General features: G+C 42.8%; 1 protein-coding gene across 1 annotated transcript; it reads left to right on the forward strand.

Annotated features, from left to right (window-relative positions):
- The first annotated feature begins 32,608 nt into the window (after nucleotides 1-32,608).
- Nucleotides 32,609-92,447, forward strand: APOB (apolipoprotein B). The gene is made up of 29 exons (XM_078647722.1): nucleotides 32,609-32,846; nucleotides 38,353-38,391; nucleotides 42,650-42,765; nucleotides 43,633-43,778; nucleotides 47,939-48,092; nucleotides 49,878-50,033; nucleotides 50,699-50,823; nucleotides 51,140-51,225; nucleotides 51,947-52,163; nucleotides 58,241-58,468; nucleotides 59,015-59,132; nucleotides 59,262-59,408; nucleotides 60,025-60,236; nucleotides 62,358-62,595; nucleotides 63,140-63,316; nucleotides 64,139-64,330; nucleotides 64,888-65,055; nucleotides 65,601-65,812; nucleotides 67,111-67,293; nucleotides 67,998-68,119; nucleotides 68,692-68,902; nucleotides 70,246-70,421; nucleotides 71,245-71,420; nucleotides 72,363-72,505; nucleotides 74,328-74,701; nucleotides 77,881-85,449; nucleotides 86,497-86,611; nucleotides 87,247-87,430; nucleotides 90,498-92,447. Exons 1-29 carry the CDS (start codon nucleotides 32,789-32,791, stop codon nucleotides 92,292-92,294), a joined length of 13,839 nt encoding a protein of 4,612 aa, XP_078503848.1. The 5' UTR covers nucleotides 32,609-32,788; the 3' UTR covers nucleotides 92,295-92,447.
- The last annotated feature ends 51,732 nt before the right edge of the window (nucleotides 92,448-144,179 follow it).

Below are 144,179 nucleotides of genomic sequence, written 5' to 3' on the forward strand. Positions count from 1 at the left end.
TTTTTAATAGCAAATTTCTTTTGCTATCAAATATAATAATTTTTTTTAATGAATCCTATATTGTATATTTATGTAATACTATTTTTTATTTTTATTTTTTTTGCCCTGGTGCGCTCCCGGGGCGCGTACGGTCCCGTTAGCGCTATTGCCGCGAACGAAAACATCATTGTGACGTATCGCGTAGGCGCGTCCGTGTGATACGCACGGCGTAAGCGCACCAGGAAGAACCCACGCACATACAAACGCGCTACGTAAGCGCGTCGGGTCATGTAACCTGAAAATAACACTTTTCATTGTTTCAGAACAGTTTTGGTTTCCAAATGATGAAGGCCCGAGTCATGTGACCTGAAAATAACACTTTTCATTGGTTCAGGACAGTTTTGTTTTCCAAATAAGGAAAGCCCCCACCTATTTTCCTCATTCTCACTTTGTACTTTGAGTGAAGAAGACCTGTTGAAAGACCTCTCTGTTCCTTTTTGGACTAAAAATGGCTTCAGTAGCAGCAGCAGCAGGAGCATCCCAACCACCACCACCACCACCACCACAAGGACCACCACAACACCACAGTGGTGGAGATGAAGAAGAGGAGAAGGAGGAGGAGGAGGAGGAGGAGGAGGAGGAGGAGGAGGAGGAGGAAGAGGAGAGGAGCAGGTTCCTGCCTGAACATACTACTCCATATAAGCCAAAGGAGCACATTATCTGGGAGTTTTTTTCCATCTCAAAGGACCAGAAGAAAGTAAATGTGCCAAAGGTGACTTGTTTAATCTGTGGCACTCAACTTTCAAGGGGGAACCCTAACAAAAAATACTCTTTTGGCAACAACACCATGATTCGCCACATGCAATGCCAGCACCCTAACAACTATGCTAGGGCAGAGGTCAGGGAACTGGCCAGAAACCCACCCCGAATCTTCTCCCAGCACCTCCCAAAGTAAACAACCCACTCCATCGGGTCTAGAGGCAAGGGAGATGATTCCAAGCATTCAACCCAAGTTTGCCAAATTTAAAATCGTTTGCATATTTTGTGGAGGGACAATTAGCTATGGTGAGCAAAGCATTAAACTTATCAACCGAGCTGGTGACAACCACAAGTGCCCCAAAAAACCTTAATTTTTTCCTGGTTTTTTTTGCTCCAGTTGAGCCATTTACAATTCCCTGTTTTTTGTTTGTCCCCATAAAGAATACAAAAAAATATAAAACTGTTCATAAAAGCCAAAAAAAGTAAAAAATGTTCAAAAAAACAAAAAAATATAAAACAACAAAAAGAATTAAAAAAACAGTTCTTTTTAGAACTGCCTCCAATTTATAAAAAAATGCTACATTTTTAAAAAACTCTGTCATACTTTTTTCCCCATGGTACGCTCCCCGGTACGCTCCCCGGTGCGCATACCGGGCGCTCCCCCCGCGAAAATCTGGGGGACAACTTGCCCACCAGAAACCTCCAGTATGCGCCAGGGGGCTGCGTTGCAGAGAGGTGTTCTGAGACCACGCCCCTTTTTACAACACTCAGGAACACAGCACCGTGGCGCTTACTGGAGGTACCTGGTGGGCTAGTTGGCCCCCAGAGACCCCGAGTATTCAAGGGGAATAGCCTACCCCTCTGCAAACGCGCCGGTGCAGGGAGGTGGTGGGGCTTGAAGTGACGGATTGCACCACTCTGCAAACGCACCCCCTGGCGCGTTTGCAGAGGGAAAACTAATTCCCCTTGAATACTGGGGTTCCCTGGGGGCCAACTAGCCAACCAGGAACCTCCAGTATGCGCCAGGGGGCTGTGTTGCAGAGAGGAGTGAAAAGGGGCGTGGCCTCATTACACCTCTCTGCAACGCAGCCCCCTGGCTCATACTGGAGGTTCCTGGTGGGCTAGTTGGCACCCAGGGACCCCCAGTATGCAAGGGGAATTAGTTCCCCTTCTGCAAACGTGCCAGGGAGCTGCGTTGCAGAGAGGTGTAAAAAGGGACGTGGCCTCATTACACCTCTCTGCAACGCAGCCCCCTGGTGCATACTGGAGGTTCCTGGGGTGGTAGTGGGATCCCAGGCACCCCCAGTATGCAAGGGGAATTAGTTCCCCCTCTGCAAACGCACCAGGGGCTGCATTGCAGAGAGGTGTAATGAGGCCACAACGCTTTTTACACCTCTCTGCAACACAGCCCCCTGGCGCATACTGGAGGTTCCTGGTGGGCTAGTTGGACCCCAGGGACCTCATTTATGCAAAGGGACTTAATCCCCCAACTTAGAACATGCTACGGGCGCGTTTTGACAGTGGTGAAGGTAGGGGGCGGGGCTTGAGGGGATATGTGTGCAAACATGCCCTGTGGCGCATTTTAAGTTTGGGAATTAATTCCTTTTCAATCCAGAGGTCCCCTAGGGGCCAACTAGTCCAACAGGTACCTCCAGTAAGCGCCACGGAGCTTCGTTGCAGAGTGTTGTAAAAAGGGGGCATGCCCTCGGAACACCTCTCTGTAACGCAGCTCCCTGGCGCATACTAGAGGTACCTGGTGGGCTAGTTGGCTCACAGGGGACCTCAGGATTTAAGAGGAATTAATTCCCCAACCTAAAACGCGCCACAGGGCGTGTTTGCACACATGTCGCCTCAGGCCCTGCCCCCTTCCTTCATTATTGAGCACAATATTACTCTAAAATCAGCGGAACTACGAATTCCGATTTACTCACCTGTTATCAGAAGAGACCTCAATGCTGCATCTTTCAGCCCACTACTGATCCTGAAAAGTAATTCTAATCGTAGTTACAAAAACTTGAATTTCCTTCAATAGGCTAACAACGACTGGTTTCACTTGGAAATTCTTCTAAGTGTGGAGTTTTGGAGCTTTAAAAAATTCCTCTAAAATCAGCTGAACTACGAATTCCGATTTACTCACCTGTTATCAGGAGAGACCTCAGTGCTGCATCTTTCAGCCCACTACTGATCCTGAAAACTAATTCTAACTATGCTTACAGTAGCTTGAATTTCCTTCCATAGGCTAACATTGACTGGTTTCACTTGGAAATTCTTCTAAGTGTGGAGTTTTGGAACTTTAAAAAATTCCTCTAAAATCAGCTGAACTATGAATTCCGATTTACTCACCTGTTATCAGGAGAGACCTCAGTGCTGCATCTTTCAGCCCATTACTGACCCTGAAAACTAATTCTAACCATACTTACAGTAGCTTGAATTTCCTTCCATAGGCTAACATTGACTGGTTTCACTTGGGGGGACATACCTGCTGACACAGACGCCGAGAGTTGCTCCTGGGTGGGGAACGCTGTGTGTCTCGCCGCCGCTGTGCCATCCTCGCGGCTAGAGACTACAGCTCCCAGTGAGCTCAGCGGACACTTGCGGCCACTTCCGGCCTCCCGCCCTGATCACGCTCGGAGGCGCTACAAATCACGGACGCTCCCTCGGTGGAGCGGGGGGACATACCTGCTGACACAGACGCCGAGAGTTGCTCCTGGATGGGGAACGCTGTGTGTCTCGCCGCCGCTGTGCCATCCTCGCGGCTAGAGACTACAGCTCCCAGTGAGCTCAGCGGACACTTGCGGCCACTTCCGGCCTCCCGCCCTGATCGCGCCCGGAGGCGCTACAAATCACGGACGCTTCCTCCGCGTCGCGGACGCACGCGGGCGGCGCCGGGCTGAGCCCGGGCAGAGGGCGGGCCGTCTGTGGCCGTCCGGGGCAGGAAGAGGCAGGGCAGGGCCACCCCACTATCATCTGCTGCTACAAATGGGTAAGAGAAAGAAAAATCTGACCATGGAGGAGGGTGGAAAAAACGCAAAAGTACCAAGACACTCCAATTCTATTTTGACCTACCTCTCCTCTGCCGTGGGGGCCCTAACCAAGGAGATAGCAAATGCTGAGCATGAACTGGGCATCTCACCTTCCTCCCCCTTAATACTGTACCAACTCAACCTTTGGTGGACGATGTTTCTGGCTCTACCAATATACCTGCATTTCCCCTGGATCCTGTTGTCACCATAGTTAATCTCCCCCCCTTGGGTCAAGTGAGCAAAGATATCACCCCTGTCCTGCCTACAAATCCCCTCACACCGAACCCCATGATGGGATCTGAACCAGCTAGACGGAAGAAGGGGAAAAGCACTAACACGACGATCACCACTAGTGAAAAAGCGGACTTATTAGGAGAAAAACTTGAGGAACTTTTTGTGGCTAGGATTGAACCCCTTCTGGTGGGAATTGCTAAAGACATTGTGGATACTTTAAACACCTGCCTGGAAGGCCTTTTAAAGAAATGCTCCCTCATAGATAGACTTGTAAACTCTTTACCCCCCAATATTGCTTTACCTAGTAAAGGCCTGACTGGGGATGGTGTAGGGAGCTTGATATCAGCAGGCAACACGATAATTACACTCCCTCCATGTAGGGTCACAAATGAGGATGTTAGTCCGCAAGTGTCTAAACCTGCTCCCCCCGCCCGATGGCTTGTGCTTCCAACATGGGGGACCAGACATCCTCCCTACCCCAGAAGAGTCCACCACCCGAAAGGAAGGCTACCCCAGGCACCTACAAACTTAATCTACCCCCAGAGTCATCCCCTCTGGTAGCAGTGTTTATTGGGGTTCCACCACTTATGGAGGGAGAGAGGGAATCAACCAGGGATCTTATGGCTAAGGTGTACAAGTGGTGCTCTGAGAAATGTTGTGGGGAGAACATTGCAGATATTATTATCCACGCAAGGAGGGTGGGCTGGATTGGCAAACATCCGAAAACTACGCATGGGGATTGCGTGGTAATACATTTCTGTAGGGTCAACTTAGCCGATAGGCTGTTTTGGGACAGCTCGGAGATCTCTAGTAGGGACCACATGAGACCCGTTCCCTTGGGCTTTTTCTACTAACCTCCATCCCGCACTAAACATACAACCAACTTCCAATCTAGATGGCAGGGTCTGAGGGGAGTATCAGGGCGGAGCAATGTCCAAGACAGTATAAGGAAACATTACGCTATGGACTCCAGTGCCCCACTGATAATCTGCCCCCAGGCTCCAAAGGGTTTGGTAGAGGATGGTGGGTTGGTTATGAGTAACCATTATGCCCCCCTGTCTGGTTTAGACGACACAGATTGACTACCAAACACAGTTACAACACCGACCGAGGGGAGTAGCAAGCCAACTGAGGTTGCAGCATGTAAAATCCTCAGTTGGAATGTCGCAGGAATTAGATCTAAAATCGGCGACACTGATTGGGTTAGATTTGCCTCCGAACACAAAGTTATTGCCCTTCAGGAAACCTGGGATACCTCATCCTGCTTTTGGTTGGATGGGTTTGCAGGTTTCACTGTAGCCGCAACCCCTAGTAATGCAGGTAGAGCTAGTGGAGGTCTTCTGACCCTATTCCACTTGACCTTAAAGGGGCCTTTAAGGCAGATTGAATATGATTCCCCAAATTTCTTAATTGTTGAAAGGGAAATTAGTCCCACTAAAAGTACCTTGTTTATAAATTTTTATAATTCAGGTAATAGGGATGGTTGTGGCGATAACATTGTCGCCCTCGATTCCTTCTTAAATCTAGTCAGTCACAATACTCATAAAAACTATGAATATGTACTCATGGGCGATTTTAATATTCACCCTTGTGAATCTGGGTGTGGTTTAACTGATCCTATGGTGGCCACGGGACAGGAGGGGTCCCACTTTGAGCATACCAAATCGGGCGAAGAGCTGGAAGAACTTTTGGCCAACTTTTTTTTTTTAATAACTTTATTTTTGTTGTAGGGAGTACACGAATATCATCAGCCCTAAAAACGGTATTATCATTCAATCTCCAAGGCTATATACAGGTTAAACCTTGTCACACGGCCCTTCAGCCCACATCCCGGAGGCCGGGCGGCGTAGCTTTAATCATTCCCAGTAGCGGTGTGCATATTCATCCATTCGGGATTTTCATGTCTTGGCAGATCCCTGCATTTTATACTTTTATCCCCTCCCTCCCCCCAACCGTATTCTGTAGAACCAAGAAAACAGTCCCCAACTTGGAGCTTGCCACATCGTATCCTTCCAAGCACCTTAATGTGTAGTCATTGATCACCATATCCAGAGTCTCGCCCTCCCACCCCCCCCCCTCCCAACAGTACTCCTTAGCACAGCACATTGCACATCCCTTCGGCTGCCCCTTGGCACTTCTTAACTCCCCTATCTATGTCCTTACGGGGTCATGTTTGGTCTCAGTCCAACCTTTTACCCACATTATCCCGCTTATTGCCTCTCACTGTCCCGCTTCAAGCCCATGATATTGTCTCCATTTGGCCCACACCCTTCTGAACTTCTTGGGGCAGCCTCTCGCCTTATATGTCACCCTCTCTGCTACCATGTAAAGATCCAAATCCCTTCTCCATTCCTCTATCTCTGGTGTTTCTGTGGCTCCCCAGTACTTCGCTATGTCCCGCTTAGCCACCACTAGTGCCAATACTAGGAATATGAGTTGCGGTGCGTGGCAGGTCCACCTCGTTTGTCATGCCCAGCAATGCTAACTTTGGGTCCCGTACCAGCTCTATGCCTAAAACCTCTCCCAATTCCGTGAAGATGTGTGCCCAGTATACTCGTATTTTGTCACAGGACCATATGGTGTGATAGAAGTCCCCTCGTTGTTGCCGACATCTGAGGCACGTGGGGTCGGTTATTTTCCCGGTCTTGAGGAGGCGTACTCTATCGAAGTAGGTCCTATGGAGCACATTCAGTTGAATGAGCCGTAGCCGTGACTTGATCGCAACCTCCCGGGCGTGCATCAGGACCATCTCCCAATCCAAGTCTTCCATCTCCCCCACCTCCGCCTCCCATATCCCTCTCAGTTTCAGTAGGTCACCCAACATGTGGTTCGTTAGTGTCTTATATGTGAGGGAGACCGCCTGATGAACCATCTGTTCCTGGAGAAGTCTACCTTCTAGTGGAGCGTATTCCGGTATGTCTGCTAGTGTAACATTTTGGGCCCTCCTCGCATGAGCGAACTGAGTGTGTTTAAACAGTTGTGAACAATGTAATCCAAATTCCATCTGTAGCACGTGAAATGATTTCAAGTCACCCCTGCATATCACATCCCCAATATGTGAAATACCTATGTCATCCCACCGCTGGAACCCCTTTAGTTTCTTTATTTCCGTCAGCCATTGGCAATGCCAAAGCGGCATCTGACGTGTCAGTCTTCCCTCCCAGCCCATGCGTTTCGTGGCTCGTGTCCACGCCCTCAGAGTGATTGTTGTAGCCGGTAGGAGCGACCTCCGCACCTTTCCCCCGTATAGGTAGTAAAGTATATTATGAGGTGACAGCTTATGCCTCTCCAGCGCATAAGTCGGGTGGTCTGCTGGGGTGTATCCAGTCATTGATGGGTGTCAGGTGTTCCGCCCAGTAATACGCCTCTAGGTTGGGCAGTGAGATCCCCCACTATACTGGTGTTGTTGGAGTGTTTGGAGGGCAATTCGTGGTTGCTTCCCCAGCCACAGGAATGAACGGAGGTCTGCATGTATTTTGGAGATTGTGGTGGCCGGGAGTGGGTAGTACTCATTCTGGAGTGCATAAAGGAACTTGGGGAGAGTAATCATCTTATACATGGCCGCCCTGCCTAGTAGGGTGAGCAACTTTTGGCCAACTTTAACCTTTTTGAACCAACAAATACGGAGGGGGAGCCCAGAATACCTAACTTTAAGGGGTCAGTTCCTGGTACTATAATTGACTATATATTCGTTACCCCAGTCATTCTTAACCGTGCTACTTCTTACTACACAGTCCCTTCTCCTCTTAGTGACCACAATCCTGTACTCTTGGAGGTGCCGTGGGGGGATTTTATGGGCCCGATGCCTGGGCAGGCCATTACAGGGCCTGCCCTACGCACAATAGATCAGGGAAGAAGGCTTAAGTGGGCAAATGTGGTCCCTAACAATTTCTATGCTGACATTTGCCCGCAAATTGAGGACCAGGTAATGATCTGCCAGAACCCTGTTTCCCAAAGCAGCGAAATAATGGACGCTTTCCAAACCATATGCAATAAAATTTCTTCGAACCTCACGGTAAAAATGAAGTAGGGGGGAAATAAACATTGCCGATGGTTTGATGCCCCATGCTCAAAAGCCCATAAATCTTTAAAAATGGCGCTAAAAGCTAACCCAAGGGTCAGGACAGATATTGCAATCCTAAGAAAAGAGTATAAACGAACCATCAAGACCAGACAGGACAAAATCAAAAATGAGGCTTGGGAGAACCTACTGTCTATTGATATCTTGCGGGATAGCAGGCAATTCTGGGCCATAATTAATCAGCCTTACCTTTCTGATTCGCCTAATCTAGGTACGGACTGCGTCATCCCGGATGATAAGTGGTTGGCACACTTCAGCTCCGTCTACGGAGATAATGGAATGGTTACCCAGCCACTCAATATGATTGTCCCCGAGGCTATCCCCATGTGTTTTAATAGGGCTGAGGTTGAAAAAGCTATTCGGGCTACGACTAGGAACAAGCCCCTGGGCTAGACGGGGTGCCGGCTGATTTTTACATACACTCCCCGGAGTTATGGGCAGGCATCCTAGTCAATGTATTTACAGCTGCAAACAGCAAACCCCCCCCCAACCACATGGGCAACCTCCACAATAGTTCCCATATTTAAGAAGGGGCAACGGGATGATCCAGGGTGTTACAGGCCTATATCCCTCTTGGACTCTGCAATTAAGATCTTAGGCAGAGTCCTCTTGGCTAGGTTAAGGGACAGTCTGGAGAGCAATGGTGGGTTGGCCGATATTCAATACGGTTTTAGAGAGAAGAGAGGCACGATAGAGCAGTGCTCCAATCTACACCTGTTGATATCTAAGTACACGGTCGCCAAGGAGGGGTCTCTGTACCTAGCGTTCATGGACCTCTCCTCGGCCTTCGACCTGGTAAATAGGTCCAAGCTCTGGGATATCCTTCTGAAGATTGGGATCGATGAGGCATTGGTTAGGTTCATGGCCTCACTTCATCAAGAGCTCTTTGCAGTGGTGCGGGTCACAAAAGAAGGTAGATGCACGTCCCGTTTTAAATCTATGCGAGGGGTTAGGCAGGGTTGCATACTGGCACCCCTGATCTTTACAATTTATATTAATGGCCTAGGTACCCATTTAGACGGAGCTGCCAGAGACTTTCCGCGTGTAGGAGAAGTTAAGATCCCCGCTCTCCTATACGCGGACGACGCGGTGCTGATAGCTCGCACCGGCATCTGTCTCCAACAGCTCTTGGACGCATTTGGTACCTTCATGGATCAACTAGACTTGAAGGTCAACGCAAACAAGTCACACACCATGGTTGTTGGCACTCAGAAGAAAATGGCACTGGTAAAAACCTTCAGATGTAAGGGAGAAGTTGTGTCTAGTGTTTCCGTCTTTCCCTACTTAGGGTTGCTTTTCGACAATAGGGGTAACTGGGGCCCACAGGTAAGGGCCAAAAGCCTGGCGGTGACCAGGACATCAATGGCCCTTTTAGGCTTTGCTAAAAGGTTGGGTCATAAACCGATGGAAGCCCTTATAAAGGTTTACAATAGCAAATGTTTTTCTGTGGCACTGTATGGCGCACCTTTATGGGGTTACGTATGTTTGGAAAAAATTAAAAAAGCGGAAAATAGATTCTTACGCTCTCTCTTGTCCGTACCCCAGTCGACACCAACCTTTTCCATACATGCAGAGGTGGGCATGGACTATGTTTACGACAGGTTAAATTTGGCGCCTTTAATCTATTGGCTTAAGACATGGCTGAACACAGAATTAACTCTTAATCATTTGATAATAAAGGATGTCATGTCTTTGGATTATAGCAGTAGAATTCCGTGGCTGGCCTACCTGAAGAAGTCCTTCACGGATTTGGGCGGGCCGGAACTTTTTATAGACCCCTCTGGCATAACAAATCAAGACGTAGTTATTATTAAAAAACAATTTATGCTAAGGGCAAGAATGTGCCGAGAGGAAAAGGAACTGCTTAAGCCTACAGTAAGACAACACTATTTGTTAGTAAACTCAATCGCACTAGAACCCTATTTATGTTTTGTCACCAAGCCATTTCACAGGTTCCTTTTAACTAAATTTAGATTTAATCTTATCCATTTTTATTTGGGAAGTTTCAACACTTGGGTGAAACCAGAGTCAGCACCGCCCTGTACTTGCGATAATTTTTCTGTAAAAGATACCATGCATTTTATTATGTTTTGTGATTTCTTTTTTGAACAGAGGAAAAAATATTTGTTACCGATCCTAAGGGAAGCTGGTTTCTCCCAGGTGAGACCAGCCATGTTTTATCTTCAATCACTGAGTAACATTCACATCACATTCTGTATGGCTAACTTTTTAGTGGCGGCGCCTAGATCAAGATCACACAAGATACTATAAAACTTTCCCTATGAACTGTCTTTTATATTCTTTTTAATCTTGTTTTAACTGATATACCTCGCCACATGAATTCGATTGAAACGAAATTGTTTCATTGTATTTTACTTGTACATAAATGTTTTTTTATGCTCTTTGTATGATTTGTAACTAAATCGAATAAAGATTACTTGACTGACTGACTGACTGACTGACACTTGGAAATTCTTCTAAGTGTGGAATTTTGGAACTTTAAAAAATTCCTCTAAAATCAGCCGAACTACGAATTCTGATTTACTCACCTGTTATCAGGAGAGACCTCAGTGCTGCATCTTTCAGCTCACTACTGTCCCTGAAAAGTAATTTTAACCGTACTTACCAGTAACTTGAATTTCCCTTCATACGATATGACTGCCTGCTATATAAAATATCTATAAATTAAAAAAATATAAAATAAAATAAAATATTATAATTTCAATATTAAAAAAAAATCCATTTATATTAAAAATATGTGATGTAATTAAAAAAAAATAATATCTGAAACTAAATACTTTAAAACAATGTAGTAAATAAGTATAAAAAAATATAACAATTAATACATTTAAAAATTATCATTCACAAAACCTTTGAAATCCACTGAAAAAACCATAGGTTTCAGCCACGTTATAGTTAGGAATTAGCATTTAAAAAACCTTAGAAATTCACTGAAAAAACCATAGGTTTCAGCCACGTTATAGTTAGGAATTAGCATTTAAAAATCCTTTGAAATTCACAGAAAAAACCATAGGTTTCACACATGTTATAGTTAGCTGGACATTTCACTCATACAAAACCATTGAAATTCCCCCTTTATAGTTAGTTCAGCTAACTATAACTCGCGCGCCCGCAATGCACTGCTGATGAAGTCAAATATTACATTACTCATGACATGGTCAGTGACATTACTCATGACATCACTGATGACATCTCAAATGACATCACTGATGACATCACTGATGACATCATCCTTGTGAAAGAGTGGCCTCCTCTCAGCGTAATATAACCTTTGATACACATATTCAAAAATAGAAACTAGAATTTTCAAAAAATATAGATACCAATACCAGTTACAGCAACCTATTCAGTAATTCAACCATCTACATACACATCCACTCATTCACCAACAGTTCTATATAGTCACTCATACATGTACTCACTCATCATATGTACTCATACACCTATACATCCTGTTACACACCGACACTCATCCATAGAGTTACTCACACATGCAAATAAACTATCAAACATCCATTTATTTGCATATACAGCTATACACACACCACTACACTTACTTTTACAGAAACGTACACATACTTACTCTCTTAAACAATCACTTACAGAAACACATACTTATTTACAAGAACTCTTCCAATCTTTCACTCTCACATATAATCACTTATATACATCAATACTCACATACACTAGATTAAAACATATGTAGTCACTCATAAAGATACTATTGAGACAGTCATTACCCCCAGGTCCCTTATGTCCTCGTCCCATTCATTAACTAATTGGAGATAACCATCTCCCGACAGAAAAAAGAGCAGAGGCATGCTGGGACCCTAATACTGACCCTGCCACCGGGAGTACATAAGCAGTACTTACCCAGCATCCCATCTGTTCTTTTTTTCTGTGTGTCGACAAAAGTTTGCTGTGGTTGCTGGTGCTGCTCCTGCTGGGCTTGAGTGGCTTCCCTTGCTTGGAATACCCCATCCGGCTGCCTGGCTGTGCGGTCGGGGTGTCTGCTGTCCTGCCTCCTCGCCTGCCGGGCTTGCTGGGTGGCTGGTTTCTTCATTTCCCTGGCCTTGTGGATGCGGGCCGGCCCTTTGCGGCTGGTGCGCCGGCCTCCGGTTCTCTTCCGGGTCATGGGGGCGCGTCTTCCTGGGTCCTGGCTGCATGGAAGACTGTAATGACGTGTTTCTCCTTATGTTTTGGTGCTTCTGTCAGTCACCAGGTCATTACTTACCACATCCTTTCTCAGGTTACAGAAAGACACCACATTTCACAATACTTACCCAAGAAAGGAATAAACACTGACAACATATAATACCATTGCTGAGGAGCTCGCAAATAAGAACAAGTCACAACACCTCCCAATCTGAGAGGGTAAACAACGCATGCTCCTCCTGGCAATGTAATTTAGACATCCCTGATGGGAGGCATTTTCCCTTCCATATCAACAATTACCCATTAGAGGGGAATCGCCCATCCCTCTGTAAGTACTTGGTAAAAAAGGGATCTCAACCTTCCCTCACAAGGAATACCAACAAATGATATGCTCTAGGGTTTCTTTATTGCATGATAATAGGATGACAAAAGAAAGAAATAACCAAACATCACAGTAAACATTAGCAGCAATCATAGATATACATAGAGCCTGAAAATAAAAGCATAGTTAAATAAAGTTAGATATACATCGAACACCTCACCATAATCTTAGGCGTCTTGTCATCTGAGAGGGTCCGTCTCTCTTTCCCTCTCTCTCTGGTAGTGTCCGGACTCTCTGTGGCACACACACGTCTGCACGTCTGCAATGTGATGTATCATCAGACCGCCAAAACACCAGACCAGCATCTCAGCTCAGCATATCAGCATCTCTCAGCATCTCAGAAGCTCTCTGCCTCTCAGAAACTCTCTCTGCCTGCATCTCTGAATCTCTCTCTCTGTCGGACCCCCTTTCTCTAATATAGAATGCATCTCTCCATCGAAGTTTCTAGCTAACTCCACCCACAGTTCTCACTGGATTCCTGTACCACCTCGTACCAAGAGCACAACAAGCAGCTGGCCAAGCGTTTTGCTCTGACTCGGCACGAAGAGAGCACATTCCACCCGATAAGAACCGGTTCTGTCTGGTTCACTACTGGTGGACAACACATGTAATCTCAAATATCACCTCTCACCTACAGAGGCTCAGAAGATGGCTGCAGTTTAGAATATGGAGTTGCTCAAGCATAGGCCTCTACTACTTGGAAAGCAGAATGCTATTATACCACGTCAAAGCCAATAGGCTAAAGTCATAATTCACCTAACTCAAATAACACTATGCCCTTAATCCCTCAGTATCCCCTATGGAGCACATGTGTGCACCATCACCAACAACACTGCACCTTGACATCCCATACCTTCTATTCTTTGGCAAGATTATTCTATTGCAAGACCACCCTACATTAAGGCTAAAGGAGCATAGCACACTAAAGTCAGTACACAATGGTGGTGATCGAGGGTCATCACAGATCATCAGACCACTAAAGTGGCTCATTCACTACAAAGACGCGCTGGGATTGCCTCCGACTGCCTGCCCGGCCCTGGCGTGGTTCCTGCTGTGCACCTGTGGCTGGTGAGGGGGGGGCCCTTGTTCGTGGGGCGGGACTTCCTCCCGGGTGAGTTCCGCATAGCGGTCTCTTTTTCTTCCCTTCTTTGCTCTAATAAGTTCTGCTGTGGTCTGTCAGCTTGCACGCCCGGCGCTGGTGCTGGGAGCCTGGGTTTGTGCCTCTGTGCCGCGTTCTCGTCCTGTGCTTCGGCACTTCTGGGGCTTCAGGCTGACGCTGTTGGGGCTTGGGAGCTGGGTTATGTGCCGGTGGCTCCTCTGCCTCCTGGTGAGCCGTTCTTCGGGCCGGTCTCCTGGTATCCTGGACGTTGGGGCGGGGGCTTTGTTCCTGGGGTTAGCCCTTCTCCTCCGGGTACGTCCTGCTTGCCGATACATGGGAGCCTACACAGTGTATGTGTGTAGTGCGCTCTTCTGCATGTCAGAATGCTCCATGGATGGGCAGGGCATGGACATGGACATCTGAAGCTGTATGTACATACTGCGTGTGCTGCTGTGGGGTACTGGGCGCTGGTGTGGCGCGTTCATTTCTTCCTCGTGGGGGCTGTGGCTCTCTTTCTTCTGCCCCTCCTCGCACTCCTGGTCTTGGCGGTGTGTTGGCTGGACCTTCTGGGTTTGCCGTGCTGTGCTTCAGCGGCTCCTGGTGCTGCTGGGGTTTGCTCCCGGGGCCTCATTCTTGCGTGGAAAACCTGCCTTTTGCCCTGGCTGGTGGGCGGGTTGCTGTTGCTCTCCATGCTGTGGCAGTGCCCTGTTGCCTGGGGGCTGGTCTTCCTCATGGCTGTGGTTTGTTCCATGTGGTGCTCCTCGCTGATGGCCTGCTGCGCCTGTGGGTCCTCCTGGTCTCCTTCCCCGCTGTGCTGCTTGCGTCTGGCTTCTGCTGCCCTGGTTCGCCTTGGTTTGGGGTGCTGTGTTTCCTCTGGGTGTTCCTGTCGGGGGTGCTTTTCTCCTCCTCCGGGATGCCCAGCTGTGTCGCTCTGCCGGGGTTGGGGTGCGTTGGTGGCTGTGCCTGCTGCTGGGTCCCTTGGGAGGGCCTGGTTCTGCTCTCGGGGTTCTTCGGGGCTCTTTTTCTCCCAGTTCCTCTGTCTTGTGGGGCTGCTGGTTGTTGGTGGCACTGTGTCTGGTGGCTTGCGTGGTTTTTTTTCCCGCCACTGCCTCTTCCCTGGCTCCTCTTCTCTGTGGGTCGGGGGCTGGGGGGACTTCCGCTCAGCTGCTTCGCGCGGCAGGCCTCTGGTTCGGGGTGCTGGCCTGTTTCCGGGTTCAGTGCCCCTCTGTTGCCTTTTGGTTTTGGCTCTTTCCATTGGTGGCCTGCCTCGGTTTGGCGTGGGTTATTGCCGCCTCTGTGCTGGCTGTTTCCCTTTTTTCCCTGGCTCTGTCTGTGCTTGCTCCTGGGGTTCCCTGTGTTGTGGGGTCTCTCCTGCCTGCTTGCCTCCGCCTTGCCCTCTGCTGCTCTTGTGTCAGGCTCGCCTTTCACTTCCTCAGCGGCGGACTGTTGGGGTTTCACTTGTTTCCCCTTCTTCAGGTTCCTTTGCGGCTCCTTTCCCCCTGTTGGTGGTGGATTGGTGTTCCGGTTCCTTGGGGAGCTGTGTGGGGGTGCTTCCTGTTGGCTCCCCTGGGGTCCTGTTTGCATGCCACGGGTTTTCACGCTTTTTCTTTCTGTCCCTCTGCGTGCCTCCTTCTTGGGGGTTGCGGGTGTGGGTGTCATGGCCTGGCCTTGGTGGGGCTGCATCCGCCGTTGTTTTCGGGTAGCCTTGCCTCTGCTACGGGCCGGTTGGTGTGTTCTGCCCGTGCTCCGCTTGCTTGCTGGTCCTGCGCCTCCGCTTCCTGGCTTCGGCGTGGTTGGTCGGGGTGTGGGGCGTGGGGGCCCCTGGTTTTCTTTCTCCCGTCCCTTGGGGGCACCTGGTCCTTGTTGGGCTACCTGGTGTCTTTCCTGGTGCTCTCTGGGGTGCTCTGTCTGCGCCTCGGTGGTTCGTGCTGCCTTGGCTGTAGGTGTTCTGTTCTCCTTTGCTTCGGCCTGGCGCTTCGGGTGTTGTCCCGAGGCCTTCTTTGTGCTTGGTTGCTTCTGTAGTCTGGCTCCTTCTATTCTTCCTTGCCGGCCCTGGAAGTTCCTGTGCTTGCCTTTGGCTTGCTTAGGGTGTTTCCTGCTTGCCCCTCCTGGTGCTGCCTGTGTTCCTGCCTGGTTTGTTCCCGGTTGGGGCCTCCTGTGGGTGTCGGATGCGGCTTCTCTGGCTGAGTTTGTTGGACGCCTGCTCTTCTTCTCCCTGGCGCTCCCCCCCCCTCCCTGGTTTTGTTTCCGATAGTGGTTCGCCTTTTGGGCCCTGGGGTTCGTGCCACTGCTGTTTGGGCCTGGCTGTCTTTGCTGCTGCCTTGTCCTTGGCGGGGCGCCTGTTTTCCCCTCTTCTGGTCTGCAGTTCTCCCGGTTGGTGGCCTGTAGCTGTGCTCCCATTCTGCACTGGCTGGGTGTCTGCTGGGGCTTTCCGCTCCTGCTTGTTGGTCTTCTTTTTGGGCTCTGCGTCCTTGCCTGGATTCTCTTTTGTGTCCAGCGGGGCGCTCTGCTGTTGTGGCTGCTTCCTGGTGGGTCCTTCGGGTTTTTTTATCTGCCGGCGGTTCTCTTCCCGGTCTTGTTTTTGCCTGGGTTGGTGCCCTTGTGGGGTCCTGTGGCTCCGGTGGTCTGCCAGCTTCTGGCTGGTTCTGGTTGTCCTCGGCCTTTGCCTCCTGGGTTCCCTGACTGTTTTTGCCTGCTCGGTGGGGTGTTTTCATGGGCGGTTCCTGATTTTGGTGTCCTGGTTCGCTCTGCCTCCCTTATGTCTCCGGGCTTGGTTCCCGGTGTGGGTCTGTTTGGGTGCCCCCTCCCCCCCTCTCTGGGGTTGGGGTGCTGTTCTGGGGTGCTTTGCCTCGGTGGGATCCTCCCTCCTGGTGGCGGGTTGTCTGAAGTCTCCTGCTGCCTGGCCCTCAACTTCTCTCCTTCCTCCGACTACCGCTATGGCGGTTTTCTCTGTTTCGTTCTGGCTCTCTGTGTGGTCCGGCGGTGGTGTGCTGGGGGTTCCCTGTTCCTCCCTGCCCTTTTGTGGTGGCCTGTCATTGCGTGGGCTCCTTCCGGGGTTTTGTTGAGTCTGCTTTTCCTCCTGCATGGTTCGGTTGCTTGGCTGTGGTCCTGGCTTCCTGGTTCCTTTGGCGTTTGTTGCCCTGGTTTCTGCTGTTTCTGGGCTCCTCTCCGGCTTTGCTGGTGTCAGGCCTTGTGGGCTTTTGGTCTGGGTGTTGTGCGCCCTGTGGCTGTTTGTTTTTTGGCTGCTCCTGTCCATGCTGCTTGCTTGGCCTGGGTGTGGGGTGCCTGTGCGGTTCTCTGCCGTGTTAGCTCCTGTTTTTTTCTGCCCTCTGAGCCTGGTGTGGGGGCTGCTGGGTGTTCCCCGGTTGCTCTGGCCTCCCGTCCTGCTTTGTTTCCCTTCCTTTTGGAGTTGGGGGTTTTCTGTGGGCTGTGGCCAGTGGCTCTGTCCCCACCCTTGTTGGGCTTGTTCGTTTTCCGGTCTTGTTGGCCTCTCCTTTGTTGGTCGGCTTTCGGCTGGTGCTTCTGGGGGCCTCTCTGACCTGTGGTCTTTGGGTTGGCCTTCCCTTCCCCTGCTGTTCTGGGTTCGGTGGCCTTCCTGGTTTGTTTGGGGGGCTCCTGCCCTATGGGGTTTTTTGGCCTTCGGGTTCTTCGGGTGTTTTCCCCTTCTATGTCTTTTCTGTTTGGTTGGGGTTTCGCTCCTGCTCAGCTCTTGATCTCTGGCTGGCGTGTCCTGTGGGTCTTCCCATTGGTTCTGGGCTGGGCGGCCTTGTCTGGTGGGTTGCTTGGCCGTGTCGTTTGGGTTTTGGTTCCGGTTGCCATGTCTCCGGGTTTCTCTGGTTGGCGGCCTCCTTGTTGGGGGTCCTGGCCTTCTGTTTTTGGGTTGTCTCCAGTCCTTGTTTTGCTCCTGCTGTCCTGTTCTGCGGTGCGGACCGGTTGGTTCCTGTGGTTCCCTTTTTCCTCCTTGTCGGTGCTCCCTTGGGTTGCTGCTTTTGTTGTGGTTTGCTGGGTGTGCTTGTGAGGGCGGAAGGCCGGTTTTCTGCTCTGGTATTCTCCTATTAGTTAATGAATGGAACAAGGACATAAGGGACCTGGGGGTAATGTTCAATTACTTACCGGTAATCTTCATTACCCCAGGTCCCGTTGTCCTCGTCCCATCCATGCGCCCCTCCCTCGCTCCCGGGTGACCGGCCTTCCTGTCTGGTTGTACAGATGGGATGCTGGGTAAGTACTGCTTATGTACTTCCGGTGGGAGGGGCAGTATTAGGGTCCCAGCATGCCTCTGCTATAATAATAATTTCTTTATTTAGATATATAAAAACATATCTTTAAAAGATTCTTCCAACACATTAAGTACAATTTTACAGATTAAAAAAAAATAGAAAAAACAAAATACAATTTTTAATTTGGCCTTTCTTATCAGTGCTTACTGCGACGTATCAATTTAAAAATTAACACTCCCGGACAAAGCAGATGAGGTTAAAATACTTATCGTTCTACATAGTTATCAGCGAAGCCTTAGCCGTTTCCAATTTTTCTAAAATGCTGTAAATTTGCTGAACGAATTTGGCCAATTTTATATTTAAAACAGTGTTCTCTAAAGACAGAGCAGCAATAAGGGCGTGCCTGCATGTCCGGACTCCCAACCTGTTCCATTCTGGCCTGAGTAGGCGTCTGCGTTGAAGAGTAAAGAGAGGGCATATGCAAAGCACGTGCAGAATGGTTTCATTTACTGCCCCACACCCTCTGCACATTAGATCGTCCCGTTTTCGACGCCATGCTGGGAGATTTTGAAGGAAACGCCAGTCTCCCAATCTAAGGGCGATCAGACATCGCTTTAGATAATGAGAAAATGTTGCCGAAAGGTAGTTGGCCGGGGATAGTCGTTTGTAAGAGTTGGCTACTGCCCAAGCATGACTGCGTTTCGCAGGCCTCTGCTCTTTTTTCTGTCGGGAGATGGTTATCTCCAATTAGTTAATGAATGGGACGAGGACAACGGAACCTGGGGTAATGAAGATTACAGGTAAGTAATTGAACATTCACTCACTAACACACTGATACACATACTCATCCACCCATACAGTCCTGCACACATGCTGTCTTCCAAACACATACAGTGAGTCACTCATTCATGCATCTTTGCGATAAGTAATACCCCCACCAAACCATACAGACACTCATACTGATACTCATAAAACCAACTAATAACCCGTATACACACTCATGTAGCCTCTCACCAACCCATGCAGCCACTTATACACAAAGTGAGACATTGATACAGATATTTACATATTTAAACATTACTCGCTAATACATGTATTCACTAAGATACACTTAATAAGTCAGTTATTCAATCAATTTTACAAAAAAAACATCCATTTAGACAGTAATTTACCCAGTTATTCTTTCATCGACCATTAGATATACATATAAAAAAATATTTATTTTTCAGAAAGAAACATTCACTGGATGATGTCATCAGTGATGTCATCAGTGATGTCATTTGAGATGTCATCAGTGATGTCATGAGTGATGTCACTGACCATGTCATGAGTAATGTAATATGTGACATCATCCGCAGAGCATTGCGGGCACACGAGTTCTAGTTAGCTGAACTAACTATAACGGGGTAATTTCAATGGTTTTGTATGAGTGAAATGTCCAGCTAACTATAACATGTGTGAAACCTATGGTTTTTTCAGTGAATTTATATATACAACATCCCAACTTCTTGAGGAAAAAGGGAGCACGCACTCGGGGATAAAATTGGCAGATTTATTGATATGCGGTCACTCCGGACCCGGCAGCCAAACAATGAGATGAATTGCAGCTGTGAACAGCCTTTCTCAATCAGCGTATCGCCATAATGAAACCCCTTATATAAGCCCACACATATCATAGACATAGACATAATACTACCTCATAAAGGCAACCCAATGTTGAGCAGGAATAAATGATAGAAAACAATTTCATCCGTGTGCGCTTGTGACACTGAATGGGCACTCAGTAAGATTTATACAACATCCCAACCAAAGTGGCCTTCGAACACAATATTTGTTCTATTTGCGCTGCTCAGAAGTATACATTCAACCTTTAAACCTCTATATATATATACCACTTCACTGAAAGTAAAGACGGATCGCACTCATGGGCACGTTGTAATCCTTTGTGTGCAAAATAACGATGCCACAACACGTTTCAGTCTCGCAGAGACCTTTTTTATTTTTTATTTAATTTTTGAAGTTTTATATAGCACGAACCAGACTCTTGCGAATATCAGAGCGCTTTACATGACAAGTAGATGTATATACAGAATATAATACGCTATAGTGAATCACGCAATAAGGAAGTTCTAGATAAGTCTAGATCAAAAAAAAAAGGCAGTGCGATGCTAGTGTAAAAATGGCAAAGATAAACAAAGGACGCATATAAGTGAAGAAAAGCAAGTAATAAAGTACAGTGAATAGATAGAGTTCACGTGGATTGAGCCATGAGGATAGCTTTGACTTCTCTTTTGAAGGAAGCCGAGGAAGGGTTCATTCTAGTTTCACTGGGCAGCGCATTCCATATCCTTGGAGCCATACCGGAGAAGGACCGGTTATACGTTTTTTTCTTGGCAAATCGTTGCGGTTGTAGGAGAAGAGTCTTGGCACTCCTGGAAGCTCTGCTGCCTTCTGAGAGCACCAGATTCTGAGCTAGGTATAGTGGGGTGTTGTGGTAGAGAGCCTTGTGTGTCAAGCAAGCGATTTTTAAATGAATTCTGGCTTCAAAAGGTAGCCAGCGTAGGTTCTCAAGTCAGGGGATATGTGGGCGTTTCTCTTAGAGCCTGTGATGAGTCTCGCAGCAGAGTTGATCGTGGCTCTTAGCGGGGATGTCGATGACCTCGGGCGTCCGCATAGGGTTACTGCTCCGCATTCCAAGCGAGGTATAACTAAGGCTGGAACAGCTTGTTTGAAATCGTAGGCGGGCAGATAGGGTTTCAGTTTTCGCAGGGTCCTTAGGTGGAAGTTGGCTCCCTTTGTTGAGGCGCTGATGTGTTTCTGCATATTGAGGTTATTGTCCAGCGTTACCCCCAGAGATTTTGCTGAGTCGACTATGAGTGATTGTCCATTGAGAGCTGTTAGGTGCTTCATCCAGTCTGTGATAGTTTGATTTTTTTTTTTTTAATACATTTTTTTATTAGGATTTTTATACAATTTAACCCCCTAAACCAAGGGCCAGAAGCCCAACATACAGAAAAAGAAAGAAGTAAGAAAATTTTACGTTATACATACACAGATACAGAATAAATTCATAGATCCCAGAAATATGCAGATAAAAACCAAGGATTAATGGAAAATCAAAAGAAAATAAGGTGAATATAACATAGCTACAGCTTATCTCATTAATTAATAACCACATTCATCAATACATCACTATATACAATCAATTATCCTAAGTCTCATCTTTCCATCTAGAAATTGGTTCCCATATTTTCAATCCTAATTTCCTCCCTTTCTTCCCCCTTCTAGCATAGATTGCTTTTTCCAAATTATATATATTCAAAATTTTTGCCAACCATTGTTGATATGTCGGTGGTGTTGGGTCAAGCCAAGCTGAAGCTATGCATAGCCTTAATATTGCCATAGCCACAAAAATAAAGTATTGTTCCTCCCCCTGCACACCATCTGAATATACACCCAACAGGATTAAGGTGGGGGTTAATTTAACTGTTATTCTCAATGCCCTTTGCATAAAAGTCTCTATTGCATTCAAAGTTGTACATAATGATGGGATTGTTGCAAATACGTGTATAATATCAGCTTGCAAACTTCCACATCTTGCACAATTAATACCAGTTGTAGCTCCCCATTGTGCGATTCTTGCCGGAGTATAATATACCCGATATAGTGTCTTATAATGTTGCGCCTGCAGCGCTGCAGAGCACAAAACATTCTGACCCAATTCTAATGACATCTTAAAGCAATCTGTCTCAGCATCTAGTTTAGTTGCCCAACTTTCCCCCCATTTCTCCAAATCATCTTCTTTTGATTCCATTAATTCATAATAGAACCTTTTTATACTACAATCAACTCCTTCCTGTACCAATTCCATAATATTATTTTTCTCAAACCCAGCACTTCCCCCTCTTTTATTCAACAGAAAACTTCTTACTTGAAGATACTTTAAAAAATTCCTTGTTTCTATCCCATATTTTGCTTGTATTTCTGAGAACTGCATGAAACCCATAGATCCCATCAAATCACCAATTTTTATAATTCCTTTTTTTACCCACACCATAAATGCTAAATCTGAAAAAATTACACTAGGAAAATTTGAATTATTCTTCATTCTAGTGTATCTGTTATTTTTACCTAATCCATATCTCTTACTGAAGGCTTTCCAAATATTATATGCTGCCATGAGCGTCTTAAAACGTGTTCTCTTATAATATGCAAAATCAACATGTCTAAGAAATACATTGTTGGCATCTTCTCCTAGCAGAAGACCATATATTGCCAGGGTTCCTAATTTATCATTCCCTTCCATTTCTGCCCCACCAATTAGCCCCACCATATTTTGCAGGGCAGCAGCCCAATAGTATAGTTTCAGATCAGGTAAGGCCCATCCACCTCGTTGTCTTGGGAGTGCCATAAAACGTAATGCTCTTCTGGTCTTTCCTTTAGACCATATAAACCTATTAATCATGACTTCTAACTTTTTAAACCAAAAATTGTCAAACATCAATGGGATTGCCCTAAATATGTATAAAATTTTTGGTAACACTAGCATCTTGATAATATTTGTCCTACCAACTAATGAGAGGTGGAGGTTATGTAATCTATCTAAATCCTTTCGAACCTTTGCTATAATAGGGGATATATTCAATTCCACCACCTTATCCAATTCTGAGGTAATTGCAATACCAAGATAGACGCCTGTTTGCACAACCCTATGATCATGACATACTACGTTTTTATTCTTAATAATTTGCGTTTTGTTAGTATTCAGTGAATAACCTGAGACCTTTCCAAACTTTCTTGCCTCTATTTCCACTTTTTGTATAGCCTCCGTGGGTGTTGATGTAAGAACTGCCACATCATCGGCATAGGCGAGTATTTTACATTCCCCCATATGCATAATCAATGGTGGTATATCTTCATTTCTTTCCATCCTCCGTATCAAGGGGTCCAAATACATAGCAAACAACAGAGGGGAACACGGGCATCCCTGTCTTGTCCCCCTCTTAATTTGAATCTCCCTAGTCAACCCCAAATTCACCCTTACAGCAGCTACCGGATTCTTATAGAGTATTTTTACTGCATTCACAAATCCCTCCCCGAATCCCACTCTCCCTAGGACACACCATAGATATTCCCAGGAGACCCGATCAAACGCCTTCTCGGCATCTAATAACATCACCGCCATCGGGCCCCCTGAGACTTCCATGGTGTCCAGCAAGGTAATTAGTTTCCTAGTATGGTGAGTCGTTCCCCGCCCTGGTATAAATCCATGCTGGTTAATAGAAACCAATGGTGATATCACATTAGCAAACCTTACTGCCAAAGCCTTAGAGTAAACCTTTGTGTCGGCATTCATAAGTGTGATGGTTCTATAAGAGGCCGGTTCCTCAGGTGGCTTCCCCTTCTTCAAAATTACCACAATTTCTGCGCCTGACCATGAACCAGGTACAGATACCCCAGATTGTGCTTGTCGCAATGTTTTCACCATATCTTTCCCTAATACTTTCCAAAATACCTTAAAAAATTCTAACGGTATTTGATCCGGCCCTGCTGCCTTTCCTGAGGGTAAACTCATAAGGGCGGCTTCAATCTCCTGAGAGTCCAAAGATAAATCTAATCTCTGTCGTTCTTCCTCTTCTAACATCACCTTTTCAATATTCTCTAAATAAAGTGCAATTTCCACAGGGTCTTTTTCTTGCTGCTCTTCGTATAGTTTCATATAAAACTGTCTAAACACTTCCTTGATCTCCTGCGTATCAGTTACCACATTCCCTAAAGTGTCTTTAATTGCCCTTATTTCTCCCAATGCACTTTTTTGCCTTGCTCGTATTGCCAATGTTCGTCCAACCCTTTCACTAGCTTCATAGCACTTCTCTCTGGATGTATGACGTTATAACGCATACTATTACTCCGCAGACCATTACAACGCGACTTTTACTCCGCATACCGTTACAACGCATAGCGCCTTGGGGCGCTGGATAGTGGTAAGTATAATTTACTATTCTAACTCCAGTCCCCGTGGACCCTAGGGAAGGTGTTGGATAGTAAATTATACTTATTCCCTATCCTAGAGCGCCCCCCAGCGCAATGCGTTGTAATGGTATGCGGAGTAAAAGTCGCGTTGTAATGGTAGTGCGGAGTAAAAGATGCGTTGTAACGGGTGTATACCCTTCTCTCTATTTGCCGCATATATTTTTGCCGCCTTAATTGCTATATGTTCCTCTTCCTCCATCCTTATCTTTGTTAATTTAGCAAGAGCGGACTCCGGTGAGTTACCCTTCACTATACATTCATTTAGCTCCTCCTCGGCTAGGAGCAACTGTGTTTTAACTGTTTGAATTCTAAGTCGCTCCTGATTACGTTTATTCACACTAAAGCTAATGGTCTCTCCCCTTCCCCCCGCCTTGAAACTATCCCATACAATGCCATCTGCTGCAGTACTTCTATTTATTGTCAAGTACTCCTCAATCCATTGCGACATATGTTGAATATAGATCTCATCCTGGAGGAGTACCCTTTCAAATGTCCACCTTGTACTCTCCCTAGAGCTTAACGTGGCAGTATAAGTTAAAATTAACGCATTGTGATCAGATAATAAGCGAGGCAACCTCTCAATCTGAGCTTTAGTTGAACAGTTACTTGTTACAAAAAAATAATCTAATCTTACACTCAACTTATGCGGGGCGGAATAATATGTATATCCCTTCTCTTGTGATTTTAATTTATCCCATAAATCTATTAGTGCATTATTCCTAGCCATAGATGAAATTGCTCGGTGAACTCTTCTCTTCCTACCTTTATACGTTACATGTGATCCTGCCGTTAATCCTAATCCCCCTGCATCATTAATATTGAAATCACCTCCAAGAATAATACAGGGTGCCCATGTAGCCAGCTCTACATCCAGGTACTCAAAAATGTCAGGGTCATCCCCTGTAGAACCATAAATTGAACCTAAAGTGATCCAGTCTCCCCCAATCATACACTCTACCAACGCCCATCTCCCCCAGGCATCCTCTGCTTTCTTCCTTGTAGTAATACCCCTATGTCTTAATAGTATTGCCACCCCTCTATTTCTGGATCCCTGTCTTGAAAAAGCTAAAATTGCAAAACCCACTTGCTCTAAGAGATATATTTCAGATGCCATAATGTGTGTTTCTTGTAAAAGTAAAAAATCGACTCTGGTATTTTTAAATAAAAGTGATACCTTCTGCCTCTTCTGCCTATCGTTTAAATCACAAACATTCCATGTCATTATTCGGACACCCATTAATGAATATCAAACACGTGTCCACCCCATTTTAGCCATTCCAACTCAAATACTTGTTTCAGCAGATGTATCCTCAATATTTCATTATGATTTATTTTCCTTTGAATTGTTTGCACTTTTATATACAGTAGTTCCATGTTGTGCCCCTTGCCCCCAAGCGGTTCCCACCCCCTCCCCTGAAGCCCCTCCCCGACTGTCCCACCCTCCCTACTGGCAAATAGGTCCATAGGACCTATATGTGGCGACTGTAGACCCAAGGGTGACGCCCTCTCTCACTCACCTCCCTTACCCCTATCCCTGATAGTTTGAACTTTGTTTGGGGGGGCGATTACAAGGAATTCCGTTTTGAGGGAGTTAAGTTTCAAGTGGTTTTCGGCCAGCCAGATTTGGGTTTTTTGTAGTGTGGAGTTGAGTGATTTGATGTCTTCCAGAGAGAGAATTTTGATGTAGATTTGGGTATCGTCAGCGTACATGTGGAATTGAATTTTGTAGAGGCTGAGAAGATCAGTGAGGGGTTCTATGAAAAGGTTGAAAGGGGTGGGAGAGAGGGAGGAACTCCCAGAGTGACTGACGATGGGAAAGACAAGGATTGGTTGACCTTGAATCTTTGGGATCTGTTTTGGAGGAAGGAGGCGGACCAGTTAAATACACTTCCAGATAAAGCCATTCTATGTTTCAAGAGATTCAGCAGGTTGTCGTGTTTGACAGTGTCAAAAGCTGATGACAGGTCGAGTAGGATTCTGTGCTGTGACCTGCTCTAAAACCAGATTGACTTTGGTTCAGCAGGTTGAAACGATCAATGTGACAGTTCAGTTGTATGTTAACGCATTTTTCCAGGAGTTTAGCTAACATAGGGATGTTGGAGATCGGGCGATAGTTATTAGGGTCGGTAGGGATCCGCTGTGGGTTTCTTTAGGATAGGCGAGACCTGCCCCATTTTCAATGTGTCTGGAATGGATCCTTGCAGAAGGAAAGTATTAATGATCTTGGTCCAGAGAGAGAGAGAGTAAGAGAGGAGTGAAGTCTTTTAAGTAGTTAGCCGGGAGCGGGTCAGTGAAGTGATTGGATGATTTCAACGTGTTAAGCCTTTTTAGTATGGTATCTTCATTGTAAGTGTTGAAGTGGGACCATGATGCATTGTTTTTTAGTTTAAAAAGTGGGAGATCATTGGCTGGGGCATCAGCAAGGGACAATGATGGGCTCTCTTTCAGGTCCGAGATGGATATAAGGTCCTTGAGGAGGTTTGATTTGATGGATCCTGTCTTAGAGGCGAAGAAGGGGGCAAATTCGTCACATGAGGGAGTAGCGAGAGGGCTGATGTTAAGGACCTTAGGTAGGCACTTGGTTTGGGCTTTGATAAGATCGAAAAGTTTTTTGGGGCAGTTCTTGGCTCGGTCTAGTTGAGATCTGAAGAAATCGGTTTTAGATTTTCCTAAAGTAAGAGTTCCTGGTGGTTCTGAGAAGCTTGAGGAGGTCGGTTGAGGGTGTAGCTCTCCAGGGGGAGGGCGGGAGGGAAGAAAACACAAGCGAATAAAACACGGGTTATTACAATTACTCGAGGTGTCAAAATAGCCAAAATAAAAGGAAAACATGACACATTCACGCTTTAAAGAACTGCAACCAGAAATGAAAGAATATGTGACAAATACTAGTGCAGGGCTATACCATAAATAAAAAAACAAATGGCCAAACTAAAGATCCTAACTATTAATATTTGCGGTCTCAATGATGCGAAAAAAAGACAAAGAGTGGCTATTGGACTTAAGGCATTAGGTCCTAACATCATATGCATGCAGGAGACACATGTGGAAGGGTCACAGCAACAACTACTGAAAAATATGGGATATAGACTGATTATTTCTACAACGCAGTCAACAAAGACAAGGGGGGTAGCTATCCTCACAATTGGCGGGGGGCTACAGTTTAATAGGTCTACAGCTGATAAATTAGGGAGATGGGCAATAACAGAATGCCTATTTGGTCAAGGGAAAAAAGTTACGATTTGCTCTATATATGGAACATTAACAGATGACCCTGAATTATGGTTATTCATTCTAAATGAACTAGCTCACTGGTCACCGCCCTTCATCATATGTGGTGATTTTAATCTGAATCTTCCCCCAGACTGGCAATCAAGTCCAGATTTTCTATATAAAGGAAGGAAGCCAAGAGTTTTTACTACACTACAAGAAACATGTACTACACATGGATTAGGGGACTGCTGGCAAGCAAAACACCCAACAGATCCAGGTCACACATTTTTTTCACACCCACATAAGAAACTAGCTAGGCTAGACTACATATTAATCTCTAACACAATCTTATCAGAATGCACAATAGAGAAACTTCCCCGAGTATTATCTGACCACAATCCATTGATACTTAGTATAGATATAGAAGGGCCTGGCCATAGTCAGAAACGATGGACTTTTGAGAGAGCTTTACTTCTGAATGAAGAGTATTGTCGATGTCTAAATAAGTGGATCCCAGAGTTCCTAGAGTACAATATGGGGACAGCTCCAATCGAAATAGTCTGGGACGCCTTAAAGGCAGGAATAATGGGAGAGACTTTAAGATTCTCCCTCAACCTTAACCGGGTAGCCAAAGAAGAAATGAAAATGCTACAGGACAGACTAGTTAAAACAGAGGAAGATCTTATGAAGGCAGTAAAAGCGGGCTATAAAATTGAAGAAACACTGGTCGCAGTAGCTATCGCAAAAAATAAAGTGGCTGATATCTTTACTAAAAAGGCCAAAGAAAAGGCAATGGCGAACAAAGAACGCATTTACGAACTTAGTGAAAAAGTAGGACACCATCTTGCGGTACGAACAAGGCAAGAAACTATGGCAAACACAATTAAAGAAATTAATGTTCCCAATAAAGGCCTTACACAAAATCAACCAGAGATAAGAAATGCATTTCAAGATTACTATCAGGATTTGTATACAGAAACTGATAAAAACCAAAGCAAAATTGAACAATATCTAGAACAGTCTAATTCCTCACAACTATCCATGGAAGATAGAGAAAGCTTGGCAAAAAATCCACAATGGGTTGAAATTTTACTATCAATTAATAGCTTACCCCCCGGGAAAGCTACCGGGTTAGATGGGATCCCTGTCGAATTTTACGTTAAATTCCACAAATCACTGAAGGGAATCATAACAACCTTAATGATGCATGTCTTCGTGGGGGGCAACCCCCAGGCTCTTGGGATAAGGCAAATATTGTCGTTTTCCCGAAAAAAAACAAGGACCCTAGACAACTGGGATCCTATCGCCCTATTACATTAATCAACAGTGATTCTAAAATATACTCAAAATTACTGGCAACCAGATTGGCGCAACACATACATAAAATTACATCTCCGCGCCAACATGGCTTTATTCCGGGCCGATCGACTACTGATCATATTCAGAGGGTCATTACACTCTTCGACATCACAGAGGTGGCAGGAGACCCTATGGCCCTAATCTTATTAGATGCCGAGAAGGCCTTCGATAGGGTCTCCTTGCCGTACCTATAGACAGCAATGTCGAGGTGTGGTATCGGTAGCCGATTTGTCGAAGCTATCCGTATGCTATACTCAAACCCGGAAACTGCTATTTCAATAAACGGAGAGATGACCGGTAACATTAGAGTTACCAGAGGAACAAGACAGGGATGTCCGTGCTCTCCGTTGCTGTTCGCTATTTTTATAAATCCTTTCATCCTCAGATTAGAATCTAACTCGGCGATATCACCAATCCAAACTATTAATGGCAATACTAAGACGCTAGCCTATGCGGATGATATAGCAATAGTCACCAGAGATCCCTGCACAGCTGTGAAAGCAATGGAAGAAGACGCAAAACAATTCGGGGAAGTTTCAGGATATAAACTTAATCAGGGAAAAACCCAAATAGTAATCAATAATAACATTATATTTCATGATGACCGGGTAGTTACCAGTGCCATGTATCTCGGAGTGAACATAACGTCAGACCTAGACAACCTGGTCAATATTAATCTGGAACCCCTTATAAACCAAACAAGCAAAAATCTGAGAAGAATCCATAATCTCCATTTAACCTTAGTGGGAAGATGCAATGCCATCAAAATGTTATATCTCCCAAAATTTCTATACTTTTTTCGGACCATTTTCTTAGATTTCACTCCACAATTGTTCCAGGACATAGAAACCTTATTCTCACAGTTTATATGGAACTACAAAAAACCACGTAGGGCACTCAAATATATCACACTACCAAAAGAAAGAGGCGGACTCGCGCTGCCGAATTTAAAAATATATTGGTGGGCCACGATCATACAGTATAGCCATATTCTTCTGACCTCGAATAATTCAGCAGAATGTGAGGGGACGATCCCGACACCGCAGGGTTTAATATTTGGTAACGAAACAAAAGCACATCTCTGGCGACTAACCTACAATTGCTACTATAAAAAAGTACGCTTTAAAACCCTAAGGGGTGTATATTCAGCGTGGAACAGTGTACGAAAGCTTTTGGGTATTGGGAGATTTTCCTACTACACTACACTAGTGGGAAATACCAACTTCCCAGAAACATTTAACGACGCATGCATGAAAAGGTGGCACAGGGCAGGGATTACTCGGTGTGGTAATCTCTATTCCAATATAGGATTCAAAACATTTACGGAACTTAAATCAGAATTTCGATTAAATCAATCAGATTTTTTTAAATTCTTACAAATTAGAGATTTCTTAATGAAGAAAGGGGGACGCCCTGCGAAATTTGGGAAAATTCATCTGATCGATACAATAATTCTTACCGCCAGGGTAAAAATTGGCAGTATATACAATAACTTGTTATCTGCCCTACCAGATGATATCGCAAAATTTATAACAAACTGGAAGGAAAAGCTAGATGTGGTGGAGGATACCTGTGAGAAATCACTTAGAGCATCCCAACTATGCTTAATGTCTGCCAACCTTCAAGCCTAATACTATAAAACTTTCTTCCAGTTATACTATACCCCGAACAAAATTGCCAAATGGGGGTCAGGCAGAGGTACAGAATGCCCTCGATGTAATCAGTATGAGGCAGATATCGTACACATATTCGCAACATGTGTCACATTGGGTACAATCCGTAGGAAAATCTCCACTTTTTTATTTAACATCTTTAAAATACAAATTGAAATCACGACGGCAGAACTAATACTTGGTCTAGCTGGAGACAAGCGGCCAAATTAAATTCAAGGGCTTATATTTATTGCTACGGCTGTATTCAGATTGTGTTTGGCTACAGCCTGGCTAGACCATAATCCTCCAGCTTTTGAACAATGGCGAGCCAGACTCCTGGCAACATATAATTTGGAAAAAGCTATATACGGAAAAAAGGTAGAAAAAGTCAAAATACTGGGTTAAAAATATGGGACCCACTAACACGTTGGATACAGAATCCAGTCTGATAATTATTCAATTATATAACTTATTTTGTTTGCAATTGTAGTGAGAAAACGCACTTTATGTTCATTGTTATCACTCAGGCACAAAAATGTCATTTATCATTTACCATGTTTTATTTTCTTCAATTACTGTTTTTTCATATGTATATGCTCAAGCTCGGGGGTGTGGGGGGGTTGGTCGGGTATGTATATGCAATAGATTTTATTGCTTTATATGGATTTTTATTTAAAACCAGCAAGGGGAGAAAAAAGAAAATGTATCAATAAAGAATTATTTAAAAAATTAAAAAAAAAGAGATCTGAAGAAATCGGTTTTAGATTTTCCTAAAGTAAGAGTTCCTGGTGGTTCTGAGAAGCTTGAGGAGGTCGGTTGAGGGTGTAGCTCTCCAGCGTCGTTCGATTATTCTAAGAGAGCGTCTGGCAACATTTAGCCTCCCATCGTACCAGGCACATTTAAAAACATAATTGTGTGCTCTATCACTCTATACATCTGAGTGAATGCTGGGAGATGTAGTTTAACGCAATAGATGACAAGTGATCGTGTTCAAATGAAACAACAATATGGATATAGACCGAAACGAAACCTGTTGGAACATCGCTATTTTGATTTTGCACAAAAAAATATGTAAGCATTTGCTTCCCGGGGCTACGTGAGGAGTCTTTCTTTGATAAAATACACGGCACAGCCCAGTACCGGCCGAAGGTGTGCTTCATCTTGAAAAATGACACATGATCGCCAGCATGAATGAAACTGGTGGTTCGTGTCATCGCGGATTTCCACTCCTTAATCTTCCATAACACCACAGCAGCAAAATGGAGGCTGTTGGACATGGGGAGGACTCGGGGTTAGGACGGTGATGTCACAAAGTGGTCGAAGGATGCAGAAAGTCACTGATGCTACCTGTGAGAAAAACAAAAAAGTAATTAATGGAATACTTAAATTAATCTTAGCCACTGGTTATTACTGGGGCCCATCACAATCCATGGTTTTCTTGTGTACCAAGCCACCTCTATATGTAAATAAGCATGGCCCAGCTCCAATAGGAAGAGTGCAGTCTGAACTACCTGGCCTCATCCCCTTTGAAGTGTACACTAGCGACCCCAAGCCAGATTGGGCCTATTTGAGCTGCTACCTCTGCCATTTTGGCTAATCAGTGTTTATGATGACAAGGGTCAATTCTCTTTTTCTTCCTCAGCCTGGTTGCGGAATTATTCTACAGCACAAAACATGGGGTCTCCCGATTATGCAGTCTTACTTTTTTATATTTATTTATCAGATGTTATTAGGCATGGGCCTTTTGTAGGCGGCGTATGCCTACAGTTATAAGCCTCGGTCTGACCGTTATTGGTCATTGTGCTGGTTAAAAAAGGAATATATACCACCTGCTTGACCCATGACCCCAGTATATATAATATGGACTTGGAATCATCATATTTTTGCTGGAACTGAAAACATCAGGGGCCTTAACAAAGAGAAATGAAAGAATCAAGAGTGTGGGCCTGACTGCATTTCCCCACAACACAATATAACGATTAAAGCTCTAAAACACAAACTTGTGATTGTTTATCCCACATTGGGTCGTTATTGAGAAATCCGAATATGCGACAGACAAGAAATGACCAGCTAAAATGTGTCTATATACGTGCGATGAGAAATGTTCCACTAGTATCTTATCTGAAAGACGCCTCAATGAAGTATCTCAAGGTACAGATAACAAGAACGCTGACGAGCTGCCTGGGCTCTTTTTCATCGATTGAAGCATCATTTTTTTTCTTTCCATAAAGTGTTTTTTTTTTCATAATACCCAGTACTTTTCATTGTTTTGTTCTAACAATTTGAACTTAAAAACCCTCACAGATCTATCAGTCATGTTCTTGCTAGAGACTCTGCGTGCCCAGGTGTGTGCCTTGGGCTGAGCTCAGAGCCCGCACGCGGCCCTCCCGGGCCCTGCCGCGGAAGGACACCGACCTTTGAACCTTTTGCAACGTGCCCTGAACTTCCAAAAGAGCGGCTCAGCGGCTTTGCGGGCGTATATAAATTCGGGTCCAAGAGTGCGAGCTCATTCTCAGCGAGGACCAGGAGAAGCACTAGGCGGTGAGAGGAGTTGGGGAACCCCGTGCTCCCACGGCTCACCATGGGCACCACCAAGCTCTGGCTTCTGGTGCTGCTCATCAACAGCGGAACCCTGGCCCGTGAGTATCCAGCGCCCACTCCCTTCCTCGAAGCACCCTTCCTCTTATGACGCATGTCTTTATTGTGCATGGCGCGCCTCAAAGTCAATGTGGCTTCGAAATGCTCTTCGGGTGTGACAAGGAATAATTGTGGCATCTGAACTTTTTTGAGTGAGCCTCGGTAACTCAGCCACCAGTGAGATAGCTCAGCGAGTTAAGTGCTAACTGGTGACACCTGTGTGATAGCTGACCAGTACGAATATAGGGAGGGTCACCTCAAGCTCTCATCTTTCCTTATAAGGATGCCAAATTGAATACTAACTGGTGAGACATCTTGATAGTGCTTAGAAACAACACGTCTGCTGTTTTAAGCAATGCACTTTAGATTCACAATTTTCTACTACGGATTACATTCATTCTTGTTATGGAAATAAAGTATTTTGAATGGTATACACATATAGATAGATTTGTATCCTTGATCTAGTTGCTAAATACAAAGGATAAGCATGATCTGTATTTCTGCCAGGTGTGTTTCTGTGGTCTGCGTTATTCATTACGTCTCTGATGTTGGTTTGTGGTGAGGACGATACTTTCTTTGCCAGGCGTCGTATTCTCTGCAATTGACAGGCAATGGATAATGGCTTCCCGATTTTTTCAATGTGAACTTTTTCAAAGATCTTTTATACAAATATATGAAATACTAAACTGTGGATGAAAAAGGCAGGCACAAATACCTATAGAAAGACAGACAATTTTCTATACTCGTTCTCCGCATTTAGAACTGCATCACAACTTCTTTTGAGAGCACTGACTCCTGCCCTTTCTGCCAGAAACAGTCGCCCCTGAGCGACTTATAGCAGTGGATTTGCTCTTGAAGCTGGGGACCCAGAGCTTATAGTCCAACTTATGTTTAATGTAACAAGAGGGCAGAGACATTAAACTTCATTCTATTCATGTTAGTTCAAATTATATATTAATTCATGAATTGTCATTTTGTGCCCCATTAGAACTAAAAATGTTGTCTATCATTTATATTATTCTGTCAAAAAATTAACATAACTATCATCGACCCTTCATTCCTCTGCGTAAGGCAAATTTGATATTTTGTGCCTTTCCCTTTAGGAAGGCATCACCCTGCATGTGCTAACAGATATGTGAGCTATGAAATACTGACCCCAGGGGCCAAACTTTGACTCAAAATGGGGAGCAGTAGACAATTGTTTGACCTCTGTAAGTGCTAAGTTCGGATAAGAGAAATTCGGCTGGCAGACTTTCCTCTGGAATCGGCTTTCCCCCCAGGCGTCCAAAGACTTCTGATAGCCTCCCATCTCTTAATCAGGATTTTTCATAGTAACTCTTACTTAGGAAAATAGTATGCAGTTGATTGCCTTGCAAAGCCAGAGATAGGAAATCATTTTCCAAATGGTAATGGAAATAGATAAGTAGTCTAGAGACACAAGAGTACTCTAGAGACACAGGGAGTCACATAAGTATGTTGTGTGCTTTGATCTCCCTACTACAGACAATGAGGTGTGCAGCAGTTAAGCTTGTCCTGGGTCTGAATCGTGTAACTTTGGTATCGGTTCCCACAAAAGAGCACAATTGCTCCCAGTATGTTGAGGTCTACAAAGCTCTCTACCTTGGCCAGTGTGTACTGCTCAGCTTGCTTTGTCTGCTTCTTCCTCCCTTATTGTCCTACTCGTATGCTGAGAGCCACCCTCCACACTCTACCATAGGCAATGCCTATGTCGGCCTATGATTTCTAGGTCTACGTTTCGACAGCACAACTATCAAACAGACCTATTGCCCGCAATATACAAACAGTGGGCTTTTGGGTCCGCCATTTTTAACTATTGGATTTTTTCGACCAGCCTCTCGTATCCACTGACTTGAGAGTTTGTCATTCACTTCTTGGCTAAACCCAGTGGATTAAATTCTTTCACCAAATGTTATTGACTGTTTGGTTGTATCCTTCCCAATCCACTCATTTGTTGGCATTGAACGGTTTCAAAGAGTCCTTTGCTGCTCCAGCCTTCTCTATCTACTGATGCTGGGTTTAATTTGCTTACTCTGCACGCATTATCACAGGAAACCTAGACCTATTGGCTTTGGAATTATTGTTGAATCTAATCCATAAAATGTATAATGGCTACTTTACGCGTTCAGTACAATGTGGTGATTTTGCAAGCAACTGCAAATATGGCTATTTATGCTGTATTGTACTTTACCTTTATAGTGTCTGTTGTAAGCACAGCTTATGTAAAATTGTGCTATATAAGCTTGCTAAATCAAACCAAATTAAGAAGTAAAAATGAATTAGCAAGGACAGTCAAGGGAGCAGCAGAACAAACATAAAACTGTTAAAATCCTTGAATTGAAAAAAATGTTGGTAATAATATCTGTTATTACGTTGATGTAGAAGTAGGGACAGGAGGAAATATGTAAAATAAGAGCATGTTAAATAAGAAATTTGATACTGACATATGTGTTCTGATGAATATGAGTAAATGGAGGAAATAAGGATATGAACTTATTCATAATGAAGAGAGCCGCTGGAGAGATCAAAACTGAAGGTTGACAATTCAAGAGAACCAGGTGGAACACACCTAAGGATGGAGACGCCACTTTCCAATAGTCCGTACACAAAAAGTGTCTTTCTAGTTACTAAAAGTAGAAAGACGATTAAGGGTATTTACTACTAACTCGTCAATCTAGTGCACCTTGTAATTACTGATACTCTTTATTTATTGGGTGTGGTAAATACCTCATATTTCTCACAAAATTGGGAATTACATGCAGGACGGCTTCTTATCGTATCACAGTCTGCATTTATCAAAGTTTTCCAGTGATACATTTTGGCATGTTTGACTTTCCAAAATTCAAGACTGTGATGTGTCCCATAAAACTCAGAATTCTGATGCCTCAGCAAACAGGGATTGGAATTTACCCCAAGGTGTAACCAAGGCTGTGGTCTGTTAGGAAGAAAATGCACTGATAAGTATGGCGCTGATAAGTGTGGTGTAACAGTGGTTCAATCACACTTTGGATCGCTTTATTGCATTGATAAGTGACTGTATTTAAGTTATGCCTATTTGTAGATGATACAATTAACTACTAAAATGTTGTTACTCCCAAGAGGGAATTCAAAATCAGTGTACTGTAGAAGAGAAAGCGGTGTCTAGTGTGTGGACATTTGGTTTAAAACTCTAAAGTGCAAAGCTATGGATTATAGACTTGCCATGGAGCAGCATGGTGCGGGAATTGAGGGAACTAGTGGTCACCAGGAAAGAGAAGAGCATTTAGTGGTCACGAAAGAGGAGTCTAGGTACAGGAATGACCAGCAGCAAAATAAGGTCTATATTCTCATGGTAGCATCATCGGCTGTCTCTCACCTACACCACTGAGTTCCGTTCTGGAAGACACCACTTTATACAGGTGAAACGAGATTGGAGACTAGTGGGGAAAGGACCCTCAAGGGCTGAAGGAAATAAACAAACAACTCTCGCCAGGAGCGACTCAAAATGTGAACAGGACCACAATGGAAGATAATGTTAAAAACCGGAACATCCTGTACTGAGGAAATACAGTATGAGTGACAGGGATGTTTCTGAGGAAGACTATGGAAACTCTAAAAGCTTGCAAGAGAAGGTTGCCACTCCTACAAAATAAATTACAAGATCATAAGCTCTTGCACACTTTACATTCCAGTTATGACATTATAATTTTTGCACTAACTTGTTGCACTCACTTTAGGTTTGGGAAGGAAAATGTCTATCCCAGGAAATAGGTATATTATTAGCTAGAATGAACACCAATATGTCAACACAAAATCTTTTGAAGACCTATACAGACGTACTGGTATTGCAACATGTTTTGTGTAGCTATTGCATGCCCAGGAGAGCGCTTTCACATACACACATACATGCCTACAAGCATGTCAGAAGTAGCAGCACTTTGGCTGGGTTACAAGAAGCAACAAAACTGATTGGCTGACATTTAAGAACACCAAAGTGGCATTTAGAAGCAGAAAAAAACACTCTGCAAATGTTAATTCTACTTCGTGAGACACTGATCAAAACTGGTAAAAATGTGCCCTTTGAACGTGCACTTACGAATGCAAAAAAAGCTGCCAGAACTGCAAAATCGCCACTATCACATGTTGAGAATTTGCGGTGAGCTCTGTGTGTTTCTAGATTGCCCGACCTGTAGATGTAGGCGGAGAACCACAAGTGCAGGAATAAGGAGTAGGGGTGCCTGTGGCTCTTTGTGAACCCCTAAAAAAGTCAGCAATCAACTGCACACCGAGGACTAAAATCTATAAGGTACATTTCCAGATTGGGTGAATCGACCCAATATCATTAAATGTGCCTGTGGACTTTGTGTGAGTCTGTAAATTAAGAGGTTCAGAAGACCATGTTTCTTAGCCTGACATGTGTACGACAACCCGATTGTATGCTAATAAAGAGGCAAGAGGCCTTGACACCTCTCAGGGTAAAGTGATGTTTGCGTTCCTGTTGAGGTCTTTGGACACTAATTCAAAATGTCCCTAGACATCCGTGGTTGTGTGTTCTCTCTCATAGTTCAGCTGACACGGTCGAAGTACTCAAAAAAGTCTTCTTCGGAGCCATGGTGTCTGCTACAACTTAAACATACTTCTCGCTTCGTTTTGGACTTTTTAAAATTGTTTTAATTTGTGTTGGCATGGACTTAATCCGTTCCATGTTACTGTTTCTTTGCTCTACTCTTTTCCTTTGACTTTCTTGGTTGCCCTTTGCCCTTTTGTGGCTGTGCTTCAAATTCCATTGTTGTTTTATATCAGACACAGTCCCAGGCCCTGGTGGAAATCCCAGTTTCTAAATTATAAATGGTTTCTACTGCATGCTGTTCAGCGTATGGGCATTTGGGTACTGCAATGTACGTGCCAATGGAAAAAAGGGAAATTCGACTGGTTAAATAAAACTAGTAGATGAAATAAAGGCTGGTGTTAAACACCAGTAATCACTTCGAAGTGAAAATGGAAACCTAGTAGAGGGTTCCCGGTAGCCATAGACAATGTGCCCAAAAACCTTATGTCAGCAACGGAATCCAGGAGAAACCATATGTATGACGTCAACTGGAATTTCAATTGGAGAATGTCATGATGGTGACACAGCTGCATGTGCTGAGACATCATTGTGGCTATCAACACTGATGAATTGGGGTGCAGGGGGTTGCAGGAGAAACCGGTTTTCCCAATTAGAGGGAAGTATGGCAGGCAGTGCAATCTATTGGAAGGAAATGTTTACATTGTTCCACAACAATGTTTAAGTCTTTTTATCTGTTACATTGCAATCTAAAGTTCCCTACAGTGACGTGGATTCATCATATATAATTGAAATGAAAAATAAAACACCCAGTTCACAGTCTCCGTTTATAGGTGCAGGATGTGGCATTCAGTGCATAGTTTTTTCTATGATTGGAGTAAAACAAAATCCTCGTGGCTACGATAAACCCTTTAATATCATTGTTTTTATTTGATTTTTTGCAGAAGATGATGGAGTGCAAAATCAGAATCCAAGCTGTTTAAGTAAGGACTTCATTCATTTGTTTGTAAATAATGTTCATTTTTGGTTCGCCATTTCTAGAAAAGTCTAGAAAAAAAGAGATTGTTGGATCCTTGTGTTTCTCCCTTTCCAATATGAACATTGTGCCTTTGCGAAATGAGTGGGGCATGGGGCCGGTACATCTCTCCCTGTATGCTGCTATGTTGCAGAAACATTGACAGATGAGAAAAGCATTTTGCTTTCACAATAATGTAAGGATGATCGAAAATGCCCAAAGAATGGGGTGCAGTTAATTTAAATTTTTACTTTGCAGTCTGGGGCAAAGGGGAGCAATCCTATCACTGACTGTATCAGGGGTTCAAACTCATCTTCATTGATGAGGAGCTGCAGATGAGTGATGTGTGAGGAACAGTGGGGCTTATTTACAAGCCCCTTGCGCCAGCCGCACGTTTCCTTTCCCATGTTAAAAATGCTGCAAAAGTGGTGGAAGGGGCTTGTAAATAAGCCTCAGCGTGCCTAGAGTTCGAGCTAGCTTCAGTAATGGCCCGTTCTGGATTTGAACTTAGCTTGAGGGACTCCAGACTCCTTGTAGGCTAAGCGCGGCCTGCCTGCGTTTGGGCCTAGCTCCAGGACTGTGAGGGCGCCAGACTAAAAGAGATTGGTCCATAGGAAAACCGCTAAACTTGCAAGACAAGCCATTGCCTGTGAAAGGGCTCTGGCAATGTTAGTTCTATGTCATGATCACTTGACATCTGACTGACTCTGTCCCAGCCCTCTAAGCCTTCCCCTTCCGGTCACAGTACTCCTTATTGTCCGATAGTTCTGCTCGTCTCTGAATAGAGTGAACATTTATTTTAGTGCATATGTATTCATGTGTACGTGCTTGAGGAGTGCACACATAGATTATAAATAAAAAGGGAGCACTACTGTAGTCTTTATGCGACTTTTGTTCTCTTTACAAAAACTGACTAGTAAGTACAAAAACACAGACAGGAGAAACTTTGTAAAGATGCATGTGTAAGAGTGAAGGTTACATTAGAACTAAGAGTAAGGACAGTGCTTATGGTTGAAATAAGAGTACTAGCGAAAAAAAGGTTTAAAAATAAGAAAAAGAGTGTGGAATAAGAACAATGCCTGTGGAAGAGTGAGAGGAAACTTGTGAACAGAGGCAGAGAATGACAGAAATAGTGCAAGTGTTAGCAATCCGTGAAAAAAAAATAATCGGAGAATGTCTTTTAATTTCCTGGAAAAATTCCATGATACTTATAAAACCAATAAGGAAAACAGGAGTCGGAGATGAAAACCCATGTCCGATCCCAGTGGCCCCACGAGCGACTGTTACATTTGAAAGGGATGTACGGACTGAGGCAATTAACTAATCTGGAAACAGGGCAAGATTTTCAGTAGCGTGCCTGCCCCCCAAGATTCATGCTTGGGCGATGATTCACCAAAATGCCTGGGGTAGTGGAAGTGACATCATATGGTTTGACCCCAATGACATCCCAGGAAGTGAAGTCATACCACTTTAGACATGCTGTCACCCTCCCCTCAGCTGTTTGTGCTCTGTCTGACTTTTCTATTATCTGTCACATCTTTCTCAGCTGTTGTTGATTCTTGTTCACCCCGCCTGTATATCTTAACTGTGTCTTTCTCACTGATCTCCTTCTAATACATGTTACCCCCTCTGTCACTGATCTCCTTTCTCGCCTGCTCTGTCTCTTTTTCCACTCTATTTCACCTTTCTCCCTCCTCTCCTACTCCTTTGTCAGTCCTTTTTCACGTGTCTATGTCGCAGTATTATTGGTGTCTCTTTCATCTCTCCTTGTCTCCCTGAAACATGCATCCTCCTGTGTTTGTCTCTTGATCTCTCACCCTTCTCTCTGTAGTGTTTTCTTCCTTTCGTAACCTTACCCTTATTTTGCCTCAAAGCCTCTTACCTTTATCGCCTCTCTCTTTTTCTCTCTCCTTCTCTCACCTGTATTTCTTTCTTACTCTCTGCACCCGCTCAGGGGCAGCGGCGGCATGGAGATGATCCACAGTACTTGGAACAATGGATGATTCTTTTCCAAGTTTACTCATGTCATCAGAGGTCAGGGGTCGCAGTGACAGTGCTGGGGGTTGCAGGAGGCAAGCCAGGGGTCGCAGCTGCTACCCCTGGGAACCACTAAATGACGCCCATTGATTCGTGGTGCAAAGTTGCGTAACTTGAAATGATGGGACCCTTCTGCATAACCTAATGAGGTTGCCCCTGAGTCTCCCATATCACACAGATATTCATTGGCCTGAGTGGCGTAGCAAGGGTGTGGGGGGCGGTCCATTTCCGGTGTCATGAGTTTTGGGGGCGGCGGCCTGCCCCAGCTCTTGCTGGCCGTCTCAGGGAGACAATCGTCACCACCCCCTCGCCCCACTCTTCAGTGCGGCGCCGTTGCGAGACGGCAAACCGTGGACTTGCAAGCCCCCCTCCACCCCAGTCTTCTGTGGGGCAGCAAACGCAGGGCCCGCCCCAGGCAGTCTCAGATCTAGCTACACCACTGATTGGCCTTGGCCTGATGGAACACCCCTAAGGGATTGCTCCCAGGGCTCGAGTCGGGGTACCACGTGGGTGGACGGCGTCCCCCCACTTATTTTAAGGGGCCTTATCGGGTGGACGCCGTCCCCCCTGCGCAAAAGCTGGGCTTTTAATTATAGCGTTATTTGCCCTCACGGCCGGCCGCCCCGTCGATCACCCAAGTCAGTCTATCTGCAGCTCAGTGCATCACAGCTGAGTTAAGTAGTAAAATGCGAACGCAGGGGTCACATCTGTGCAGGGAAATACCCCTTTACAGGACTAGAGTGTAACATGTCCCTTGGTATGCACGTCCTGCCTCTATGTGTGCGGATCCCCCCATCATGTGCAAATACGGGTATTTACATATATGGATACATGGATGGGCGTTTGGTCAGCCCTCTTCATCAATTAGTCTCTTAAAGTAGTGTTCAAATTTCGCTGCACTCACCACAAGTACCGCACGGGCGCTGGGTCCGCTCACTTCAGCCGCTGTCTCTTTATTGTGAGTGGTATCATTTTATTCTGTCACTTATGCAAATCCACCTAAAAAGTTGTGTACTTCAGTGCCCTCGTGTGACAATGTCTGCTCTCATTTCATGTTTGTTAATGTATTCCTGCAATAGCTCGCTTTTTACTCACGTTTCTTTTTTTTCCGAATACAAAAGAGGCACTCCACTTTTGAAAGGAGGTCTTCTTTACATTTGATTTACCTTTCGTGACGTCACCTCCGGTCGTGCCGTCACTTCACGTATTTGAGCGTCCCCCCACTTCTAGTTTTTTTAACCTTCCGTGACGTCACTTCCTGTCGTGACATCACTTCCTGTCTCTGAGCGTCCCCGCACTTCTTTATTTAGGACTTGTGCCCTGATTGCTCCCCATCTGTGCGCGCAGGGGCCTATGTTACAATCCTTGGTGCGTAAAGCACAGCGCATTACTCAAAGCTGCCTGAGGTGGGTGTCACCGTCACCCATTCCAAACTGGGTACCACGCGAATGCGCGCGCATGCGCGAAAGGCATACTCAACGAATCTCAAGCGGGTTTCCCCAAAACCTTCTAGGACTGTGATTAAAATGTCTTACTCTCAGTCCCAGCATATAATTGAAAAATGTATTTGCCATCTCACGTTTCTAAACACGTTTAAAACTACCCTATTTCCGAGAGACAAATTTCAGCCTAAAACAGAAAAGCTTGGAGCAACGGGCAGTGCCAAAAAATATAATGTGAATAACATCGTGGGGCACCGACGATTCTGCATGGTAACCACACAGGGTTTTAAATCAGGAAACTCTCTGACAATTATAGAGGTCGAAGAAAACACAGCCCGCTTGAAAACAACTCTGAGCCCTGAAAACAACATAGATAATAAATTATTGACAGCAATCTCAGTGCAAATCAGGCGATGTGGACTGTGTGTTTAACCTTTGTCATGAACGCAGGCGCGCACCTGAATAACTGGAATTGTAACACACTGTTCCTTGCACCGGAGCAAGAGGGCAAAGTGTGCGGTGAGTTGGCGCTCCGGCCTCAACAAGACACTTGCTGTTCTGATCTAATGTATGAGCGCCCTCTGCAGGTAAATTACGGTATTGCTCGCAATTCAAATCAAAGGAATGTTTTATTTTCTTCCGTGTGCTCTTTCTATTTTATTGGTTATTGATTGTTTTATTCAAAATAATTACCGTGTTGCTCTTTCAGTAGAAGTCTAAATATATGTTTTATTTTGTACTCCTTAGAAGATGCAACTAGGTTTAAACACTTGCGAAAATACATATACAACTATGAAGCTGAAACCTCGAATGGTGTGCCCGGGACTGCAGATTCACAAAGCGGCTCTAAAATCAGTTGTAAGGTAAGAAGACAGGACATCCCGCCACAATACTGGCAGGCCTTATGTACAAAATGTGAAATCTGCTCCAATTGATAAGTACAGTTTGTGGTTTGCAAAATTCTTCACAAAACTGGAAATTCTTCAAATATTTTTACTAATTATACTGCACGAACAGCCTTCTGGAACCACCATGAGACATGCTGACGTTTTGTGAGTTTTAGTTTATTAGCACCGTAGCATTCCTCAAATCATTGGGCACCATATGCTTTGTACTAACAAGTGTCTTAGGTCACACACTGCAGCGGTGTACACAGGACTGGTTTCCCATAGGAAGCTTCTAAATGCAAATTGTTTATGTAGTGTTTACACTTTGTAGATAAAGCCGAGGAACCACTGTCATGAGATAAACTGACTGCCCAGGGTCACTGATTTGCCCAATAGTTCACGTTTTTGGACGCGCAGGGAAGTTGAAATTAGAACCCGTGTACTCTGTTCCACAGTAGGCAGCGTAATCTTCGAAGAGCCTCTCGTCGATAACGCAGCCTCTTTTGATGCCCATCACATGGCGGTGCTTGATCACATTTCTCTTGGGGTTATGTTTTTCCACTGGGACGTAACCAGCTAAGACTTTTTAAATCTAGGTGGGACATATTTGTATAACGAATTGGGAAAATGACTAACTCTGATTTGATCTGCTACGAGAGGCACAATTTGCACAGCACTTGGTACACAAATCATCACAGAGACTTTATAATTATGGAGGCAGTCCTTGAGACAGGTGAGGCAACATGGCGGGGAATTATTACAATCAGAACACAATCCAGGGCTCTGCTTGGACCTGTAGTGTGATGCCAAGTTGTGTCTGACAGTCACGTGCTTTATTTTCAGGTTGAACTGGAAGTCCCTCAGTTGTGCAGTTTCATCCTCCGGGTCAACCAGTGCACCCTGCGGGAGGTGTACGGAGTCAACCCAGAGGGCAAGGCCATGCTGAAGAGGGCAAAGAACTCCGACGAATTTGCCAGCGCCCTTTCCACGTAAGCAAAACTGAAAAGTGCTTTTTGTGCTGAACCCTGAGTGTATGAACCCTGGGGCTTCATGGTCTAGCAGCGTGAAAGAGCCATTGCTTCTTACGAAGTTAACTATCGGCGGATTTTTAGCGTATATCACAGATTACAGTGTGTTTAAAATGTGTTCACTGGGAACACTGGCACGTAACTATGACAGTTCACCACACAGTGGCGCTGTCTGACTTGATTTAATATTGCCAGAGTATTGTGATTTCATATACTTTCACGCTGTAATGAAACGATCAGGCCGAGCCTGCCTGGAGTAGTCCAGAATGTCACCCTTGTATGAGTGAGATACTTAAAAGGCAGCTCTGGAGCTGGCATTTGGCAGAGTTGGCAGGGGCAGTGGGTGGTGTGTACTGCTGCAGCCTTTTGAGAGACAGCCTGGGCTCAGGCACATATGGTTTTGTTACAAATAAAGCACTGCTTAAGATGCAGCATTTAGTATTAATCAACTCACTGACACTCATATGGTTTTTGGTAAAATGAAACACTGAGTTTAACCTACCGGCATGCAAACTTGTGACGCCCATTCCAGTATTCACTGAGTCTTTCCAGCACATACACAGTCTTTCCAGCACACATCAAAGAGTTGCCTCCCCCTTGAGCTGCGCAAAAGGACACAAGGGCGACGCAACTACTAGTTCGATTTGTCAAGCCACTTAAGGCTCCCGTGCGTGGCCCTGTGTTGCTTGATACACCTAGAGTAACGCAATGCAGTGCAAATCACTGTGTTGCACTGCTCTGCCCCAGGGAGGAGTTTCATGGGTGGAATGCCAGTGTTCCTTCGCGCATCCAACCATGGATTTTGACACATTCCCGGTTTTTCCATTACTGGTGGACCTGGGAATGCACATAACCTCACTAGGATAGATGTTAAGAAGACCTTTCACCAGCCAACATCAGTGCCCCATGCGTGGTTTTAAACTGTGTTAATAAGTATAATGAAAATATAGAAAGAGGGAAGAACGAGTATATGAAAAGGAAAAATGGGCCCCTCAGGCACCCACACTTGGTAGGTAGCCGTTTGTCTTCATCGGGTTCCCATTATTTCGTATGTGAAAAGGTACGAAAAACAAAAGTGCAGATTAAAAAGAGTGTAGATCACTCCCTCAACCAACAATTTTAATAGAGGGGTGATTCGAACTCAAATTAAAACCAATATGCTTGTGCGGACAGTGAAGAGTTAAGTAAATTTGAACCCCCTGTCCTAAAAAACGGTCGACATGTTTCAGCTAAATGGTCTTATTCGACCCAGCATTCCTCAGGACCAGTGATAAAAGTAACTCACCCAGCACTTTTGTTTTTCGTACCTTTTCACATATGAAATAATGGGAACCCGATGAAGACAAACGGCTACCTACCTAGTGTGGGTGCCTGAGGGGCACATTTTTCCTTTTGGTATACTCGTTCTTCCCTCTTTCTATATTTTCATTATACTTATTAACACAGTTTAAAACCACGCATGGGGCACTGATGTTGGCTGGTGAAAGGTCTTCTTAACATCTATCCTAGTGAGGTTATGTGTTTTTTTATTGATTATGGTGCTCTCTAGTTGTTTTTGATTGTTTATCCCAAGGGGTGTGAGAGTATTTCACTTTGCCCTTACTCTCTTGTTGTTTATACAGGACCTGGGAATGCGTCACAATGCAAAGCCTCCTTGGTAACACAAGGGAATATTTATATTTCGCCTCGTTTTTTCCTCTTTCCGTGTATGCTGCAGAAATGTTCCTCTCTCTGTGTTTTACATTATGCAGCACACATAGAAAAAGAGGAAAAATACTTAGACGGCTGATTTTGAGCAGGAAGCTGCCCTTTCCTGCACAAAAACAATCCTGTCTGCAACAGATGCACCCTTGCACCGTGGTGCAAGGGTGGTTCATCGACGCAAGGCAGCAGATTGTACGGCAGCACAAGGAAAAGACAGAAATGGGCCTAAATATGTTAAATACTTTGCGTTCCTGCTCTTACCCTTCCACGCAGTGCAGCAAGGTGGGCAGCACAAACTGAATCTTTCACAGAGTCTTTCCAGCACACACGGTTTTTCACAGAGTCCTTCCAGTATACACAGAGTCTTTCCAGCACATGTTGAATGTTTCCAGCACACACTGAGCATTTCAGGCACACACACTGAATGTTTCCAATACTCACACAGTCTTTCCATCACACACAGTCTCCCATGAATGCAGTGCTTAATTTGTAAAAAAGTAAGTGCCAAGACTCTCGTCAGGAGGCCTCTGCAGCTTGCACCACATATTGCCCCTGCCAATGCTGCCAATGATAGTAACAACAGAACTATTACCCAGTACACTCCTACAAGTGTGACAATTCAAACTATTCCAGGCCTCCAAAGCTATAACAATGGCTTGTGTGACAGGTAATAGCCATTTTAATGTATATTGGAATAATAATTGACTGTTGTTTGTGGTAATTCTAAATAGCCAGACATTGCCACCTTGTGGCAGACTGCCAGAAGCGTTGGTGTTAACAATCAAGTGCTGGTGCCAAGTAACATGAACCCCTGGCTCAAATTAAACACTGTATGAGCTACAGAAAACTTGTGGCCTGGAGGTCTCCCCTAACCATTAGCGGATGAGAGAAGTAAAGTAACAATGACACTATACACATATTACTGCAATGATCTGTTCAGCATAACCAACATAACAAATGATAACATGGCAGTACTGAACTGTACATTGATCACACAATCCCAGAATGTTGTAGTTTAACATCAGTTACAACACAGGCATACCTACAAGGCAAGGTAAGAAAGCAGTCTTTGCACCAATATGTGTTGTGCCAAATAATGGACATTTGGCTGAACTACAAATAAAAATCAGCCTGGCAAACATTTTCAAGGGAGCCCCACACTGCAGAGGGTTCAACTGAAATAGAGAATGTAGGTTTTCATGCTTGGATGATGGTAATTCACTCCTGCGTCAAGCAATAACAACATTATTGGCCCAGAACGAATGCTAACACGCTGGTCCAGAAACAAACAGCCATATTTTGGCATATGGAGTTCGATATCCAGGTCATTTTCTGCACAGATATTTCTCCTGCTTTCACCAGGCATAATTTCTGTGCAGAAACAGCTGTTGGGTCAGTGGATGCATGTCTGTACCCCGGTACCGGCGGGTGCCTTGATAGGGTGGCAGGGCGAGGGGGGACGAGTAAAAGGAAAAACAAAAACTAAACCTGCCGCATCGTGCTGCTCTCCTCTGCAGGCACAGGCTCCCAGAGTCCACTGTGGTAAATCCTGACGCTGCTGTCATGCTGCTAGCAGTGTCAGGATAGACCTGAGCACCCTCAATTTGCGTCCCCAGTTAGACTAGGAGTCTGTGCCTGCTCTCTCCAACCCGGCAATGCAGATTGGGTTGGAGAACGCTTCAGTGCGCATGACGGTTTGGCCATCCTGAGACGGCCGCTAAACCATCATGCGCACTGATAACAGTGCAAAACACTCCTTCTAGTGACTGTCATCCAGGGCTGGACTGGCTACTGGGCGTTGTGGTGCTGGGGGCTGATTTCTTTGATGGGGACCTGCGTGTGCTTAAAACCATTCGTTTTGCTTTGTTTATTTAGAAGCACATGCAGGTCCCCATCAACGAAACCAGCCCCCACCACAGTGAAATCAGCTCCCAGCTTGGCAGCACACCAAAACGCTCGGTAGCCAGTCCGTCCCTGCTGTCATCCAACTGGCCCTGATCCCAAGTCTTCAGCTCTGAGAGCAAAAATAAAATGATAATACACAAGTGTTTATTATTGTTATATTTATTTGATTCCTGGCAGTGGGTGGGGGGCTAGGCAACAGGCAATGCTCCTCCGCTGCCGCTGTTGTATCGGGTTATCTCAAAACCAGACGGCCATTTTCTTGGTTCATAATCTAGCCCAAACATGGACTTTTTGGAAGTGAATGAACTATGTTGCTTAGAAAGAGCTCACACAAAACACAGTATTTTATACCCCTGCACAGTGTTTGACTGGCCTTTCCAGCAATATGACTCTTCCAGCTCCTATCAGTGCCCACGGGACCAAAAAACAGAACTCACTCACTGGCCCTTTCAAAGCTGACGCGCTACCCCTGCACAGAGACCAATGCCTTTGTTTTCTCTTTGTCTTGCCAGGTATGAGCTGAAGTTCAGTGTTCCTGATGGGGAGCAGGTGCTCCTGTACCCCGACAAAGGTGAAGATGTCAATGTCCTCAACATTAAGAGGGGCATCATTTCAGCACTGCTTGTGCCAGCAGAGAAGGAAGAAGCTCAGACCACTGCCTTCATGGTAAGGACTCTTAAAAAGAAACACACACACACAGATATGCAAGCCCAGGTCATAAATTGTTTGAATAGAGGTGGTATTAACCAAGGAATCTTTATCTAGTGCACTGAATTCCACAAATGTTGCTTTTCCTTCAAGCACGTCCACAGATATTACGGTAGCTTGACCTGCTGAAATCTTTGCAAGGTTTCCTCCAAAACGTGGAATTCTGATTCCTGTGCAAACTTTCCAACTTCTCTTCGAAACCTGGAATTGGGGCTTAGGTTTATTGTATGATGTAAAGAAATCGTTTCTGAAAGTTAATACATGCAACAAACCAGGAAAAAAAACCTTATTTGATAGAAGAAAGTTTACATAGAAATGTAGCAATGCATGCATATAGGTACACCTCTACATTGTGAAGATGCATGTTTTATCACATGATTCACAAAAACCTGTAATTTATGCCAAACATACCGACCGAGCCACGCCCCTGGATAAGGCAGATAGGAACAGTTGGTCAGGCTGAACTGTACTTCCCCATGCAGCTTTCGTCGTTGCAGTTGTTTCCCTGGGTGTGGATACCCATCAGGTGAAGCTGGGTCTGAAGTCTCCAGGCCCGGAACTAGTGGGCCAAGAAACACCGAGGGAATCGCAGTGGGCCCAGGCGGCATACCTCCATAAGTTATTGTTCCGGGTGGGATCGCACAATTTGTAATCAGGCCCTAAGTCTCACTTACAAGTCAGAAAAATCTGTGGGGCTTATTTACAAGCCTCTTGCGCCGCCCATACGTCTTTTTTTACCATGTTGAAAAAAGTGACGCACTTGCGGCTCAGGGGGTTTGTAAATAAGCCCCTGTATACTTTGTGGAACTTCGGGCCTCATTTAAGAAAACTGTTGCATCGCTGCGTGAAAACAGCAATGCAACTGTTTCTACAGCGCCCTCCTTGCAACAGGGTGGATGCGCCATATTTATTGTACGGCACTCCATGTCGCAAAGAGTTACAGATACGTCAATATTTCTGACGGACCTGTAGGTGCAAAAGTGGCGCATTGCTTGGGTGTGTCTGAAAACAGACGCAACTTCAGCAAAGTGTCCTTTCACATGGTGCTAGCCCCATGCGAAAGGGCCTGCGTCAGTCTTATGCCTGCTGTGAGGCAGGCGTAAGATATTGACGCACTAGCATCCTAGAGGTGGCACACTGAAAACTTGCAGATTTCAATGCGCCACTTCTACGAGGCTTTTTGCGGGGTAACGCCCACCCTGCATACATTATACCTGGTGCGGGTAAAATGCGGTGCAGGGGTTTACAAAGAGACGCATCTGCCTAGATGCATCACTTTGTAAATAAGCCGCAACATGGCACATTTTTATGCCGCTGGTGCGTCACAAAAAGTGACGCAATGGCGGTGCAAAAGTGTCGCAAAGCCTTATGAGTAAGGCCCTTCCTTCCTCATGAAATGGCAGCGCTTAAACATACAGCGGCCTGCGCGCGCAGGAAAAGAATGGCTCTAAATGACTGCCTCTGCTTTACGCCATTTATTTTATTTATGTTTTTTATAGAGCACGAACTTGACCCGTTAGGGTATCAGAGCGCTTTACAGAGACGTAGCGTTGTACAATAGGCATGGGATCACAGGAGCATAACATAAAATAGGGAGGGTGAGGGGGTACTGAGTACAAGAGGTATGGAAGGTATACAATACAATAATATTACAGTTTCTTGGTTGGCCGAAGGTCGATGGAAGAAGGCAATAGTCTCTGAGGTGGTTGGTGGTAATCATGTCCATATGTGATCTTTCTGCAGGACACCATTTTTGGAAAGTGCCCCAGCGAAGTGACGTTCAAGAACAAGAAAGGCGCAACAGCGACCGAGGTCACCGTCAAGCGCAATCTGAAGACGTGCGATCAGTTCACACCGATGAGGGACCATGTCAGCCCGCTGGCTCTCGTCAAAGGACTGGTAAGCAATGCATCGGACGGTAACTTGGCGGGCGCCGCGTGACACCTCAGCCCTGACACATTAACATCTCACTGCAGCATCTGCCGTCAGAGCCGAGCCGACCTTTCTGTCTGAAAACCTTTCTTCCACATCCAGGCCAATGTTTTTGCTCTTCCGAAATGTGATTGTTTTCAAGAGTTTTAATATCGTTCCACTTCCCAGAAACCCCCGCTCTGCATTCTTGCGTGCGTCCAATAAGGCATTGCACCTCACAATTTGTCTAGAATCGAAATGTCCTGGCAGCGGTTACAGCACTGCAGACCTGATTTTCACAGGGACATGGTGTGGTTAGGATAATATGAATTTACATTTCAGAGTGTTCTCACGAAAAGAATTCGTTGAATTCACTGATTTTAATGCAAAACAAAAACGCATACGAAAGTACATCCCCATATGTTTGGAAGAGAACGACAACCCCCACCTGCAATCCTTTTTGCTCTCTCTCGTGCTGATATTTCTGTCTTTTCTCATTTCCCAAGCACCATTTTGGATTCATTTATCTTTAATCCAACATAACAGGAGATTCATTAATAATTGCGGGATTACAACTCACTGTTCAGTTGTTTAAATCTTTAGTGGCATGACTAGAACAACAATAATTCATTTGCATTTTCTGATTTTTACAGAACACTCCCTTGTCTACACTGCTCAGCAGCAGTCAGTCTTGCCAGTACAACATTGACTCAAAAAGGAAACATGTCTCGGAAGCAGTCTGCACAGAGAACCACCTCTACCTGCCCTTTTCACACAAGTAGGTTCCAACAGGAAATGATGTAATCGTAGGTGACATTTTCTAGGATGTATTAGAGTATCTAGGTTTTAACGGCATTTCAGCCAGTTACTGTCATTCACATACATAGGTTTATTTATTTATTTGAGTTTTATATAGCGCTGGCTAGACCCGGAGGTATCAGATCGCTTTACATAAGTTTCCACCAAGTAAAAAAATTACATAAGTCACAAGTTATATCAGTTACTAGAAAAACATTTCAGGAACGTTCTGCTTGGATAGCGCCATTGTACTTGGAGAAACACGTGAGGAAACTGTGTCCTCTGATCTGTTACAGGAATAAGTACGGTATCATGTCTCAAGTGACGCAGACACTGAAGCTTGAAGACTCACCCAAGATCAACAGTCGAATCTTCGATGAAGGTAATATTTTCCTTCAAAAGAGATATAAAAAATGTGGTCTCTCCAGCGTAAGCTGTACTACAACATTGGCATTACATTGTAACAAATACAATTCCTTTATAAAATGGCTTGCGGTATATTTTTTTCTGATCTTGCCACAATTCGATGGCAAGCTATGAATTGGAAAGTAATGATGGGGCCATCAGGACTCCACAATTTACCTCTTGAGGCTTGTGTTTGGAATCTATTATAGATTCACAATGCCGTGGGATTAGTGGTGCTGCTAAAAGGCAGACAGTGATTCTTCAAATAACTGTGCAAAAATGTAGTTATATTTATTTCAGTGACTTTAGCAGTCATAGGGTACTGGATATGATACTTTTGGATGGCCCACTCTGACAATTTAAGTACGCATAAATGTGGTTACAGGTCATCCGACTCTTTGTGGCATATTAGCAAGAACCTTGTTAAAATTATCGCCATTTTAGCGGCAGGAAACTGCTGCTAAAACGGTGATAATGGGCTTGCTAATATGCGTTATAGAATTCCAATAGAAGCCCAGGTTAGATGTGCAGGACATCTAACCTGAGCTTCTATTATAAAGCCATCACAATGCTTTATAGCACAAATAATTGCCCCACTGAAGGAAAACTCTCGCCCGTCCAACAATCATCGATGTTGTTGAGCGTGAGTTTTGCCACCCATGTCACAACCCTTTCTCATGTTTGTCATCTTCCTACAGACACATCTTCCAAGAGAGGCCTCGCCTTCGAGAACGTTGAAAGCAAATCGCCATCCCAAAGAGGAGAAGAAGTTCTAAGGATGCTGGAAGAGCTACAGAAACTGGACGGTTCACAGCAGCAAAGAGCAAACCTCTTCCACAAATTAGTGACCGGTCTGAGAGGACTGCAGAATTCCACTCTCAGCGCTTCCTTACCAACGCTGATGCGAGCCTCAGGGTAAGAGTGCGCATGTCTTCCATCTGACACTGTTGGCGCTGACTAACCTCCACACAGCATAGACACACCCCACAAAAACCCCACATACACTGTTTAGTCACTGTTTATAAACATAACATACTTATATACATGCGTTGAAGGGCTGTGGCTCAGTCGTTTTCACCCATTGGTCTCTACAGAAGTCACTTACCTTTAGCTCCCTCCCACCTTAGCTCACTTCAGTTCAGCCTTCTTCTGATGAGAGTGATGCAATTTTTCCTCATCACATGTGCACATCTGCCTCAAAAGACTTGCTCTTCAGGGCGCGTGGTCCAAATACTTTGCCAATTGTTTTACTATCTGTATAATTTAAAACAAATATTTAGTTATTGTTGGAAACGGGACCTCCGGCTGGCCAAGGCTTGCGCCAAGGTCAGTCAGGGATCACCATTTCCAAGGTCAGGGCTAGGGAGTCACACACCAAGATAACCCCCGCTCACCCTCTAGGTAACGTGGCGCGAGCAGCAAGGCTAATCTCAGAGGCGATGTGTAAAGCGTTTGCGCGCGCACCCCAGCGACAACAACCAAAGGCCCACCACAAAGGAAACTCCACACAAGGTTATATCAAAAATAGCCTTTGTATTATAATAATAAAAACACATTAGATAACACACACACTTTACAATGTGCCAACAGGCACGGGCAAGATTTACAAGGGATTATGTACAGGACAGGGCCACTTGGACCACTGTCAGGGGTATGCACTTGTTAGAAATAATACTTGTAGGTATAACACTTTAGCACATCAACATATAATGACTGTAACACAGAAATAGAAAATGTAGCATACAACCAGTTACTACTGGTAAAGGGAAAATACCTCCTACGCCACCCTAGTCTCTGTAGGGAAATCACGCAGGGAGCTAGGACCTATGGAAGGAAAACCTATCACCTCCTACGCCACCCTAGTCTCTGTAAGGAAATCACGCAGGGAGCTAGGACCTTATCATCAGGACCTATGGAAGGAAAACCTATCACCTCCTACGCCACCCTAGTCTCTGTAGGGAAATCACGCAGGGGGAAGGAAACCTAAAATAATCACCTAGGCAAGTAACATTTAGCAAAGGCAATTAAACATCAACATTCCTCTAAGCAGGTCACTTTTAGCAAAGGGAAATAAAAGAACAAGGCATTACCTAAGCAGGTCACTTTTAGCAAAGGTAATGACACAACCAATCCTCTAAGCAGGTCACTTTTAGCAAAGGGGATAAACACATAAAGAATTACCTAAGCAGGTCACTTTTAGCAAAGGTAAAAACAAACATTCCTCTAAGCAGGTCACTTTTAGCAAAGGGGAATAAAAGAACAAAGAATCACCTAAGCAGGTCACTTTCAGCAAAGGTAATAACAAACAAGAATTGCACATGAAACATTAAAACACATTCAGAGGTGCAGGTAGAACATTTGCGCACAAATCAAATAAGCAAGTAACTCATAAATTGCGCAGGGTGCACATGGCACAACACTAGAACTGTCCCTCAGGCCAACTGGCCTCGCAAGGGGCTGAATGCCCTGAGTCTCAAAGTCAGGGGTCTGCGCAGGCAGCACAGAACACAAAGCCTAAACGTAGCAACTGTCCACTAAGTGCTGGACAGTTGTAAATATGCACTGGGCAAACGTTGGAGCCAGGAGGGCTCAAGGACCAAATGGGCAAGGAGCCTCTCAGGGGCTCACCAAGCAAAATGTGCCAATAGAGCTCAGCGCTCTAAATAATGAATATGCCCCCAGAGCCTCTCTCAGGGCTCTAAACGATGTGGGCAATGAAGAGCCTTTCTGGGGCTCATAAACAAATAGGGCACGAGAGCCTCTCAGGGCTCAAGGAACAAAGGATGGCCCCTCTAGTTGGAGTCCCTCACGGGGGACTCAGGAATCAGTAATGCCCCCAGGAGCCTCGGGGCTCCAAACAGTTACAAGCGCTAGGTCGCGCTATGGGGGAGGGGCGGACACCGGCAATGTGTCCCGCGGCCCCTCTCCCTCCTTTCAGGCACTCACCGGGTGTCTCGCTGCTGGAGCAGCGCGGGGCTCCTCACCTCACTCGGGAGCCTCGCAGACACGGGAGCAGACGTCCTCGGTCTCCCGCCTGGCCTCGTCTCCTTTCCCTCCGCCTGACTTCCGCCGGGGCCGCCAATGGCAGCGCGGCCCTGGGGGTCAGGAGGCGGGACTTCCGGGTCGCTCTAGGCAGCGGCCCGGCAACAGCTTTCAGGGCTCCCGGGCTGCGGCGGTGAACACGGGACAATGCCGGGTGGGCACCGGCTCGTAAACAAATAAATACCACGGGGCAATGCCGGGTGGCACCGGCCTTCAATTAATAAGATAAAGCGAGGTGGCACTCGCTACGCCAATAAATCGGCGAAATCGGCAATTCAGCTGCAATGCCGGGTGGGCACCGGCAAGGTCAATAAAGCGCTCCCAAGCGCTCAGGGGCACAGGAGAGGCGCGCTCAGCGCTTAGGAAGACAAGCAAAGCGCTATTGAGCGCTGGGGCATAAGGAAAGCGCTCCTAGCGCTACAAATCAAAATCAGGGTGCCTCCAGGCACAGGAAAGCTCCAGCAGGGTCTGGAAGCAGGCAGAGGGGCAAGGCAGGGCCAGAGCCAGCACACTGGGTCTCCAGGCAGGGAGACAAGCCAAGTGGCGGTCCTCTTGGCCCCTGCAGCAGCAACAGCCCCCTCTGGCAAGGATCCACAAGTAGAACCATTTCTGTGGGGACACAGCCCCATATTTATACAGCGAATTCCTTTGTTAGGAGGTGCAGGGTGGGGGGAAACCAGTTGCAGCTGGCTTGGGAGTACCCTTGATGGCCCAACCACCCCTTTCATTCACTGGGGAGGCTTGGGTCATTAGACAAACCACAGGGGGGCGGAGCCAGCATTGTGTGGGGAAAACCCAGTCCATCCAGGACACAGATCTACTCCTCCCACACATCACTCATGCTGATCTCACACTCACCACCGGGCAGACCCATCCAGACTTTCTGGAGCCTGGCATGCCAGCCAGCTCCAGCCAATCACGCTCCACTATCCTCACTGCACACATACATCAATGTCCAGAAGTAGCACTTCCCTTCTAGACACATACAAGCCGCACATACCATTGCGCAGCATTCATTCTCACGAGTTCATACATACTAAACTCGAGCCTGCACTCCCCACACATCAGGAACTACCAGGGCACACACATTCCCCATGCATTCCTATGGGAGGGCAGGCCAGCCATACTACACGCACGCACTTTCACTCTGGGACACAGGGAAAAAGTGCGCCAAGACCCAAAAATCACTACACAGGGTCACAAATAAAGGCAAAAAGATTAGGGGTGAACCTGCCCTAAGGCCCAAGTCTAACAGTTATTCTTATGTATTTCTGGTTACAGTTTCAAAGCCAGTAATGCACTTTCTTTGCACCAAAAAAGTCGTACTTTTCTGTGCATTAAAATTAAAAAAGGTTTTTCTACCTTTTGTAAGTACAAGTGCTTGCCAGGAAGCACCCAAACTGTTCAATTAAAACTGTATGATATGTTCGTTTTTTTTAGATTTCTTTTTTTTATTGTAAGCATATGGCTACCACATTTTTCTTCATGTAGATGGTGGAAGGTTTTCTTAATTTTTGTGTTCCTTCTATTTTTGTGGCATTTGTCTGCTATAAAAAAATGCTCGTTCTAAAATTGTCCAACTTTGTAGATTAATGGCCAGATTAATTGCATTAATCTATTTCAGACTAGAGATTCAGGCACATTTCTGGAGCTTTTTATTTAGAAAGTGTCAGAAAATGGTTTGATAGCTCAAGGTTTTTCTTATTGTCTCAGTCTGTTCCTAAACCAGGTAAAGGGATAGGAGTTCACCTTAACACACCTGGGTTCTCCCACCTGTTCACCTAAAAGATCATCTTCTATTCCTAGGCGTGCTAAGGTGGGCCACCAATCGATAGTTTGTCCCAGTACATAGGACAACATTTGGAATACCTTGTGCTGGTAATCTCTTATGACATTCTAGTCCCATACCAAATGGATAAAATCGCCTGTTTTTAAGTGGTACCCTAGTACACGTAGAAGAGGGGGTCTAGCCCATAGACTACAGTCTCTCAGGAGTACACTTCGTGCAAGAAATTAAGTTCAGCTATAATTCGATGAAATGGCTAACTCCTGTGGCATCATCATACCTTCTCTCAAGTGATACTCTCCCAAATTACCTATCTTTTCCCATGTCACTCTTAAACCATTGAAACGATCTAGTGCACTAGATATTAAGGAATGGTAGAGTATTGAGGTCCCACCCTTACCCACATGACCACCTACCAACTTTGTGTCTACTAGATTATATGAAGGAAGGTGTTTGGCATCTGCTCAGTGAATGTTAAGGGCATTTATCGATTGTAGGCATTTGTAGAATCGGGACTTGTGCAGATCAAAATCACCCTGCAAGGTTGCAAATGACTTCATGTGATCACCCTACTATACATCTCATAGATTCGCAATACTAGTAGTATCACTATTTTCAAATTTGCTCAAACAATCCATGTGTGGGGACAATATTACATACCATAGAGGAGTCTCTTGGGATAGCGAACCCCACCATTTAGTCCACTAGATTGCGTTATTCCAGCAGTCAAGAACCACTTTTTCATGTCTGGCAGGGCCCTACACAGAAATCCCTGGAGGCCTGTTCCATCCAATAAGATCAATTCAAGAGATAATGCAGGATCCCTTGTAGCAACCCAATTTTTCTTTTTTTATATTAACCAGCTGTGCAGCTCAATATTATAAGCATACCCGTGGCGCAGGAAGGAGCACCTCAGTCTCAAAAACAATCCTTAGAGGCAATTCCTCTAGTTGTGCTTGCTGCAGAATGAAGCACACATAGAAAGAGGAAGTAACAAGAAGATATGAAGTAATTTCTCCCCGTTATGGCCCCCCCCCGGGAAGGGGTAGCTTTTTGACGCATTCCCAGGTCTAACAGTGATGACAAATCTGAATGTGCGTCAAAATCCATGGGAGTTGCGTTGGAACACCCACACAACAACACCCATGAAATGCCTTCCCAGGGCATATTAATGAAACCCAGTGATTTACGCTGCGTTGCCTTATTCCTGATTTATCAAGCCACACAGGACCTTAAAAAGTGGCGGTGCATGGCTTGATAAATTGTATTTTAAGGTTTGCATCACGCATGCACCACATTGCTTGGTGCAAATGCAATGGAAACCCTCGGTAAATAAGGTGCCTAATGTTCCCAAAAACCCAACCCCTTTCCAATAACCAGTCAAAAGAAGACTTACTGGTAACGCCTCGTCTCATCCTGTATGGCACATCTGGAGGCCATACACCCAAACCCCACCAGTCCCCCAGATTTAACCCAACAGCCCCCGAGGACAGACAGCATTTGTATGTTTAATGTATCTCCGAAACATAGTCGTTTCAGATGGGTACACTGTTTATCAGAAGGCCATTGTGGTTCCTAGCTCTCAATTATAGTATGTTCACGGGCCTGAGTTTTTTTGAACATGTTCATAATATTTCCTTTGACATTGAAACGTGAAAACTATAATCGGCCAGTAACATGATGAGGCAGGATTCAGAACCCCTCACTCCTGGGCATGGACTATCTTAAGCAGGGGTGTAGGAAGGGGGGTGCGGGGGGTGAGGGCCGCCCCGGATGTCATCACTGAGGGGGGGGGACAAAATGGCAAAAATATGTTCGTATTGAAACGTTTTAGTTCAGTCATTAAACGCAACGAAAGGCGGCTGAACTCGACTGGGGGGGGACGGAGGGGGGCTGGTGACAAGAAATGTTCCACACCGGTTACCATCATTGTAGTATGGGATTTGACTATGGTTGGTCGATACAGGACCAACAAGCCAGCATTCTAAAACATGCACAAAAAGGGTTTAAGATAGAATTGGTATATCTTTTGACAACTGGACGATATTTAAAAATTAGGTAACATTTTTAGGATGTGTATTTAGTTTGCTTACTCCTGATAGGAGCATTTAAGATGTCTATTGCTTGAATAAAGAGTATTCTGTGTTCCCCTCTTCTTTTTCAGTCCTGTCGCTATCCAGGCCCTGGTTCAGTGCGGTACTCCAGAGTGCTACAGCGCACTCTTCCAGACTTTGAGAACCGAGAACGTCTCTCCTCTGTTGGCAGACGCTGTGACGTACGGACTGGGACTTTTGCCATCCGCATGCCCCAAAAGAGTGCGCGAGCTTCTCAACATGGCTCAGTACCAGCAAAGCCGAGCTTCATTCTATGCCTTGAGCTACGCGGTGAATGAGTAAGTAATGAGTGTCTACGGCACCAAATGATGTATCCATTCTCTTTCTAAGATCACAAGCTTTTTTACTCAATGCATGAACAATACCCTGAAGTGTGCTGGCCTCATTATTGTGGTCATCCCTCTAACATGATATGAAACTGATGAAGGTCACCTTGACCATGAAGGGCTGGGCACTACTTCTAGCTAAGATAACACCTAAAAATCCGATATTTGAAGATTTAGTGCTGCGAGGAGAAAAATCATCATGTTTTGGAGGAAGGAAAGCACCAAGGCCCTCATTACAAGCTTTCCTGGTAATCTCCTGGTAACTGCAGCCCCTCGTAATTACCGTTAACAAAGGTACCAATCACTCCAGAGGGCCTGGAGTGATGGACTTATACATTTTGTCCAAGTCATGGGACAAGAAATGACTTTATTGGTTACATATTGAAACGTGACGCATATCTATATGTATGTTTTCTGCTAATATAAAATAAGCTGACTGTAGTTTTAGGTAGAGTAAGTCTTTGACACTGTTAACTTACTGGGACATTCTTGAATCAGCCTTTATTCAGGCAGCCAGACCATGATACCGGAAGTGCGAGATGTTGCAGAATTCATGGCATCCCTCCTGGAGAATGAGTGTTCCGGTGATGAAGATAAGACCTACCTGACCCTAAAGGTATGTCTCACTTATCCCCTTCTGGAAAACGCCCTGCACTGAACTCAAGTTTTGACGTGGAGTCTTTGTAGTGATGACTGTGTTTCTCAGATCGCATGTCATAGGGTTTCCTGTTTTTTTTTTCTATAGGCAATCGGAAATATGGGCAAAGCTCTGGATGACACTTCTCCAGTAGTGAAGCGGGCGCTTTTGGGCTGTGCAAAAAGCCAAACGCCATCTCTTTCCGTGCAGAAAGCTGCAATTCAGGCCTTCCGAAAGATGCGGATTGCAGATGAGGTGAGTCAGTATGCCTGAGCACGGGTATGAGCATCATGCTAACGGCATGTGCGTGCAACTGCATTCAATATCATGATGTTTTTTTCTAAAGGACAGACTCTGTCATAGTAGTCAGTGTGTAGCAGTCAGTCTAATGGAAGAGGTGTGGCGCCGCGGCCAGGGCGACTGACGCTGGAATCTGAGGATCACGGTTCGATCCCCGGCTCCGGCGGCAGGTTAGCCCAGCACCATGTGACTCTGGGCAATAGCTCGCTTAATCTTCCCGACGGCCCCCAGCGCCTAGAGACCCTTACGGGTGATTGTGCGCTTTACAAATGTGGACTTTTACTTTACTTTAGTGTGGAATCTGAAGGAATCTTATGAAAGTTAGATAGCGCTTTATATCGGCCAGAATTATATCATGTAGCGCCTTGGCTTAAATCCCAAAAGAAATATCAAATATTAAAATTAATTATCAAATATTTATTGACATTTGAAATGGTGCTTAATTTCACACCGACGGAGGGAGAGGTCAATCCTCAATGAAAAAGAAAATGCTGCAAAGTCGGTGTGGCAATGTTGTCACAATGAACACTAGATGTAATCTGCGTCCTTTTTTTGGTGCTTTCTTTTGCAGGTTCGGTCCACCATGCTTCAGATCTTCCAGGATGGTAGCAGCGCAGTAGAAAAGCGCCTAGCAGCCTATCTCGTGCTAATGAAAGACCCAACTCCTTCTGACATCAGCAAAGCAACCAGAGTCCTCGCGAGGGACAGGAACGAGCAAGTGAAAAGCTTTGTTGCGTCTCACATTGCTAACATCTTGAACTCTGATGCACCAGACGTCAAAGAGTGAGTATAGAGAGTGTAACGTATCAGACATCTGACATTCAGTGAGCTTGGCTACACCTTCCAGCATTCAGTTGGCTAACATTCATTGAGTGAAACAACATCATCACCATTTAGTGACCATTTAGTGACCAAGTCAGCAGCATCCAGTACCAGACTTAGATACACTTTCATGGACCTTCTACCCTGAAACTGTACATAGAACTACACCCGAAAAAGGGATTAGTTTCCAGAACGGAAAAGAGATGGAACCCCTCCTATATGTTATATGAGATGAGGTGATTAAATGCATAGTAGTTTGAAATGAAAATGAAAATGTGTGAATGCGCATTTCAGCCACACATAGCTAGATTGTTAAACGCACACATTGTGGTAAAGTATGCTTGGAAAACCAGGAGTTTGCATGGAAATCTTCAACTTGCACAGATTTCCATGAATATTATTTGTATGAATCCTTTATAGATTGAAACTGTGGGCTTCTCTTAAGAGAAGAGATTTTAGGACTAATTTGCTGATCTTGAAACTTAGAGAACTGGGTTTTAATTCCAATTTTGGAATGTCACCATACATTATGCGAGTCTGAGCAAATCACATCATCTACTTTTACTTGGAAATGTATTGTGAGAAAGTTAATTATTAATTTGGGAGTATGTGACCCACTGGCATAATAACGCACTTCCCTGCTAGGTTTCAACACAAGTCTTTAAGAAAACTCTGCTCAGCCCCTTGTAGCTACTGTATTGTATTGTAATTTCATTTATAGCGCTTACTAGCCCTGATTAGGGATCAAAGCGCTTTGTGGGCAAGTTACATGCTGCTCCTGAACCCATAAAGGATTAGTGGTAAATTAGTTTACTGAAAATATGAAAGTAATTTGAGGGGTGGATATGTTAGTCAGTTATTTGGATTGAGAAGGATAGTGGGGGGATAGACGTACAAGCAGCAGGCAATTCCCAGAGCAATGCTTGATTGTGTCAAGTAATAGTAAACAAATTAAAGGTAAAATAATGAGATAATAGCGGTGGGAATTTTTTTTAAATAGAAAAAAAATCAGATGACTTAAATGGATGCAAGAGGATTATGAGAGTATGACGCTGTGTTTCCAAAGAAAAAGTCAAAAATGGATTTATAAACGTTATTGTTAGTCTGTCTTCATTGGCAAAAATGGTCATCAGAGAAAGCTCTTGCACCAAAAATGAAAACAATGAAAAGTTGCCTGCAGTCTGCTCTGCCTCTTAGAGACTGGTAGTACAGAAGTAGAGTCAGTAACATTTAAACCACGCACACACAAATGATTTTGACCATCCTAATACCGGGGAACTCCTATGCTGGAGGGTTTATCTCTTTCCCTTCTTCCTGCTTCAGTCCCAATTTCTTGAAGATCCTGGAAAAGTCATCCTTGATCTAGCACACAGCTCCCAGGATTCCAGAGAAGGCTCCTTAAGTCCAGGTCTCTCTCAATCCAGGGCTCCCACAGGACCCAGTGCAGATCACACCCAACTTGGCAAGAGTCGCCCCCACGGAACAGAGCCTTTCTTCATCCTTTTGTACCCCCGAGGCAGTGCACTCAGACAAAAGTGATATTCTACGTATGCATGATGTAAATATGTGTAATCTCCTCTTTAGAATCACTGCAGTGTAGCATACTTCTACACATTTTGCACATGCAGTTATATCACTTGACTGTAGGTGCATATCTTTACGGAATTGTGCTTAAAACATAACTTCAGTACACCAGAACTGATCACAATCTCATGAAATAAATTGTCAGTTTTCACTTTATTTAATGCCCTTTATAACTTTGTGGATCTACACTTTTAACAAACGCTATGGATTCACCTTTATAGCTCATTTATTAATATGCCAATATCTAAAATGGTGAGTATTTCTTTTTTCTGTGCTATTTATAAGTGCAAATATGTACTAGTGAATATCACTATGGCGCATTACTAGCAGAACTTACTCCGTTTTATTTTCTGTTGACCTATACCCATTATCCTTGGCTAGTTAGTACATATCTTCAACCATATTCAATACTTGACCACAAACTTCAGAGCTGAAAATATTACTGTAGCCCCAGACGTTTGTACTAACATATATGCTGTCTGCTTGTTGTTTTATTAGACTTAAAGGCAAAGTACAAGAGGCTCTGAAAGGGTCTGAAGTCCCAACAGTGAAGGATTTCAGGAAGTTCTCCCAAAATTATCAGATCTCCAAGAGTGTTTCCATGCCTGCCCAGGATGAGGCTGTGACTACCAAAGTAGAAGGAAATTTGATATTTGATGGCATTGGCTACATGCCCGAGGAAGCCATGCTGCAGGCAACACTAAATGTTTTGGGCGAGCAGTTTGATATATTTGAGGTATGTGCATTAAGAATCCTCTGTATTTGTAAATGTTGTTACTGAAACTCGCAAGCATTACACCTGGTATTATCCCTATAATGTAAATCTGGACATGTCCCAATGCTCTATGTAGATTCATTTGCATGGGATTCATTAAGTATTTGATTAGGCAATAGAGAACTATCTGACTAAGAAAGATGTGATTGAGCAGTGTACAATGGTGAATAGGGAAGTATATGATTAAGACAAGTGTGATAGAGGATAAAGACGGATGTGATTGAGAGCCAAGACGTATGTGACTGAGAAGTGTGTGATGCAGAATATAGAAGTATGTGATATAACGTCAGAGAATTCCTGTCCTCAAACTATTGACAAGCCTACGTGACCACCTTCTCCACAACTAATATTCAAATGAAAAGTATCTCTCCTCAATAGCATTTATGGTCTTTAATTTTTTATGATTTATATTTCACTCCTGGTCGGAATCATTCTACATTTTAACTCTTTCAAAAACTTTGATATCCATTCCAAAAATGGATCTTCTACCTTTCCTTTAATGCAGCTTGGATTTGACGGAAAAGGCTTTGAGCCAACATTGGATGCACTCTTTGGAGAAAAGGGATTCTTCCCTGACAGCGGCATGAAAGCCCTGTACTGGCTAGATGGCAATGTACCAGAAAAAGTCTCTGCAGTTCTGTTTAAGTGGTTTGGAGTCTCTAAGAACAATAATCAGAAGCAGGTATGTTCATCATATGTATCCATTCCAAGATTTTGCATATCATAGACAGACCCACTCACTCTTTGTAAATAGTATCCCTTGCAAATATGAAGACTCTTATCTTAAATAGATTTGTGAACAGGTTGTAGCTTGTTACTATCAAATGATAGTGACTGTGGAGGGGATTGCACTTTACATGGGAATAATGCAAGAAATAGCTCAATGCTGAAGATAAAATTTTAGCAAATCATAGTTTCTTCTTCCAGTACAAGTGAAGTGAATTGGAAAACATATGTAGTATAGGTAACCAAGAGATGGGAGTGGGAGTATTTAAAAGAGATGTAGAGTGATGACTGAGTTGTAAGGTACATCTGATCCAAAGCAATAAACAAGTATTTATCATACATTAAAAACAATATTACGTTTTTCAACAACAGGACTTACAAATAAGCAATACATTGTTGTGGCAGGAAAAATTTCGCTATTACTTTCAGCAAAAGGGATTGTAGAAAGTCTCCGACTGGTTTTTATGCTGTAATTCAGTGGACTATACTACCTGTTGTTGATGGGCTGATAAGCAGAGATGAACCCACATCTTTTCATTGGATACCTGCTTTCTGTGAAAATGTTCTGTAGAAGCTGCCAATGAACTCCTCTCACCTGCACATATTTAACAATCAGGTGTATTGAACTTTCTCTAAACATATATATATATATATATATATATATATATAAACACACACATTCACATATATGAACATATACAATAATATTATGTATGTATGTATATCTATATACTTAATGTACTTATTCATTTGTCTTGGATTCTATTTAATTTTTCAGGATTTCGCCAGAGGAATGATGTCCAACATTGAAAAGCTGATTAAAGAAGTGAGTGCAAGTGATTCACCGGAAGCTAAGGCCTACCTGCGTATCTTGGGAGAAGAACTGGGCTACATGAAATTCAGCGATTTCAAAGTACTGGGTAACATGCTCCTGAAGAGTCTACATGCATCACAAGATCTTCCAGGTCAGGTATGTATGAGAAGAGGAGGCACATAAATTCAAATCTGAAATACAAAAATGTTATAGATTGGCAGATGATCAAGGCATTGTATTACCTTCGATACATCCACATTTCAAAGAACTCACTCTATACTTAAGAATAGGGTGATGATATCCTATCTCATCTACAGAAAGAAAACGAGGAAGTCTGAAATCTCCTCAGTTACTTTTGCACAAGTGCTGTAAATAGAACTAACACAATTTTCAGAGTAATTGATTAATATATGATCTACATCAAGGCATGCCTTTTATAGGAACCTTCCCATGATCTCTTCACTTCCAAAGAAGTTCATGGGGCCATATCTCCTTATACAATAGTATTTATAGAAACACAAAAATGTCAATTATGTTTTCCACCATAAATAAAAACGTTATGCACAGTTCATTTTCAATCCTTCCATAACACCAAAAATGTCATATAAACGTTGTGACCTTTTGTGCCCATCTGAAAATCATTCATCAGAACTGTTTGTGTTTTGTTTGGTGTTTTACATTTCACTACAGCAATATTTTTTCCTTTCCCACAGATTATACAGGCTTTATCCAAAGGCACACAGGGTGACCTGTTTCTTCATTACATCTTCATGGACAATGAGTTTGATCTGCCGACGGGGGCAGGGTTCCAGCTGCATTTCTCCCTGTCTGGAATTGTTGCTCCAGGAGCAAAGGCCGGACTAAAGATTCAGACCAAAAACGTAAGTCTATATATACCCTTTTTGTTTTATTGTTTAATATTTGATATAGTATAAGGATTTATGAAAATCCAAATTATTCGTTTTATTATTTCTTCTTTCTGTCTGTAGTTGTGGCCAATATGTAAAAGAATTGATGAGTATGAGAATTATTAATTTTGTAGTACTACTTAACATACTCTAAATGCCTTAGTGAATGTTCAGAAAATATGCGTATACAGTTAATACAAATTAAAAGAACTGCACCTTCTTTGCCTTTTTACTAATTGAGAGTGGACATTTTGAACCTTATTCGCAGAAGCATTTACGAGTATGTGAATAGTAATCCAAAAGTACGGCTTCAACTACTCCTAAATGCCTCAGATATTACTGATATGATCTAACCTTAGTAATTAAGACAAAAGTGGCAACATTTAAGAAAGTGAAGTATTACTAAATGAAATGCTGACAAAAATCATAATTAAACTGGGACAGTTTTAGTGTTAACTTGAAAGATGATGAAATTTGCATTAGATATATTGACTCCGTCATAATTGTGTATCACACAGATGCTAGCGGCGGTGTCCGTAAAACCAGCAATAGCCATAGAGTTTATTACACATGTTGGAATACACATCCCTGCATTCGCCAGAAATGGCGTTCAGATGAACTCTAACATCTTCCATGAGTCTGGAGCTAATATCAATGTTGCTGTTAAGGAGGGACAGATCAAGTTTTCCATTCCATCTCCAAAGCAACCCACACAACTCTTCAGTTTCAGGTATGTCTAGATGGATAAAACCTATGTTTTGTTTTACTATGGCAACTATACATGTTTAAGAGTGCAGAGCTTAGCCCCCTGATACCAGGGTGCCACTTTTATCTTCTAACCCCAATATTTACTTTCTGATGAAGTAAAACATGATACTAAGGACATATTTCACAAAAATGGTTGGTGATTTATACATACGATTTGCCTTAATTTTTCTACTTTTTGGGTTCAACAAAATTCCCTTTGAGCATACATGGAAATGTATGCAGATTACATATTTACATCAGCAATCGTCCTTCACTTATCATGCTTCCATTGATTATCCACACAGTCCACGCTAGTAAGTTTGAAATTCCACAAAAATGTTTTTTTTCTCTAAATACAGAATTTTCTTTCCTGGACAGCAACACCGCTTCTGCATTTCTTCTAAATATTGGATGTTTCCTTCCTTTTTCAAATCTAGAATTGCACGATATTTAGCAGGACTATACATATGTGTATTACCATGGTAGGAAACAATCTTAAAAAGGTTTATGCATGCCAAGTTTGTTAGTATTCAATGCATTTTCCATGGCCATCCCATGACATCCTGCCAAGCCCCAGTCCTTCCCCAAGCTCTAACCTTAGAGATGCAGGCTCTCTCTGACATACTATTGTCTACAGTACTAACTTCCATCTGTAAATGTATGCTAAAACACATTGGATACAAACATTAGTACATCTTTGTAGGATTGTAACACTTTTACACAACAGGATGAAAATCCAGTTGATCTCTTTGGCAAGCTCATTACACAATTCTACAAATAATGTAAAGAATATTGGTCTTGAAAAATATGCTAAATGTTCATTTCATCCAAACATGCCTAGTAGTGATGGGTCTTTTAGCACCTTTATTGTAAATTAATGATCAGACATTCAAAAGTGGTGGAATTTTCCTTAGTCATCATGAGCCAGCCAATCACACAACTCATCAATATGATCGCCTCATATGCAGTCTTTGTTTAGTGCATTATTCAGAATTTCGTGCTCAAGCATTGATTTGGGGTGTTATGTGTTTCGCAAATATAACAGACACAAAAATGCTTGTTCGACATGTGACCATGTTTCTATCAATGCTGTATAATTTCTACATTAGATTACCAACTGTGCATCCATCACCCAGGTGCTGTCAAGCTCAGTAGTACCCACCAATTTGACCACTTACGTTGTGCAACATGTCAACAGGGTAGCATCATTTTCTGTGAATAGTCTAACTGAGGTATTAGGACATTTCTATATTGACACTAATGAAGGTATATTTTTTCCAGTAACAAGCTGCACTTGATCTCCACATCTAAGTCAGAAGTGATGCCATCAATCATTGAGAACAGGGAGTCGTGGTCATCTTGCAAGCCTTTCTTTATTGGTCTCAAATTGTGCACCAATATTGCTTACTCTAACGCAAGTTCCATAGATGCGGCACCCTACTATCCCTTGACTGGGGAGACTAAGTAAGTTTTTTATAAAGTTGTACTGATAAAAATAATCTACAGTTATGTTTTACTTGAACGGAGAGGGTTCGGCTAACACATAGTCAACTATCTGGATAAAAAGATTGTAAGGTCATCACACATCTCCTTCTCCAACAAATCAGAGTTGAGTAAAATATTTCATGGAAAAGGAGCAGATGCACATTTTACTCTTGAACAATCAAGAACAAAGGCTATGCTGAAATCACACTATATCATATTTTCTATGAACGCGGGTATTTTCTGAAAATGTTAATGTTTTATTTTCACCGGAAGTGGTAATACGTTTCAAAGAAACTTTAAACATTTTTATTTAACCACACGTTTGCACAATCTTGTTGTTCAAAAACTCTAAAACCATGTATATACGGTTTAAATGAGTTTTCCCATTTATTTATAACACCGTTTATTTAGGGAAAATACATTCTTATTACATTTCCATGGGTGATTAGAAATGTGATATTTTGCAAATTGGTTTCAACTTCATAACACAAAAAAAATGCTTGGCACACACATTACTGATATCACCAGATTAAAAGATTTACCTTTCACTGTATGCGCTCTATTTTTAATTGTGTTAAGTGTATTGTTGATACTGTAAAAATAAAGATGCATAACATCAGTGGATACACAAAATGTATGTGGATTTTACAGATCTAGTCATTGAAATGTTGCTAACTTTTCAGATTTGAAGTGGAGATCCAACCCACATTTGAGGTGGATGAATACACAGCTAGCGCCACCTATGAGCTGATGAAAGAGAAGGGTGATATGGTTGATACTCTGAAATTTACTGCTCAAGCTGTGGGTAAGCAGATACGAATGCCACAATAAAGTAATAGAAATGTGACGCTGTAGGAGAGTGTACGTGCATTTTCTTAGGTGTAGCAGAATAATAGAATAGAAAACATAGGAAGTTGGGGGTCTATTTTCTCTGAGATAGTTGGAAATTCATCCCATAGTCTTCCTAATATCTTTTGAGTATATTTATGGCTTTCGTTTAATTGACAAAATCCAGGGAAAGGGAACCCATGACAGATAGGCTGGGAGTGTTCTTGGAGAATCCCTGAGTGAATGTCATCCATGCCCATACAAATGCACTAGTGTACTAGTGCCATTGCATTTTAAATCTATTTTAGTTCATTTTTCTCCATGTGGAAAATATTTTTCGTCCTGTCAAGTGTTTCCATGTCTCTCAGAATTTGAAATATAGAAACAAACTATGAGATTCCTACCATTCAAGGCACAATTTTCCAATAAAGAAGAATTACGATCTTTCTTATACACTCAATAATGAGGCAGCTGATACTGCTTTTAGGCGTAAGTAGATTCTCTTTGTGAAACATTGCTTACAAGCTAAGCACATCTTTTTTTCATCAGGATCTGAAACCACTGAGGCCGCCCTCACCATCAAATATAACAGAAACAAGATAACCTTGTCGAGTGATGTGAAAATCCCAAAGTTTGATGTTGATTTAGGCATGGGCCTCCGGGTTGATGACACATCTACTGATGGAAAGAAGACCTTTGCTCTTATCCTTGATCTCAGTAACCATGAGAACCCCGAAGTCGCCCTCTCTGGACGTTTAAGGTAATTCAGATCCTTCCGTTTGGAGTTCCACACGACTAAACCCACGATTTCATGTGAGCACCTGTTTTTCTTTATTGACTTCATCTAGGATTCGAACATGGCATCACACCAGTGAAGCAAGTATGTAAACACCAGGGCCTACTTTAATAAAACATTCTCATTTAAGACACATGCACATACAGGGCTAATGGAGTATCAAAAGCAAACCAACCCTGAACACAGAGGTTAACCCCAAGCAACGTGAGCTCCTTACACAAATGCGCTTGTAAACGTGCTAAAAATGCTTTTTGTTCCTCGCAGGTTCTAACTTTAGGGTCTCTACTCATGAAACAAAAATACCTAATCACTTTATTATCATCTGTACCTAAAGAAGACACTGAAAGAAATGAGCTTACAGAACAGTGCATCCCAACTACTTTTCAACTCATTCTTAAAGATATACTCCGGCAAACCACGCATAGGTGGGTTGTCTCTCCATAAAAATATGAGTTTAGAAAACGGATAACTTCTTATTTGAGTGCCCATGTCTTGCAGATACATTGCCCTGATAAATAAAAGTCCACAGAAGTGCATTGTTGATTTCATGGCCTCATTCAAACAAGCTATTGCTACAGATTTTTACAAAAAATCCTAGTACCTTTAACAAAGAAATGGTACAAATTGTACTACGTTTGTTATTTATTCAATGTCTTCACATTTGGCAAATTGAGAACATGTTAGGCCCTTAAGAAAATATATTTTAGCCGATTCCCTATTTCACAATCAGCAAAAAGTGTGCAACTTCATTTGGTCAGAGACGAACTTCTTTTCCTTACCACCTTATCTTTCCTGTGGGTTACAATTCTGAAATACACAACGACAGTACCAGTCATACAGCCTTACAACATTACAAAAATAACATTCAAGACAAATATACAATCGTGGTTCCAGCCTTAAAAAGTTAATATGTAGGAAATGTATTCCCCCATATTGTCAAGTGATATAGGTAGTACCATTAGTGACACTACAGACACATGCCTCCACATATAGTTGCTTAAATAATGTAGATGCAGCTTTAGCTGGCAATTTTACTTTCATTGTATTTGCTCGCAAAAAATGATTTGATTTACAGTTTTGTAAAGCGCTTGAATGCCCTGGGGCATCTGGGCGCTGCTTCTTTCCAGAAAAATGCCCAATACTGCAGATTAATAGGTGTTTTGGTACTATTTATTAAAAAGCCAGGTTTTGAAAGAATTTCTAAAATTCCACAAAATCTAAAGGTTAAACTGGCACATCTGTACCAGAGAGATCCGGTAATGGCCCAGCCTCATCCTGGTATACATTTTTTATTTGTTATTTTACAGCTATGACGGGAAGGACGAGGCCACTCTGGAAGGGGTGTTTGCCATTCCACGTCTGCTTGTGGAAACCAAAGCAAAGGCCTTGCTGAAGAAAGCAGCCGATGGTTTTAAGCTTCAGCTGGACTCCTCTACCAATGTGGCTGAACTATCTGCTTCAGAGAAAATTATATTCACCTATGGTATGTCAACAACGTTTAATTCTCTGAAGTTTGCTTGCAGTGATGTCTCAAGGGAGGAGTAGTGCCAAAGACGTTTAAGGATAGCTCTTGCCATTTCTGATGTGCAGCTGGACGCTAATATTCCAGAATATGTGAATATATTACATCAGGATTGTGTTGGCAGGTTCTCATGTGAGATTGCCTTGAATAGAGATTACCTCGAGTAGAGGTTTCTCACGCTGGGGAGAGCGATCTTATTTAGTACAATACAATAAGAAAATACTACCCACAAGGTCGATAAATGCGCTGGTGTGGCCCCCATCTTTGTATTAACATTGCCAGACCACATTACGGACATTAAATGGATGCATTCTATTAATCTAGTTACGACGAATTTGCACCCTGGAAAGGTAATGTCAGTAAGTGTATTCAGCGATGGTCAGAGCAGGTAAGCGCGGTGGGGCGGGAGGGGAGAGGAAGTCGACAGACAATGGAATAGGTCAAATGAAATAAATAAATAAATCCTATTCTGTCGTCTGTCGACATCCCCCCTCGCCCCACCTCACCCCTTCACCACACTTACCTGCACAGACCGCTGCTGAGTGTATTGTGTTTACAAACCAGGTTCATTATAATAGAAAGTGAGGGGGTCAAACAGAAGACTTTGTCCTATCAACAGTAATATCTGTAGGAGCTTTGAACATTGGTTGCGCAGGTACGAGGTTCTTAAGGAAAGTCCTCATGTATTAGTATCTCAGTCGCTACATTCTGTTAACTACCCAAAAGAAAATCATTATTAAAAGCAAATAGCCTAAAAATGATGTGTTTTAAATATATTTTTTAGGTAATGACAAGCTTGAAATTGAATGGGGTACTGGAAGCAATTCTGAACTGAAGACTTTGAAGTCCATTCTCAGGGATGCTACTATCATCATGGGAGGGTATATCAGTGAAGGGCTGGACCGCAAGGTGGCCAATGCGGATATGACATTGAGACACATCATGTCGCAGTCGCTCGTGGTAAGTGTTGTATATTCTGTTATATAAATGAAATTTTCTCTTGTTAGCCCAATGAGTCCTCTTTCAGTGTTGGCACCCAATGATGTGACACACAATCTAGTGCAAAACGTCACATGTGAATCTTGTAGATTTAGGGCGAACATTGTATGGACAATTCATTCAATGCTTTTGGCAACTTTATAGACAGAAGGGAGAAGAGAGATTTTGGCAATATGTAGTACATGGAGCTGCCCCGCTCTCTCTGTGTGCTTGCCTAGTAAGGAACCTACTAGCGGCATCTTTGTAGTATTTGTTCTTGTCCTACAATATGCACCTTACGTAGTCAGCAACACTTTTTATGTGAATTATGTCCTGAAGGAAAGGTGGTAATGGGACTACCTCTTGCAGACAACTGGTAGAAACAAGAAACTGGGAGTGGATCGAGCTGTGAACAACACCTTAAAACAGCTTGCTTCTAGAAGAGATTGTTTGGATTGGCATCATCAAAAGTAGAATCTTTAAATTTAGAGCCCAATTTGATTAATTAGCAGTAATCCTGAAACCCAATGTTGGCTTACAGTTACTTAGGATGTTAAGAAAAAAATCTGACACTTTATTTTATCACCAAACACTTGAAAATGCTGTTTTTTCCAGAGTGCATACTGTTCGGTAATGTGAATGTACAGCTTCCATCGTGGAACTAGAAGGTTTTTCTAACTAATTTTTAAAACAAAGTTTAAACAGCACTTAGACATAACATAGGGAACAAGACTGATATTTGTTTTGTGATAAATGCCAGACACTCCCATCATGCATTGTCTAAAAGTTCTACAAACATGTCCATATTATTAAGAATTGCACGTAGTTTTCACTTGTGCTACATTGTACCATATGCATACGTCAGTACATGAAAACAGCAGATATCTTTGCATTTTGTGTAATGTACAGTCATTTTGCTTTTAGGCCTCAAACAACTGGTTGCAGAAGGCATCCAAAGACATCCCTTATGGAACCCAATTGCAAGAGAAAGTGAAAGGTCTGCAAGAGTGGGATTTTCAGGGAATGGGGCTATTGGAGACAATTCCAGAGAGACTCTTCTTGAAGAGGTAAGGAAAGGGCGGTAAATTCTCTTTTGCCTTGAACGCTGAAAAGCTGTGCAGAATTCTGATAGCAGACTTTGAGTCGGCTTATGAGTCGAGCAGAGTGATATATCCTGAGTGGGATACTTCTATGGATGATCACAACAGGCCCAGTATTCCCACACCTGGATTTTATGGCTGTGATATCACGTGCCCCAGTCATATGGCCATACTGCTAGCCAGTTACATTGTGTGAAGATAGGGCACAGGTGCAAGTCCATCTCTGCCCGAACAACTCCTGCGGCACATGTGGAGCATGAAGCGCTCTCTCCTGCCAGCCGATACCCTGCCTCCTGATACTGCACACATCCCACACACACAAACAGGCGCTCCCATTTTCATTTACCACCCGCAAGTGTGGAATTTAGACTTTGCATTTGGAAAAGTACCCACTAATTCTGGAACCACAGAAAATGGTAATCCCCTTACTGGAGACAATACCTTGAAATAGCTGGATATTATTAATTATTAATTACACTTCGAAAGCACGTGGTTACCTGTGAGGGCTTCCTGGAATTGTAACCTGAGCTCCAAACACAAATACCTTAAATACAGGTGCAGTGAAAATAACCATCTCTCAAACCTTTTTCATTAAGCATGTAGTGCTAGACTGCATGAAGATCAGAAAGCAGATAATGCTAGAGTTTAACTACGTGATAGGTAAAGGCACGAAGAACTACCACACCTTCCCCATACCAAAGTCACTCATAGAACACTGTGTGATCCAATACAGCTCATATTTCTGCTACTCTTTCTCAAATTCACTAGCTTTGTTTTTATTTTAAGCTTCATTTTCCTTGTTTTAGGTACTAAGGGGCATATTATCAAGGGGGGTTATCTCCGCTTTTTTGGCTTTAAAAGCCAAGAAAACGGAGATAAAATTATCTCCCTATTACCTAGCTGTCGCTAACACCAGTTAGCGACAGCTAGTAGGAGATTGCGACCATCTTGGGCCCCACTTTGCATGTCAGTGATATTTATCACTAATGACATGCAAAGTGGGCGTCCCAAGACGTTAGCGACTGGAAACAGTCGCTAACATCGCTATCTCCTATTACCAACTTTTGGAGATATTCGCGCTAAGCGCGAATATCTCCAAAAGCTAACAACTGCCCTGAGCAGTTCTTAGCCATGTTATCCAATGGGAGGTGGATAATATGGCTAAGAGCATTAGCTCGGTAATGCATGAATATCGCGGACTTTTCAGCGATATTCATGCATTGCGGCCGTTTTTTATCGCATTTGCGATAAACCTTGGTAATACCAAGGTTTATCTGCGATAAAAATCGCCGCAGCTCAGCGGTAAATTTTTGTCTCTAACCAAGCAATAGCGATAATTATCGCTATTGCTTGGTAATATGCCCCTAAGTGCTTTCACTGCTGAGCCCAACCTTTGGTTTCTCTTTGCTTCATAAATTTTCAAAGCCTCTCAAATTGTGCTAATATGTCTCTATTATCTGTTCCTCAACTCTTATTTGCCTTGTCCTTGTCTTATGTTTTTCCTCTCTTACTTGTTAAAATATGTCAATGTGCTTCAGGTTCATATAGGGATGACTCATCACCGCCTGCTTTACCAAAAATTCTGAAGAGTCATGTTGTTCAATCATCAACCCAGCCTAGACCTGCTTTCTAAGCATGTGACTGTAAACCGTATTCTCTTTTGATTTTGTGTGTAGAGAACTTTGGACTCAAACGCTATCACACACATAAATGCATAACAAAAGTATGATAGGATTTCAAGTGGTAAAATCAATTTTAATTATTATATTTGTGTTTATTCCTTTTGCAGTGATGGAAAGGTTACTTATAAGTTTAACAAGGACAGCATTATCATTGAAATCCCGCTCCCATTTGCTGGAAAATCATCAGATCAGCTCAGGGTTCCAAGAACTGCCAGGTCACTTCAAAAGAAAATTGAGAGAATAGGATTAGAGTTGGAATCGGTGCTGCCTAAAATTCCATTCTTCACAATTCCAGAGACGTACCCCCTGCGAGTGCCACTCCTTGGAGTATTGGCGGTCTCAACAAACATACACACCAATTATTACAACTGGTCCGCATCCTACACTGGCGGCAACTACACCCGTGATGTGTACAGTTTCATCGCAGACTACACAATGAAAGCCGACTCTGCTTTAGATCTCCTCTCCTACAAGTTGGATGGTAAGAGCAACTTAATACGTAATTCTGGTATTCTCTTCTGTAGTCTGCTGGATTGGTAATCACATCTGTGCCCTTTCAAGCACACCTGTGAGGGTCACTATGATGTCATATGCTGTGGGTTAATTAATATAGCCTTACAGCCCCTAGTAGCGGGCTATACCAGCTATTGAAGGCCCGCTCCAGCGTTGAAGGCCCGAGCCGAAGGCGTGGAGCTTTAACAAGAGAGTGGGACTTTCATAGCCGGTATAGCCCAGCTACAAAGGGCTATAAGGCTACTAGAACATTCTGTCACTAGAGGGTAGAATGTTCCAACAAATAAAACAAAGGCGTCTCGGAGCCCGAAGGGATTTAAATCCCCTTGAGCTCCGAGAGGCCTTTGTTCACAGCAACAGCTGTGAACAAAAGCAACATTGGAATGGAGTGCTCTGGGCTTCTAATAGCCTGAGTAAACCTTTAATGGCAGGTATAGTCCTCTACGGCGGGCTATGAGGCTATAGTAAACCACGAGAAAATCATGTTTACAGACAATAGAATACAAATGCTGAAGTGTAATTACTTTCTTTACTCACACTTGATTTAAGAGTCTTATTTTTTACATGTGCTAAAGTTACTTTTTCTTGTGCCTGCAAGATAAAGATAGTCAGAAAACCATGCCAATATGTCTTTGTATATTTCAATACATTGTTTTTAACTTTTATGCCAGACAATTGATTCAACACAGATTTTTCCTTCTAATAGCGTTCTTTGTCTTGTTCTTTTTGTCCACATGTGTGCTTAATTTCTACTGTAACACTCTTTCTGATACTGGAAGCTTTTGACCAGTTGCAGTGGAGAGAGGGTGGTACGAGATTAGTCTGTCCTATTACTAACAATTTTCAGCAGGGCCAGACTGGAAAGCAAAAATCATCCCAGGCAAAAATGTTCAAACTAGGCCCACACTGCAGGAGGCAGTAACTAGATAAGGTTCACAGGAGACCTGCTTTGGTCATTCAACACTTCTGACTCTGAATGCAAACCGCTAGCCTGCAGCTCTCCCGGGAAATGCCAGGGTGGCAGAATAGGCAGTTCTGCCCAGATTGTAAGGCTTAAAAAGAATGATACAGCTGCTCCACTCCAAGAGTACACTTTTTACAGCTGGTTATATTGTCAAATCTTTTTACTGGCACGTTCTTGAAAATGTTTCTTCAAGCCCATTTCACATGGGTTTGAAGAAAGATTTTGCACACTCGCATACTATGCTAAATGGAAACTGCTTATAGCCTCCTATACGGTAATCTTCAATCTTAGTAAAGTTTCTTCACATGTTGCAAGCCTTATGTAATAGGATGGCAAATCTCTGAAACTTTCCCAGCTAAAGTGGAGTTAGGTAACTGTTGTTAGCGTCATGTATTATCGGTGCCATCTTCTGGCACAGTTGCACCAACTTATTCCTGTCTATTGCTGCCAAGCGTCAGGACCATCCCTGAAGAGCAGAGGCACTTATTAGGTCTGGCTAGACAGCACAGCTCTCTGAATCACATATTGTTACCAATCCTATAAAATATAAATAAAGCGTGCTCTGGCTCCACCTATAGGGGATCACTGTCAGAATACCAAGGACAAAATGATCCTATAGATAGAATATGGTGTCAAAAATATGGAGGATCAAAATATTGAGAAGGTAAGTGCAAATACATAAGTATAGATTTACTATGCATAACTCTACATCTACGTACCTTGATTATATAAATATATATATATATATATATATACATATATATATATATATATATATATATATATATATATATATATATATATATATATATATATATATATATATATATATATATATATATATATATATATATATATATATATATATATATATAAAAAACAATGTTCCTGTTTCACCAATCCACGATGAAATAGACCAGGTAAGGACCTCTTGACGCGACTTTTCTTCAAATTAAGCAGAAAAAAGGCAGCAACGATGTTTTCCATTGAAAGTAGATATTTATTTCACACAGATGAAATAAAAAGACATATATACCGTCAAGGTATATATATGTGGAGTTAGGTATAGTAAAACGTTTTACAATATTCTTGTCTTCGATATTCTGGACACATTATCTTGTCCACACAATACTTTCGACTCTCTATTTTGTCCCAACACCACCATAGGAGTATTACTCTCTCACCTCATGCAGTTGGTTATTTGGTGTGTCATTCCGCCTTCTAGGAATTGCTTTCATTGGCTGTATGCCGGTTCATAAAAGAATATAAATGTAGACTCAATCATCACACAGTTTGTCACATTCAATTCTTTCCTTTTCCAGTAGGCATTTGTATACCTTTATATACTTTTTTCAATCTTTCTCACAGCTTTGGCAATGCCAACAGTGTGGGCTTTATGGCGATAAACAGCATTTTTGCATGCACCACATGTAAATAGCATGTGTTTACATGCATTGGCACGCTAAACCCAGACCTATTTTGCCAGTGCTTGTGAAATATTTTCTATTCTGCTAAGCTGGCTCTAACCTATTTGTCATTAGAGGCAGACTCGCATTTCATTCTGAAATCAGTTAGACTGGTAGTTAGCCGATTCCCTTAAATCCCTCAATTTATTCCCATTGTTTAAAAAAAAACACTCAAATTCTTCTAAAAAAATATTTCTATTGCTTACGTGGCATATAATTGGGCATCAAACTCTAGAATTTGCTTTTCCCTACATAAAGTGAGTTTATTCGTGTATTTCTCATACTGCAAACAAGCAAATACCCTTAATGCAGAACGTGGGCTTTGTAGGTAAATGGGCCCAGTAGAAGGTGAGCGATCAAACCTAAGAGCACAACCCTAAACCACAATGGCAGAACGACTGTCCACGTGGCTACGTACTCCTTCCCCCACAGGGCTATAACGTCTGCTCTATAAAGTCAAACATCACTATTTTAAACGATTACATGCATCACTTCCCACTTTGCTTCTTTAAATGTTATGACTTACGTTGATTCCTTCATTAGTACAACTGTTTATGATTTTTTGTGTTCATTTAAAGCACTATCACTCATGAAAGCAAATAGGTGAAATTTGAAATAAAAAGTCCCTAAATGCTGAAAATTGACTGTTATAATTTGCAAAATCACCAGTAAGGCATCTTTCCGGTTCTAACTGTGTGCTTCACTTTTCTTTTTCAGGCAAAGCACAGCTGACCCATGATCCTGCAAATTCTTTTGTATGGTCGTATACAGGAAATCTTCATCACAGCTTACTCGATTCCAGCTTGGTGGCCAGAGAAACAGTAAACTTCAACCGTAATCCACAATATGAGGGTACCTGGTCGTTTGATGCCGCCAGCAAATTGGGACTACAGATTACTGTTTTGGATACTTTACAAATGATAGACGAAGGCGATAAATTGGGTATAAGTGCTGTCTGGGATGGACAGTTCAAGGTGGCATCGTTATTCTCCAGGATTGGGCACACCATGGACCTTTCAGTCAACCTAAAGAACCTTGAAACAACAACAGAAATGAATCTGAAGTTTGATTCATCGTACCTCCAAGCTACCAACAAAATAAGTGGCAGGTATGCTGATGCAGCTCTCGACATCATCTCCACCACTGATGTCCAAAGCGGCACTCTGACAAACAACTTTGCGTTAAGCTGCAAAAACAGCCAGCTGATCATTAAGTCTGACACCACTGGGAGATACCAGGAGTTGGCAGCGCTTAACAAAATAGAGATGATTTTATCTGGTCAGATGGCTGTTATTCGCTCTGAATACCAGGCTGACTACAAACGCAACAGATATTACACCCTACTTTCCGGCTCCCTGGGATCAAATGGTCTGGAACTAAATGCCGACATGAACGTTAAAAGCCAAGCCAATCGGGCAGCCCACAAAGCAACATTAGAAATTAATGGCAATGGCTTATCCACCAGTGCAACAACAAACATTAATTTCAGTCCACTTACTCTTGGAAATGAATTCAATGCAGGAATCGATGCCTCTGGAGCCATGATTAAGATGACAGGCAATGGTCGTTACAAAGAAAACAGTGCAAAAATCACTGTAGATGGGAAAGCGGCCTTAATGGATCTGGTCCTAGGAAGCACCTACCAAAGCACCATAATGGGCATTGATAGCAAAAACATATTCAACTTTAAAATAAACAAAGAAGGGCTCAAGGTTTTGAACAACTTAATGGGATCATATGGAGACATGAGGCTGGAATGCAATCACGACCTTAATCTTGCTCCTCCAGCATTAACATATACATCAAAATTTGAGGGCACTCTCAGCACTGACAAGTACTACAAACAGAGTTTTGATTTGCAAGTTAAACCGTATACCCTTACAGCAACTTTGGAGAATGATTTCAAATATGGTGATGTAGATTTGACCAAAAGGGGAGATTTGCTGTTGGAGCCATTCAAAGTGAGTCTGAAAGACAATATGAGAGGAGCTTACAAAAAAGATGAAATCAAGCACACCTATGAAGTGACTGCAGCTGACATGTCAGTCAATTATAAGGCAAACACGGTTGGAAAAATACAGGGTAGTGCATTCACTCACAACGTTGCTATTGAAACATCAGGGCTCAGGATGACTTTTAGCTGTGACACAAACTATGCCTGCAAGTCCTTGCGTTTCACCAATGCTGTACGCTCAACAATGGCTCCATTTGTAATTAGTCTTGATGCTCAGACAACTGGGAATGGGAGGATGGCATTGCTGGGAGATCACACAGGCGAGCTGTATAGCAAAGTCCTCTTTAAAGCAGAACTCTTTGCCTTCACTCTTACTCATGATTACAGAGGGTCTACTGGGCATATTTGTGGGTCTGGCAAAGCACATAACACACTGCTCGATAGCAAAATCAACCTGATTTTCACTCCATCAGAGCAGTTAAGTTTATGGAAGCTTAAAACCAAGATAGACAAAAATGGATACTCACAGGATGTCAGTGTTTATAATAATGTTGAAAAGATGGGCGTTGAACTCAGTGGGCAGGTTCTAGCAGATCTCTCCCTTCTGGATTCACCAATAGATTTAGGATTCGCACAACACAATCTAATTGACCTTCTAGGCCTAAGAGATAATGTTGCAGAGCCACAGGAATTCAGCCTTTCTGGGTTTGTGAAGTATGATAAGAACAAAGACATGCATGTCATACATCTGCCTTTCTTCGAAAGTCTGCCTGTTTACTTTGAACAGATGAGAGGCGTTGTCCTATCCTTCCTGCAGTCTCTTCAAAATTACCTAAAAAGCATAAACATTGATCAGGTAATAAAAAAATACAAAGCCTCTCTTGATAAGATTCCCCAGCAGCTGAATGACTATGTAAACACATTAGACATAGAGAGCCAGGTCAACGAGGCCAAAGAAAGATTACTTGCTTTTGCAAAGGAGTACAAAATGACAGCAGAAGACCTTGAAAATGCACTGGAAAATGCCAAGATCAATTTCGAGTCTGCACTAGCCAAACTACAGGATTATCTATCTGAAATGAATGAATACCTGAGACAGAATGTAGATATCTATGAACTAGGGGTCGTTCTGGAAAATGTCATTAACAAAGTAGTAGAAAAGTTAAAGGAATTAGACAAACAGTATGAAATCAGTAAAAGTACTATTCAGGCCATTCAAGACCTTCAGAAATTGGTTCACCAGCTTGATGTGAATGAACTAGGAAGTGCTGTTGCTTCATGGGCTCAAGACATGGATGCTCAGTATCAGATCAGATCAAGCATACTAGAAAATCTACAGACGCTGAAGACCCAAATTAATAATATCAATGTCCAGAAAATTGCAGCCAACTTAAAAACGCAACTGAAGTCTATCAAAATAGAAGAATATGTTGAGAAGCTCAAAGATTCAATACCAATTGATAAACTTAGTGCCCTTCTCGACCAAATCAAAGATATTGTGTTAGCCATGTTGGAGGACTTTCAGGTGACTGAAAAGATCAATGCATTTGCTGGACAAATGCAAAAGCTTATTACCACATATGAAGTTGACAAACATGCTCAGGCCCTCATTGACAAGTTCATAAAGCTGGTCAACCAATATAAAGTTAAGGAAACAGTGAAGAAGATAACTTCAATGTTTAAAAATATTGACTTCAAATCATGTTTTGAGTTCATGGTCAGAAAGATTGATGAAACCATTCAAGAAGTCAAGTCATATGACTATGAGAAACTTGTTCAAGACCTAAACACATTCCTGGACACACTTATCAAAAAGATCAGGTCATTTGATTATGAAAAGTTTGTGGACCACGTAAATGAGAGACTAATGGAAATAACCCAGAAGATTAACAATGCAATAAAGGACCTCGAGTTACCCCAAAAAGCTGAAGCACTAAGGGAATACTTAAACGAGCTTACAACAGTAATCTCACACTTCTTGGAGCGATTAGGGGACACCAAACTTGCAACACTGGTTGAATGGTGCAGGGATCTCTTGAGTTCAACAGGCCTATCTGACATGAAGAAATTAGTAGGTGAAATTCTAGAGGATGTGAGAGACTTGATTTATCAAATGGACCTTAAAAGGGCATTCCAGATGGAATTAGAGAAACTTAGTCAAATCTATCGCATGGTGATGACATGCCTTTCAGATCAATGGGAAAAAGTTGCTCAACAGATCATTGCACTGGGGGCAGAGTATGATTTGAGTGAAGTGGCTGAGAAGATTAAGGCATTTGGTGAACAGTGTCTCAATGCATTGATGCAAGCAACGTTTCAGACACCGGAATTTACATTTCCATTGACTGATCTGCACATTCCATCTGTGACAATTAATATGAATAATTTGAGGGAATTGGCAATTCCATCCAGATTTAGCACCCCAGAATTCACCATTTTGAGCACCTACAAGGTTCCCTCGTGCACAATTGACCTCAATGAAATCAAGAATAAGATTGTGCAGATAATTGATCAAATGATGTCCAGTGAGTTTCAGTGGCCCTCTTGTGAGGTGTATTTGAAAGATCTAAAAATGAAAGATATTCTATTTGCTGATATGCCTTTCCCAGAAATAAATTTCCCTGAGCTGCAACTGCCTAAAATAGTGATTCCAAAGTTAAACTTAGATGGTTTTGAACTTCCAAAATTAGAAATTCCAGAATACAAACTGCCACAAATTCCACATACAGTAACAGTGCCTGCTTTTGGAAAACTTAGTGGTGAATTTAGAGTCAAATCCCCATTCTTTTCGCTTACATCGAGTGCTGATGTACAGAATACAACCATTTCTGAGAAAAACCCTGAATTTGTGGCCTCAGTATCAGCCCAAACAACATCCAAATGTGAAATGATAGCCTTTAACTTAGTTGCGGATGCACGTGTCTCCTCTCCCAGAATGGCCCAATTGATTTTTAAAGAATCTGTCAAGGTCGCCCATAAATTAGTCAAAGTTGACCACAGTGGTGAGGTTACCTTTTCAAGCAGCTATGTCCAGGGAAAAATGGAAACAATGGCCAGTCTGCACACAGAAAAGAATTCGGCACAGTTGCACAATGACATCATTGTCATGCTTCAAAAGAAAATCACCATTGATATGAATACAAGATATTCTCACAAATTGAACATTCCCGAAGTTGAACTCTCAAGCCAACTTGAACTCCAAAATGAGTTGAACACATTGGTAGAGGCTGGAAAAATAGCCATGCTTTCCACTGGCAAGGGAAACTGGAAATGGGCTTGCCCTAATTTTTCGGATGAAGGAACCCATGAATCGAATGTCAAATTTATTGTGAAGGGAGCAACCATTGAAATTTCAGGTTCAAATAAAGTTAATGACAAGTATGTAAAACTTGATCAAAACCTGAAATACGAATCCGGCTTTTTAAGTTTTGCTTCACTTGAAATACAGTCTGAAGCAGATTCTCCGTATGTAGGACGCAGTGTCCTTAAGATTGATGGAAAAGGAAAGCTAGATGAGATGAAAGCACAGCTGACAGCAACACACAATGCAGAACTTGCTGGACGAGCCACTGGCACAATCAGCAATTCACTCTCCTTGTTGTTCCAGCCATTTGAGATCAGTCTCTCGACCAACAACAATGGAAATTTAAAGGTTGCTTTCCCAATGAAACTGACAGGCAAAATTGAATTCTTGAATAACTATGCTCTGGCATTGAACTCGGCAACACAACAGATGAACTGGCAGGTAAATGGCAGGTTTAACCAGTACAAATATTCTCACACTATTTCCTCTGGCAACACTGAGGATAAAATTGATGCACGTGTTGCAATGAATGGTGAAGCCAATCTTGACTTCCTAAATGTTCCTATCACGATTCCTGAACTCCCGATTCCTTACAGTGCATCTAAGACTCCTGAAGTGAAAGATTTCTCTCTTTGGGAAAGAACAGGTTTGAAGAATTGGTTGAAAACAACCAAGCAGTCTTTTGACCTCAATGTGATTCTTCAGTATAAAAAGAATAAGGACATGCACGCTATCCCATTTCCTTTAGGTACCTTGTATGACAATATTAATCAGAACATGAAAATCCTGAACAAACGTTTTGAGAAAGGTAGGGATAACACCATTGCTGCCCTTATAGATTCATACAACAAAGCCAAGGCAGAGTTTGAGAAGTACAAAGTGGAAAATGCAGTGAACAAAGTACCAAGAATATTCCGAATTACTGGATACACCATACCTGTTCTTAACATTGAAGTGTCGCCTTTCACCGCTGAGCTTCCTGCATTTGGCTATGTTGTTCCAAAGGAGATAAGAACTCCCAGTTTCACAGTTCCAGTTATCGGATTTTCTGTGCCTACTTACACCTTAGTCTTACCGTCTTTGGAAATGCCAGTACTTCATGTCCCCGTCACTCTACGCAGACTCACCCTGCCTCGCTTCAAACTGCCTAATGCGCAGAATGAAATTTTTATTCCTGCTATGGGTGACCTGACGTATGATTTCTCTTTCAAATCAAATGTTATTTCTTTGGCCACAACGGCTGGTCTGTACAACCAGACTGACATATCAGCACGCTTCAGTTCCTCTTGCACGTCTGTTGTTGAAGCTCTGCAGTATAAGTTAGATGGGACCACAAGTTTGACAAGAAAACGAGGACTGAAGCTGGCCACAGCTTTGTCCTTGACCAGTAAATATGTGGAGGGCAATCATGAAAGTTCTCTGACCTTTGCAAAGAAAAACATTGAAGCTGCAGTGGCAACAGTAGCCAAGCTTTCAACGCCCATCATTAAATTCAATTTTAACCAAGAGTTAGCAGGTAATACAAAATCCAAGCCCACAGTTTCATCAACAATGAATCTGAATTATGAATTGAATGATGCCACGTATGGCAACGTTGCCAAAGGAACAGTTAAGAACACGCTCAGTCTGGAAGGCCTTTCAAACTATTTGTCAGTTGAAACATCAACAAATGGTGATATTAATGGAATCTTGTTTTCAAAAAGCAAATTTATGGGAAAATTGAACAAAGAAGTAAGTGCCTATCTGAATGCTAATGGTGCACGGTCTACAATGAAGTTAGAGGGAAATACTAAAGTTGATGGTTTTGGAAGTGTAGATATGAAGGAAAATCTGGCCATTGAAGCTTCTCTGCGAAGGGTCTACGCAGTGTGGGAACACACAGGCAAAAACAGCTTGAATTATGCACCGTTTTCAAGCAAGGGTACTCAGAGTAGTAAAGCAACACTAGAGATGTCTCCTTGCAGCTGGTTGGCAAATGTTCAGCTGCAGGTTGACCAACCACACATGCTCATCGATGCAGTGAGCCAGAATGTTGTCCTGAGCATGACCTGTGAAAAGCAGACATTTAGCTGGAATGGAGCAGGGCAGGCAAACCGTGTAGTCCTCAGTCATGACGTGCAACTGGCAAATGACAAAGCAGAGGTACGAATGGATGTTGCTGGGTCATTGCAAGGACATGTGGCCTTCCTAAAGTCAATTGTGCTGCCAGTGTATGACAGAAACTTGTGGGACATCTTAAAATTCGACGTTACCACCAGTGCTGACAAGAAACAGTACTTCAACAGCTCAGCATCAATTGTCTACACGAAAAACAAAGAAGGATTATTTTTTGGTTTACCTGTTCAGAAACTTGCTGATGGTGTAGTAATTACAGTCCCACAGTTAGAACTTCAAGTTCCACAATGGATTAAAGACATTCCAAGTAAAGTTAGCGAGATACAGATGCCGGACTTCAGTATGCCCCAGGACATGCCCAACTCCTTCTCTACTCCAGAGTTCAGAGTACCCTTCACAAATTTGGATGTGCCATCCTACGATGTTGATTTCAGTAAAATAAAGGTACCCAGAAAGTTAACCACCTTACCCTTCGACCTTGCTTTACCAGCACTGCCTAAAGTAAGATTCCCAAAAGTTGACATCAGTACCAAGTACTTGACAATGGAAGAGTACAAGATTCCGTACTTTGAGGTGACTGTGCCAAAATTCGAACTAGTTCTCCCTGAGTACACCCTACCAAAAAGATTCGAATCATTGGACCTCAATGAAATTGCCAAGAAGATTGCGGACTTTGAACTGCCAACCATTACAATTCCAGAGCAGAAGATTGAGTTGCCACCTCTCAAACTTAACTTGCCTGGAGGCATTTTTATCCCAGCCTTTGGTGCCCTGACGGGATCTGTTAAAGTGGCTACACCAATATACACCGCTTCCTGGTCTGCCGCACTTAAAAATGCAACAAATGCACTTGAAGCTACTATTGACGCAACATGCAGTTCAACATTACAATTTCTAGAATATGATCTTGATGGTAAGATACATATTTTCAATTTTGCTTTATAACGTAGATTATTTTTTGATTATATTAATTTGATATCAGGTACTTCTTTTCAAAATGTAGATATCTTATGATTGGCTATAGCACCAATAACAGATTAAAAACAATAATTTTCTGCTCTAAAACAAAGAATGGTCCAAAGCAAGCTTCACTTTTCATTCCTCCTAGTTTTGACCAATGAAAACTCAGCTTCGGGAGCTGCAAATTTGATAGACGCCAATCTGACACCTCCAGTAGATGCCCCTATAATTTCTCCTCTTTCTTCTGTCTGATCCTGATCTCTAAATACCCTCAGATCTGTTTGAAGGAAGGGGTAGGGAGAAAGGTTGGGACTACCCTGGCTTTGTCCAGCACTTTGTCAGTAGAAGGGGGTGCAGAAATCAGGGCAGATTCCAACAATGTTTACACATCGCATGCCACTACAACACAAGCAGTTACAATGACCGCGTTGTTACATCGCATGCCATTACAATGTAAGCTGTTACAATGACTTGCTGTAGGGGCAGAAGGTGTAGGATTTTAAATCCCACACCTTCCCGACTGTTGCACAGACTGGAGGTGGAATAGTAAGTTATAGTATTCCAACATCCAGCGCCCCCTACAGCAAGTCGTTGTAATGACTTGCTTTGTAATGGTCTGCGATGTAACAACGCGGTCGTTGTAATGACCGTGTTGTAATGGCATGCATTCTAAACACATGCGTTGTAAGTGACATATTCGTTTTTATAACTGAAGGAAGTGAAGAAGAACAAGAAAGGCCATGTTGTGAACTTCCCTTGCACATCTGATCCATGGGATCAGCTTATAGGGATGTGTGTGCTGATGGTGTAGCTTTCAGTAACATAATACTCCACCTGTGGATTTTCAGTGACAATTTGGATAAACCCAAGCTTTTCTCCATGGATAGGAGTCCCATTAATGAGAGAGCATCTGATAGGTTTGAAAATGAGTGCATTTAAAACCGTAGCAACATGAATCAAATGCTTTGTAAAACTCATAAACATGTCCTATTTTCTGCAGCTACTGCTTCTGGCGCAATCGAGGGCAGCGCATTGAAACTCACTGGCAAAGGAACACTTTCACATCTTGACCTGGGTGGCGAATGGCAAGAGGACATCGTCTTTGATGGCCTGAGGTAAACAGTTTTATTTGTTTGTAAATAATACCGAGAAAACGGGAGCCACATATCCACCGTCACAGGTGAAGCAGGCAATTCAGAAAACATTCTTTTTTTTTTTAGAAAGTCAAAGACCGCACGATAAACAAAGGTTTGAACCATAAAAATGGAACATAATGATTTTGTTACATTAACGTGAGGCAAATCAGACTCTTTAAATTCTTATGACGTAATCATGTACTTAGTAGATACATATTTTGCTCCATTTTTGACAAATGTTTTTTCTCGGATGTGTAGGGAGGTAATTTTATTGACAAATTGTACTGCATATGAAAATCATTCAAAGTGATTTGTATTTTTAGGAATAGTTTTTGTCCATTTTTACCCTTGTGGAAAAGCATTGTCATGTCTGAACGACCAGAACACCATTGTTTTGCGGAACGGAGACATCGTCAAAAATAGTTTTGGTTTATTTTAGCAAAGTTTATAGCTTGTGTGTGCAGCTTGGTAAATACCAAATGTCATTTATAGGCAAATCAATTTAGCAAATAGTAAAAGCAAAAAAAAAGGTTCCGTCTCACTAATGCACCCAGTACTGCCTCAGGTAAGTATACCGCTTGTAACCTCCATTCATTCTGCTTGTTCTACTGCAGGGTTCCAAGGCATTCAATAAGAATGGACATTACTAGCCCTACATTTGCCAATGTAAAGTTCCTCTACCAGGACGAAGGCAATAAGATCTCCTCATCTGTGTCTTCACCATCCGCTGGCACACTGGGGCTGATTATTGAAAAGGACACCAGTGTCATCAGAGCCAAAGTATACAGCCGCACAGCCGTAAGTACACACAACCTTCTGCATATTGCACGTTCTGACAATTTAGGGTAAACCATCAGCAAAATGGTAGGAAATGTGCAAACAATGGAATCATTCCCCCAGATTCATCAATGTCCCGTTTTGCGAGTCCTTAATAGCGATGATTAAGGAATCGCTATTAGAGACTTGCAAAACAGGATTCATGTAGAAATCGCAATATTATTTGCAATTTCTACTGCTTCCTTATTTGCGATTAGTTGCGATTAGCAATTTGCTAATCGCAAATAAGGAAGCGATTTCAAGGGTGCCAGGGGTGTAGCACCCCTGAAATGAAAATGTAGACTGATGTTGCGCACACACATGTCCATGTGTGTAACATGCAACTTAGAAAAATGCACTAAAGTGCATTTTTCTAAGTTTTCGCTATTTACCAAGAAGTTACACTTCGCGGTAAATAGCTGCCCCATATTGCGAAATCGCAATTTTAAAAATGTTCATGAATAGCATTTAAGGAATCTCTAATTAGGATTCCTTAAATGCGATTCTTCGCAATTTTGCGATGTCTGTAATTGCGATTTTTGCATTTTGGATGATGAATCCTAAATGCAAAAATAGCGCTCGCAAAGGGCCGGATTCTCAGAATCTGGCCCTTTGCGAGTCGATTTCACGTTGATGAATCTGGCCGTAAGTTACTGAAGTTAAATTCTTAACTAATGCGTGGGAGTTCAAGGGCTTACCATTAGCCAAGCTAAGATGATCATGGCTCTGGACAGGGTTCCGCCTGTATCTTTGAGAGTAGGGATTCATGTGAAACTTCACCTGACATCTAGGACACTAAAAATTTAGAAATGGTTTCTAGAACTTGCAAACTGCACTCTTTTGTTGTTCTTGTACATCGGGAACTCTATTTGGCCCTTTTGTATGTTTCAAACAGTTTAAATTGTACAGGCGCACAATTAATTATCTTAGTAACACACCAAGAATTTGTTGTTTTCATTCAATCAGTCAATCAATCAGGTATTTGTGAAGTGCACTACTTACCCGTGAGGGTCTCAAGGTGCTGGGGGAGGGGGAAGGGGTGCTGCTACTGGGGTGGGGGGATGGAGGGAGGGGGTGAGTCAGAGTAAGTTAAAAGTAGTTACCTATTTACTTGCAACCTTTCAAGCCCACATTGAAAATAATGTGAAATACTGATGATCTAAAATCGTAATCAGCGCAGTGGAATGTAATAAGTAAAACAACACATAAAAAGGACATATCTATGTTGTTATATGTTACACTGAATACTTTGTAGGTTCAAAACCTGACACGTAATTGTAATGATTGGCCAGCGTACAACACTTCAAAGTAACTCCATAAAGAAAGAATTTAATTGCATATTTTATACAGAGCATTGCTCAATTTTTCTAGAACAGTTTAACTTTTTAGAGCCCCATTCTCAAGCTTTATCTGTTGTAGTTGTGTATTACTGGTGCTTTGAATATAAAATAAACCTGAATATCCAGGCCTGATTAGCAAAGTATATCATATTAGTGTCAGTTACTAAACACATTTGCACTGTTTTCTCGAGTCAAAACTTCTAGAAGTAATGGTGATTCCTTCCTGTGGCCACTGTGTTGCTTAACACTTTTGAATATTATGTGGAATCAATAGGTGTCTCTTTCAGGGATCACTAATTGGACAAAAAAAGACTAATGGCATAAAAATCCCCCAGACAGGCAGGGCATTTAAGATTGTGAATTGTAGAGGAACCTGGAACTCACGAACCCTAGACCAGTTTGTATGAGGACTGGATCCCACTGGCCCAGAAACCCCAGAGACGGAGCTGATCAAGAAATACTCTATATAGCGAAGAGACTCTAACTAGCAAGTAGACCAGTGTTGCGTGCGAGGTTCTGCATAGACAAACAATCCTATTTGTGAACTGGTGTCCCAATGGCGAAATCCGCACTGGCGCAAACATATCTCATGCATGAGGTCCCAGGTGAGGAAACCACCATGGTCCTCAAAGTGCCACCTGGTGCCAGGCGCATGCTTCATGAAAGGCAACCGCTGTTCATAGTTTTCTGTCCTGATTCTGCAGGCCACTGAGCCAGACACCACTGTGCAGCATGGCAATAGGCAGCTGCATCTTACTCACATTTTAGGTGTGACTTATTTACATATGTCACACATAAAGGCATGTTTACTCATGGAAAAATGTGGTGTTTCCACAAAGCTTTGCTTCTTGAGCTAGCTTAACTTACTCTTGGAAATACATGAATGAGTCAGTGCTAAACCTGGAGTAAAACACAAATACTCGTTATCCTTTTACATGAACCATGTCTTGATATCCACATGTAATTGACACCAAAGACATGAATAAAATACAACTACTCATAGAAAAGCCTGGTAAATTACACCCTCATTTCCTTAAACTCTAAGATCAGACATAAAAGTCTCCACAGCTGTACCTTCACTGGACCCAGTTGTACCCATAAGCGTATTTACAAGATTGGAATGCGCATTGTTCCTACATGGCTCCTATTGTACATGACCCAGAACCGCAACATTAGATACAGAGTTTAGCGTATGGTCGTTTATTCTGTATTTTAACGAGTTACCTATTCAGTACTGCAATGCCAGTTTATCACTGGGATGATTTCCCTATCTATAATGGGTTACCTCCATCTAAAAAACCACTGGTTTGCAAAATTGCTAATAATCCCTCTTAGTTTCACTCATGCCTCATCGTAAATGGGTACACTGCCAGGAACTTGATCAGCCAGTGAATATAGAAAAAGCTAGTATGCTGGCATAGCACAGGGTTGGGCATCAGGTTCCATTTTCAACCACTAAGAAATCATAGCCCAGGCACGGTGATGGCATTGCTATTATTTTTTTTTAAAGTCACAGCAATATCCAGCTTTCAGAGATCTCCATTCTTAATGTGGTCAAAATGACACTTATATGCGGAGATATCCACTAAGTCTTGTTTAACAGGCATATATATTGTTGTAATAGGGGCTACCTTAATTTTCATCTTGCATGCTCAATGTATTGAGTCATTGCGGAATTCATCTTACAGCTATTCTTGTCTTCTTTACAGTCTTCACCCGCAAAGGACCTAGCCATACTGAAGAGTGAGATATCCCTAAAGAATCCTGAGCAGATTCAGATTAAAAACAACTGGAAAGCAGAAGCTATTGCAGACATACTGTCAGGCACGAAAGACAAACTCCCTCAGATGTCTGATGCCATCTATAACTTTGTAAACAAATACCACAATGAACATCTGGGCATGGACCTTAAGTCAGCCTCTCAGAAGATGAAGGATAGCATGGAAAATAGCATTGATGAAGCATACAAGGTGGCTAGTAACCAGATTGATGACTTCGAACAGAAACTACGTACTGCAGCAAACAAAGCTGAAGAAAAGTACCAGAGTGCGCGAAATAAGGCTGAGCAGATGTATCAAGATCAAGGGTCTCCAATAGACTACATGCACATCAGAGCAGTGTTTTTCGACACTTCAATTAATCTCATGAAGGAATACCAAAAACAAATAAAGGACCTGGTTGATGCTGCGATCAAGGTCTTAAAAGCCACCAAGTTCCAGTTGCCTGGTCAGACAAAACAGTATACTGGGGAAGAACTGTACACAATGGCTATGGAGCACCTGATCCAAAAAACACAACAATATTCAGATGCTCTTGTTAAGTTTGTGAGCGAGTTGGAAATAACAGTTCCAGGTACAGACACAAGCATCCAGGGCAAGCAAGTGATTGAGCAGATTAAAAAGCTTCTGAAAGATCTCCAGCAAAATGTCAAAAAGGCATTGAACACACTTAAAAAAATCAACTGGGAAGAAAAGCTCAAGCAAATTAGCCAGTTTTTGCAAGCAACCTTCAAAAGGGTGGAAGACATCTTTGAGTCTCTGAAGAACATTAAATATGAAAACATCAACATGCAAGCTCAGGAAATGTACAAAGATGTCATGAACTCAGACTATGGTCGACAACTTGAAGCTTTTGTAGGAGATATGCTCGAATTTACCTCTCTGATGCGTGAGATGAGCCATACAGGACTACAAGAGATTTCAGATAAGCTACAGCAGCTTTTAGCATACATGAAAACATTGCGAGCAGAGTATTGGGATCCTAACATAGTTGGATGGTCAGTAAAATACTATGAAGTGGAGGAGAAGGTGGCTGAGCTTCTCCAGCAGATATCTGTGAAGGACTTGTACACAAAATACATTGAGGAGACATATGATCTGGCCCTGCGCCTGCTCAACAATTTGAAAGAATTCTTGGAAAAATATGGGAAGGAGTACTATGACCACATTAATGATCTGGTGACTGACGCAGAAGGGAAAGGAAGAAAGAAGATGACAGAACTGACTACCCTAACTCAAGATAAGATCCGCGATTGGTCTGCCACTGCCAAAGAAAATGCAGCAGAATTCAATGACTATCTGAAAGCAAACCTGCAGGAGGCCTACACCAGATTGTCTGAGTCATATGACAGGTTTATTGCTGAAGCATCGCGATTAATCGATCTGTCAATTGAGAAGTACAACATTATTATTGAGTACATTACGCAGCTTCTCCAAAATCTTCAGACAGAAGCCACTACCAGTGTCAAGCCATACATAGCTACTCGCAAAGGAGAGCTAAAAGTAGATGTACCACACCCATTTAAATGGCAGTCATTCAATGAGATTCCCCAATTGAGAGATGATGTAATAAGCAAGAAAATGGAAATAATCAAACAATTGATCCAGGATGGTGTAGACCAAAGTTCCAAGAAATGGGAAGAACTACAAGGGTTTATTGACCAGCAGCTTGCTGAAGGAAAGCTTAGTGTTCAGCAAATCATGGAAAATATCCAGCAACTCTTATAAAACTGAAAAGACAATAACTAAGCAAAATGCCATGTTTTTCGTGACGTATATTTAAAGATTACTGAAATTTACTCAATGTGGACATATTAAAAACATGTAATAAGTATTTAAAAAATCACCAAGTTGGTTTCAAATAAAAATACTTTGTCACCATTGTGCATCATTATTTGCAAGCATAGTTATATGATAACATTTATAGAGTACCTGAATAAAGTATTACAGATTTTGCTGCATTCTCATACCATGTAGTATTTAATTTATCATGACCACATCGTAATATGTCTTTGAATACAATTTAAGCACGTATATGTACTGATTTCTGTATAGTGAAATTGTAACAGTGTAGCAAATGAATTGTGTCTAAGTGATCCTGTCACAGAGCTGGCTAAAAAGCACTGAGGGGCATATTATCAAGGGATTTATCTCCGCTTTTTTGGCTTTAAAAGCCAAGAAAGCGGAGATAAAATTATCTCCCTATCAGCAACAGGGTGCTAACACGCAAATTCGCATGTTAGCACCTTTTTTCTCTACGCTTCCCCTTGCATCTCTAATGAGATGCAAAGGGGGCGTTCCAGAGAAAAATAATAGGAGAAATGTTGTTAAGTGACATTTCTCCTATTATCAAGGATTTTGCTAACCCGGTTAGTGATAAAAAAAGCCGTGCTAACCGCGGTTAGCACTGCTTTTTTTACACCTGGTATTTTCCTGACTTAGCCATGATATCCTATGGAAGGTGGATATCATGGCTAAGTTTGTGAGCCCCTATCATCAAGCTAACTCCAAACTTCGAGAGATTATCGTTGGTTTTCCAGTGATAATCTCTCATTTGGCAGTTAGCGTGAGGATTTTTATCACTTCTGAGATAAACCTTGCTAATAGCAAGTTATCTCAGCGATAATTTCCGGCGATGCTTAGCGTTAAAAAATTCGTTGCTAAGCCTCGTTAGCGTTAAATATCGCTAATCGTTGGTAATATGCCCCTGAATTCTTGTGATTAAATATGTGGAGAAGTGTGGCTCAATGGTTAGAGCGGCAGACCCTGATGCAGAGGTCTGGCCCGGGACCAGGGTACAATTCCCACCTCGGCGGGTCTTGGGCTCAATTTCCTCGGACCTGATAATTCTCGCCTCGGTGCCTATTCTAATCATGGGTCCCAATCTGCAACTCTGGGCAATAGCTTGCTTAATCTCCACAACGGCCCCAACAGCGCTGGGGTGCCTGGCTACACCTTGGGGGTGCCCAGGAGTGGAAATTTTACAGGGAAAAGCCAGGAAGGGTTCCACAGCGGTATGCGTTACAGCGCCAGGACACCCCAGTTGGGGTATTAGTGCGCATTACAAGTACAAATTACATTTACAATATTAGAGTTGGGTCATTAGGTAATATCCCCTGATTTGTTGATGAAATGCCAAATCCACAATTGCATTCAGATGAATTACCTATGCTATACTATCCCTATGGCAGAGGTAATTCAGCTAAATAATTCTCCACTGGTGGAGAGAGTGTTTACCATTTCCTCCCAAAATCTAGGTGTTTTCGGTTGCCATCTATTCCGGCCTTACTTTTTGCATGATTTTGGGGGTGGAATAAAGCTCACTATTTACAACAGTGCTGTGGTTAAGAAAAATAACAAATGCATTGTCCAGGCCACATTTTGTGGCAGAGTGGTGCATATTTACGAGGGCATCCCTTTTTATGACGCTCCGATGGCTCAGTGCCCTGCTCCATATATGCATCGCAGCGCTAAGCCAGTTTGCATGGCTCAACGCTGTATTGTAAATATTGTTCTCTTTCATGCAGTTTTCTGCATCAAGGGGGCATGCAATGGGTGTTGCTGTGGGCATTCCACCACAACACCCAATGTTTTTGACAATGTCTGAGATTCAGAAGGATCTGTAAATCTGAGACTGTGCCAACAACTCATGCCATTGAAAAACAATGAGAAATAACTTTTATTTCTCCTAGTTATTTGCTCTTTCTATATGTGCTGCATTCTGCTGCCCACAACGAAGGAACAAGGGGGCATATTATCAAGGGATTTATCTCCGCTTTTTTGACTTTAAAAGCCAAGAAAGCGGAGATAAAATTATCTCCCTATCAGTAACAGGGTGCTAACACGCAAATTCGCATGTTAGCACCCTTTTTCTCTACGCTTCCCCTTGCATCTCTAATGAGATGCAAAGGGAGATGCAAAGGGGGCGTTCCAGAGAAGCATAATAGGAGAAATGTTGTTAAGCGACATTTCTCCTATTATCAAGGATTTCGCTAACCCTGTTAGTGATTAAAAAAAGCAGCGCTAACCGCGGTTAGCACTGCTTTTTTTACACCTGGTATTTTCCTGACTTAGCCATGATATCCTATGAAAGGTGGATATCATGGCTACGTTTGTGAGCCCCTATCATCAAGCTAACACCAAACTTCGAGAGATTATCGTTAGTTTTCCAGCGATAATCTCTCATTTGGCAGTTAGCGCGAGGATTTTTATCACTTCTGAGATAGACCTTGCTAATAGCAAGTTATCTGTGCGATAATTTCCGGCGATGCTTAGCGTTAAAAAATTAGTTGCTAAGCACTGTTAGCGATAAATATCGCTCATCGTTGGTAATATGCCCCAAGGTGCCTTTAATGATTGTTTATGTGCAGGAAGGTGTCCCTTCCTGCACAAAAACAATCATCCCTGCAATGAGGCACTCTTGCATCATAGTGCAAGGGTGACTGTGTTGGTGGTAGGATGTCTTTTTTGCACCGGTACAAGGGAAAACACAGGGGTGAGCTTGTATTCATATAAATACACCCCCCCCCCCCTGCATTTTAAAAATTATGCACCTCGGTGCAGCTATATTGCTTGCAGTGCCACACCATTTTTATTTTAAACATGCCCCAGTGAGTCTCAGACTATCATTTCTTGCGTTACAGTTGTATTGAAAGCAGGACTACCTCATGAAAATTGACATGCTGAATACCATCTGATCAAAAGCAGCTTAGGGGTCAAAAGGAATTAGAAAGCAGGAGTCACCTTTGTTGAGCATAATCAGATCATTGTTCACTATTAGAAGTAGCAAATTGTCTGTGCTGATTGGAAATTGTGAAGAAAAATATTTTTCTCAATGAACTGTTTAAGCTGGTTTCCATATTACTGTGAAGGCTTTGGCAAGAACATATAGTCTGGAAATGGAATGGAAGTTGTTAAAATTTTCCTGATCTGCAGCCAGCATTTTAGCAGTGATATGACCTCACATATTTTGGAAGTAGGAGATTTCCCGTAGCACAAGTGAGAAGCTGATCAGTTTAGTCAGCCGAGACATTGGTGGAGACAGGGTTCAGAAAGTGATAGGAGGGTTTAAACTTTAAATTGGTGTCTATAAATTTTGGTTGGTTGATTTCCCTGAAGTATAGACATATCAAACAAATGTCAAGATAGGAAAGGGGAATCTAGGTTATCATCTGAATGGATAAGAGATAATTAGCTATTGTGCCATACTTTCAAATATATGGTTTCATATAGGTTACCACGTTTTGTCTCCTTTACCAATAAACCACAATGAAGACTCTCTCAGGTTGACAGCATGTCATTCCAGTGCTTCCTAACCCATTATCTATAGGTAATCAACACATACAAATGTCAGATTATCAGATGTAAAACATATTAGTCTAAAACACTGTACATTCATAGGGTCCCAAACTGCGAGTGAGGGCTCATTCCCAGATTTCTTTTCATTGCAGTATTGTAGCCTGCCTGTTAGAAATTGGGGCACTGGTTTACTGGATTGTGAGCCCTGGTCAAGCAGCAACCACATTCCTAGACAGGTTAAGGCACAAGCAAACCCCAAATTAACCTGAGCATCTCCTTCTGGTAGCTTGGCACAGAGCAGTTAGGCTTAACTTGAAGTCAATGTATTTATGCAACCCTTCAAGCGGTAAACCAGTAGAAACACAACACAAAAAGATCCCACTCTAAGTTTAGAAAACTATAGTAACTTTTTATAAATAAAATAGAGTAAAAATCCAATTAGTTTTATGTTGCAATAGAACGAAAAGCAAAAAAAGCGCCAACAAGGGATATATGGCTGTGCAAGATCTGGACATAGTCACAAGTTAAGGCCAACTGCAATGGAGGGTGGGCCAGCTACAGGGACCTAGTTAGACACTCTGAACAAAGTACCTTACATTCTGGTTGCAGAGCATTGTGTGGAAACGGGTTGAACATGCGTTGCACAGCCTAAGTGATGCGTCAGTTGTGAGATGCAGCAAAGTTGTACTGCCCTCATCAAAGATCCCATCGACGGGCTTTTGATACAAAGTCCGAAGTCAGGGACACGACACAGAGCTGGCGGTGCATCTGTTTCAAGGATATTTGATGCTGCGATGCGGACTCTGCCGTTGTTGTCGAGGTTTCCGTCAACATGAGATGCAAGGGTCTCATGTGTTGTGCCTTCAGTCTGGCATCGGTTCCAAGGACTGTGAGGGCAATGTGGGCCTTCTGCTTTGGATTCAATCTACGCAACAGTAGCAATGCATCAGTTCTGCTTGAGGATGCGCCGCTCAGCCAAGGAAATGCGTCGATTCTGATAAGGGATGCACAGCATAAAAGATTTGTTGGTTCTGCTGGTAAGCACCTTAGGCCCACCTTAAAGGCTTCAGGACTGGGGTGGCACCAGTTGGCAGAAGAAACTCACAGATGGTAATGTAATGTAATGTAATGTAATGTAAAAAAGGATTTGTAGAGCGCTGCGTTCACCGGATGGTTTCTTGGCGCTGATCACTAACCCAAGAGGAGGCAGAGAGGAGAAAAAGAGAAACTTTATGTATAGACACCGCGGAAAAGGTGAGTTTTTAGGAGAGACCTAAAGTGAGGGTAGGAAGAGGAAAGTCTGAGGTCCAAAGGTAGAGAGTTCCAGAGTGAGGGGGCCAGAAAGGAGAATCTAAGGCCTCCGTGCTTTTTACGCCTGAACCTAGGTGTCTGGAGGAGGGCGTGGTGAGAGGAGCGGAGGTGCCTGGAGGGGGCATACGGATGGAGAAGAGAGGAGATGAAAGAAGGGCCGATGCCGGCCAGGGATTTATGGGTTAGGCAACCAAGTTTGAACTTGCAGCGTTCTGACACAGGAAGCCAGGTGAGTCCTGGTGCAGGGGCAAGGTTGTTGTAAGCCTGTTAGGGCCCTGAGATTTCAGATCAGGAGGCCAGCCAACTAGCCCTTGGAGTCTCTCTAGGTTCTAGGTTCAAGTGGTGCAAGTCCAGTCCTTCTCACCAGGAAGGAGGTCAGCAGGTCAGCACAGCAAAGCAGGATTCCATCAGAGTAGCAGCTCAGCAGAGTGGCAGTCCTTCCAGCTGCACAGCAGACCTTTTTCCTCGCAGAGTATCTACAGGTCCAGAAGGGTAGTGAAGTGGTGGAGTCTAAGGTCCTTCTGTTATGCACAGTGGTGCCCTTGAAGTGGGGAGAAGCTTCTGGAGGCATGCCTTTGAACAGATTTCCTGCCTGGCCAGCCCTGGCTCCAGACAAATTAGAGGGGCTGTGCGGCCATTTATGTTAGGACAGGACACAGCCTATTCAGGTGTAAATGAGGCTGGGTCTTGGTCCTTCCTCCTATCCTGTCAGTAATGGTTCATTCAGTCACACTTAAGCTCTGATTGTGTGTGGCTGTCTAGGAGGATTGCACAAATTGCAACTGCCAACCACACTCAGTCATCTGACCAGAGACAGGCAGCAGACACCATATAGCTAAGGCACGAACATGGTAACTTTCTAAAAGTGGCATTTCCAGAATTGTAATTTAAAATCCAACTTCACCATGAATTAGGATTTTAAATTAGGATTCCAGAGACAACACACATATATCAGTTATAACTTCCTGTTTTGAAGTTGCACTTATAAAATGTAATAAGGTAATCCCAATGTTATCCTACAGGAGATATAGGCTGTGCAGTAGTAAAAAAACTAGTTTGAGAGCTTTTCATTACCAGGACTTGTAAAACTTAAAAGATACACTGCACTTGGCCCTTGGGGCTGTCCAGGGCCTGCCTTAGGGTGACTTACATGTATTAAAAAAAAGGTTTGGGCTTAGCAAATGATTTATCTTGCCAGGTCAACATGGCAATTTAAAACTGCAGATAGAGGTTCTGCAATGGCAGGCCTGAGACATGTTTCTGGGGCTACTTAAGTTGATGGCTCAATTAGTGCTGCAGGCCCACTAGTAGCATTTAATTTAAAGGCCCAGGCACATATAGTTCACTTCACTAGGGACCTATAAGTAAATTAAAATTCCAACTAGGTGTGATCTAATGTTACCATGTTTTGGAGAAAGAGCACAAGCACTTTAGCACTGGTTAGCAGTGGTAAAGTACACAGAATCCTAAGGTCAACACAAATAAAGTCATCAGAAACAGGTGGTCTGGGGACAAAAAGTTAGTGGAAACCATGCCAATCACTGCCCCTTTACATTTCCCAGCCCAAATTATGTTGCTGCGGCAGCATCCTTGCTTTAAGTTAAACTCACCTCTTTTAAGATCACCATATTGATGGGCTCTACTGTCCACTTCAGAAGTGCCCCGGTAAGCTCTTTGTTACATAAACAAAACGGTGATAGGTGCAAGTTCTGGCTGATGTAATCATTCAAAGGAGAGCATTCTGCTGGCTGTTGCAATCAGAGGTGGGAGGGTAGTGCCAATAAATGTTTCTTGTACCCTCACTGTGCCCCTAAATTCCCCATCGTTGTCCTCCTTGTTACCCTGAGTGCCCAACACCTCTACACCTGGACATCTGTGTGCCCCTTTTACTTCCACACATTGACCGAGTGTCTGGGTCACAAAAGTGAACCTGAACTACTACAAAGTACTCCAGATATATCGATTGTTATTTATTTAATTGTGTATAGAGCACACACTCTCTTAGTCTAGGGTTTATCCTGTCATCACCTCCCCCACTATGTACCACTCCAAATTCCAAATACCGACTCTCACAAATGGGGACAGTTCTTTCTCCTTATCTCTCCATTACGCCTATCTCTCTTGCTCTCTTGTTGTCTCTCCCAAGCCATGCCACTCCTTTTACCCATCTCTCTGTTTCTCTCCACCTTATTCTCTTCCACTCTTATCTTGGTTTTTCGCTCTCCCGCTCCTCTTCACCTCTCTCACTCATCCTCTCTGACTCACTCTTCCTCTCTACTTTTTTCCTTCTCTCTACACAAGTTTGTGTCAGTACTCTTTCCAAGTCTATGCTTTCCTTTCTGTGCCTGTGTTCAGATCTCCTAGTCTGTGATAGTTTTCATTTCTCTCCCAGTCTGTGCCAGTCTATGTTGTAGTGGTACAAAGTCAGCATTTTGACTTCCTTCACCATAGTACAACCATGGCAAAGTGCACAATTGTAACTGCATTTGCTTTACTATGGTTGACTGTTTTTTGCATAATAATATCCTAATTACTTTCTACACTAAGAAGTCCTGCTTTGGAGAGAACAGACGGACAGAGCACCATATGACAGGATTAACAATAAGAATACACACCCTGATCTACCATAAGACTGAATTTATGTCATTGACCAACAAAAATATTGATTCCAGGATATTGACCACCTCTCTATTTGGAAGATAAGTATATGTAGGTGTTACGCTTCTGCAAAAGACCAGGATTAAACAAGAGTCCCTGTTATCCTGAGTAACCTCTTGCAAAGAAGAAGGGGAATAAGGGGAAGTGTGAGAGAATGAGACACACGAGATTTGCCTGGTCTGTAGTTGGGGTTAGCATTGAAGTATGGCAAGCCTGTGCTGCATTAATGGAATACTGCTATGCAAGTACAACTCTCACAGTGATAGCGAGGGAGGGAGGAATCTACATGTGTGCGAGAACAAAGCAGTAAGTTGAAACCTAGCAGTAGTGGCAAGATTTTGTATGCTTTACACTTTACTTACAAGCAGCGCTTACCACAATTTGCAACAGGTGTTGCAGCTGTGAGCGTCAGTGTCAACTTAGATACTGATCAAGTTATCTAGGGCACCTAGACATCAGAGACCTTGTTCCAGCTGGTGAACTCCAAAAGTAAACTCTAAAATTAAAAATAAAACACCCTCCAACAAACAAGAAGTCAGGGAAGGGAACACTAGGGAATCGAGTGAGAAAAACACAACACAATTTGGAGCACAAGACAGGTGAATTCACTAGCAAAGGGGAAAGCCAATGCAATGACAAATTGCTATGCTCCCAAACACTTGCCTTCACTCCATAATTTTGCTGAACTTGTTTTTGTTGGCATTGGGACTCTGTGCACTTTATCTATGCTAACCAGTGCTAACGTGCTTGTGCTCTCGCCTTAAACATGGTAAAATTGGCCTACACCTATTTGGAAAATGTAATTTACTTGTAAGTCACTAGTATATGGTATTACATGTTCTTAGGGCTGCAAATTAAATGCTATACACTCATTGTGTTGTCTACTAATGTGGGACTGCAAAACAGGCCTGCCACTGCCATTTTGACCTTGCAAAATAAACCTATTGCTAGCCGTAAAGCTTTCTTTTCAACATGTTTATTTAACTCCTATGGTAGGACCTAACCATCTGAAGAACAGGGTGCTTTGTATTTAAAAAGTAGGACATGTGTGTTTACATTTTACATGCCCTGACAGTGAAAAGCTCAGGAAGTCATTTTTCACTACTGAAAAGCTATCTCTTATATAGACTAACACTAGATTGACTTATTTCAGTTAACAAGTGCTAACTTTAAAATGGCGTGTATTAGCAACGAAGAGTGGGCTCTAATCAGTTAGGCTGAGCACTTCTATCTATATAACAAAGGAAAATGCCTAAACTGATACAGTTAGTCACACATAAATTCAACTCACAAAGGAAGAAATCTCATTTCCGCCCGAGATTTTGCTAATTAATAGCGATTTATTCATTCCATTTTTAGGAAAAGTTTTTCAAAGTTTTTACATGTTATATACAATTAGACACTACACCATTAAACTCAACACCATTATAACAATATAGATATTCATTCATACTGATCAGACATATCACAGTCGTTCAAAAGTACATACATCCATTCATACAAGATCTAACAATTCCCTCAATAACGGGAATGTCAGCGGAAAAAATAAGTTTAGAAAAAAAGCAAAGGTTGCTCAATAAGTCAATATATAAGGTATAATACATAAATGCTTATTAACCTAGAACACAGTACACTTGAAATTAAATACCAAATAAATTATTTGATGAAAAACTTGTATGGCAATGTGTACAAAACTCGAGTGCAGTATTTTTCAACACTTGGGTTTTAAAAGTAGAGCAACACTTGATACAAGGGCCTACGCGTTTCGAATCCCAATCGGAGTTAAAGAGGGATTCTCCTCAGGGCCAATGGAATATCTGAAAAACATAAAATGATCTCTATGTAATAGAATTCTTAAAGTGCCTATGTTAAACTAAAGAGTGAACCACCACCATCTCAAGCAGCTTAACCAACTGGTCTGCAAGGCAACTTGGAAGGCGTAGTGGGGCAGAAATCTCTGCAGAGAAGAGGATCATTATGTGAAAGAGATGAAAATCATCATGCTGGCAACAAAGCGTATCATGGAAATAGGGAAATCGCTGTACCTGTCTAATAAAACAGGAAATCAACGACAGTAGACTGAATCTTTAGGCAGGCGCAGGAGGTGTCTTGGGGTGGCACGAGAAGATGATCTCACTAGAAAAGTAAAAAAGTAACAATTTGCTAATGACCATCCAGATATGGCCTGTGGAGGCCTAAAGTCACAAAAGTTTGTCACCAAGTGTCTTACCGTGCTGAATAATCAGCCTAGAAGTCCGTTAAAAGTATACGGATCCAGAGGGATCAAGGACAGAGGGTTCCTCGTATGGTTTGATTGGTGGGTCCTACAAAACCAAAGAAATGTTACTTGTCTACGCATCAAAAACTAAGGTGAGAAACAATAAAAAAGTGGGCAATTATGGTCACGTAGCATTCACAAGGAGCAAAGTACTAATCTACTTAACGGCTCCATTGAAAACCGTGTCTATTTTGGAAATGCGGGGCATCCACAACGATCCTGATATTGCACTGAATCTAAGTATGTAAATCGTGAAAGAGTTAAATTAAATACCTGCACTAAGGCAGACACTTGGCTCAGTTGGCGGACGGGAACTTGGACAAATAAGCTGCCATCAAGAAGGGATATAACTCCTAGAAATAAACGGACACAAGGATTTATACAAGTGGGGAAAAGGTGGGGAGGAATGTGAACTAACGGAGCTTGTAACGAGTCTTACCTAATGAAAATTGATCTCGCGCTGCAACAGTCAGCCGACGTTTCGTGTGGGCGTCTGTACAGAACTAATCCCCTGCACATGCGCCGACGGGCTGGTGTCAGTCTCCTTGAGTTACTTACAGAAATAGTCATGAACGCTGGTGGAACACTAATCGCCCGCGCATGCGCTTAGACCAGGTATGATTAGGAGTGGGTGTTGATTAAAAGAATGACCGACAGTTTACGAGCTAAATTATTACAAAACCTGTCGGTGGAATCGACATAATGAAGCCTTCACGAACACGAAGGGAAAGATTAATACTGCTTTACAGTTATCAGACAAATCATTTAGCCTTCACGGACAAGATAAGTGGACAGGAACTCGCATTGTACAGGACCATGTTGTCTTTACAGTTTATAAATCTCTGACAATTCATTTAGACCTATGGCGGCCGTGTTAAACTTGACAATGAGGAGCGCTTCCCTTTTGGAAAGTCTAGCATCCCAGTCCCCTCCTCGGGATCGCGCTCCACCCTGGAAATGATAGTCCATTTTAGATCTTTGATTTGATGGTTCAATCTATTCCAATGATTGACCAGGGGTGCTGTCTCTACTCAATTCTTGAGTCTGGATTTATGCTGGGAAATTCTTTGCCGAACCTCCTGATTCGTTTTACCAATGTACAGGAGTCCGCAAGGACAAAGGATACCATAGACGACATATCTCGACTTACAATTGCTGAATGGAGGTTCGGCAAAGAATTTCCCAGCATAAATCCAGACTCAAGAATCGAGTAGAGACAGCACCCCTGGTCAATCATTGGAATAGATTGAACCATCAAATCAAAGATCTAAAATGGACTATCATTTCCAGGGTGGAGCGCGATCCCCGAGGAGGGGACTGGGATGCTAGACTTTCCAAAAGGGAAGCGCTCCTCATTGTCAAGTTTAACACGGCCGCCATAGGTCTAAATGAATTGTCAGAGATTTATAAACTGTAAAGACAACATGGTCCTGTACAATGCGAGTTCCTGTCCACTTATCTTGTCCGTGAAGGCTAAATTATTTGTCTGATAACTGTAAAGCAGTATTAATCTTTCCCTTCGTGTTCGTGAAGGCTTCATTATGTCGATTCCACCGACAGGTTTTGTAATAATTTAGCTCGTAAACTGTCGGTCATTCTTTTAATCAACACCCACTCCTAATCATACCTGGTCTAAGCGCATGCGCGGGCGATTAGTGTTCCACCAGCGTTCATGACTATTTCTGTAAGTAACTCAAGGAGACTGACACCAGCCCGTCGGCGCATGTGCAGGGGATTAGTTCTGTACAGACGCCCACACGAAACGTCGGCTGACTGTTGCAGCGCGAGATCAATTTTCATTAGGTAAGACTCGTTACAAGCTCCGTTAGTTCACATTCCTCCCCACCTTTTCCCCACTTGTATAAATCCTTGTGTCCGTTTATTTCTAGGAGTTATATCCCTTCTTGATGGCAGCTTATTTGTCCAAGTTCCCGTCCGCCAACTGAGCCAAGTGTCTGCCTTAGTGCAGGTATTTAATTTAACTCTTTCACGATTTACATACTTAGATTCAGTGCAATATCAGGATCGTTGTGGTTGCCCCGCATTTCCGAAATAGACACGGTTTTCAATGGAGCCGTTAAGTAGATTAGTACTTTGCTCCTTGTGAATGCTACGTGACCATAATTGCCCACTTTTTTATTGTTTCTCACCTTAGTTTTTGATGCGTAGACAAGTAACATTTCTTTGGTTTTGTAGGACCCACCAATCAAACCATACGAGGAACCCTCTGTCCTTGATCCCTCTGGATCCGTATACTTTTAACGGACTTCTAGGCTGATTATTCAGCACGGTAAGACACTTGGTGACAAACTTTTGTGACTTTAGGCCTCCACATGCCATATCTGGATGGTCATTAGCAAATTGTTACTTTTTTACTTTTCTAGTGAGATCATCTTCTCGCCAAGACGGTAGTCAGACAAAATATCGAAAACAAAATATCGATATACAATATTATCGATGTTTTAATATCGATGGTATAGTATATCGATGTGCCATAATATCGACAGACAGAATATCGAGATTAAGGTATGTATGTTAGTAATATCGAAATTTTGTTGTTTAGTGTTATGTATTTTATTATGTTGTTTATATGTTTGCTAAATATGTTTAGAAATGTATGTTTGAAAATTAGTAATTATGTTAACATTTTGCGTTTTAGTATTAGAGCGGGTTGTGGGTTTATAGGGGAATAGGGTGGGAAGTAATTTAATAATAATTAAATAATTAATATATATTTTTAAATATTTTGTAATTAATAATTAATTTGTAATTAATTGAAACTAATTCGTTAATTACATTAATTAGAGTTAATGTGGTAATATATTTAATTTAGTGTTATTGTTAATTAATAATTAATTGGTAATTAATTAATATTAATTAGTTAATTAAATTAATTAGATTTAATGTGCTAAGATATATAATTTATTGTTATTGTTAATTAAAAATTAATTGGTAATTAATTAATGTTAATTAGTTAATTACATTAATTAGATTTATTTTTGGGTAAAGGGGTATTTTTAGGGTTCAGTGTCAGTTTTTAGTTTTTGGGTAAAGGGGTATTTTTAGGGTTCAGGGTCAGTTTTTAGTTTTTGGGTAAAGGGGTATTTTTAGGGTTCAGGGTCAGTTTTTAGTTTTTGGGTAAAGGGGTATTTTTAGGGTTCCGGGTCAGTTTTTAGTTTTTGGGTAAAGGGGTATTTTTAGGGCACTGGGTCAGTTTTTTGTTTTTGGGTAAAGGGGTATTTTTAGGGTTCAGGGTCAGTTTTGGGTTTTTGGGTAAAGGGGTATTTTTAGGGTTCAGGGTCAGTTTTTAGTTTTTGGGTAAAGGGGTATTTTTAGGGCACAGGGTCAGTTTTTAGTTTTTGGGTAAAGGGGTATTTTTAGGGTTCAGGGTCAGTTTTTAGTTTTTTGGTAAAGGCGTATTTTTAGGGCACAGGGTCAGTTTTTTGTTTTTGGGTAAAGGGGTATTTTTAGGGTTCAGGGTCAGTTTTTAGTTTTTGGGTAAAGGGGTATTTTTAGGGTTCAGGGTCAGTTTTGGGTTTTTGGGGTACAGGGGTACAGTGTAAAAATTAAAGTTAAATTAAATTTAAATTAAATTAATTAAATTAAATTAAATTTAAATTAAATTATATTATATTTATTTTAATTAATTTACATAAAAAATTATTATATACTTACCAATACTTATGTTGTAATGGTATGCGTTGTAAAAGTATCTGCGTTGTAAAAACATGCGTTAATATTTGTAAAATTATATGTATTTTTAAATTATTTTTACATTATTATTAATACATTTAAAAAAACGATATTTTTTATTTCGATATTTTTGTACAACGATATTATTTTTTCGATATTTTTGTACTTACCATTATGTAGATATAACTTCGATATTTTTGATTTCGATATTTTTGTGTCGATATTTTTGTATCTCGATAATGTGTCTTTCGATAATATGTCAGTGATCCCCCAAGACACCTCCTGCGCCTGCCTAAAGATTCAGTCTACTGTCGTTGATTTCCTGTTTTATTAGACAGGTACAGCGATTTCCCTATTTCCATGATACGCTTTGTTGCCAGCATGATGATTTTCATCTCTTTCACATAATGATCCTCTTCTCTGCAGAGATTTCTGCCCCACTACGCCTTCCAAGTTGCCTTGCAGACCAGTTGGGTAAGCTGCTTGAGATGGTGGTGGTTCACTCTTTAGTTTAACATAGGCACTTTAAGAATTCTATTACATAGAGATCATTTTATGTTTTTCAGATATTCCATTGGCCCTGAGGAGAATCCCTCTTTAACTCCGATTGGGATTCGAAACGCGTAGGCCCTTGTATCAAGTGTTGCTCTACTTTTAAAACCCAAGTGTTGAAAAATACTGCACTCGAGTTTTGTACACATTGCCATACAAGTTTTTCATCAAATAATTTATTTGGTATTTAATTTCAAGTGTACTGTGTTCTAGGTTAATAGGCATTTATGTATTATACCTTATATATTGACTTATTGAGCAACCTTTGCTTTTTTTCTAAACTTATTTTTTCCGCTGACATTCCCGTTATTGAGGGAATTGTTAGATCTTGTATGAATGGATGTATGTACTTTTGAACGACTGTGATATGTCTGATCAGTATGAATGCATATCTATATTGTTATAATGGTGTTGAGCTTAATGGTGTAGTGTCTAATTGTATATAACATGTAAAAACTTTGAAAAACTTTTCCTAAAAATTGAATGAATAAATCGCTATTAATTAGCAAAATCTCGGGCGGAAATGAGATTTCTTCCTTTGTGAGTTGAATTTATGTGTGACTAACTGTATCAGTTTAGGCATTTTCCTTTGTTATATAAACTTTAAAATGGCAGCAGATAGAGATATAATATTTACACAAAAATTAATTGTAATTTAAAATCACTTTAAGGGTAAAGCTGGATTTTACGTTTCTATTCTGAAAAAACACTTTTTAAACGTTGACATTTCTTGCCTTAAATCTGGTGTGCTGCTTGTGTCCTCTGCTGTTTTTGGTTGTGTATTACTATGAGACAGTGAAACAAAGGAAGCCTCGGTGTGATTGGAAAGGGACCTCCTGAAAGAATGGCTGGGATGTGCTGTTCCCTCCCCTGATTACATTTCAAAGAGCCCTGCCTGCATCACACACAAAAGAACCTCACACCAGGCCTGAACTTGATTTTGTCACCCTAGACAGTTGGGAGCCAGGACCAGGGAATGAACTAACCAAAAGCAGTTTAGGAGGTAGGTCAGCGAATTTCCAAGCGCAAAGACTGTCACCAGGTATACAAATAGGACCTTCAGAACCGCTCATCGGAACTCTTCTGGACCTGTGGTATGATTCAGAAGATGACTGCTCTACTGCCAGAATGACTTCTCTGCCTGCTGGAAGGATTGTTCTGAAGAAGGAAGATTGGACCTGTTTGCATTGAACCCAGGCTATGCAGAATGACTCCAAGGGTCAGTTGGCTGCCCCGCTGTGTGGGCTACATAGACACATTAAACCTCCAGAGACCTCCCTGCAACTGACCAGTACCAAGCGTATCTGACGGGACCTGCCTGAAGTCAATAGTTCTAGTGTTGGCTGCCAGCTTTTTCGCAATCCTTGTTTGTTTTGTCATGGTTTTTGCAAAACCTTAATATTCTATAAGCTGCTGGCCCCTTATCAATCTAAACAAAAATATTTGCTAAAGGCAAAAATGTTGTTTTGGTTTGAAATAAACACACATTGCCATTGTACTCCCGGGCAATGAAGAGGACTACTTTGTGTGTCGATGTGCTCTTTGTGAAAGGTCAGCAAACTTTAACTCCTAGAGAAGTCAGCCAATGCAGCCAGTGGCTGGAGTGGGCTGAATCATTGCCACTTAATACATGCTGGTGTGGGGGGAAGAAATAAGTGCATGACAGAAAAACAGACTAATGACTGAAGTCAGGCTAAACACCTGTATAGGCAACTGTGCTATACACATAATTTTAGTAAAATCAAAAGGTCTTGGCTAACACAGACTTGAAAAAGCCAATCAATCTGGCATTGGCTGCAAGACTCTTGGCTTTGGGAAAGAAGGCAAGAAGAAAAGAAACAAACAAAAGAAAGAAAGAAAGATAAAAAGAAAGAAAGAAAGAATGAATTAATGAAAGAAAGAAAAAGGAAAAGAATTAGTGAAGGAAAGAAGGTAAGAAAAAAGGAAGGAAAATAGAAGGCGGAGAGAAACAAACAGCAAAGGAAAGAAAGAAAGGAAGTGAAAGAACAAGAGAGAGAAAAAGAAAGAAAGAAGAGAACGAAGCAAAGGAAGAAAGAAGAAAATCCAGAAGGAAAGAGAAGGAGAGTAAGAACACTAAATGGATGGGAAGAGAGAAAGACAGAAAGAAAGAAAACGAAAGAAAGAAACTGAAAGAAAGAAGGACAAAAAGAAAGGAAGGAGAGCATTAAAGCTAGAAGGAAAAGGAAAGGAAAGAGACGAGGAATGGGAAAGGAAGGAAGAGATAAGAAAAACAAATATCGAAGAAAAGAGACACAGAAGAAGGAATAAAAGAATGCAAGAGAAAGAAAGAAAAAAGTAGAAAGAAAGCAAGAAAGAAAGAGAGAGAGAAGGATGGAAAGAAGAAAAAAGAGCACAAAGTAAGAAGGTAAGAATGAAACAATGCATGAATTCAAGAAGGGAAGAAAGAAATGGATTAAGAAAGCAAGAGAAAGAGAGAATGAAAGAGAAAGGTAGCAGAAAACAGAAAGAAGGAAAGAAACTTGAGATTAAAAGGAAGAGAATGGAAAACTAATGAAAGAAGGAAAGAAAGAAAGGAGAGGAAGAAAGAAGGAAAGAAAGAGAGAAAAAGAGGATAACAATCCAGATCAGTTTCAAAGGACACAATCTGGTATACTTTGAAATAGCAGTAGTCAGAGAATAAACACTCTAAAAAGAATTTATATAAACATTGGCAGGTGAGGGGATCTGAGAAAATAGAATGTGCATCAGAAGCGTTGTGCTATCACATCTGGTTCTAAACACAAAGGCATAGCTAAAGTAATTGTAAGGTAAAACAAAAACCCTGGCATTGAAGGGAACTAGCTTGATTGTGGAATTTCTCCTTGTGAGAGATCAAAATGTGGTCACTCAAAATGAGGTTAACCAGTGGCTTATGTAGGCTGCCCACTGCCACATGGTATGTATTGCAGTGGGTGGAATCAAAATATGAATGACAGCGACAGACCAATGGATGAAGAGAGGTGGTTGTAAACCCCTATTTGTTTTTATATATATATCAGTAAAATGTTTAGTAAAATCAAAAATTGTTGGCTAACACCAGACATAATAAAGTAAAAACCACTGGCACGGAAGGTAAATACCATGTCTAATGATGTGTTCCTTGTGAAAAGGCAAAATGCAGTCACTCAAAGAGGCTGAAGCAGGCTGAGCCATTGCCCCATGCGTTATGTTGTAGTGGCAAAAGCACAAGTTAAATGATGCAAGAACACACAACTGTGAATATTCAGAGGTGGCTCAAAGTCACCTTATGTAAGTATATTATACATATAATTTTAGTAAAACCAAAAGGTCTTGGCTAATGCCAGACCTTAAAAAAGAGGGACCTGTATTTAGCTGAAAGCAGAAAATAAACTATTTCAAGCAGGTATGAAGACATATTAAGACAATATAACAAACTGATTCACAACAAGCTTGACCTAGAAAGACGCAGGTCTCAAACCAAGAGTGGAATATAAACAGGAGCATATGTAGCATTAAAGGAGAATGCATCAGTGCCAGTACTGCCTGGCAAACCCTTTTTAAAAGTCATGTATGAAAGTTAATACTTTTACACTTGTCCCTTTTAGATAGCATTGAACTTAGATTACATTTTAATTACCTCTGGTTCGGGACGCTTTTGAATCCAAAATGTTGGATTGGCATACTCTGATAGATGTGCACTGAGGCTGGCATCATCATGGATTGCTGCATACTTAGCTCATGCATGTCTCTCAGGGAGGAAAGCTTAACGTGATGATAGTTCAGAGTCAGCTCACTTCTATAGAGAAGATGCATACACTAGTCTCTACCCCCTTCTGCAACTCTTCTACTCTCTCTGCAACTTGGGATTCATGGCTGGTTGGTGGGATTCTTGGAGATCCAGCTTGACGATTCGAAACAGGTACCTCCTTTAAATGGTCGCCTTCTCTGTTGCTCCCTTTTGGGTTGCTTGTGTTCCAGTTCGGAGGGGACCTGGCTTGGCAGTTCTGCCTGGACTGCTTCGATTGGAGCAGGATCAAGATAGATTTGCATTTGGCTGGGCCTAATCTGAGGAGGTATGGTGGGTGAAAGAATGATGGGTTGGATGATACCCCAATTGCCAGATGTGCAGCAAGCTGAATGAGGTTAGAATATATTAAATATATTCTATTTTGAAATATGTTAACATGTACTGTTCTTTCGTATAAGTGTATCCCTTAGCAGGCATTTGCATTATGCCTTGAAACAAGTATTTCAAAAAAGTCTGTTTATTTAACATTAGTTGTTGTTTTGCATGTGTACAACCTAAAGAATTATGGGGTATATTATCAAGGGGTTTTATCTCCGCTTTTTTGGCTTTAAAAGCCAAGAAAGCGGAGATAAAATTATCTCCCTATTACCAAGCTGTCGCTAACACCAGTTAGCGACAGCTAATAGGAGATAGCGACCATCATGGGCCCCACTTTGCATGTCAGTGATATTTATCACTAATGACATGCAAAGTGGGCGTGCCAAGATGTTAGCGACTGGAAACAGTCGCTAACATCGCTATCTCCTATTACCAACTTTTGGAGATATTCGCGCTAAGCGCGAATATCTCCAAAAGCTAACACCTGCCCTGAGCAGTTCTTAGCCATGTTATCCAATGGGAGGTGGATAACATGGCTAAGAGCATTTGCTCGATAATGCATGAATATCGCTGACTTTTCAGCGATATTCATGCATTGCGGCCGTTTTTTATCGCATTTGCGATAAACCTTGCTAATAGCAAGGTTTATCTGCGATAAAAATCGCCGGTTTGCGGCGATAATTTTTGTCTCTAAACAAGTTAGAGACAAAAACTATCGCTAGTTGTTGGTAATATACCCCTATGTTTTTTTCATGTGTGAGCAAAGTTTCCGCATGCCTGGTCGTCTACACATTCCTGTTTAGTGAGAGCAGCAGGTATGAGGTCAAACTTTCTGCAGAATGACGTTAATTCTTGGGTCCCGCTCAAATGGAGTTCTGTTTGTAACATTAACTAATTATTCTGATGCTTCAGATCAAAGTATTGTGAACAGATAAATGCTGCTATTGTGAAAGGTGTACCTTCCAGGGGACTTGAGTACCAGTTTCTGTTGGTAAAAGGATATATAAGGTCACTTATTTAATCGAGAGAGCAAGAGAGGCCTAAGGCTAGAAGGCATTGTGTCCACTGGGGGCACCAATTTGAGATCATGTTTGTAGCAATAAGGGGAGAGGTACTAAATGACGTTTCAACAAGACAGCATAAAATAACACAATGCTCCAAGGGACTAACTAAACTGATTAGTTAGAGATGTTTAATGAGCAATGTTCAGGTTTATATTTTGATGATTCTCATTACATTCTTTATCTCTGAGTTTTTCATATTTTAGGTAAGTACATATTAAGCACTCAGGGCCCGATTCACAGAACTAACTTAAGACTAAATCCTAAACTTACTACTTTTGGTATTCACAGAATGGATTTACGACTACTAACTTTACGTCCGCACTCGGGCCGTAAATTCCGGCCCGGGGGCAGAGCTACTAGCCCAAAGGCGGAGCTTCTGGCTTTGAGGCGGAGCTTCCGGCCCGGAGGCGGAGCTTGCAGACCAGAGGTGGACATTTCAGCCATGGCTAAATCCCCACCTCTGAGCCGGAAGCTTCGCCTCTGGGCTGGAAGATCCGCCTCCGGGCCATAACTCCGCCTCCAAGCCGGAAGTTCCGCCCCCGGGCCAGAATTTACGGCCCGAGTGCGGGCGTAAAGTTAGTAGTCGTAAATCCATTCTGTGAATACCAAAAGTAGTAAGTGAATTCTGTGAATACCAAAAGTAGTACGTTTAGTATTTTGTCTTAAGTTAATTCTGTGAATCGGGCCCTCATTGTAATGACACACTAAGTTTTGTGTGTGCTTACTTATTTGTAGAATGCAGAGCACAATTCTTTATTTACACTCTGCAAGAGCTTCTGAGAGGTCTGTCAAGTTCTTATTAGGCCTGGGCAGAGTTTACGGAGTTCTGCTACGCGGAACTCTGTGAAGTGACTGAAAAAATTTGCTGTGTGGAGTAACGCAAGCGGCTTAGTACATTAGGGTGCGCCATTCGTGCTGATTTTTAGCACAGGTTATTTGTCCCACGCTGGAAATCAGGTCAAACGGCACCATGTGGAGCCCAAGAAGGCACTGCTTTTTTCCACCGCCAGAGTAGATGTTCTACTTAAGGGGCAGCTTCCTCAACGTGAATGGAAGATTTCTCAACGTGAACGGTAGCGACTATCCGGTACCGCCCATGTTGAGAAATCTTCTTTGGAGGTCGTCTGGAGTATGATTTTCCTTGCTCATGTTCGCCAACTTAACTTTGGCGAGTGGGAAAAAGGTCTGCTCCCCTATGCAGAGCGGAGTTTCAGGGAACTCCGTGCGCTATATGGAGTGCATAGTGGAAAATCTGTAAACTCCGTGAGCGGAGCAGAATATCACATCCAGACCTAGTTCTTATCACTACGATATTCCTATGCATATACCCCAAAGGAGGGGATGGGATATTCCAGCCTTTTAATCTTTTCTTTGCTGAGACTAAGGCTTTGCACCAGCCTCTTCGGGCTAGGGAAATGACATGATGTGACACCTAAAAAGACAGGATTGAGAGAAAGCAATCTCCCCTTTGGATGAAATAATATTGATTATTAGATTAGAAAAGTAAAAGTGTATTTGTGTAAACTTCCATTACTGTCAATATGCAAGGATTTAAACAGCAAGATGTATGTAGAAGAGAATATAGTGGTTTATGCAGCTATTCAACCCTGCAAATGACACTGGGTGGGGATGAATCAAGAAGTATAAGGAAAAGCAGTTCAACAATAAGGACGCTAAGGTCCAGGCAACCAAACATAAAAAAAGCATTGGCTCCATGCCCTTGGATTTGCTTGCTGGAGGCTTTCAACGGAGCAGCCATAAAAAGATGGAAGAGCATCGAAAGTGTAAGGGTGCAACATGATCAAATTCAGACTTGGCTGTCAGATTCAAGCAAGGGGCACCTCTGTTCCCTTACAGGGTTGGCAGAGCAAACGTTTCTCAAGGAGCAACAGGGGTCAGCAAGGGCTTACAAGTTGCAAAGAGTAACCTTGGCTCAAAGTGTGTGTGCATAAAAGTCATTGCACTTCAAGGAAACATGTGCCTTCTGTTCATTGTTGTTTTTCTGGCTCGCAGTATGGTTTATTCCGAGACCTCTTGATATTGTATCTTGTTTCCACTCCACCAGTAAAACACGTAAATCTACTGGATTGGGGCTGCACACAAAATATAACCCATCCAGAGAGAGCCAACTATGGAAAGGCTGTTACTTTATGGCATAAGCATTAAGAGTGCATGGATGCCAACCTTTTAACCAGCATGTATTGAAAATCATCCACTAGCAACTGATGTAGCGGAAATTTCATTTTATTTGTAGGGGTGCATTATAATCACACATGTAGAGCACACCTGCATATAATCCTTTGTATTGTTAACATGAAGTGTTAGGATCTTGAAATGTAATAACGTGAAACATGATGTATTTAGGCCATTGAAGAGTTAATGTAGAAAGTAAATGTAAGTAGCAGAGAACACTAACTGATAAATTCCTGTGTGCTACTGACAATCCTTCATTTTTTGAATGTGTTTATTAATATGTCATTTTCCATGTAGGTAGGAACATTAACTGAATGTGTCTTAATTTCTCATGAATTTCTGTAAAGATTATACCGCAATTTTCCTATGTTAGCAAAATGTGTAGGCCTGAAATGACTTTCCCCGGAAGCTATTGCTTTAGAAGTAACAGTTGGAATTGCATGTGTGCTGTGAATTTCGTTCTTTCTCATGTTTGTGTTTTGTGTTGCAGGTGGAAGAAGGGCCTTTGTTAGCTAGAATAATGTCTTTGTTTTATTAGTCAAGCAGAGGGAGAAGGAGATACATCACAAGCTAAAACCGATAAGGGAAATTATTGTGTTTTCAAACCAGAAATGGCTTGGAAATCAAGGTCAACATGTTGCAGTTCAGAAACATCACTGTCCCATGGAAAAGTACAGATGGGATCATACTTGAGCAGATAGCGTAACCTGCAAGGGTTGTTGGGAAGAAACCTGTAATAGTGAAAGGTGCAAGTAGGGATAATGCCCCAATTCTGCTCTGCCTTCCGATAGAGAGCATCATAGAATGAGATATGTCACAATAGCTTTATGCTACCAAACCCATCGACGGTGGAAAGACTTCTTAGGAAGACTCCACATGCTGACACCTTTTATTTCTTTCCCTGAAGATGCTTAAGTCGGGATGTCAATTTAGCACTAGTGATAGATTGATGCTTTATATCCACAATGCCAGGAAATTGGGACTCATGCTTTCTGAACCTCTGCATCCTATTTCTTGAGTTAATTGTGTTGTGCATGCTTTATTGACTCAACTTTATTAGCAGATCTAGCTTTATGCTCTTGTTTTGAGGTATCTATATATCCAGTTATTTCTTGCTTTGTCATACACTAACCAATGTTATGTAGTTGCATGTGGTTACCATGTGTCTGGAGAAATTCCAGTTGAATTGATTGACGTTATTAACGATTTTCTCCCCTAGCACTTACATGTTGCTAAAAAGAACCATTGGACTGCGATTCTAGAACAGGTCTAGAATTTATGGGCCCTACCCTTTCAGTTGGTAGCAGAGTAGGATGGTTTACACAGGAAGTGAGGGGAGAATTCAGAACTAGTCTAGAAAATAGGAAACCTAGAAACCCAGAACCCCAAAATAGGGCCCAATAAACAGAGAACGGACAGTGCGGGATTTTGCCAGAGACTGATGGAGTTTGATGGTTCAGCGAGATCAGCGGAGAATGGAGAAGTGACTATCAATAGGGTGTATGTTGTGTGTTAGATTACAGGAATATATTGATTGTGAGATGTCTGGTGGAGTTGATGGGAGAGTTCAGTGAATGTTGTTTCGGGCCGAACGTGGTCCAAGGAATGATATTTGAGTTTCACGTCCCGAAGATGGCAAAGATCCCACAATATATTAAATGGTGTAGAAGACACAAACATTTATTGCGGTTTACTGACCGAAGAATTGAGGAGTTGTGGTCAAACATCATTGGCAGTTGCACCTAAGATAGGGAACTTTGTGCGAATGGGACATATGGGAATGGTTTAGTAGACCTTGTGTAAAGAGGTGAGCTATACTGATTCAGGGGACTAGCGCAGGAAGTGGGTTGTCATGTGTGAATGCTCTTGGATTACCTAATTCCATCGATCCTTTTAGATGGCAGACAATTACAGAGTGTAAGTCGAATGTGTAAATTAATTTGTATGGATAAATTGTAAAGGGGGTGAGCCGCTGTGAGGAGTGAATGCGGCATCCGACTGTGCCGCAATGTGATAGGTCAGTTGGTGTAACGCCGCACTGGGATTAGTTGATAGTCTTCGGAAAGTTGTGGTTGGGAAATATTTGTTCATCATGTTATGTTATGTTATGTTAAAGAAGCTTATAAAGCGCACTTACACCCAAAGGTGTCCTGGCGCTGTGTTCTGACTCACAGGAAACAAAGAAGGAGTGCCTTATACTGTGAATAACCATGTCTTAAGCCCCTTTCTAAAAGAGAGGAGCTCTGAGGCATTTCTGAGATGCAACAGCAGACTGTTCCAGGCTTTCGCAGCACAAAAGGAGAAGCTGTTACCTCCCCAGCTAGCTTTTTTTAGTCGGGGAACAGCTACTAGTTTTCCTTTGGAGGAGCGCAACGCTCTACCCAGAACATACCATTCAAAGCATCTCCTCTGAAACTCCGGGCCACTGTGCACAGTGTTTTAAATTGTGCTCGTTTTGTTACTGGCAGCCAGTGCAGTTGCCGGAGTCCATCTCGAGCAGAGGCAAACCTTGGAATGCCTGTTAGCAGTCTAGCCGCCACATTTTGTCAAAAGGGGGTGGTGATGGACAGAGTATCTGAGTTAATCAGAACACTCCTACCCAGTCAACAGATCAGGGCTTGATCCATCACCGTTTTTTAGCTCACTGCACCATCCCAGTTCAGAACCTGGCTATATGCAAATTAGTCTGTCCCTGGCCCAGTGCATCATGGGAACAGGGCAGACCAAACTACCAAGCCAATTCTTCACTGGAAAGGAAACAAGCTTCCGGGGACCGGTTTCTGGCATTACAGCCGTCTTCGGCCCGGCTTGCTTGAATCCTGATGGTGCAGTGAGCAAGGGACTCATGTCTGAGCATACCCTTCCACACTCGTGGTGGCCAAAATAATTTCAAAAGGGGGTGGTGATGGACAGAGTATCTGAGTTAATCAGAACACTCCTACCCAGTCAACAGATCAGGGCTTGATCCATCACCGTTTTTTAGCTCACTGCACCATCCCAGTTCAGAACCTGGCTATATGCAAATTAGTCTGTCCCTGGCCCAGTGCATCATGGGAACAGGGCAGACCAAACTACCAAGCCAATTCTTCACTGGAAAGGAAACAAGCTTCCGGGGACCGGTTTCAGGCATTACAGCCGTCTTCGGCCCGGCTTGCTTGAATCCTGATGGTGCAGTGAGCAAGGGACTCATGTCTGAGCATACCCTTCCACACTCATGGTGGCCAAAATAATTTCAAAAGGGGGTGGTGATGGACAGAGTATCTGAGTTAATCAGAACACTCCTACCCAGTCAACAGATCAGGGCTTGATCCATCACCGTTTTTTAGCTCACTGCACCATCCCAGTTCAGAACCTGGCTATATGCAAATTAGTCTGTCCCTGGCCCAGTGCATCATGGGAACAGGGCAGACCAAACTACCAAGCCAATTCTTCACTGGAAAGGAAACAAGCTTCCGGGGACCGGTTTCTGGTATTACAGCCGTCTTCGGCCCGGCTTGCTTGAATCCTGATGGTGCAGTGAGCAAGGGACTCATGTCTGAGCATACCCTTCCACACTCGTGGTGGCCAAAATAATTTCAAAAGGGGGTGGTGATGGACAGAGTATCTGAGTTAATCAGAACACTCCTACCCAGTCAACAGATCAGGGCTTGATCCATCACCGTTTTTTAGCTCACTGCACCATCCCAGTTCAGAACCTGGCTATATGCAAATTAGTCTGTCCCTGGCCCAGTGCATCATGGGAACAGGGCAGACCAAACTACCAAGCCAATTCTTCACTGGAAAGGAAACAAGCTTCCAGGGACCGGTTTCTGGCATTACAGCCGTCTTCGGCCCGGCTTGCTTGAATCCTGATGGTGCAGTGAGCAAGGGACTCATGTCTGAGCATACCCTTCCACACTCGTGGTGGCCAAAATAATTTCAAAAGGGGGTGGTGATGGACAGAGTATCTGAGTTAATCAGAACACTCCTACCCAGTCAACAGATCAGGGCTTGATCCATCACCGTTTTTTAGCTCACTGCACCATCCCAGTTCAGAACCTGGCTATATGCAAATTAGTCTGTCCCTGGCCCAGTGCATCATGGGAACAGGGCAGACCAAACTACCAAGCCAATTCTTCACTGGAAAGGAATCAAGCTTCTGGGGACCGGTTTCTGGCATTACAGCCGTCTTCGGCCCAGCTTGCTTGAATCCTGATGGTGCAGTGAGCAAGGGACTCATGTCTGAGCATACCCTTCCACACTCGTGGTGGCCAAAATAATTTCAAAAGGGGGTGGTGATGGACAGGGTATCTGAGTTAATTAGAACACTCCTACCCAGTCAACAGATCAGGGCTTGATCCATCACCGTTTTTTAACTCACTGCACCATCCCAGTTCAGAACCTGGATATATGCAAATTAGTCTGTCCCTGGCCCAGTGCATCATGGGAACAGGGCAGACCAAACTACCAAGCCAATTCTTCACTGGAAAGGAAACAAGCTTCCGGGGACTGGTTTCTGGCATTACAGCCGTCTTCGGCCCGGCTTGCTTGAATCCTGATGGTGCAGTGAGCAAGGGACTCACGTCTGAGCATACCCTTCCACACTCGTGGTGGCCAAAATAATTTCAAAAGGGGGTGGTGATGGACAGAGTATCTGAGTTAATCAGAACACTCCTACCCAGTCAACAGATCAGGGCTTGATCCATCACCGTTTTTTAGCTCACTGCACCATCCCAGTTCAGAACCTGGCTATATGCAAATTAGTCTGTCCCTGGCCCAGTGCATCATGGGAACAGGGCAGACCAAACTACCAAGCCAATTCTTCACTGGAAAGGAAACAAGCTTCCGGGGACCGGTTTCTGGCATTACAGCCGTCTTCGGCCCGGCTTGCTTGAATCCTGATGGTGCAGTCTGTACAGATGTTTTTTTTTCAAGTTTAGGTACAGACTATTACAATAGTCCAGCCAAGAAATAATGAGGGCTGATACTGCTGTCCTGAAACCATTGGCCGGAAGGAAAAATTTAATTTTTCCCAATATTCTGAGGAGGTAGAAGCAGGTAGATACAACTCCGCTGACCTTGTCACCAAAATCAAATTTGTGATCCATGATCACACCCAAATTCTTGGCTTTTACTGTGGGAGCTGGTAACTTTCCCTATATTTCAGGCCACAGGTCAGGTCTCCAGATATTGTGATTATTCCCAAATATGATGGCCTGCATTCAATTTCAGGCAGTTGGAGGCCATCCAGCCAGAGATATCTTTCAGGCAGTCATGACATCTGGAGGCCATAACTTCTTCGGTGCCTCGTTGTATGGACAACACAATGTGTGTGTCATCTGCACAAGATACATACATACAGTCCAAAAGATCTTATCAGTGCCGCCAACTGGCTGACATCAATGTTAAAAAGCGTGGGACTGAGGGAGGACCCTGCGGCATCCCGATTAGGAGGGCAAAAGGCTTAGATTTGTCTCGCCCCAAATCAACTGTTTGGATTCTGTCAGCCAGGAAAGATTTCAAGAGGCTCCAGGCCCTGCCTTCCACCCACGCCTTCGACAATCGGTCCATCAGATTCAGCACATAGTGATGGACCATATCAAAGGCCGCTGACAGATCAAGTAAAATCAGGACTGCCACCCCTCCCTGATCAAGTGCTGCTCTCAGCTCCTCCGTGGCCTTGATAAGGGCCAGCTCAATGCTGTGTCCTGCACCAACGGCAAATTGCGTGGGGTCAAGTGCGTTGGTACTCTGAAAGAAAGAGCTGAGTTGCCTATTGATGGCCTTCTCTAATATCTTAGCCAGCAACAGGAGTCGAGATATGGGGCTGTAATTGTTGGGATTGTTTTTTTTCTAGATTAGGTTTTTTTATTAGGGGGAGTATCGAAGTGGCTTTCCACGATCTGGGGTATTCGTCTAAGTCTATGATGGTATTAAACAAGGGTGTAAGGGTGGTTGCAACAACCTCAGGAATGTTTTTAAGCACTGCAACTGGGCAGGGGTCCCTGGGGGACCCTGACCGAGATGCCATCTAAAGGTTTCTGACCTCTGAGGTCTGAAGCTGATTAAAACACTGTAGCCTATTTGACGCCGACGTCAACCCGGACTTAAGTCTGGCTGCCACGTCACCCAACTCCCCTTTAGCTAGGGAAAAGGAGGAGAAGATAACTTTCACCATATTTAGGAAAAAAAAGGCTAGCGCTTCACACAGTGCAGAGCTACTGTGTGAGTGGGGTTTGGTTGGATTCGTTAGATTAGAGATGGTCCTAAACAGTTCTCTGGAAGATGACTTGCCCTCTTTTATCTGCTCCACAAAGTAAACTTTATTGATTTATAAGAGTAATTTCTTATAACTACTAAGGCTTTCTTTATACTCTTCTTTATTTTTAATGTTATACCCTTTCCTCCATGCCCTCTCCAGCCTCTTACAATCTGTTTTGTGCTTTTGAAAGTTGGCTGAAAACCAAGGTGCTGAGGGCTGAGCCCACTTGGGTGTGTATAGATTAACCGGTGCAAATTTGTCACAAGCATTCTCAATCCACCTTGAGTACAGCGCCGCTGCCTTGTCTACATTAGCTGGAAGAATAGGAGTATTTAAGGTCAGAAAATTCCCCATATCAGTGCTATCTATATTTTTCCAAGCCCGAATGGAAATACTCTCCCTGGGCTTGGGATTAGACTGGTTAAGAGGCGTTTGTAGAAGCGTAAAGATAATGGCTGCATGGTCAGACCACAGGAGTGGCAAAATTTCCGAAATGGCTAGACCAGAGTTGTTGGAAAAAATGCCATCCAGAGTGTGCCCTTCAGCATGTGAAGGGCCAGCTACCCGTTGTTCTAACCCCCTCTGCTTATAAGTTCCATCAGTCTCATATTGTCCAAATGTAATGCATCCTCCAAGTAAAAATTGAAGTCTCCCATTATCGTGAAGGAGTTTGCACACAGACCCTCCTCCAAAAGAGAACTAATCGAGTCCAGGAATGTGCCTCTAGGGCCTGGAGGACGAAATATCAGCATAGCTTTGAAAGTGTCTTGGGGGGAAACGTACACTAATAATAATAATAATAAAATTGACATTTATAAAGCATGAACACAAAATCCTGCGCACTCAGACAGAATCTCAACAACAATGTGACAGTAAATAGAATTGTCAAACAAGAGAAATTTTATCCAACGTCGTTTCATGGAGGTTCATGTATCTCTCCTTTTTATTAGGTCATCAAATCAGCAATAATATACAGCCAGCCGACACGTGTTTCGTTGTAGGACTGTGCATATACAGTGACTACAACTCTTCAGGGCTGGAAAATACAAAAGGAATGACCTAAGTCGCAAAACAGCGAATACACATCTAAAAGTACTATGACACAAAGTCTGTACCAAAAGTGACATCTTAGTCGACAATCACCTCTGTATGTGGAACCCCTCTAAGTTAAATATACAATATTATTCAAAAGGTATGTTAGTAGGTCTTAAAAGATCCGTAAGTTATTCATCACATCCTCGAAATTTGGTATTATTGTATGTAACAGTATAGAGTAAAAACATCACCTATGTCGCTTCAAAATAAAGAAACAAAGTGTGTGCAAAAGCCAAACCATCATTAAATCAAAACAGTTAAGCACAGTGTCACAAGAACACAAAGAAGCCACAAAGCATGTGATAAGAAGCCAAAATTTATAATACCTCAATGGCTGAATCCTCAGGAATTAGGCTAATAAATATGGAAGTTAAGAGGAAAAAAGGGGGAAAAAAGAAAGAGGAGAGAAACGTCAAAGGAAAGGGATTAATATCCCATATTTAATAAGTAGATCCCCCTTCTAAGTCTCCGTATTAGAATAACATCAGAGATGTAACTTACCCTAGTTCCGGTGATAATTCCAACCCGGAAGGGTACCCCTTGCGGTGTCAAGTACGAGAATAGTCGTCACTGTAAAATATAGGCGTCATGTATTCAGTAAGAAAGTACGAGAGATGTGTACATCAACACAAACTCTCCAAGTAAAATTGGAAACATAATATTGCATGATGTTTGTGAGCTACTATCAATATAAACAAGATCCGTCAGAAGTGCCAAGTGACTATCTTGCCCGATGACACTTATGAGCTACAATCAGTGTAAGTCAGATCCGTCAGATGTACAACGTGACTGTCTTGCCCAATGCCACCATTCGATTGTAATAGTAAGGTGTGTAACTTGGTACTAAAAAGAAAGAAGAGGGGCAATGTCTCTAGTCACGACTATCGGATTTAACAAATAAGTAACCTTCCCCGGCATTCACACTTATTCTAAAAAGTATTCATCACATCCTCGAAAGTTGGTATTATTGTATGTAACAGCATAGAGTAAAAACATCACCTGTGTCGCGTCAAAATAAAAAAAAAAGTGTGTGCAAAAGCCAAACCATCATTAAATCAAAACAGTTAAGCACAGTGTCACAAGAACACAAAGAAGCCACAAAGCACGTGATAAGAAGCCAAAATTTATAATACCTCAATGGCTGAATCCTCAGGAATTAGGCTAATAAATATTGAAGATAAGAGGAAAAAAGGGGGAAAAAAGAAAGAGGAGAGAAACGTCAAAGGAAAGGGATTAATATCCCATATTCAATACATAGATCCCCCTTCTAAGTCTCCGTATTAGAATAACATCAGAGATGTAACTTACCCCAGGTCCGGTGATAATTCCAACCCGGAAGGGTACCCCTTGCGGTGTCAAGTACGAGAATAGTCGTCACTGTAAAATATAGGTGTCATGTATTCAGTAAGAAATTACGAGAGATGTGTACATCAACACAAACTCTCCAAGTAAAATTGCAACCGTAATATCGCATGATGTTTGTGAGCTACTATCAATATAAGCCAGATCCGTCAGAAGTGCCAAGTGACTGTCTTGCCCGATGACACTCATGAGCTACTATCAGTGTAAGTCACATCCGTCAGATGTACAATGTGACTGTCTTGCCCAATGCCACCATTCGATTGTAACAGTAAGGTGTGTAACTCGATACTAAAAAGAAAGAAGAGGGGCAATGTCTCTAGTCACGACTATCGGATTTAACAAATAAGTAACCTTCCCCGGCGTTCACACTTATTCTAAAAAGTATATACACAGTCACCCTAATTATGAACTCTCGTGATATAGGGAAATTCAACAACTCTTACCCGCTATGCATGAAAACCAATCCAATACACCAGTTTAGTCCATATTGTTCCAAAGTAAATAAGGTATGGTCGTATCCAAAAAGTGCAATTCCAAAGTTAAGTCCGTAACCCACGGGTACGTGTGGCATGAAAAACCTGGAAAAAGCGAGTGATTATAAATAGTTAGTCCATGTAACACCCTGAGGCAAACGAACGTAATAAACCTCCAATTAGCCTCCAATAAAGTTAAAATATCATGCTGTAAAGGCGTGAGTATATTACCTGTGGCACAATCGCCCTCGCTCTACTGGTGTCTGATAACCCGGAAGTGAAACGGGTCCAAACTGGGAAGTAGTCTCTAAATAGGCATGCCAGGAAAAAGACTAGAGCGCTACCCCGATCCTGTTCTGAAGTCGCGCCCGGTACGTTAATAAAAGTAACGTTAATCCAATGCACAAATATCGATATATATCCAATCAAGTCTGCACATAAAAGGCATCAGCGTGCACATCCATGCAACCAAAATTGATATTTAAAGTGCAAAGATTATCCATTCCTTCTGTCTGAAAGGTCATTATAAGAAGTAAGTGATGGTCCAAGTCATACAAGAGACCAAAACAATTCATGACACCAAGCCAACATTAAGGCCAAAAAACGGAAAAGCAAAACAATGTAAAACGTTGTGAGTAAAGTAATCCATAAATAAAGTTATGTCAGAGGACAGAAAAGATTCAAAAAATGGAATAAGTCAAATACAAAAGAACTTTGCTTAATCATATTAACAAGCACACTCATGTCCTGTGAAGAAAATCACCAAATTCGTGCAATACGTGAGAGTTCACAACATCTACTGCCCGTAGTGCATCAAATTTAGTCCATAATCTACACTGACTTGTAAAAGGAAGAGAAGCAACTGCAGTATCTATGAAGAACTGAGATGCAAAAGGGGCAAAATGAAGATAAAGTAGTGAATGAAAAAGAGCTATTGGTAAGAGGACAAACTGATTAAAAAAAATATATATGTGGACATTTCCATAGATTATGAAATAATGAAAATAAAATTCAAACTATGCAAAAGAAAAACAATGTACAAAATCCAAATAGCAGGAACAGGAAAGAATGTAACAAAGATGTATAAATCTTAACTAGGAGACAGATGCAGTTTAAGGAAATCAGAGCTAAGATGTTTTGTGCTAGAGTAGTTATAAATCTACCGAGAAATATTGAGAAATATTAAGAAGTACAGAAGGAGACATGCAGTGAAACAAAAAGAACGAGTTGAGAGAATATTTGATCAGGCCTTTGATTTGAAGGTGAAGGTTTTTATTTTGATTATAAATAGAATAAAGACACAAAAGTAGAAAAAAAGATTAGTGAATTAACTTTTGCACAGTTTTTGGTCGAGAATGCATACATACTCCTAGTACAGAATCTTTCTTTAATGAAGAAAGCTATCTCCTGGATAATAGATTAGTTCATGCTATTGATCACAGAGAGCGATTCTATGAATTGTAGACTGGCACTCCTATAGCGAAAGAGGTGATGGTACCTACAAATGTAGTACAAGTTATTGGAGAAGAGGTACAAGGAAGGCACCTGTATAGAATGGAGTAGTGTTTGTAGTATTTGACGGCAATTCATTGATATATTAAGGACATTTCTACATATCTTTCCAAGGTGAAGTTTAAAACGGAAAATAAGTAGTTTACAAGGATTGGAAAGCATACAAATTTGCAGGGACACACACTAGCTTGTTTACCAAACAAAGTGTGCCAGAGCACTTTACATCATTTCAGGATGTTAGTTGTACACCACTCAACAATGCAACCTTTAGTTAGGAGGCTGTACTATGCGAACACTCCTCCTTTATGTTTAGGAGACATGAATAGAGCACTTGGGTATGGTACTGTTATAGATGTAGAAGATGTTTATGATGCTGTGCAGTTTTGTTTCTTTGGTCTTCAGCAGGATTCTAGGAAAAATAAAGAGTTGTTAAGAAGAGGAGTTGTAGAACGGGACACAGATATTTCAGTTGATAGTTTGAAAAAGAGATTACAAAGTTTTACACAGTGCGGTCTAAAAGACCAGAGTATGTTTCTATATGTTGTTGATGCACTCAATAGAAGATTTAAACAGAGACTCTTGACTTGTATTTTAAAAGAGAAAAAGTAAATAATGATAACTGCTAAATGTTAGCTGTGTATTTATTTGTACAGGAATGCTTTGACTTCTCCATATGGCAAGATATACGTAAGTAGTGTTACAACAAATTAGAAGATAATAAAATGAACAACACATAGTTATTAGATGCCCATTTTGTAAGATATTAAAATGCCTGCTAATGTAGAAAAACTATGAAGGGCCAAAAATAAAAAAGAATCCACATTTATGAATCTTTGCAGCATTGTAGAGAAGGGCTCTAATGGACTGATCTCCAGCACTCGCTACAACCCCACAATCCATTCCGTATGATGCCATCTGGGAAAAACTGTGGAGCCAAATCTGAAAGCTGGGTTTGGACTTCTGAAGGGACTTTCTGCCACAGTGTTGTTGTGGCTCGTATTGAAGTTCAGACTCCTTCAACCTTGCGTTGTCTTCTTGCTGTTTTTACACTATTGCTTTCTGTTGGAAATGTCCCTTTTTGCAGGGTTATCCCCAACCTTTTTGCTTCTTCCTCCTTTATTTTTCCTTACCTGTGGTTGTTGGCAATATGACTCTGGGCACTTTACCAATGCTGTTCAGTGCTAAAGTACATATGATCTCTGTATAAATTGTTATTGTGATTGGTTATCCATGATTGGTATATTTGTTTGACCAGTACGTCCCTAGTACAGTGCACTCAGTGTACCAGGGCTGGTGATTAAAATGCTACTAGTGGGCCTGCAGCGCCACCCACATGAGTAGCCCTAAATGGTGTCTCATGCCTGCCACTGCAGTGCCTGTGTGCAGTTGCTAACTGCCATGCTGACCTGACCAGTGTCCACACTGGCCATACTTAACCCTTCCCTTTCTGTACACATTGGACACCCCTATGGAAGGCCCAAGGTACCCCCCTGGGCAGGGTGCAGTGTATGTGAAAGGTAGAGAATGTACTGTGTGGGTGACATGCTCTAGTAGTGAATCACAGCCATTATGTTTTTCACTATTGAATGGCTATCTTGCCCATAGGCTATGATGGGGAATGCTGTGTGTAATGTTTACCTGCATATCGTTCCATTGGAGCAAGATAGAAAATTGAAGTCTGGTATCCCTGAACTCAGAATTTAATAAGACATCTTTTAGGAAGGATGTTTTTTAAATCCTGTGTTTGAAAGCAGCATGTTAGACCTGTCAGCCTTAGGGTGGTCTTTCCCTATTTTTTCGCCCTTGCCTCATTTTTCCCACCTTTTTTTTGTTGGCCCTTAGGTCTCCGGGCACCTTTCCATGGCCAATCCATGTTAAGGTGCCGGTGCTCTTGATAGAGCGCGCAGGTCACCCGACCAACAATTTTACCATATGCACACTTGGGCCCATAAAATTTCAATTTTCCATATTCATTAATCAGGTAACCTTACACACTACTACCAGTAACCCAGTTCATTCCTATTATTTCCAATGTACCCGACTTACCAATCCACGTTACGGATACCTATGATCACAATGGATCAGGGAGCTAGCTGTAAAAGAAAGGCAGACACCAAAATACAAATACCATTTGCTATATGTGCACTCATATAATAACCAGAGACACGGGACGTTTTCAAAACCTTTATCTAATCTTCTTCAAAGTCAGAAAGTAAAAGATTTACAGCAATTAAACTATCAAAAACCAGGAGCATCAATATCGTGTAGCTGTGCAAGTAATAGATTAGGCCAACCATTTAGAACTCTAACGGGAAGGTGAGAACAGGGAGCATGCTAGTAAGGGATTTCGGAGCTTTAGACTTGATACAGAGTATCTAAAGGATGGGAAAAATAAGGAACATACTGGAATATCACAGATGGAAAACTTAGGGGAACTTGGAATAACCATGTGGCTATAGGGAAGGGGAAAAAATTGGAACACTCTAAATACTTCAGAATACCCACATTAAATCAAACTAAAGGAATGGGTAAAGAAAGGAACATCTATATTTCATGAACTATATATCAGGACTTTCTAAAAGGATGGGAAGAATGGAACATGCTAGTATAACAACTAAAATGTAAGAATTTATCATTTGTCAGCACAGGGAGTGTAAGAAAAGGAACAATTGACAATAAAGACTTTTAGCAGTTTCAGAAAGCAAGAAAGGACGTAAGTGTATTTCCCGCACAGATTTATATTTACCTAGAACAGTGTGGAGACCAACCCTGGCCACGGGTCAGTTAAGGAAAGGAGAAACCCCAGGAAAGGACAGTCGCCAGTAGGCCAGCAGGTACAGAATGGAAACCCAGGACAGGAAACCAGATTAGGATCAGGACAGGACCACCAAGGAAAGACCAGCACCCGCAGTTCAGTTGCAACGCCTGCGCTACACTCTCTTTGCGGCTATCAGTCAAAACCCCGATTGGGTTGTCGAATTCCCCGGCAAAGTGCTCCGCCAGCACTTTAAGGTTCTCAAAACCCCGAATGGGTCTCTGAGTCAGTCGGACAGAGTGCTCCGCAGCACCTCTGCTTCTTGATCAGCTATTGAGTGTGTTGGGACAGTGACAGGTCAGCTATTCGGACAAGTCGGACAATTTCTCTAGCTAAACCTAGGCTAGTTATACTGTTTTCGGGTCAGTGTACCACCCCCCCAAATGTTGCAAGTGTAAGAATCCCCAATTTCGATTGGTCAACAGAAAGGACAGGTCATCACACCAACTAGGATTTGACTTTCTCAAGCCTACAAGTTACATTTTTGGGACCTCCCATCGAATTTGGGGTTCCCATGACATGTGCTTTTCACCTAACATTGGTTGATACAACATTCATATACAATTGTTTCAAATGTAGTACAGTTCAGCTTCGTCTTGCTGGGTTACAGGTCGGTTCCCAGGAGCATCTTGGCTGTGGCTGCCAGCTGGCTGGGTTCCACTACTACAAGGTTTTCTTCCCTCTGCCGTGGTGACTTGCGCAGTAGGGACTTCCAAAATGGAGTGGTAAGCACCTCCCAGGCCCAAAGATTCGATACATGAAAAGTAAGGGAAAACAATTTAGAACACAGAAATAAATGAGTACACTGTATACCAGGAATCCCTATATAACTCCCATTACTTTATATTAACTATAGCATTAAGATTAGTGCAGACAAACAGTATAGCAAAAGTTGCAGCGCAAGCTTCAGCATGTGAGAACATAAAGCAGCCATCTTATTGCTAATGCGCAAGTGCAAAGGATTCCCACCAAAACTACGAGTACGTCACATCACATGGGTATGACCGACGCATGCGCAGAAGAAATTCACGCGTAGCAGCAGCCATTTTAGTGGCAAGCATTTTAGGATGAGTAAACACATAAGCAAGCATCACTGGGACACCCCGTGTAATGTAAAATATGCAGTATTAGTAATACGAACAGGTTGATTATATTTTATTAACATTATTTGAGGTTCTTGATACAAGCAAGTCACTTTACGTGCGAATCCTTGCTCCATCAATCCCCTCTATGATGATATTTTATATCATCACAAATTAATAGAACCAGATGCCAACTTTTCACATTTTTCCCAGTTCAATCTTTTCAAACATTCTGTTCAGTTTTTCTTTAGTCTCTTTATTAGGGTGAGAATTTTTCACCCTTTTATAAATCTGATTATTCAGTTCCTCTAATTCAAGTTCATCCACATTTCTCTTCACTCCTCTCGTGTTCACAGTGTACTTCTTTTGGTGTTTGCGACATTTGCAGCAGATTATTATGATAAATACTGCTATACCTATTCCCGCAATTGGCATCAGTACTTTACTCAAAAGACTTTTACCTAAGTTAGAAGTCCAATGACCTATGGCGGAGAGACCATCAGTAATTCTCTTCCAGGCACTGTCAACCTCAAGTGGTTTGAGTTCTTTTTCCAAATTTGTAATGTTCCTCACATACCCTTTGATTTCCACACTTTTGTCAGGTATGTAAGTGCAAGAATGTTGCTTGCGCTCTCAACATTCTGCAGACTCCGCCCTCTTTTGCCAATAATGTGTCAAGAGCAAATCTATTCTGTAAAACCATTGATCTCACCGCAACCAATTCGGTGCTGACCATCAGGAATCCTCCAGCAGTGTCGGTTGATAACCGATCCACAACTGTTGACAATTTGCAAATTCTGTGTGTATTTAGAACCACTCCCACTGTAGGTATCAATGTACTAAAAATATCTCCTACTATTTCACCAGCACTTTGTATTTGTATTTGTATGGATTATTTGTAGAGCGCGACTATCGCTCCGAAAGGAGCATCTTGGCGCTAATAAGACAGTGTGCATACAGTTTAACAAAGACAATATTAAATAGCTGCCTTTACATAGTCGTCTGTAAGATTAAAAATCCAGGTTTTAAGGAGCTTCCTAAACTGGTTTTCTTGAGTCAGCAGTCTAAAGTTTTTGGGCATTGAATTCCAGGCTTTAGATGACAGGAAGGTTAAGGTCTTTCCCCCCTTAGTCTTATAGTTGAATTTGGCCAATTTTATTAGGTTGTCTCCTGCGAATCATAGCGTCCTAGAGGGGTTGTAGTGGGGGTAACGCTTGATCAGGTACTTCGGTCCTGTACCGTTGAAAGCTCGAAAGGCGACAATCAGAATTTTAAAGAATGTCCTCTTACGCAGAGGCAGCCAGTGGAGAGTCTTTAGAGCGGCTGACGCTGAAGATTTCCTTGGCAGCTTAAGAACGAGTCTGGAGGCTGCGTGTTGCACGCTTTGAAGTTTTTTCAATGTTGGTTTTTTTAACACCTGCCATTAGGCCATTACAATAATCCAGGCACGAGAGGATTAAGGCCACTACCACCGCCTTTCTCGAGTCGGTGGGCAGGAAGTCAAAGAACTTCTTTAAGGATTTTATAATACTGAAGCAACTTCCTGCCCCGTTCCTCGTATGTTGATCAAATGAAAGCTGGGTGTCAAATAACACACCCAGATTTCTTGCTGACACCACGGTTTGTGGGGGAGCAGGAGAATCCTCCGGCCACCATTTCCTGGGACAGAAATACTGGGTCTTTCCCATAGGAAGAATCTCAGTTTTATTTACATTGCATTTAAGATGGTTCTCTTCCATCCAACGAAAGACATCTTCAAGGCAATTCTTTAAGTTCTGTTCCGCCTTGGTGGAGTTCTTATCAAGGGGGACGATGAGTTGAGTATCATCGGCATTTCTCTTTTAGTACGCGCTAATTCATTAGTTTTTTCAGTGCTTCCAGTGATTTTCCTCACATGGTATATCTTTGGGAAGACAATACCAAAATAACAACTTCCGTACCAATGGTCGGGCAATTTGAAATAAGCCTTATTTCCACATATAAACTAAATTCCAGGAAACACAGGCTCTGACCCATCTTTGAAACCCCAAACCCCCAATTACCTTGTAATTGTGCTTGCATTCACTGGAACCAATGAAGATATTGTTATAATAATTAGTTTCCTCTCTTTTAAGACAGAGTTTCCCTTTCTTTTCGAAATCCAGCAACATAGCAGCATTAGCTCCACCATTTGAGGTGCTCCCTACACTCTCTGCCCATTTAGGAATTTTCTGGTTCTTGTCTTTGGCTTCCTTTTGGAAACTTTCTCTTCTTTTCTCTACCATATTCAGAAACTCTTTCTCCTTTTCGTGTAATGAACAGGTCAAGTTATTTTTATGTGCGTCATCTATGTCTATTTTACCTACTGTTAGAAAATAATCACTCATGTATTTTGCTACATCTCTAGTTGTATGTACAGGGTTCAGGTTTCTTCGAACAGGAAGTTCAGAAAATGTCACATCAAGGTTTGAGTAAAAATACTGTAAAGGTCCTTTTTTATAAAATAAACTAGTTAGAATACTACAGGAGATTCCATAGGTTAAGGGCAAGTGGTGGTAAGTCACACCTTCAGCTACTGAAGTGGGTAACTTCATGCAGACATAACAATCATCTATTTCCATAGCTTCTACATAATGCACTAATAGGTTTGCAAAAACATTTAAATGAGTTTTGTTCTTAATTTTGTTAAAATGTAATCCTTCCTCATCTGGTGCTTCTAAATCCAATTTTGTTTGTTTCAGGCTAAGTGGTTTGCCTAGTACATCTACTCTTTGTGGTGTACTTCTAGTGTGTGATTCTACAGTATCGTCAGGTAGATTATTATTTGGGTACAGACTTGGGTTTTTACTCATTATAGAAGGAATAGTTATGGTTAGTCCTATCCAAAGTATCAATACTATCGCTATACTACATAAACATACTTGGCAGCATATTTTAACACAACCTCGTCTCGGTCTCCCATTCACAGAAGAATCAGACATTTTGGCTCAAAAGAAGCTTCAACCCCTCTTTGTATCTCTGCACAGCTTGCTTACTTGAGTAACTTTTCAGGTTGGGTTTGCTTCTTCACTGGTCTGTTCAGCAATTAAATATTCATCACTTTTGTCACTTATTTCCAGATTCTCAAATTCCTCCAACACAAAATAAGTCCACTCAGGACTCGGGTATTTGTTGTTAAGTTTCTTGATACGAGCACTTCTTCTCTTAGGTTTTACTACGGCTGGGTCAGTTTGACTCGAGACCTCATTTATCTGTTCAGGATCTTCGTTTATTGTCTTTAGACGCAATCTCAGTCTCTTCACAAATCTAGGTACTGAGTCACCTTTTCTGAGTCTTTTAACTGGCACTGTTTCTTGGCCTTCTTCAAACACTCTTTTGTTTTCGTTCAGTTGTGGCACATTGGGATCAAGTTCGTCTTCTGTATTGTTCCCTAACTGACTAGGTCCAGGTCTTTCATCTATTTCTTCTGCCTGCTCCCTAAACTGACCTTGTTCAGGTGTATGCTGATTTTGGCTTTGATCTGTTTCGATTTCTTCTTCCTGAACACAATTGTCTAGTCCTATCTGTTCCTGCTCAAGCTCTTCAAACTCTTGATTTTCTTCCGCTTGAACTTCCACCCTATTCTCTATCTGTCCCTCTTCTGGTTCAGGTGTTCTTGGTGGAGTGTCAATTACCTGCTCTCTCCCTATCTGGTCCTCCTCAGAATCAGATTTAACGTGGATTTCGATGATCTGAGTAGCTTCTTCTTTGCCTGTCTCGTCCTCACAATCCCATTGTCTATCTAAATAGGTCTGTCTTTTGGTTCGTATAGGGTCGATTGTCAGATCGATTATTGGGACCCAATCTTTTTGACTGGAGCTCGGTTGTTCTACTTCAGCTACTTCAGGACCAATATCTTGGGATCCTTCAGCTGCGCAACCTTCAGCCTCAGTTTCGTTAGGTTCAGTCACTCTCTTCGTATGGCTGGCATGGATCCAGCGAGGTACTCCTGCACACTTCACAGCTGTGGTGGTTACCAGTATCACCTGTCGTGGCTTTCCCCACCTTGGTTCAAGGCAACTTTTTCGAGTAGGCTTCTTTATTATGTTCCAGTCACCTGGATTCAGGTCATGTGCTGGAGTCGTCGGCCTGGCGACGGCGTCTCCCCCAACCTGGTGAGAGATAGAACGCACTTGGTCAGCCAGCTCTTTACAGTATTCCAGCACCAAATCATCAGATATGCTTATCAGTTTGTATCCTGGCACCCATGCTTGCCGCATTGCTCTTCCCATTAGGATTTCATGGGGACTCAAACCCGTGTTCCGGTCTGGAATACTTCTGAGTCCCATCAACACAAGAGGCAGAGCATCTGGCCATTCCAATTGAGTGTATTCACACATATTTCCCAATCTTGCTTTGATTGTGCCATTCAGTTGTTCTACCACTCCAGAAGCCTCTGGGCGATATGCACAGTGCAGTTTTTGCGTGATTTTGAATGCTTCACAGATTTGCTTTATTATTTCATTCTGGAAATGCCCTCCTCTGTCTGATTCAATTGTGACTGGGAATCCGTACCTAGGTATTAGTTCTCTAAGTAATAGTTTGGCTACTGTGATGCTGTCATTTCTACGTGCAGGGTAAGCTTCCACCCATTTTGAAAATAGGCAGACAATGACAAGTAGGTATTTCATTCCTCGACAAGGGGGCAACTGAATGAAGTCAAGTTTTAGTCTAATAAAAAGGCCTTTTGCCTTACCAATTTTCCCTGGTAACACTATAGTTTTCTTTCCAGGGTTAAATTGTTGACAAATCAAACACCTCTGGCAGAGTGCCTCTGCTACGTTTCTGAACTTTGAATTGAACCATGTCTGGCGGAACATGCGAATCATCGCATCTCTGCCAAATGTGCGTCTCCATATATCAACCTAGCCATAGGAGCAAGCATACAGTCTGGCAACACAGGCATATCATCAAGGTAAACAATGACACCATCTTCACTTCTCCTTCAACAACCAAAGTTTCTCCATCTTTGTTTTTCCTGTGGCTCTGCTGCTTCCTGTAAGTCTCTCACTTCCTCCCATGTATTCACCCCCTCTAGCATCAAAAGTTGGCAGCTGTTTCCGTTTCCCCCCACCTTTATATTGATTGAAATTCGGTATCTTGCACAATGTTGGGCTAACTGGTCAGCATATCGATTACCTGCTGTCACTTTGTCATCGCCAGATTTGTGAGCAGCACACTTGACCACTGCCAATTCTTTTGGTAACTGGAATGATTCCAGTAAATCCTGCACGTATTTTCCATTTCTGATAGGGGTGCCTGTCAGGAACTCCCTTTGCATCCATAGCTGGCCAAAGTCATGCACAACCCCATAACCATACTGGCTATTAGTGTATATGAAAACAACAATGGGAGAGGTAGGGAGAGTCAAGAAGGCTTCTCTCAATCCCCGGTTCAATGTAGATAAACAAAAAGAGAGAGGCCAAATCAGTCTCAAAAATGCCACTAGATTGGAGCGAGATACATAAGGATCACACACTCACTTAGGGTGAAAAGGAAAGCCTTCACACACCGACCTAGTCAGTGTCATGCTTCATCATCGGGCCCCACCAAAGAGGCCGAGTGCCTCTTTGGTGTGCTACAACGCCAGAAAGACTGCGGAGCTGGTTGTGTGAAGGAGGACGTGTTGTGAGGGTGAGTTAAATTAAAAGTGTCTAAACGAGTATAAAAAAAAAAATGTTTATTAAATGATCCCTAAGACACGAATTAACAGGTATTATGTGTCTGAATTTGGTTGCCAAGGATTAGGAATGGTAAAATTCAGAGAAATACAGTAGATAAATTAATCAGTCAACATGTTTCTGCCATTTTGGAGGCTTAAATTTACCAAGGCATTCATCAGGACTATACCCCGGCGGTATGGACTCTCTAATCGTCCACCCTAACCAAGGGACGTGAAAGTGAAAAGAGGTGGGTGAAAAAGTGCATAAAAAAGGGAGAGCAAATGCTCAATCCCAAAAAAACTCCAAATTCGGGAGTGTTTCTGCACTTTAAAATTTGGCGCTACTTGCACCATGGGTCTCGGGAGGGGGGTTGGAGCGAAATTGGCACATCGCCCTCGTTGCTCACAGCCCGCTTAGACACCTAGGATCTCCCTCGGCGACGGAATTTGAGATGTAGGGGGCAGAATCGGTAAATTTACCTTCAAAGCCCATAGGAATGAATGGGGCATTACCGGTCGGTATTTACCGAATCGGTAAATACCGATTCTTAACGATTCGGTAAATGGAACATCTGGATGTTCCTACATACCCCCACTTCTTATTTACCGATTCTTAATTACCGAATCGGTAAAATTCGGTAATTAAGAATCGGTAAATAAGTTTTACCTACATCTGGGCCTTTATGTCCACCTTCACCTAAATGGTTCAGCAAGGCAATGGTGTCAGTAACACAGTCGTTTCTGCTCTTAGACGCCACCAAGAGGTCGTCTATATATTGCACCAGAACTGATTTTCCGGGCAATATTAGGGTTTCAAGGCACTTTTTCAGAATCTGATTAAAAATTGAGGGGCTTTCTGTGTACCCTTGAGGGACGCGATTCCAGATGTAAACATGACTGTCAAACTCAAATGAGAAAATAAATTTGCTATCTGGATGCAATGGAATTGAAAAGAATGCATGACATAAGTCAAGGACGGTAAACCATCCTGCATTCCATGGAATTTGGTATAGAATTACTGCAGGGTTTGGCACAACGGGACAGCAAGGAACCACAATTTTGGTAACCTTGCGCAGGTCCTGTACTACCCTGTACTTACCACTAGGTTTCTTGATGCCGATTATCGGTGAGTTACAAGTCCTGCTCAACACTTCTTGCAAAATTCCTGCTTCTAGTAATCTTTTTATTTCAATAGCAACTCCTGCTTTGACTTCTGCACTCATTTTATACTGTTTGGTATTTGGGTAGACTGCATCTTCTTTTATTGCTATTTTAACTGGGTCAACATTTGCCATTAATCCTACATCCTTTCCAGTAAAATCCCATACTTCCGGTTTCACTGTCTCTTGGAGCGCTTCAGGTAAGTCTTGTATTGTCAGTCTTTTAATTTCTGAGTCGGGTCTTGCTAACATTAATTTGTAAATCCCATCTTCGTCTGGGGTCTGAATTTCGACGCCATTTGGTGTGCAAAAGATAGTACAGTTCATTTTATACAACAAATCTCATCCTAGAAGGTTTACAGGACTGGAATCACAAACAACAAATCTATGCATCTCTTTAAAATTTCCAATCGTAATCTCCATGGGTTCTGTAACTGGGATACTAATTAGCTGATTAGAAACGCCCACTACTTGGATCGCTTCTCGCGAGAGGGGTAGGTTTGGAACGTCTGCTGTTCTCACAGTAGAACGGGTAGCACCAGTGTCCAACAGAAAGGTGACGTCATTTCCTTCAACCTTTCCTTCAATGTATGGTCCTGACTGGTCCACCGGCAAGGAGGCGCCAAGCACGCACTCCTCGTCCTCCCCCCTCAGGCACCGTCAGTATGTGTCATCACAGAGAAATGTGTCATTTAACAGAAATTGTGAAGTTGCTGCACTTCTATCCTCCCTTCCTTCCCAACCATCAGTGTCTTCACTCTGTTGTGCTTTGCTCCTGTAATTTGGCCTAGGTGCACGAGGCAACTGATTCTGTTTTACCTGCTGCTGAGTCTTCCGTGGAGTTTCATTCTGTGTCTGTGGATTTAAATCATTAATTTGCACATTACCATTCTGCACAGCCTTACATTCGTCTCTCCAGTGTCCAATCTTTCCGCACCCGTGACAAGGGAACTTTTTCCATGCCTCTTCTCTGCTCATTTTTACTCTGGGCTTTATCTCACCCCCGGGGCCTTGACTCTGATTATTAGCCGTTTTACTTAACTGCTGTTCCTGGTGTTCTGCTAACTTTACCTGTGCCCACATGACCTTTTCTTTTAACACTTTTCGTTTATCTGCCAGCTCATCCTCGCAATATTTAGCATACTTCAGGACCTCATCAATGGGTTTCGACTGCCAGCAAATTTTATTGTCTTTGATCCATTGTGAAATTTCAGGCCTTAACCCTAGCACAAATCGATAAATGAAGTGGGTCATATCTTTCATCTCAATGTTATCCAGACCACTGTATGTTTTGAACACCTTTAACAGTCGTTCATAATAGCAATGCACAGTTTCATCTCTATTCTGAGTAGTTCTATCTATTCGGGTCCAATCAGTTTCTTTTGCAGGCACCTTTCCTTTCAGGTACAACATTACCTAGTTGTATTTTTGCATGACATCCCCGAAGGAGCCCCTGTTTTCGGGTCCCTCGGGAATTCCTCACTAGGCCAATCAACAGCAATTTTACCTTCTGTCCACAAATCTACAGGAACTACGATGTCAAAGAACCCATCTAAATCTTTCAGGAGGCATTTCTGAACTTTCACAAATCTCTCGACCTGTCTGTACCAGTCTACAGGTTTTTCTCGTAATTTTGGGAAGTCATTTGTAAAGGACACAATATCCTGTCGGGACCATGGAACATGTACATATTCTCCACCTGGCACTTCTCGCATAGGATATAATTTTTCTGCCTAATCTGCTTCTTTTAAGAAATACTCAGAAGCCATCTGTTTGGATCTAATTTCCTCTTTGCCCACCTGGCTTTCCATTTTTCTAATTCTCCCCATTTTTGTAACAGGTTTAACAATTCTCTGATCTGTACCTTTTTCCCTGACACGTTCATGTTTTTCAAATCTTTGTCAGAGAATTCTGCTCTGTAGGGTTTTTGCAACACTTTAGATGTTCCAATATCTATTCCCATACTAGCCGCAGTGTCCATTAATTTCTCATGGAACACTCGGGTATTACGGGTGATACTTTTGCAAATAAATAGCAATTCTTCTTCAGTCAGGGTGTTCAGTCTGTCCAAACCCACATTTCCAGCCATCAATTCTTCCAATTCTATTCTCAGTTTGTAAATATCTAATGGTTTTGGCTGAGGATTTTGTTTTTCTAATTCTCGACTCCATCTTTCAATTTCTTCAGGAGTCACTACCGTGGCACTTCTAGTACCCGTAGATGACTCAATCTGCACTTCTCTCAAAGTGAAAGGAGTGTTCTTCCTCTGTGAACCCCCTTCTGGTTCCCTTATCGGTAAATCCATCAAGGAAATCACAGATTCACATTCACTTGCCTGATCATCTACAATTAAGGGCTCTTTTCTCGGCTGTACTTCAGATGGGGTAATAATTGGAGTTTTCGGGCTATACTGCTTATCCCCGTACAAAGGAACAACTGGTCCAATAGTTACTGGGATTGTCAAAGCTTCAGGACTTGTATTCAGTTGGGAGATCTTCTGAATTAATTCTGTTTGTTGTTTAATTATAGCTTCTCGTTCCCTATCCTGCAGTACTTTTTCCATGGTTGTTTGGTGTACTATTTGCGGAACTAACGGAGGACTAAAACTCGGGGCAGTTGGGTGAGTCATACTCAGTCCCTCACCATAATTAGGTTTCAGGAAGGGATTTCCCGTACTCAAAGGTCTTGATTCCTCCTGATAAGGAGGTCTTAGACATGTATCCCGTGCACTTATGGGTCTTGATCCTTCATTATAAGGTGGTGGATTCTTCATTAACAATTCCTCCAGATAATCATCATCTGAATCCCCACTGGTCGTAAAGGGCCCGATGTAGGTAATTTAATTTTACCACTTCTTAAATACCGAATCATACCGATTCGGTATTTAAGAAGTGGTAATATGGATGGGGGGGATGTAGGTATTTCAGAATCGGTAAATACCGAATCGTTGAGATTTGGTATTTACCGATTCTGTAAATACCGATTCGGTAATGCCCATTGATTCCTATGGGCATTGAAGCCCATAGGAATCAATGGGCATTACCGAATCGGTATTTACCGATTCGGTAAATACCGATTGCAGCAAGGGTGCGGGGAGTGTCACTTTGACACACTCTAGCACCCCAAATACAGGCATGTGTGCCATGTGACACACAGACATGCCCTAAGGGCATGTCTGTGTGTCACATGGCACAGGTGTACATGAACAGATGTGCATGTACACCTGTATTCGGTATTTTATCACCCAATAGGATTGGGTGGTAAAATGCCGAATTCTGAAGGCCTGTAGCACTGTAAACAGTGCTACCTACATCTGGAATTTACCGAATCGGTAAAATTACCGATTCGGCATTTTACAGAATCGGTAAATTTACCGATTCGATAAATTTACTGATTGTGCAAAATATTGCCTCCTACATCTCAATCACCAAATACCGGTCGGTAACGGCTGAATTCGGCCGTTACCGACCGGTATTTGGTGACCTACATCGGGCCCTAAATGCTTTGTTTTCTCTGTCCTTTTCCCTCCCATGGGCTCTTCTACTGTTATTACAGGGTACAGTCCTTCTACCATCATGTTCTGTCTCCATTCTTTCATTCTTTTTTCTCGGGTCTCTCTATTTACTTTCGGGTAAAACTTTGTTAACCCTTTGTCATTTCTGGGTCTGTCTCGCTCAAAAGCTTTTATTTCTCATTCTTCTAAGGCCTCATATTGCGTCAGTCTGGGTCTGGGATGCAAATCATTCATTCGGGTCCTCAAATTGAACAGAATCCTGCCATTAAATGTGCCTTCTAACAGGAATGCCAAAATCCCGTCATCTTTAGTATAGTCCACCCAATTTTCCAACCATACGCAAGCATGGTACCCTCTGTCAAACATCATAAATGATGAAGGAGTATTAGGTGGTGGAATGATAACTCCTTCTCTAGTTTTGATAGGTTTGTCTTTCTTGAAATAATTCTTTACTTTGTTTACAAGTGTCATTTTCCTCTTGCTTCCGTGCATAATGCAATTTCTAGCTGTTCTCCACTGATCTCTCACAAACCCTTGATATCTAGGATCCGGTCGGGACTCTGGATGTCTTGAATACCACATATACCTTTTCACAAATTACTTTTTGTTTACAAAATCACTTCCAATACAAATGCGTCTTTTATTTTCCTACAACCAATCAAATGCGCGATTTCAAACAGTCTCAACCAATGGGTGCGCGACGTTTCTCGTAAACGCGTTCTCACGCTCCTGTGCTCACCCCTCCTTTACAATTCTGCCTCAGCTACACGCCCGCTGTTTCGACCAATACCAGCGCGGCACTGAGTGACGTCAGCGCAGCTCCGCAACTGACTTCCTCCTTCACAAGGTAAGGAAAACTCAATTTCTACTTTTTAAAGTGCAAGTGCTCTGTTTAATTTACACAGTAAAACATTCGCCACTGTACTCGAGTGTCTAGAAAGAGAAGATTTGTTTCACTGCAAGAAAATCTCTTCCATTTACTTTTCAAATACTGTGAGTAGATCCCTTCTGTCTACTCTTCACACAAGCATTAGAGTACCTGCTACTCCTTCGACTCATCCACTCAGGGATATATACTAAGCCAAAAGTTTCACCAGTAAACCCCTTTGCTATCAATCAAGCTCAGACGAACCTGCTACTCCTTCCGTGTGACCCTTACTAGGTGATATCACAATAGAAGTTTTGCCAGCGAACTCTTTGCTATCATTTACTCATACGTTTATACAGAAAACCCTAACTAGTGCTTTCAGTTCTGCCTAACCTGCACCAATTTTCCTCAGGTAAGTGACCTCACTGCGAGGTGGATTCTCCTCACCACCCGCTATTCTGCCCCCATGGATTCCAGACAAACGTGTAACAATCACTAATGAGTGTATTAGTACATATATCAATATAACAGCAAGAAAAACAATTTAATACATTCCATAATTTTCAAAGCAATTTCGAAATAAACACAATTTTTCATTTGATCGATCAATACTTTTAGCAGCAAAAATGTTCACAGTTTGCAGCAGTTTACCTATCTACCTATCTTAACTAGTCCTACCTACCTTTAACTAGTCCCTAACCATTTCCTCTGCTACCAGAAAATTACTGATAGAGCGCACAGGTCACCCGACCAACAATTTTACCATATGCACACTTGGGCCCATAAATTTCAATTTTCCATATTCATTAATCGGGTAACCTTACACACTACTACCAGTAACCCACTTCATTCCTATTATTTCCAATGTACCCGACTTACCAATCCACGTTACGGATACCTATAATCACAATGGATCAGGGAGCTAGCTGTAAAAGAAAGGCAGACACCAAAATACAAATACCATTTGCTATATGTGCACTCATATAATAACCAGAGACACTGGAAGTTTTCAAAACCTTTATCTAATCTTCTTCAAAGTCAGAAAGTAAAAGATTTACAGCAATTAAACTATCAAAAACCAGGAGCATCAATATCGTGTAGCTGTGCAAGTAATAGATTAGGCCAACCATTTAGAACTCTAACGGGAAGGTGAGAACAGGGAGCATGCTAGTAAGGGATTTCGGAGCTTTAGACTTGATACAGAGTATCTAAAGGATGGGAAAAATAAGGAACATACTGGAATATCACAGATGGAAAACTTAGGGGAACTTGGAATAACCATGTGGCTATAGGGAAGGGGGGACAATTGGAACACTCTAAATACTTCAGAATACCCACATTAAATCAAACTAAAGGAATGGGTAAAGAAAGGAACATCTATATTTCATGAACTATATATCAGGACTTTCTAAAAGGATTAGAAGAATGGAACATGCTAGTATAACAACTAAAATGTAAGAATTTATCATTTGTCAGCACAGGGAGGGTAAGAAAAGGAACAATTGATTTGCGCTGCAATTAGATTGGACACCTATCGTGCCTACAAGCTTACTCAATTAGCCCCCCACTGTCTAGCCTGCAGAGTGTGTAGGGACCTGTGTTGACCCAGCATTGTTACCTACGTCCTAGCATCTTTCTTTCAAGTTACCTGGGTCCCCACCTGACAAAATGGAGTTCCAGCTGGCTGACCTTGATGAGTACACGGTAGTGCAGTTAAGGGAATTTTGTCAGGGGAGGAGGTGCCGGTTGGGCGGAGAGCCGCAAAGGAAGAACTCCGCACCGCCTTGAGGGCATGGGTAAGGGCCCACCCAGGGGAGAGAGAGGATGGGGAACAGGAGGGACAGGTCACACAAAGGGAGGCGTACACTCCAGAAGACCCAGGCCTGCTCAACATTGACATGTCCGACAATGTGTTGCCAGGGAGTAGTGTATCAAGGGGGAGTGCGTCGTCGCAGGAGAATGAGGACAGGAGGGAGGAGAGGCGATTGAAGTGGGAGCTTGCCAAGCTAGAGCACGAGAGGGAAGATAAGAAGTTTGCTTTGGAGAGAGAAAGATTAGCTATGGAGGAAAGGAAATTGGCGCACGAGCTCCAGCTGAAAGAAATGGACCTGCAAGCATTGCAGTTGGGTGCGCCAGGAAGTCCTAATGGTGGCAGCGTACCAGGGGCTCAGCAGGAGCCCAGATTCTTGTTACCCAAGGAGGTGATAGCGAGCTACACCAAGGGGGATGACATTGCTAGGTGGTTGGAGGCATATGAAGTGGCCTTGACCACCCAGGGGGGACCCGAGAAACATTGGGGAGGTGGCCTGTACCGTTATACACCTCTCGACATCAGGGACACCCTCCTGTACTTGGATAAGGCAGACCAGTTCAGGTATTTCCCCATGAAGGAGGCGCTCATTAAACACTTTGGCCTCAACCCCGAAAGGTATCGCCAGAGGTTCCGTGGCAGCCACTAGCTGTCCACGCAGAATTGGGTGGATTTTTTTGATTATGCCCGTAAGGCTCTGGATGGTTGGGTGCGTGGCAGCGAGGTGCATGATTATGAGGGCCTGTACAATCTTTTTTTGAGAGAGCACCTCTTGGATAAGTGTTTTCTGGAGCTGCGCCAACATCTGGTGGATTGCAAGCTTACTGATCCCCGTGAGCTTGTGGAGGAGGTGGATACCTGGGTTAGCACCCGGGTGTCACACAAGGGCCCCGGGGGAGATGGCCCGAAAGGCGGACAGGGCGCCCCCCCAGAGGAGAGAGGGTGGAGATAAAAAGATGGAGTTCTCACGAGGCCCACAAACGACAGTTTGGGAGAGGAGTAGGTACCCCATCTCAGTCCCGTTCCCCAAAACCCACTTACCCTGACAAGAGGCAGCAGCCAAAAGTGGGCTGGTGCTATGAGTTCGGAGAGGTCGGACACTACAAGGGAGATGCCCAGTGTCGCAAACGACCCCCAGCCCCCACTGGTGGCAAGAGTCCCGGGGTGGCCAGTGTAGCACTTGGGATGGAGCTGCCCCTAGATAGGGAAGGGGAGTGGACAGGCCTGACCCTGGTTTCACTTGGGGATAGAGAGATGGTCCCAGTGACGCCCTTACCATCGAATACTGCTAAGTACCAGCAGAGGGTGAAGGTCAATGGGGAGGAGGTGGACGCTCTGAGGAACACAGGTGCCAGTATGACCACCGTAGTGAGGCGGCTGGTGTCCCCTGAGCATGTAGTACCTGATGTGTTCCATCCGGCCGTGTTGGCTGACGGCAGTATGAGCTACTATCCCGTGGCTCAGGTTCCCTTTGAGTGAGGAGGAGTTCGAGGCACGTTGAGAGTTACGATAAGCCCTGCCTTGCCTGTGGACTGTCTGCTAGGTAATGACCTGGAACATACCGCCTGGAAGGAAGTGGAGTTTAAGGCCCACACTGAGATGCTGGGGTTACCAGGGTGGACTTGCGTGGTCACGCGGTCCATGGCTGCCCGGCAAGAAGCTCCACCCGGGTTGGAGCCTGAGACAACGGCCCAACCCAATGCTGGTCATGAAGAGGAGAGTGTTGTGGAGGACACACCCCGTGTGATGGATGGGGAGCCCGCGGAGGCACCCCCGGAGTCTGTGGAGGTGGATGTCGTTCCCGCGGGGGACTTGCCGACCCTTGCCGAGTGGCATGTAGAAGGAGGGCCTACCCGGGAGGAATTCTGTCGGGCGCAGAAGGAGTGCCCTACGCTTGAAGGCATGCGGCGACAGGCCAAAGCCCAAGCGGCTGATCAGGAGACCGGCAGTTTTCACGTGTATTGGGAGGATGGCCTCCTTTACAGTGAGCCTAAGGTTCCGGTGCATGGATCCTCAAGGGCCTTAGTGGTCCCCCAATGCTACCGGGCCTTCTTATTGGAACTGGCGCATGAGCTGGACACCTGGGCCAGGACAAGACCTTTGCGAGGCTAGTCCCACATTTTTATTGGCCAAGGATGAGAGTTGCCTCTGACACCTACTGCAAGACCTGCAAGACTTGCCAGGCAAGTGGCAAGACGGGGACCAAAGTGAAGGCCCCATTGGAACTGCTCCCGGTGGTCGGGACCCCTTTTGAGCGGGTCGGTATCGACATCGTTGGGCCGTTGGACCCTCCGACCTCTGCGGGACACCGGTTCATCTTGGTGTTAGTGGACCACGCCACTCGGTACCCGGAGGCTATTCCTCTGAGGACCGTTACTGCACCTATGGTGGCGCGGGCCCTGATGGGGATATTTACCCGAGTGGGATTCCCCAAGGTCGTGGTGTCGGACAGGGGCACAAACTTCATGTCGGCCTACATGCAGGCCAAGTGGAAGGAGTGCGGAGTGACCTATCGGTTCTCCATTCCTTACCACCCCCAGACTAACGGGCTCGTAGAGCGTTTCAACAAGACCTGAAGGGGATGATCCGGAGCCTGCCAGAGGACTTGAGGCGGAAATGAGACATCCTCCTCCCTTGCCTGCTGTTTTCGTACCGCGAGGTACCACAGAAGGGAGTCGGGTTCAGCCCCTTCGAACTGCTCTATGGCCATCCCGTTAGGGGACCCCTCAGCCTTGTCAAAGAGGGATGGGAGAAGACTTCGAAGAAGCTTCCCCGTGATGTCGTCAGCTATATTCTGGCATTCCGCAGCCAGATGGCCAAGCTGTGGAAGGAAGCCTCAGACAACT

This window comes from Lissotriton helveticus, chromosome 6 (genome assembly GCF_964261635.1).
Source record: "Lissotriton helveticus chromosome 6, aLisHel1.1, whole genome shotgun sequence".
NCBI classification, from domain to species: Eukaryota; Metazoa; Chordata; class Amphibia; order Caudata; family Salamandridae; genus Lissotriton; species Lissotriton helveticus.

Bases quoted from the DNA above. Each gene is read 5' to 3' on its own strand.
- APOB (XM_078647722.1), top strand. From the start codon at position 32,789: ATGGGCACCACCAAGCTCTGGCTTCTGGTGCTGCTCATCAACAGCGGA. The intron at 68,903-70,245 runs GTAATTCAGATC...GTTATTTTACAG, and splicing joins GCCCTCTCTGGACGTTTAAG to CTATGACGGGAAGGACGAGG. The intron at 85,450-86,496 runs GTAAGATACATA...TATTTTCTGCAG, and splicing joins TCTAGAATATGATCTTGATG to CTACTGCTTCTGGCGCAATC.